Source organism: Kogia breviceps, chromosome 4 (genome assembly GCF_026419965.1).
Source record: "Kogia breviceps isolate mKogBre1 chromosome 4, mKogBre1 haplotype 1, whole genome shotgun sequence".
NCBI lineage: Eukaryota > Metazoa > Chordata > Mammalia > Artiodactyla > Physeteridae > Kogia > Kogia breviceps.
Window position 1 is genome coordinate 156287460 of NC_081313.1, and position 144179 is coordinate 156431638.

The 144179-nt window shown below is 41.2% G+C and overlaps 2 protein-coding genes and 1 pseudogene across 6 annotated transcripts; 1 reads left to right on the forward strand and 2 right to left on the reverse strand.

Annotated features, from left to right (window-relative positions):
- Positions 1-968: 968 nt before the first annotated feature.
- TTC1 (tetratricopeptide repeat domain 1) lies at positions 969-80888 on the forward strand. Of its 3 annotated transcripts, XM_067032257.1 has the most exons (10): positions 1080-1447; positions 5500-5810; positions 20898-21111; positions 22195-22559; positions 59827-59887; positions 60971-61083; positions 64944-64980; positions 69348-69496; positions 71731-71785; positions 80261-80888. In XM_067032257.1, the coding sequence occupies exons 4-10, from the start codon at positions 22227-22229 to the stop codon at positions 80392-80394; spliced, it is 882 nt and encodes a 293-aa protein (XP_066888358.1). In that variant the 5' UTR covers positions 1080-1447; positions 5500-5810; positions 20898-21111; positions 22195-22226; the 3' UTR covers positions 80395-80888. The 3 variants fall into 3 exon arrangements, with proteins under 3 accessions (XP_066888357.1, XP_058918673.1, XP_066888358.1); XM_067032256.1 differs by lacking the exon at positions 5500-5810 and having other exon boundaries at positions 969-1447; XM_059062690.2 differs by lacking the exon at positions 5500-5810 and having other exon boundaries at positions 1018-1447; positions 20898-21137.
- Positions 43173-43779, reverse strand: LOC131755988 (large ribosomal subunit protein uL13 pseudogene; annotated as a pseudogene).
- Positions 80889-88590: 7702 nt separating the features above from the next.
- Positions 88591-121573, reverse strand: PWWP2A (PWWP domain containing 2A). Of its 3 annotated transcripts, XM_059062674.2 has the most exons (4): positions 120854-121573; positions 102622-103586; positions 93273-93392; positions 88591-90796 (listed from the first exon to the last, which is right to left on the reverse strand). In XM_059062674.2, the coding sequence occupies exons 1-4, from the start codon at positions 121444-121446 to the stop codon at positions 90783-90785; spliced, it is 1692 nt and encodes a 563-aa protein (XP_058918657.1). In that variant the 5' UTR covers positions 121447-121573; the 3' UTR covers positions 88591-90782. The 3 variants fall into 3 exon arrangements, with proteins under 3 accessions (XP_058918657.1, XP_058918659.1, XP_058918655.1); XM_059062676.2 differs by lacking the exon at positions 93273-93392 and having other exon boundaries at positions 120854-121550; XM_059062672.2 differs by lacking the exons at positions 88591-90796; positions 93273-93392 and having other exon boundaries at positions 100919-103586; positions 120854-121550.
- Between the last annotated feature and the right edge of the window lie 22606 nt (positions 121574-144179).

The following is a 144179-nucleotide window of genomic DNA, read 5'->3' on the forward strand; positions in this document are numbered from 1 at the left end:
AACAGAGCTTGGCTTGGGTGCTGTGAGACCTAAAGGGAAGACACCTCCATCTGGCCTTGAGGGTTTGCAGCTTTGAGCAGGTGAGGACTTAACCCCACAGGAGAGGGTGAGCTCTGGAAGCACCAGGAGAAGGAGCTGCACTGGTTACACTTGTGGCTACTCTTTCATGCAACTTGCGGGAAGCAGTTTTTACGGAGGTGGGGGGAGAAAAGCAACTCACAGGGGCTCCAGAAATATTGAGGGAGACTCAGAGGGCCTGAGGTTTGATAGATGGGTGTTTACTAGGCAGAAATATTGATTATACTTATTCATATGACCAAATTTGCACCCTCTGACGGGTGGGACTAGAGCTAGCCCAGTTTGGAAGTTCATGGGCACTCAGAGGCTGGTTCTTGTATCTGAGCTGCCAGCTTTTGGTACACAGAGCAGGGTCTGTGGTTTTCGGACTCAGAGAGTAGAAGAACTACTCAGGGGCTTATTAGAAATACAGACTCAGCGCTACCACCTCTGGCTTCCTCCATCTGATTTAGTAAAGCTCCGTAAACTGCATTTTTAGCAAATGACATGTTAAGAAGCACTGTACTTTAACATGCACCCCGTCAGGTAAAGGATCAGATTTTACTCCCCTCCAGATCCCCTACAGGGTCTACTGTCTTCGGGGACCCACTTGGGTAAACACTGAGCTGTAAGAGCCATTCCTCTCTCCCCTAGTCACTGATTTTTGTCTGCCACCTGTCTTAAGCCCAGGTGGCTTCAGAGAAAGGGAACCTCTCATCTGACCCTTCTGCCCCAGACTGTTGACCTCCCCACCCCTGCCTCCAGCGACAAAGAAGCCAGGCCTGGGGGTAAAAGGGCGATGCTGTAACAAGCTCAGGGAGACGGTTTCCAGAAACCAAACAGCAGCTGTTTTCGTGCCTTTTCAGTCACACCAGGAAGTTTCAATTTCCTCCTCTTGCAGGCTCATAAACATTTGGCGTTCGGTTTCTGTGTTTTCTGCAACTGCCGGAAGCTTCCTTCGCCATTCCGGGCGGGGGCGCAGTGCACAACCAGGTGCACGGGGCTCTCCTGCGGGCACCCGGGGCCGGCGCCGCCGCTGCATCTCCATCTGCGCGCAGCAGAAATGAAGCCTCCCGGGGCCTCTCCTTGCCACCCAGAGCCGGGCTTCCTTTCTCTGTACGTTCAGAGACGGGGAAACAGTTCTTTAGACACCGCAGTGACCGAGACCGCTCCACGGCCCCTTCCCCTGAGCTGGTGCTGGGAGTGGGGCAAGCTCGGCGGTGAGGCGGACCCGGGCGCCACCTGCCGTCCAACGCGCCTAAGTGACGGGAGTGTGAATGCACCAAGTTGCTTTGCAATTCACTGGCCTCCCCAGGATTCAAGTCAGAGACGGAAGTGCGCCAAACAGCAAGGGAGTGGATTTACTGAACTTCTTCCCTGTACCCGACAGGTAGGTGTACATCTGAGTCCCTTTCTGGAGAGCTTTGGGACTAGTGAGGAAGATCAGATTCAGACTGCATTTTTCTCCCTGGGCGTCTACTCCCAGAGACGTGCCAGGGACTTCACAAAACTATGGGATAAATGTGGGGCATCACCTGGAGCGCCAGTTTTATGGGGTGAGACAAGAATTAAAACACTTTTAATATAAAACTAGAATTTTAAGATAAACAAGGGACTTGAAAGAAATTTTCCTCTCCCTATAGCCACTTGCAACTGACCTCCCCAGACATTCTGGGTTCTGCGTTCACTCTCTCTTGCTGTTAGGGATTTTTTTGGTGGGTAAATCTGAGAAGCTCTAGATAAAGAAACAGGAGCTGTTGAAGAAGCAGTGGAAAGTGCAGTTAGGTAAGCCTTGTCTACATGGAGGCCTCCAGGGAGAAGGTGAGGCAGGGGCATCCAGGAAGACTGCTGAGGACGGGGAGCTCCAGCCCACCTGGAAGGATTTGGAAAGGCAAAGTGGAGGGGAAGTGAGGGAAGAGGATGGGAGGGTATTCCTAGAGGGGGAGACAACAGAAACACAACCTAGCTGGTCCCCACTGTGTCAGTGGAAAAAGTGGGCGGCATGGCTGTGGCGTTCTGGAGGCCTCTGAAAGCACAGCAGGAAATATTTTTTAAATTGATAATCTGTTGAGAGTGTGAAGACAAAGGCAACCTCATACAGTGCTAAGGGGCGATCTTAGTGCAGACATTTTGGAGGACAGTTTGGCAATATCTGAAACATTTCAAGTAAACATTCCTTCAGCAGAGCACTTGTAGGCCTCTGACCCACGGGGAGACTCTTACAAGCCCACAGGGATGTACAAGGATGTTTACTGCAGCTTTGTCTGTAGAAGGGAAAAATGGAAATGATGTAACTGTCCATCCAGAGAAAAACGCTTAGATAGATTATGCATATCCCCACTGTGAAATGCAATGTGGTGGTTAGCAAGAATGAGGTCCCTGGCTGTATACTGACATAGAAAATCTCTAAAATGAGGTGGACACTGTGGAAAAGGTAGATTACATGACCATACAAATAGTTTCATTCCATTTACATACATTTTAAAGCTTATGTTTGAATGTATGATTCTCAGCAGGAAATGGGAATGAGAGTATGTACTAGGGAAAAAAAGAGGAGCAGAGAAGGTCTTCTCATTTTATTTCATATATTCCCTATCTTGGCTTTTTTGTATACAGAAAAAATATATATATATTCCTAAAGTACTCTAAGGTTTTTTTTTTAAGTGTGGTCAAATACACATAACATAAAATTTACCATCTTACCCATTTTTAAGTGTACAGTTCAGTGGTGTTAAATATATTTACATTTCACACTGTTGTGCACCAATCTCCAGAACTTTTTCATCTTGCAAAACTGAAACTCGTTCAACAACAGTTTATCCACCCTCCACCTCCCCGCCCCTGCCCCTGGCAACCACCATTCTACTTTCTGTTTCCGTGAGTTTGACTAGTCTAGATACCTGGTGTACAGTATTTGTCTTTTTGCGATTGGCTCACTTCACCTACCATAATGTTCATCCATTTTGTAGCATATGTCAGAGTTTCCTTTTTTTAAGGCTGAATAATACTCCTTTGTATGTATATACCACAATTTGTTTATCCATTCATTCATTGATGAACATGTGTGTTGCTTCCATCTTTTGGCTTTTGTGAAGAATGCTATTATGGACATGGGTGTATAAATACCTCTTCAAGACCCAGCTTTCAATTCTTTTACATATATATATCCATAAATGGAATTGCTGAATCATCTGGTAATTCTAATTTTTTGAGGCACTGCCATACTGTTTTCCATAGCAACTGCACCATTTTACATTCCCACTAACAGTGCCCAAAGGTGCCAATTTCTCCACATCTTCACCAACAGTTGTTATTTTCTGTTTTTTGTTTTTTATTTTTAAATAGTAACCATCTGAATGGGTATGAGGTGATATCTCATTGTGGTTTTGATTTACATTTTCCTAATGGTTAGTGACGCTGAGGATCTTTTCACATGCTTGTTATCCATTTGTATATCTTCTTTGGAGAAACGTCTATTCAAATCCTTTGCCCATTTTTAAATTAAATTATTTTCTACAGTTGAGTTTCAAGTAAGTTTTTTTTTTTAAATAAATTTTTTTTTTAACTTACTTATTTTTGGCTGCGTTGGGTCTTTGTTGCTGCGTGCGGGCTGTCTAGTTGCGGTAAGCGAGGGCTACACTTGGTTGTGGTGCACGGGCTTCTCATGGCGGTGGCTTCTCTTGTTGCGGAGCACAGGCTCTAGGCTCACAGGCTTCAGTAGTTGCGGCACATGGGCTCAGTAGCTGTGTCTCACAGGCTCTAGAGCACAGGCTCTGTAGTTGTGGTGCACAGGCTTAGTTGCTCTGCCGCATGTGGGATCTTCCCAGACCAGGGCTCGAACCCGTGTCCCCTGCATTGGCAGGCGTTTTCTTAACCACTGTGCCACCAGGGAAGCCCCTCAAGTAAGTTTTTAAGTCAGTTTTATTGGGGTATAGTTTATATAAAATAAAACTCACTCTTGGGGGAGATAAACTAGGAGTTTGGGATTAACATATACATACTACTATGTATAAAATAGATAACAAGGACCTACTGTATAGCACAGGGAACTATATTCAATGCCTTGTAATAACCTATAATGGAACAGAGTCTGGAAAGGAATATATATATACATATATATGTGTATATATATGTGTGTGTGTGTATATATATATCTGAGTCACTTTGCTGTACACCTGAAGCTAACACAACATTGTAAATTAACTATACTTCAATTTTTTTAATGGTTTAAAAAAATTTTTAACTCTTTTTTTAAGAGCATGGTCTGATAAATTTTTACAAATGTATGCATTCGTGTAACCAATACCAAAATCAAGATGTAGAAGATTTTCAGCACTCCCCAGATTTCTTTCATGTACCTATGCAGTCAATCTCTTCCCACTTTCAGTCCTAGAAACCACTGATCTTCCCTACAGTTTTCCCCAGTGTCATATAGATGAAATCCTTCCTGGAGGAACTAAATATGGGAAACCTGAGTCTTATTCCCCTCATCAGACCCCGTGTCTCTCTCTCTCTTTTTTTTTTTTGGAATTTTATTTATTTATTTTTTATACAGCAGGTTCTTATTAGTTATCTATTTTATACATATTAGTGTATATATGTCAGTCCCAATCTCCCAAGTCATCCCACCACCACAACCCTACCCCACTTCCCCCCGCTTGGTGTCCAGACCCTGTGTCTCTCACAGTGGAAACTTGTGAGCTGCTTGGAGGTCTTTCTAGCATCTGAAACACAAAACTTTTTCATATGTTTATAACCTTCTGTATCTGGCTTTGTCCACTTAGCATTATGCTTTTCATTCATGTTTTGCATGTATCAGTAATTCATTTCTTTTTTATTGATGAGTGGCATTCCATTGTATGGATATACCACAATTTGTTTATTAATTCCCCAGTTTATGGACATTGGGTTGTTTCCAGTTTGGGGGTATTATTAATAAAACTACTGTAAACATTTGCCTACAGGTTTTTGTGTGTGAATGTATGTCTGTTTTGCTTTCTTTTGGGTAGATACCTAGCAGTGAGTTTGCTGAGTTCTATGGTAATGTTATCAAAACTGCCATACTGCTTTCCAAAATTGCTGTACCATTTGCATTCTTGCCAAGAATGTGTGAGATTTCTAGAAGCTCCACATCCTCACCAACATCTAATATTGTTAGTCCTTTCAAATTTAGTCATTCTAGTAGGTGTATAGTTTCCCTTGTGGCTTTAATTTGCATTTCCCTAATGACTAATGATATTGAACATCTTTTTTGTGTTATTTGCCATCCGTACATCTTCTTTGGTCATGTGTCCAAATCTTTTGCTCATTCTCATTGTTTTTTTGAATCTTCTTATTCATTTTTAAGAGTTCTTTATATATCTTAGGCCCAATTCTTTTAATATATATGTGCTTTGCAAATATTTTCTCCCAATTTGTCTTGTCTTTTCATTTCCTTAACAGTGTTCATGCTTTTTATTGTCCTATAAGTAAATTTTGAATTTAAGAATCAAGCAAACCCGGAAGACAACCCTGCATGCTTGATGAGGATTTGGGCGAGGAAAAGTTGGTCTTTGAGCAAAGGAATGCAGAGAAAGGAAAAAATCGTCCTTCTTCATTGGGAGGACCGAATGGAAAAGAGAGAAGACAATTGCTCCGGGTTCAAGCAACATCCAAAGCTTCGTTGGCTGACTCTGCTCTGCAAGCAGAGTGAAGGTGGAGCTCCCTGACAGGATCAAATAATGACATGAATAAATGTGTAACTGCAGACAGGGGTAAGTGTTAAAAAGGCAAGATGCACAGTGCTCTGACAGCTGAGGACCAGGCCCCTGGCCTGGTGGGGGGTGGCTTTCCTGAGGAATTGAAGCCTGAGCTAAGCTTTGAAAGGGTGGGAAGGGAGCATTCCAGGCAGAGGGAAGAGTCCATACTCTGGCAAGAGGATGCTTTCTGAAAGGCCAGGGCGGATGGTGCTGATTGAAAGGCAGACAGGGGCCAGACCATGCAGGGTCTGGAGGACTTTAGGTGGGTTTTTTTGTCTTCATCCTAAGAGATTGGGATCAAAAAAGTGGGTGATGTGATCAGATGTGCATTTTGGAAAGATTCATTTGGCTGCTGAGTGGAGAATTAATTAGAGAAGAAATGGAGAGGTAGTGCTCCATCAAGGTTAGTTAGTTAGTCTGTCTCTCTAAAATGGCCATAATTAAAACAACAACAACAAACAGCCCAGAAAGTAACATGTGATGACAATGATACGGAGAAACTGGAACCTTTGTGCATTGCTGGTGGGAATGTAAAATGGTACAGCCCCTGTGGAAAATAGATTGGCAGTTACTCAGTAACTTAAACATAGAATGACCATTTGACCTGACAATTCCACTCCTAGGTACATACCCAAAAGAATTGAAAACAGGGACTCAGACAAAAACTTGTACGTGAATGTTCATAGCAGCACTATTCACAATAGCCAAAAGGTGGAAGTAACCCAAATGTATATCAGCTGATGAATGGATAAACAAAATGTGGTATATCCATACAATGGAATACTATTCAGCCATTAAAAGGAATGAAAAGTACTAATACATGCTGCAACATGGATGAACATTAAAAACATCATGCTAAGTGAAAGAAGCCAGATACAAAAGGCCAGATGTATGATTCCATTTATATAAAATATCTAGAGTCAGCAAATCCATAGAGACAGAAATCAGATTAGTGGTTGCCAGGGCTAGGAGAGGGGGAAATGGGGAATGACTGATAATGGGTACAGGGAGGACTTTGGGATGATGTAAGTGTTCTGGAACTAGATAGTGGTGATGGTTGCACAAAATTGTGAATATACTAAATGTCACTAATAGTAAATTTCATGTTATGTGTATTTTACTATAATAAAAAATTTTAGTTTGTCCTCATATCCCCTCATCTATGCAGGAAGGAAGTTGATTTTATTACATGCTTCTGGTCCTAACTTTTTAAGATGCCATAACTGCTCAGCTAGTGTACTTTGCACTCTGACCACCCACAGGATGACTTAAATAAAACACTGAATAGGCAATAATATTAGACCATAAAATGAGGAATTACTCTTTTCAGTGTCTTTTAGTCCTTCCCATTACGTCACATTGAAAGTCTGACTTTGATACTAGTAAAACCCTAACACCCCCTCTAACAGTTTCTCTCAACCTCTGTCTCTCTCTTCCTCCCTCCCTCTCTTGTTTAAGTACAGAGAAAGCACACCTCAGGTGCAGCCCTTTAGGCAGGCAGCCTCAGAGCTCAATTATAATCATATTGTTTTGTTTTCCTTGTATTTACTTTTGCTAAAAACTTCTCTTTAGAGCTAGTGGCACTAGTATTTCAACTATGCAGATGACATAAAATTTTTCTTTTAAAATAGATTTTATTAAGTGGGGAAATTATTTTTAAATATATATTTTAAAATAATAGGGGACCACAGAAATAGCAAAAATCATGGAGTGGCTATGCTAATGACTGAAGTCTGGGGAACAGTACACTGTTCAATTACTGCTGCTACTTCTCAGGATCTAGAGGCCATCAAACCTGTGGAAATTATGGGCTGTGGACAAAGTTCTGGCTAAGACTCGGCTAGTACCAGCCCTCACCCATCCCCCACCCTGTCACCGTGTCACTGTGGTGGAGCAAGGGGAGTGAGCCAGGGAGGCCTGCGGCTTGGAGATTAAAGCTGAGGAGACAGGAACTGGCTTCTCATCCAAGGCCCTTGAAGCTGACCTTGAGGGTAACTGGGGACTCAGCTGTGACTCCCTCACAGAAATCCTCAGCAGGGGAAGGGATGGATGAATGATAAAAAGAATCAATCAACCTGATCAGACTCACTGCTTCTTAAACCCCACCTCATCCTCCCGAAGTGAGAGGATCCGTTAGAAACAGGTCTTCATTTGTTGTGCTCACCCTGCTGGTCCTAGTTACCCTCCCAAGAGGATGCTACTGGCAGAGTCCGTTCCTGTGAGAGCAGGTCATAGTAGCTCTCCAAGCAGCCTCCACAAGCACTCAGACTTCTCATCATTCATCCTATTCAAGGAGTCCCTCAGAGCAGGGATTACTAAGAAGCCCCCAAATAAGTACTGTTTCTAAATCTAAGATCTAAAGGGCTGTTCATTTTAAGGTATAATAAAAGCAGCTCTCTGTGCTTTAGTTCTTAGAAAAATCTTCCTAGATAAAACAATTTGAGGAGTTTCCAATGTCCTTCAAACTGATGCCTTGAGAGTCCCAGGACTTTAGCGTAGACAGCTGGGTTAAATAGCAAACCAGCTCTGTAGCTTCCTGAGGGGAGGGAGGATCTATAAGAAATGCTAAAACATCACTGGGATAAATTAGTGGGAAAGTTAATTGGTCTCATTCCTGCTCTAAAAGGCAGTTCTTGATGGGGAGATTTTTTTTTTTTAATCCACTCTTTCCTAACATAGACCTAACTCTGTACAGTGCACGTGTTTGGTCAGAGTCAACAAAACATTGGTAATCATGGCAAAGAGTATGTTTCTTAAAGCTCTAGTTCTGCCTGTGCCTGGGAACATTCTCATACAAATGTTTCTTCTCCCTTTAAAAACAGAGTTTAAAAAAAAAATAGGTATCAAATGGTGATTATGTTTTGGCTCAAAAGGTATCACAAATCAAGATATAACTTTGTACAACTCCCCAGCAGAACCCAGACAAAAGAAGAGCCTCCTTAACTGAACTCAGCTCCTAGACTAGAATAGTCCTGTTTACAAACTTGGAAGAGATCGGTAGTAGGAAGCTAAGGGACAAGAGTGGAAGGTCAGGCGTGGGAGGGGTACTTGTCAAACCCCGGGACTGTTTGTATGTATCCATCAGCACATGGCCTCACAAGCAGCCCTGTCCTGGGACTCTCCCAAACACAGGAGGGGGAGACCCAAGTTCTATGCACTGATCCAGAAGGAGTGTTAAACTTTCGGTAAGAGACCTCCACCTAGAAAACAGGTCTCAATCTGTGGGTGTCTTCTGCCCTGAAGTCAGGCGAAAGAGGAGTGGAAGGTAGACAATTGATGTTGCTTCTTGCTGTTCCTTTTTGCCCACACCAGAAAATAATGAATTTGTTTTCTTCCTAAGTGCCTGGTGGTAAAGAGTGATTAATTCATTTGAACCATGCAGGTGGGGTAGAACTAAAGTATGCTGAAAATAATGGAAGTTAGCCTCACAAAAGCAGTGGGCACCTCACCAGAGGTGAAATTTTGAAACTAAATAATGGACCTGTTTATGAGGACTGGATAATTTGTTAAATAATCTTAATTTTGTACCCTTTAACCTACCTCCCCAAAAGTTGTCTGATTCAGAAAAATCACAGAAGAGAGTTAACAAGAGAATAAGTACATGGAACAATAAGAGATGCTCCCCTGGATTTATTTCTTAGAACATTAATAGGCCCTACTGGGTGGTTAATCTTTTTCTATGTATTTTGTTTTGTTTTTGGCCGTGCCGCGTGACTTGCGGGATCTTAGTTCCCTGACCAGGGATTGAACTCATGCCCCTTGCAGTGGTAGTGCAGAGTCCTAACCATTGGACTGTCAGGGAATTCCCTATGCATTTGTATTTGTAGAAAATCTGTTCATCCTCATCGTCACTAAACAAAATCTGAAGGGCAAAGTTTGACAATATACTTTTGGAGAGAATGTTGGCAAACATGTATAGTACTCCTTGGGAATGGAAGTGAAGAAAACCTCTTAAGGAGGAAGACACTTCAGCCACCCCTGAGCTAAGGAATTGCAAATGCCGACTGCCTCCTTAGTAAGAGGGGGAAGGAAGAAATAGAGAGGTTAAGCACAATGAAATATTTTGATAAATTGTCCTGCCCATATACTTACATAATGAAGTCAGAGTATTAGTCACCCCAGGCGGCCATAACAACATACCACAGTCTGGGTGGCTTAAATAACAGAAACTTATTTTCTCACAGTTCCAGAGGCTGGAAGTCTAAGCTCAAGGTGTTGGCAATGTAGGTTTCTCCAACGCCTCTCTCCTTGACTTACAGATGACTGCCTTCTCACCATGTCCTGACATGGCCTTTTCTCTGGCCTACGCATCCCTGGTGTCTCTCTCTCTCTCTGCTTATAAGGTCATCAGTCTTATTGGAATAGGACCCTACCCTCATGATCTCATTTAACCTTTATTACCTCCTTAGAGGCTCTCTCTCCAAATATAGTCACATTGGGAGTTAGGGTTTTAACATATGAATTAGGGGGGAAACACAATTCAGTCCATTACAGTGTATGAAAATTTTCTGGAAGGATATGCAGCAAACTGTTGTTAATATCACTTCTGGGGGGTGCTGCTGGGATTCCAATTTAGTTGTATTTCTTCTACCGGCATTTTTTTCCTCCTACCTGAATTTTTTTAGTGAGATTATTTTAACAGATGATGATAAGAGGATATTAATTGGAAGGGGTGCCAAATTTTAGCCTGCCCAGTACACTTACAGAGGCCCAGGCAGCCCTGAGTGTAGAGAGCCATGTGCCTCGCTTCTAGGCCCCATGGCTCAGGAAGCCTACTTCAGAAGGCATTAGCATCCCAAGTGGTCCCCAGTCCATCAGCGCTGGGGAAAGGGATGTCCAAGGAAGCAAAGGACCAGGTGGGGAAATAGCGCTGTCCTGTTGCAAGACCATAGGCCAAGAGTACCACCCGTAGGGCTCCAGCTCTGATGGTAAAGGTCCAGCAGAGTGGCCACAGGAGCGGGGTTGAAGGGGTGTTTGGAGCGGGGTGGAAGGGGTATTCACAGCCCCCTACAACCTCTTCACTCACTTCTCATCCCACATTCTTCCTGTGAAGTCAGCATTGCTGGCAGAAATAACATCTCAAAGGCTTACGCAAGAAATCTGAGGAATAAATGAGAAGTTGCTTTCATCCCCTGAATTTATATAAACCTCCTAATTGCATCCATGTCTGTGGTTGTTAGCCACTAATTATTAGGTGTTCTGCCTCTGTCAGCATTTTCATAAACTGTTCCTTTCTGAGACACGATAAGCATTTAATCAAGGCTGAATTAGAGGCATGTGTACCAGAGGGAGGTGAGAGGGGTGCTGGGGCTAGGTGGGGGGTAGATAGGAATTGTGAGTGTGGTTTTGAAGCTGTGAGCCAATACAGAAGAAAGAGCACTGAACTGCGAGGCACTGAAACAGTAATGGTAACAACAGCTGCCTTTAACTGTGCACTTGAAATTGGGCCAGGCACTGCGTTATGTTCTCTGTATCCTCTGATCCTCACCAGAAAACCTTGGTGTTGCACTTATAGACTGAGAAGCTCAGAGACGGTCCGCCGCCCAGCCAGCAAGAGCTGTGTGTCAGTGAGGTAGTTGGCTGCACATAACAGAACACAAGTAGCAGTGGCTTGAACAAGTCAGAAGAATTATTTTTCTGTCGTGTGAGAAGTCTGGGGGTAGGTGATGTCACCCAGGCTTAATGCGGCCGCTCCATACCATGAGGAGAGCCCCGTGTCCCTTCTAGCATTTGCCTGTACTGTCCTTCTAATGTGGACACAATGTTCCAGGCAGGAAAAGGAAAGGGACACAGGCAAAAGGCACATACAGCTGACTCTGTCCCCCTTTTATTTAAGGAGATTTCCAGAAAGTCCCATCTCTGTGTGCTTCCACTGCATCAGGTGGCCATGTTTTTTTGCAAGATGGCTATTGTGTGCCTAATATTGTGCCAGCATTTACATATATTATTGTATTTACTCTTCATAATAGCCCTGTAAGGAAGGCCTTTTCAACCCCTGCGTTCTAGTTTTATCCCTGCTATGACATAGCTAAGCAATCCTAAATAATCACTTTCTCTCTCTGGCCCCCAGTTTTCTCATCTGCTTTATGAAGGACCAGACTAGAGAAGGAGTTCTTAACTTAAGGTCTACAGACCCTTGTTGGGACCATGGATAAAATTCAGGGAGAAGGGTTGTGAATTTGGATGGGGAAAACTATTTCATTCCTATTTTCCCTAACCTCTAGTTGAAATTTAGCATTCCCTTCTATTATGACTGTAGACAATGGACCACAGTAATATTAGCAGAATCTGTGACTTTTTCACCAAAAGAAATCACAGGTATTTTAGAGCATATTATAGTTGCATATTATAGTTGTTTCAGATATGTTATCATTTATGTTCATCACTACCTCAAAATTATGGTACTTATTAGACGTGCCATATTTAATGTGTTAATAAAAAGACATATATTTATATAGATCTACCTTACAAATTTTTTCTCATATTTTAGGAACTATATTTCAAAATAATTTATTTTCTTCATAATCCTGTGTATTTTGCTTTATGCCTTTAAAAACATTTTCTAAGAAGGGGTCCATAGCCTTCAGCAGACTACCAAGGAGAGTCTATGGAACAAATGAGACAAAGCTTCTGAAATATGAGATCTCTTTGCCCCTCTGGCTGTAAATGAAACTATGCCACTAGCTATCATGGTCATCCTGAACAAGACCCTTCAGCTCTCCATTTCCTTAGTTTTCTCTTCTGTAAAATGAGAATAATACTTGTCTTATCTAATTAAGAACTGCTAGGAGAACCAGAGAAATCTGCACGTGAGCACACACAGATGCAGAGCTTATGCCTTTTCATTATGCACAGTCAGCTTCTGAAGTACTAAGTAAATGATAAGGGTTATTAAATTATCCAACCTTAGGCCTATTTCCCAGAGATGCTGATGTTTCTCTATCACTTCCAGATAAGTGTCCTGAAACAGCCATATATTTTCCTAGTGCCAGAGTGGGATTGAACTAGTATAAAATTCAATAATAAAGGGGAAATTGCACCTTAAATGCACTTGGATGGAAGTACTTATGAAAACAAGGAGATAAAATGAGATTTCTCTAATGGGTCATATAACTCCAGTTATCTTAGGCTCTGAAAAACTTAAGCCAATGTACCATGGTTAAAAGAAAAATTCATAGATCAGCCAGTCATTTCCTCTGTAATCTCTAAATACAGGGATAATTGGGCAAATGACAGGAAAATTGAGAAAGTTGGTTTGTTTCATAATCTGTGCCTTTAAAATATCTGTGAATATTTATCAAATATTTATTCATCCAAGAAATCTGCTGAGGTGACCATAATTAATGTTTTAAATAGCAAAGTAAATATCTACAAATATCTTAACTTGCTAAATCACATTTTAGAAATGACCTCAAATTATGTTTGGAGTGTTACTTAGTGCTTTCACAGTCTTAAACTCAAAGACACAGGATACTGGGAGGTAGTCAGCTTGGCCAAGGAAGATGGTTCCTAAACAAGCTGGTATTTTGATTGGTTTCCCCAGGGATTTATGGAAATACTTTGGGATGTTTTTGTTGTGGAGGATGTCTGGTTTGCACAATGGAAGCTGCCCTTTTTTTCTGGCTTCAAGAAAACGTCAATCTGATTCTGGTGTCTGAGCCTCATAGAGAACAACCCAGCTAAAAGTTAGGATTAGGGGAAATTTTAATGCTACTAAAAAAGAAAAAGAAAAGCCTACTTTTATATATATATATAAATAAAAACAGAGAATAAACCCTGGTTTTCTTATGATCCTAGTGAGAGATCATTCATTCATTCATTCATTTACTCATTCATTTGTTTACAAGTGTTCCTTGACTGCTTACATTTGGCAAGGCACTGTGCCAAGCACAACGGATGTGGCCATTGCCCTCCTGACACTTACGACTAATGTCGATAACATTAAAAATTTTAAGAGACAGGCTCTGTTCTAGTATTTTACTTATGTTAATTCATTTATGCTTCCCAATCACCATAGAAGAAAAATACTGTTACCCCATGTTACATTATAGATAGGGAATGGGGAGTTTATTAAAGTTAAGGAGCTTGTCCAAGTTTACAGGACTAGTCGGGGGCTGAGCTGGGATTCAGTCTCAGCCAGTCTGCTGCCACAATCCGTGCTCTAAAACAGGGGTTGGCAAACTACAGTCACTGGTCAAGTCCAGCCCAATGTCTGCTTTTGTAAATAAAGTTTTATTGGAACACACATGTTCTCATTCATTTTCTTGGTGTCTTTGGCAGCTTTCAGGTGATAATAGCAGTCTAGCAGTTGCAGCAGAGACCACATGGCGCACAGACCCTAAAATATTTACTACCTGTCCCTTTGCAGGAAAAGTTTGCCAACTCTTGCTCTAAAACTGCTATGCTTTCTCTGTAGCAGAAAAGACAAGAAGTAAGTAAAATAAATGAAAATAATTTTTTAACGTGCCATGATTCATGAAATGGAGCCCTGTGAAAGAGAATCACTGGAGTGGTGGGGTGTGGTTAGAGGCATCCTCTTTAAAATGTGAGCCCCCAGAGAGGGGACCTCCAAGCTGAGATCTGAAACCTGGGACAGAGCTTCTTGCTGTGGAATTTGTAGGTTATTTAGCTCCCCCAATATCCACTGCCTCTGCTTTGACCTGAACAAAGGATGAGAAAGAAACCAGTCTCCATTCTGGAGTGAAAAGATTTCCTCCCCCTTTCAATGGGAGCCTGGGAGGATTCAGTGAGGGGAATGACAGATGAAAATGTTCAGCACAGTGCTTGGCAACCAGTTGGCACTCAGCAAACAATCCTTTCTTCCCTCGGACTCCCGTCCTTGACACCTGCTGGACCAAAATTGGCCTGCTGCCTGAACTTGCAAAGGTTTATACACCCTGAACACAATGCTTTATGCTTTAAAATGGGCATTGACATTTAATATAGTAAAGTGAGGGTTGGAAGTATGTGTCCTAACTCAGAATAAATTGTTTGGTCCAGCGGATGAATCCCAGGGGAAAAAAATGTCCTAGCTCAGTCATTCCATTTGTGGTTGGGGCACGAATTCCCTTTCTTGATCCAAATGTCCAAGGTTGAGGGCAGAGGGGGGTTGGACAGTAGGGCAAGTGGGTGCAGGATGCTTGCCTTGGCAGTCTTCTGCATGACTTCCTCCAAGACTGTCAGTCTCCATTTTATATGGTACCTTCATCCATCCATTACCAGCATTAAAGTCCTCATCTTTAACCAGGCTCTGAGCCATCAGCTTGACAATGAAAAACTGCTGAGTTTTCCTGCCAAGTATATATCCATATTTTTTTATAGATATAAATCACCTTCAAAGCGACTTCTCCGTTAACCGTTAAGGTTACTATATCTGCCCACCCCTTTTGTTCTTTAGAAAAACACAGACTTTGTGGTTAGACCCAGCATTATGTCCTTGTTCTGTTCGACTAGCTGTGTGACCTTGGGGAAAACTCAACCTCTCTGAGCCTCAGTCTTATCATTTGTAATAATAATACCTATCAATGTCATCCATTTATACAGTATTTGAGTGTCTGTTGTGCGCCAGGCATTGTGCTGGGCTGTGTGGATTTCACAGCAAAGAAGACAGACAAGAACTCAGTCCTTGTGGCTCTTACAGTCTAGTAGAAGGAGTTATTATACTCAAGTAAATAAATACTCAAGATTGTTACAGATGTGATAAATGGTGTGAAGGAGATGGGGTGATGTAATAGAGTGAGCTACTTAAGTGATATTTAGGCAAGACCTGCAGAATGAGAGTGATCAAACCATGGGAAGAGCGGTTAATGGCATCAGGCAGAGGCAATGTGGAACAGAAAGGTCCTGAGATGGGGAAAATATTGTGTTTTAGGAGGGAAGAGAGTAGTCAGCATCCAAGAGGGACAGTGGTACAAGATGAGGTCAGAGAGATGGGTAGAGACCAGCTTACATGGGCCTTATGGGTCATGACAAGGAATTTTAGATTTTATTCTAATTAGACTGAGAAGCCAGTGAAAATGGTTAAGACTTGAACAAGACTCGTGTGTTTAAAAGATCAGTCTGGTTACTACTGCATGGTGATGGGATCATAGGAAGAAAGGGTGAAAGTAGGGAGGCCAGGGTTGTTGTAAGGATTACCTACGATTACAAATGTAAAATAATGCGCACACCCCCTGACACACCTGAGTTGTCTATGAATGTTAGTTAGCTGTTTTTCTGGAAAATCTAAGCCTCTCTTATCTGATACCGTAGACATTAGCTTCATGTGGCTGTTGAGCATTTGAAATGTGACTAGTGCAACCATATTAATGGTTTTATTTCATATTAATTAAATTTAAATTTAAAAACTAGTATTTGACTCATTTGGGAAGTATTTTTGAAAATTTTGGATATATGAATCTACTTTTTTAACTGTAAATTTTATGAAATCTGAGTACAGATTCAAGGGTTTTTAAAAATTAATTAATTAATTAATTTTGGCTGCGTTGGGTCTCTGTTGCTCTGTGCAGGCTTTTCTCTAGTTGCGGTGAGTGGGGGCTACTGTTCGTTGCAATGCACAGGCTTCTCATTGCCATGGCTTCTCCGGTTGTGGAGCATGGGCTCTAGGTGCGTGGGCTTCAATAGTTGTGGCGTGTGGGCTCAGTAGATGTGGCTCGCAGGCTTACTTGCTATGCAGCATGTGGGATCTTCCCAGACCAGGGCTTGAACACGTGTCCCCTGCATTGGCAGGCAGATTCTTAACCACTGCGCCACCAAGGAAGCCCCCTGCTAGAACTTTAAAAATTGCATACATTACCAAGTCCAAGCTTGTACTGCTCACCACACGACAGGCCAGTAAATTGAGAGACGATGTGTTGGGACAAGGAATAGTGACTTTTTTCAGAAAGCCAGCAGACTGAGAAGATGATGGACTAGTGTCCCAAAGAACCATCTTACCTGAGTTTGAATTCAGGCTTCTTTTGTACTAAAAGGGGAGGGGGTGTGGCTAGCTGTTGCAAACTTCTTGATGCCAGAAATCCTTTATTCTTGCAGCTGTCCACATAGATGTGGTTACAATGTTCCTATAAATCTCCAACAAGCCAAATGTTATTCTCTGTTCTTCAACTTTTTAATGGGAAAGTGTTATACCTTTAAAGGTCAGAGCCTTGAGAATGAGCTGTCTGGTCTATTGCAGCCTATAGGCAACATTCTTTGACAAAGATACAGAGCCAGCATGACTAAGCACAGGTGACAGAGCACAAGGGTTAGAGCTAAAGGAATAGATCTAACATGGGGTCAGGTTTGTTCTTCTCTGTTACACATACATGTCTCACATGTATCACTATTGTACATGCTGATCACAGGGAAACAGAAATCTAGAAATTTAAATGCACAGGATGTTAACTCTTGATTATGTCTCCTATCAAGAAATCTCAATTTGAAAATTAGAACTGGGAAAAAATAAAAAGCCATTGCATCCCTTGGAAACACTATAAGAATACAGGATTTACATGTTGATTATATATTTTTATATACATCCCTGACTATTCCTGGATATTGGACCCTGCTTGAGAAAATTCAAGCACCCCAACTCTGGGAGAAGGAGCCCAGGACTTAGAGAATACCAGATTGTAAAGCTTTGTCCCCAGAGCTGGGCTCAGTAGCCTTGTGGTATTAATATATTCACATTGAGCACAAAAAGGACTGAATCAGTCTAGCATAGACTTCAATCTCTAGCTCCAGGGAGCATAGATGCACAGAGCCTCCTAAAGTTTTAGTACAGTGTGTACATAATAAGTCACTGGGAGAGGCAGGAGTGATTTCCATCTCTGCCTGCAGATTCTCCACAAAGCAATTAAAATAAATTTCTTTAATTTAAAATACAGTTAAAGTTTGAACCAGGGTCTGTACAAAGTGTTTTAGGTTCGTTATCCCATTTAAGCTTCATGAAACTTTCTGAGGTAGGTGTTAAGGTGTAGTGACTTGTCCAGGATCATATCACACAGCTGCTAAGAGGAGAGCAGGGATTCAAACCCAGGCATTCTGACACTAAACTTACACTCTTAACCACCACACTGGGCAACAATCCCTTTGCCATGCCAGTGACCCAGAGGAGCACCCTTGAGTATAAGACTCCTTCTCTAGTCTCTTCCATCACTTCTACCCATTGCCAAGACTTGCTTACCCCCTTCGTAGTCCCTGCTCTGGTCCCAGCCCAGAGCTAGCTGGCCCAGACCAACTGGGCAACTCGTTATGATTGAGAGATGGGCAGGTGCCACTAAGAAACCACCCAGCTGCCCCCCCCCCAGGGAGAAAAGCAAAGAGTAAATGATTATTTTGCTACTCTCCAGATTTATTGCTGTACCCACCACAGGGTCTAGTATGCTGCCTAGCATTCATTCATTCATTATTCATTCATTCATGTTCAGCTTCCATTCTTTCAACAAACTTAGGTGCTCAGTCCCTTGCCTGGGGGGGGTGTGTGAATGAAAACTTCACACATATTATCACTATTAATAATATTATTGGTTATCACAAGTATCATTGGTAACACAAGTAATAATTAAATTACTATTACTATTAGTAATTGGTCATAATAGTGGTAATACTATAACACCTTCGTTAATAATGATTACAATAACAGCAAATATTTATTGGGCACTTGCCATGCTAAGTGCTATTAATATTAAAGTATTTTTTTCTATCTTAAGCCCTTCACTTTCTGTGTTTAATTCTTACAACAGTGGTATAAGGAAATTCCAGAAGTCTCAAAATCTTCTTACACAACCCATCAGAGCACTGAGTTACTCAGTGTTTTGACCATAAATTCCTGAAAGAGGATCGTTCGCCCATGTGATAACAGGATGTTCACTGACCCCTTGCAACTGTAAACAAGACAGACATGGTCTTTGTGCTGGGAAAATAACAGAACTGCCCTCTAGATGAAAAACATTTCTTTTCCTTTTCCAGAGGGGTTGTAAGCACAAAAAGACAAAATCTCCATGGTTCCCAGAATTGACTGGTGGACTTGCACCTCCAAAAATGTTTCTTGCTTTATGCTGTCTACCTCAGCAACATCTGACTGCTTATCATTCCCCAGAATGCTCCTAATATTTTCAAGATGTCCTTCAGCCTCTCCAGTTTTTGTCCTCTTAAGGAATTATTCCTCTTTCAACAGACTAACTCAAATATCTTATTAGTGAAGATCTACCAAGCTGGTCCAACTCGATGTTTGTTCTTCTTGATGTTAAAAGGAGAGAATGGATTGCTTCTTCCTTTAGGCTCAGTAGTGCCTTTATTCCCCCCCTTCCCCTCCCCCACTAGCCTGTGAGTTCCTTGGGATGGGGGAGGGCAGGGACTGTTTCTTATTAGGTTTCTGGTACACAGCTATTGTCACAAGCCCTGTCACATATTATTATTGTCTCTCACATTAATTAAATATTATGTGCCAAGTCCTGTGGGTCCTTGTCTTCTAGATAATATTATTTCTTTCTGCCAAAAAACTAAAGAGGGAGGAACCATTGTTACCCATCCCAATTTTTATGTATGAGGTAAATTTATATATTAAGCTTAGAAGCATTAAGTAATTTGTCCCAATGTCACACAGCTAGTCAAGTGGCAGAGCCAGAATTAGAATTCAAATAATCAAATATTCTATCTAAAGCATTTTTCACAGCATGTAGCACCTAATAAGCACATAATCAATCAAGGTTAGCTACTGGAATTATTGTCCAAAGTTGCACAGCTAGTAAAGAAGCTGACATTGTAATGCATTTATTTAACTTATTTACTTATTTAGTTTGCTCTAAAATTTATAGCCTTTCTACCACACCAGAATTTATTAACAGGACTTCTTAAAGATCATAAGACCTAACCACTTACCTTTCTATAGTTCTTGCTGTATTTAGAAAATTAAGAAATATTAAAAGGTTTCCAAAATTCTGATATATTTTTAATGTTTACTTTCAGTATATTAAAGCTTTTGATTTACACAAAAATATAACTGTATGCATAACCTCATTTAGACATAAATTGAATAAATAGATTTGATATCCTTCAGGAAAAGGTCCCTCCCAGCTATCTCTGCAATAGATTCTGTGAATTATAGAAAACTAACTAATACCCTGCTGTTCTTGCTGGTAACATGTCTGGCTACCTTAAGGGATATCTCAATTCTGTATTCCTAGTGGGCAATGCTTGGGGTCTAATAAACATTCAGTAAACATTTCTTGAATGAATGTATAGGCCAACAGTTCACTTCTGGTTCCAGGACCGCTTAACACTCTCGAATATTATTTTTTTTAATGGTTAAAATGGTAGATTTATGTTATGTATATTTTATCACATTTGAAAACAAATGCTTACAACACAGCACTTTCTATATGCCAGGCACTGTTCTCACTTCTTTGCAAACGTTAACTCATTTAATATCCACAACCCTATGAGGTGGGTTCTGTTATTATTCTTGTCATCATCATTATCCTTGCCCAGCGTCCACAGCTGGCAAGCAGCAGAACTGAGACACACAGTCTAGCATTCCAGCTTCCTCACCTCACTCTTGACCAGTTCGAATATTATTGAGGACCACGAAAAGCTTTTGTTTATGTGAGTTATACCTATCAATATTTACTAGTAGAAATGAAAACATTCTAATGTTAATTTGTCAATTAAGATAACAATTCACCCATTATATGCAACATAAATAATCTTTTTATAGATACTATGTTTTCCAAAACAAAAAAATATATATAGTGAGAAGAGTGGCATTGTTTTACATTTTTGCAAACCTCTGGCTTAATAGAAGACATCTGGAGTCTCATCACTCCTGCGTTCAGTTCATTGCACTATCACAGGACACATAACCTTTGGAAAAATCCATTGTACGTTCATGAAAGAAGGAGTATGGAAAAGGCAGATAACAACTTAGTATTATTGTCAACACTGTTTTGATCCAGCGGTAGACCCCTTGAAAGACACACTTTGAGAAACATAAGAGGGACAACTTTATTTCTGGACAAGGTTCATGCTACTATACACAGCATAGCTGACATGAAAGAGGTCATATCGGAGGCGTAAAAGGAACACCATAGAAACAGCCTTTCTCTTTTCCTTTTTTTCCTGCAGTGCGTAGTAGCGCGAACTCTTGCCGTAACCCAAGACGGCAACCGTCGCTCATAGTTAAGCCCGTACAATGACGTCACACAGCGACAGCAACGCCCAGTCACCCTGAGATTTTACTACATTTCCCAGGATGCTTTGCCAACAGCGACGCTATTGGTCAGCGCCGACGGAAGGGCATCTGACTGAGCGGAAGTAGAGGATCTCAGAGGCGAAGAAGGTGAGGACGAGAGGAGCTGGGAAGCTGTGAGTAGCCCCAAGGGTCTCTTTTCTTGGCGGTGAGGGACACAGCTACGGGACGAGCCTTTGGGAAGGGTGGGGTGGCCCTCCTTAACTCTGAGGCCTCAAACCCCTGTGTTCTTCCACTAGACCTAGGAGCGGGGAGAAACAAAACGTTGCTGTGGAGGCAAAGTCTCCGTAATAAAGTCGTGCTGTTTTAAGTTTTCTTGGGACGAGCTGGAGCGAATTCGGGTTCTTGTCGCAACACAAGGGTCGTTGGCGTGATTTTACTGCGACCAGAGGGGCGGCAGTGCTGACGATCTGACTCAGCTTCTACAGCACTGGTTCTCAATTGGCTGCACGTGAGAATCACCTGGGCTGCCTTTTTAAAGATACAGATGCCCTGGCTCCACGCCAGAGCAACAAATCAGAATCTGTGGAGTATAAGATCTGGGCAGCAGAACTTGCTAAAGCGTCCCGGGTGTTAACGTTGTGCAGGCACGGTTGAGAACCAAGCTTTTCGTGGCTGATTCTGACCCCCTTAGGAATGCTGATTAGGACCACCTGAGCCAGGGCCTCCCATTATAACGTGCGTTGACTCTAACACACGCATGTGGGGGAAGTTGATGATTATTCTTTTGGCACGGATTGTATTTTTAGCTCCACCAGAAACTTATTTTTGAGCTTCGTTTGGTGGTGCTGGAAAGACAGGCCATAGTTCCTTATTTACGACCTGGCTATTCGTTCTGAATAAAAATTAGAGACGCTTCATTTTTCTTGCCATTGTTTTCGCTTCTGCCTATTTTTTGCTACCCCGACAAACTGGGAGCAGTGGAAAGTGGAAGAATCGCATTAAAATCCGTGTGTCGTTGCTTATAAGAAGTTCTGAAAAGGGTATCAGTTAAAATTACATTTGGCATTATTTATTGGCATATGATAACCTTTATATATGAATATAAATGAATTAATTCCAGTGAAAGGAAGTTAGGGTGTGATTTGGGCTTTGATGCAGAAGTTTGTTTAGGTGTGATAGGTAGGATTTGTTAGATAGATACCATTACCTAACATGTTTTCTCTTTCCCAGAGTTTCAGCTTCACCTCCCTCACTGATTCAGCATGGGGGAGGAGTCAGAAAACTGTAAGGTTCCAGAGGATCTGTTCAATGGTTTGAAAGTAACAGAGCTCCCGGAAGCAGAGCGTGTTGACCCTCCAGTGTCTAATGCCAAAGATCACCATTCCCAGAGCAAGCTGCTCAGGGATGTTGAGGCCCATCCCCAGGAGGACCAAGGAGAAGAGGAGTGCTTTCATGATGCAAGTGCCTCATTTGAGAAGGAGGAGCCAGGTGTGGACAAGGTCGAGAACAAACCTGATCATGATGTGAATTCCTCTGAACTAGATGAAGAATACCTAATGGAACTGGAAAAAAACATGCCAGATGAAGAGAAAAAGGTAACTATTTTGTTTATTGTGCATGATCTGCCATGTAAGCTGCTTTTTAAAGTGAATAAATGTGACTGATGCTCTAACATAGACTGCTTCATTTGTGGTAAAGAGTGACTTGCCCATCTGTATGTTTATTGTTTTAGTAGTGATGGATCTGAGATAAATCAGTGGCATGGTGGGGCAGCATTGAGTGTGTCTGCTTAGCAAAGAAATTTCCTTTTTTTCCTGTGAACTTTGAGTTCTTTTTTTTTTTTTCTGCTTTCAGAAGTTTATCATTTCATCAACATTTGAAATTATGAAAGAAAAACTATGAACTCCTGAAGTAATGGAATATTACATAACATTTGACCATTTGACCTTGCCTGTGTTCATATCCCACTCTGCCGTTTAGTACCTGAGTAACCAGAGTAGTCTTAAAACTCTTTATGCCTTTTCCCTCATCTATAAAATGATGCAAATAAAAATAATATCTATCTCATAGATTTGTTTTTGTGACTAGATATTAATAATGTATTTATGACAGCCCTAACATATTGCAGATTCGTAGATAAGTTTTTGCTCTTAGTAGTTATCTCATCTGTATCCTTCATTTTATAGTGAAGGAAAGCAAGGTTCAAAGATATCTGATCATAAATAATTGGAACAAAATTCAGGTGCCCTAAATTTTAGGTCTTTACTTTTTCAGTACCATGCAACGCATACCTAATTAATTAATTCAGATTCAGAGTAAAAGAATATTTTTTTTTAAACATCTTTATTGGAGTATAACTGTTTTACAATAGTGTGTTAGTTTTTCCTTTACAACAAAGTGAATCAGTTATACATATACATATGTTCCCATATCTCTTCCCTCTTGCATCACCCTCTCTCCCACCCTCCCTATCCCACCCCTCTAGGTGGTCACAAAGCACAGAGGTGATCTCCCTGTGCTATGTGGCAGCTTCCCACTAGCTATCTAATTTACATTTGGTAGTGTATATATGTCCCTGCCACTCTCCCACTTCATCACAGCCCACCCTTCCCCCTCCCCATATCCTCAAGTCCATGCTCTAGTAAGTCTGTGTTTTATTCCTGTCCTACCACTAATCTCTTCATGACATTTTTTTTTCTTAGATTCCATATATATGTGTTAGCATACGGTATTTGTTTTTCTCCTTCTGACTTACTTCACTCTGTATGACAGACTCCAGGTCCATCCACCTTATTATAAATAACTCAGTTTCATTTCTTTTTATGGCTGAGTAATATTCCATTGTATATATGTGCCACATCTTCTTTATCCATTCACCTGTTGATGGACACTTAGGTTGCTTCCATGTCCTGGCTATTGTAAATAGAGCCGCAATGAACATTTTGGCACATGACTGTTTTTGAATTATGGTTTTCTCAGGGTATATGCCCAGTAGTGGGATTGCTGGGTCGTATGGTAGTTCTATTTGTAGTTTTTTAAGGAACCTCCATACTGTTCTCCATAGTGGCTGTATCAACTTACATTCCCACCAGCAGTGCAAGAGGGTTCCCTTTTCTCCACACCCTCTCCAGCATTTATTGTTTCTAGAGTTTTTGATGATGGCCAATCTAACTGGTGTGAGATGATATCTCATTGTAGTTTTGATTTGCATTTCTCTAATGATTAATGATGTTGAGCATTCTTTCATGTGTTTGTTAGCAATCTGTATATCTTCTTTGGAGAAATGTCTATTTAGTTCTTCCCATTTTTGGATTGGGTTGTTTGTTTTTTTGTTATTGAGCTGCATGAGTTGCTTATAAATTTTGGATATTAATCCTTTGTCAGTTGCTTCATTTGCAAATATTTTCTCCCATTCTGAGGGTTGTCTTTTGGTCTTGTTTATAGTATCTTTTGCTGTGCAAAAGCTTTTAAGTTTTATTAGGTCCCATTTGTTTATTTTTGTTTTGATTTCCATTTCTCTAGGAGATGGGTCAAAAAGGATCTTGCTGTGATTGATGTCATAGAGTGTTCTGCCTATGTTTTCCTCTAAGAGTTTGATAGTGTCTGGCCTTACATTTAGGTCTTTAACCCATTTTGAGTTTATTTTTGTGTGTGGTGTTAGGGAGTGTTCTAATTTCATACTTTTACATGTTGCTGTCCAGTTTTCCCAGCACCACTTATTGAAGAGGCTGTCTTTTCTCCACTGTATATCCTTCCCTCCTTTATCAAAGATAAGGTGACCATATGTGTGTGGGTTTATCTCTGGGCTTTCTATCCTATTCCATTGATCTATATTTCTGTTTTTGTGCCAGTACCATACTGTCTTGATTACTGTAGCCTTGTAGTAGAGTCTGAAGTCAGGGAGCCTAATTCCTCCAGCTCCATTTTTCGTTCTCAAGATTGCTTTGGCTATTCGGGGTCTTTTGTGTTTCCATACAAATTGTGAAATTCTTTTTTCTAGTTCTGTAAAAAATGCCAGTGGTAATTTGATAGGGATAGCATTGAATCTGTAGATTGCTTTGGGTAGTAGAGTCATTTTCACAATGTTGATTCTTCCAATCCAAGAACATGGTCTATTTCTCCACCTATTTGTATCATCTTTAATTTCTTTCATCAGTGTCTTATAGTTTTCTGCATACAAGTCTTTTGTCTCCTTAGGTAGGTTTATTCCTAGATATTTTATTCTTTTTGTTGCAATGGTATATGGGAGTGTTTTCTTAATTTCACTCTCAGATTTTTCATCATTAGTGTATAAGAATGCCAGAGATTTCTGTGCATTAATTTTGTATCCTGCAACTTTACCAAATTCATTGATTAGCTCTAGTAGTTTTCTGGTAGCATCCTTAGGATTCTCTATGTATAGATCATGTCATCTGCAAACAGTGATAGCTTTACTTCTTCTTTTCCTATTTGGATTCCTTTTATTTCTTTTTCTTCTCTGATTGCTGTGGCTAGAACTTCCAAAACTATATTGAATAAGAGTGGTGAGAGTGGGCAACCTTGTCTTGTTCCTGATCTTAGTGGAAATGGTTTCAGTTTTTCACCATTGAGAACGATGCTAGCTGTGGGTTTGTCATATATGGCCTTTGTTATGTTGAGGAAAGTTCCCTGTATGGCTACTTTCTGCAGGGTTTTTATCATAAATGAGTGTTGAATTTTGTCAAAAGCTTTCTCTGCATCTATTGAGATGATCATATGGTTTTTCTCTTTCAGTTTGTTGATATGGTGTATCACGTTGATTGATTTGCGTATATTGAAGAATCCTTGCATTCCTGGAATAAACCCCACTTGATCATGGTGTATGATCCTTTTAATGTGCTGTTGGATTCTGTTTGCTAATATTTTGTTGAGGATTTTTGCATCTATGTTCATCAGTGATATTGGCCTGAGGTTTCTTTCTTTGTGACGTCTTTGTCTGGTTTTGGTATCAGGGTGATGGTGGCCTCATAGAATGAGTTTGGGAGTGTTCCTCCCTCTGCTATCTTTTGGAAGAGTTTGAGAAGGATAGGTGTTAGCTCTTCTCTAAATGTTTGATAGAATTCGCCTGTGAAGCCACCTGGTCCTGGGCTTTTGTTTGTTGGAAGATTTTTAATCACAGTTTCAATTTCAGTGCTTGTGATTGGTCTGTTCATATTTTCTATTTCTTCCTGGTTCAGTCTCGGCAGGTTGTGCATTTCTAAGAATTTGTCCATTTCTTCCAGGTTGTCCATTTTATTGCCATACAGTTGCTTGTAGTAATCTCTAATAATCTTTTGTATTTCTGCAGTGTCAGTTGTTACATCTCCTTTTTCATTTCTAATTCTATTGATTTGAGTCTTCTCCCTTTTATTCTTGATGAGTCTGGCTAATGGTTTATCAATTTTATTTATCTTCTCAAAGAACCAGCTTTTAGTTTTATTGATCTTTGCTATTGTTTCCTTCACTTCTTTTTCATTTATTTCTGATCTGATCTTTATGATTTCTTTCCTTCTGCTAAATTTGGGGTTTTTTTGTTCTTCTTTCTCTAATTGCTTTAAGTGTAAAGTTAGGTTGTTTATTCGAGATGTTTCCTGTTTCTTAAGGTATGATTGTATTGCTATAAACTTCCCTCTTAGAACTGCTTTTGCTGTATCCCATAGGTTTTGGGTCGTCGTGTCTCCATTGTCATTTGTGTCTAAGTATTTTTTGATTTCCTCTTTGATTTCTTCAGTGATCACTTCGTTATTAAGTAGTGTATTGTTTAGCCTCCATGTGTTTGTATTTTTTACAGATCTTTTCCTGTAATTGATATCTAGTCTCATAGCATTGTGGTCGGAAAAGATACTTGATACGATTTCAATTTTCTTAAATTTGCCAAGGCTAGATTTGTGACCCAATATATGATCGATCCTGGAGAATGTTCCATGAGCACTTGAGAAAAATGTGTATTCTGTTGTTTTTGGATGGAATGTCCTATAAATATCAATTAAGTCCATCTTGTGTAATGTATCATTTAAAGCTTGTGTTTCCTTATTTATTTTCATTTTGGATGATCTGTCCATTGGTGAAAGTGGGGTGTTAAAGTCCCCTACTATAATTGTGTTACTGTCGATTTCCCCTTTTAAGGCTGTTAGTATTTGCCTTATGTATTGAGGTGCTCCTATGTTGGGTGCATAAATATTTACAATTGTTATATCTTCTTCATGGATCAATCCCTTGATCATTATGTAGTGTCCTTCTTTGTCTCTTGTAATAGACTTTATTTTTTTTTTTTTTTTTTGCGGTATGCGGGCCTCTCACTGTTGTGGCCTCTCCCGTTGCGGAGCACAGGCTCCGGACGCACAGGCTCAGCGGCCACGGCTCACGGGCCCAGCCGCTCCGCGGCATGTGGGATCTTCCCGGTCCGGGACACGAACCCGTGTCCCCTGCATCGGCAGGCGGACTCTCAACCACTGCGCCACCAGGGAAGCCCAGACTTTATTTTAAAGTCTATTTTGTCTGATATGAGAATTGCTACTCCAGCTTTCTTCTGATTTCCATTTGCATGGAATATCTTTTTCCATCCCCTCACTTTCAGTCTGTATGTGTCCCTAGGTTTGAAGTGGGTCTCTTGTAGACAGCATATATATGGGTCTTGTTTTTGTATCCATTCAGCCAGTCTGTGTCTTTTGGTGGGAGCATTTAATCCATTTACATTTAAGGTAATTATCAATATGTATGTTCCTATTACCATTTACTTAATTGTTGCGGGTTGTTCTTGTAGGTCTTTTCCTTCTCTTGTGTTTTCTTGCCTAGAGAAGTTCCTTTAGGATTTGTTGTAGAGCTGGTTTGGTGGTGCTGAACTCTCTCAGCTTTTGCTTGTCTGTAAAGGTTTTAATTTCTCCATCAAATCTGAATGAGATCCTTTCTGGGTAGAGTAATCTTGGTTGTAGGTTTTTTTCCTTCATCACTTTAAATATGTCCTGCCACTCCCTTCTGGCTTGTAGAGTTTCTGCTGAAAGATCAAATGTTAACCTTATGGGGATTCCCTTGTGTGTTATTTGTTGTTTTTCCCTTGCTGCTTTTCATATCCTTTCTTTGTATTTAATTTTTGACAGTTTGATTATTATGTGTCTTGGCGTGTTTCTCTTTGGGTTTATCCTGTATGGGACTCTCTGTGCTTCCTGGACTTGATTGACTATTTCCTTTCCTATATTAGGGAAGTTTTCAACTATAATCTCTTCAAATATTTTCTCAGTCCCTTTCTTTTTCTCTTCTTCTTCTGGGACCCTTATAATTCGAATGTTGGTGCATTTAATGTTGTCCCAGAGGTCTCTGAGACTGTCCTCAGTTCTTTTCATTCTTTTTTCTTTCTTCTGCTCTGCATTAGTTATTTCCACTATTTTATCTTCCAGGTCACTTATCCGTCCTTCTGCCTCAGTTATTCTGCTTTTGATCCCATCTAGAGTATTTTTCATTTCATTTATTGTGTTGCTCATCGTTGCTTGCTTCCTCTTTATTTCTTCTAGGTCCTTGTTAACTGTTTCTTGCAATTTGTCTATTCTATTTCCAAGATTTTGAATCATCTTTACTATCATTATTCTGAATTCTTTTTCAGGTAGACTGCCTATTTCCTCTTCATTTGTTAGGTTTGGTGTCTTTTCATCTTGCTCCTTCACCTGTTGTGTGTTTTTCTGCCTTCTCATTTCGCTTATCTTACTGTGTTTGGGATCTCCTTTTTGCACGCTGCAGGTTCGTAGTTCCCGTTGTTTTTGGTGGCTGTCCCCAGTGGCTAAGGTTGGTTCAGTGGGTTGAGTAGGTTCCCTGGTTGGGGGTCTAGTGCCTCTGTTCTGGTGGATGAGGCTGGATCTTGTCTTTCTGGTGGGCAGGTCCACGTCTGGTGGTGTGTTTGGGGATGTTGGTAGCCTTATTATGATTTTAGGCAGCCTCTCTGCTAATGGATGGGGCTGTAGACCTGTCTTGCTCTCTGTTGGGAATAGGGTGTCCAGCACTCTTCGTTGCTGGTCGTTGAGTGAAGCTGGGTCTTGGTGTTGAGATGGAGATCTCTGGGAGATTTTCACCGTCTGATATTACGTGGAGCTGGGAGGTCTCTTGTGGACTAGTGTCTTGAGGTTGGTTCTCCCACCTCAGAGACACAGGCCTGGTGCCTGGCTGGGGCGCCAAGAGCCTTTAATCCACATGGCTCAAAATAAAAGGGAGAAAAAATAGAAAGGAAAGAAAAGGGAGGAAGGAAGGAAGGAGGGAGGGAGGGAAGGAAGGAAGAAAGGAAGGAAGAAATGAAGGAAGGATGAAAGCAAGAAAGGAAGGAACGAAGGTGGAGAGGAGGGAAGGAAGAAAGAAAGGGAAAAGACAAAGTAGAATAAAGTATAGTTATTAAAATAAAAAATAGTTATTAAGAAGAAAAATTTATATTAAAAAAAAAACAGAAAAACGGGTCGGTCTAACCCTAGGACAAATGGTGAAAGCAAAGCTATACAGACAAAATCTCACACAGCAGCACACACATACACACTCATAAAAAGAAAAAAAGGGGAAAATAATAGTATATCTTGCACCCAAAGTCCACCTCCTCAACTTGGGATGATTAGTTGTCTATTCAGGTTTTCCACAGATGCAGGGCACTTCAAGTTGATTGTGGAGCTTTAATCCACCGCTTCCGAGGCTGCTGGGAGAGACCTCCCCCTCTCCTCTCTGTTCGCACAGCTCCTGGGGTTCAGCTTTGGACTTGGTCCTGCCTCTGCGTGTAGGTCGTCTGAGGGCCTCAGCCCTTTGCTCAGACAGGACGGGGTTAAAGGAGCAGCTGATTGGGGGGCTCCGGCTCACTCAGGCTGGGGGGAGGGAGTGGCACGGGGGCGGGGCGAGTCCGCAACGGCAGAGGCCAGCGGCCCGAGGCGCACCGCGCGTTCTCCCGGGGAAGCTGTCCCTGGATCCCGGGACCCCGGCAGTGGCGGGCTGCACGGGCTCCCGGGAGGGCCGGTGTGGAGAGTGACCTGTGCTCACACACAGGCCTCTTGGTGGTGGCAGCAGTAACCTTAGCGTCCCACACCCGTCTCTACTGTCTGTGCCGACAGCCGCGGCTCGCGCCCGTTTCTGGAGCTCCTTTACGCGGTGCTCTTAATCCCCTCTCCTCGCGCCGGAGGAATCAAAGAGGGAAGAAAAGGTCACTTGCCTCTTTGGCAGCTTCAGACTTCTCCTGAACTCCCTCCCGGCCAGCCGTGGCGCACTAACACCTTCAGGCTGTTTTCACTCTGCCAACTCCAGACCTTTCCCTGGGATCCGCCCGAGGCTCAGTTCCCAGCCCCGCCCGCCGCGGCGGGTGAGCAGACAAGCCTCTCGGGCTGGTGAGTGCTGATGGCACCGATCCTCTGCGGGAATCTCTCCGCTTTGCCCTCCGCACCCTGTGGCCGAGCTGTCCTCCGCGGCTCCGACTCCAGAGCTTCCCCCTCCGCCACCCGCAGTCTCCGCCCACGAAGGGGCTCCTAGTGTGTGGGAATCTTTCCTCCTTCACGGCTCCCTCCCACTGGTGTAGTTCCCGTCCCTATTCTTTGTCTCTGTTTATTCTTTTTTCTTTTGCCTTACCCAGGTACGTGGGGGAGTTTCTTGCCTTTTGGGAGGTCTGAGGTCTTCTGCCAGCGTTCGGTGGGTGTTCTATAGGAGAAGTTCCACGTGTAGATGTATTTCTGATGTCTCTGTGAGGAGGAAGGTGATCTCCGCGTCTTACTCTTCCGCCATCTTTAAGCCGTCTCAACTTTGAGTTCTTATGTTCATCTTGTGTAATTGTTTCTAACATGTGTGTGTGTGTGTATATATATATATATATATATATATATATATATATATCTTTTAGATTTTTTTAATGATCTATGGTTGGCTGCTGAATGAAATTCCTGTAATGGCTATTTTTTTGGTCAGGCTTTATAGAATTATGGTATGCTGCTTGTTTATGTTAATCCATTGTTAGCAAAAAGACTGCCTGAATTTCCTGGTGGCGGTGATTTGGCTACAGAGGCCAGTGACTGGGACCTGTGTCATTTACATTTCATTCTTGAGGAACAGAATTGTGTGTGATGGTAGCTATCATTTGTTAAGCACCAGTGATGTGCCAACCACTGAGCTTAAAATGTTACGTGTGTTTTCATTTAATCTTCACAACATGCCTATGAAATATACTGTTAACATCCCCAAAAGAGAACAGCTTAGAGTAGTACAGTAACTTGCCTGAAATCACATATCTAATAAATAGCAGAACTGATTCTCAAACCCAGATCTCCTTGATTCCAAAGCCAAAATATGTAGAATTTAACAACAAAAACAGCTGTCTTCTACAAAGCAGATGTCCTAATAAAATGCACACTTCCCTGCTACTTTGCCCTGGGCTAGTAACTGAGCAAGCCTTCACTTTGGGAAAGAGAGGCTTAGTGTCCTCCATATATCCTTCCTTCTGATCCCGTAAGCAAGGTCTCCTGAAGAGTTACTGTAATATCTGAGTTTGCAAAGAACGTGAATGAGATTTGTGGCTTATGCCTCTGAACAGCTCACTCACTGAACAGGTTATGATGGATTGGTGCTGGACTGAGATGGTAAATGTGCAGTGTAAGAATGGGAGTGGGGAGGTAGTGGGAGGTGAGGAAAAGCATCTTGTCTGTGTCCTTCCTTAGGCACTTTTCATGATCAAATTTGTTGGTTTTAACATGCATATATTAGCTTTTGTGTTAGTGTATGCTACCAGAAAAGAAGGATAAAGGGCAAAAAGGAGCCAAGTTCATGAAGGACCTCACCGGAAATGGCTCAGAAAATTAAATCAAGTACCGTACAGTAACATCAGGGCAATGATTTTCCAGAAAGTGAGTGTTTGGTTCAGCTTTCACATCACTGGCACAGGCCTTTTAGAAACATTGATTAAACGTCTCTGTGAAAATGTTAGCCATGCTTTTCTAATACTTTAGTGTATTTTGCCCTGATATAGTGGGTTGCCATCAGTTTGACAATTGAGTGGTTTGCCTCAAAATGTTACATACTCTGCTCTCCATTCCCATTATCAAAATTAAGGTATAATTTACATGTTGTAAAATTGTTTAAGCCGTGATGTGTACAACTCAGTGAGGTTTTTTTGGGAGGTGGGTGCTGCATTGGGTCTTTTGTTACTGCGTGCAGGCTTTCTCTAGTTGCCGTGAGTGGGAGCTACTCTTCGTTGCAGTGCGCAGGCTTCTCATTGTGGTGGCTTCTCTTGTTGCGGAGCACGGGTTCTAGGCGTGCAGGCTCAGTAGTTGTGGCACACGGACTTAGTTGCTCTGTGGCATATGGGATGTTCCCGGACCAGGGCTCGAACCCATGTCCTCTGCATTGGCAGGCGGATTCTTAACCACTATGCCACCAGGGAAGTCCCACTCAGTGAGTTTTGACAACTGTGTACACCTGGGTAACTCACCCCAATTGTAGTATTAGCTATTTTTATGCTGCTTTAATAAATATCTTTGTGAAATTAATATTAGGAAACCAGCAAAACAGATGAAGAAATGTCTCTTTGCTGCACATAAGGTTTGGTTTTATGGGTCATTGGGAAAAGGATATGTTTAAGCTTGATTCTTTTAAAGTAGACAAAGTTCAGATAATTCAACAACAAAAATAAACACAAATGGCCACAAAATGTGCAGACTTTCAGCCTCACTAATAACTTTCAAATGCAAATTAAAACATTATGTCTCATCTCTCAGATCAGAACATTGATCTGATGTTGACAAGAAGAGGAGGTAGGAATTCATGTACTAATAGTGGGAGTTTGGATTGCTACATCATTTCTATGGGGTACAGATATCAAATTTTTATATGAACATTTCTCTAGATCAGGGCTACCAGCGGAACCTTTTGCAATGATGGGAATGTTCTGTATCTACACTGTCCAATATGGTAGCCACTGGCCATTGGCTAGCACATTTTAACAGTCATTTGGCTATTGAGCAGTTGAAATGTGGCTAGTACAGCTGATAAAGTGAATTTTTAAATTTTTTATTTTAGTTAATTTAAGTGGTCACACGTGGCTAGTGAGTACCATAGTAGACAGTACAGCTTGAAACCTGATTCTCTTCTAGTCACTTATTTTAAGGAAGTTATTAAAAATATGTATAGGTGTATATATAAAGATACATTGCAGGATCATTCATAATTTTAGAAATTTCAGAAAACTAGAACTAATGTTGAACAGAGGGTATTACTTTAAACATTTTTGGCATATTTATGTGGTAGTGTACAATGTAGTCATTAAAGAGATAAATATTAGTATTGGCATGGAGTAATGCCTGAATGTTAAATGTATTAAGCAGGTGTGATAATATGATTTATAATAAATATGTATTTGGTGTTTGTCCAGTTCCTGGCACAGAGTTCCTAAAACCTTTGGGATTTCCTAGGTGGAAAGAGAAAAAGGTTCATTTTGTTACTCATAACAAGCCTCTTTCAACCATACCTAAGTTAATGTTAATGCGATGACTTTTGGAAAGCCCCTAAGGATGAGGTCTAGTTGTCAGAGTTTAGAGCTCTCAGCCTCACCCCACTCCACCCTCGTCTCTGGGGAAGGGAGAGGGGCTGAAGGTTGAGTTAATCACTAATGACCAGTGATTAATCAATCATGCTTACTTAATGAAGCCTCTGTAAAAACCCAAAAGGATTGGGTTCAGAGAACCTTGTAGTTGGTGAACACGTATAGGTGGTGGGAGGGTGCACATCCATAGACCATGGAGGCTCAGTGCCCCTTCCCACATACCTTGCCTTATGCATCTCTTCCACCTGACTGTTCCTGAGTTATGTCCTTTATAGTAAAGTGGTAATCTAATAAGTAAACTGCTGTCCTGAGTTCTGTGAGCCCCTCTAGCAAATTAATTGAACCTGAGGAGGTGGTCGTGGAAGCCGCCAACTTATAGCCCATGGGTCAAAAGCAGAGGTGACTGCAACAACATGGATGGACTTGGAGGGCATTATGCTAAGTGAAAGAAGTCAGACAAAGACAAATACTGTATGATATCACTTATATGTGGCATCTAAAAAATAAACTAGTGAATATAACAAAAAAGAAACGGACTCACAGATACAGGAAACAAATTAGTGGTTACCATTGGGGATGGGAAGGAGGGAGGAGCAAGAGAGGAGTAGTGGATTAAGAGGTACAAACTATTATATGCAAAATAAATAAGCTACGGGGATATATTGTGCAACACGGAGTATAGCCAAAATTTTATAATAATTATAAATGGGGTATAATCTTTAAAAATTGTGGATCACTACGTTGTACACCTTTTATGTAACATATAACATTGTACATCAACTATACTTCAGGAAAAAAAGAAAAAATATATAAACAGACCAAAAAAAGCAGAAATGACAACCTGGACTTGCAGTTGGTATCTGAAGTAAGAATGGAGCCAGTCTTGTGGAACTCAGCGCTTAACCTATAGGGTCTGACCCTATCTCTAGGTAGATAGTGTCAGAATTGAGTTAAAGTGTAGGAGGACATTGGTTGGAGTCCACTGCAGAGCTGGAGTTGCTTGGTGTGGGAGAAACTCCTACACATTTGGTCACAGAAGTGTCCAGAGTGAGTGTAGAGAGTAGAGGAGACACCCAGGTGTTTTCTCTTTATAGCAGGTTATGGAACAGTCAGTGATGATTCCTTTTAACTTAAAAACCTGTGTGAAATTGTTTATACATGAAAGTTTGGTAGGATATACACCAAATTATATAAAGTGAGTCGCTCTAAAGAGTGTGATTATTGGGAAGTTTTCATTTATATTTAATATAATTTTGTAACATTTGCTTTTTTATGGTAAGCATGTATTACATTTATGATCAACAACAGCAAAAGTTATTCCAATTTGAGAATATAAATAAATAAAAATTTGATTCTTTACAACCAGGGTGGACTTTCTACTAAAAAAAAAAAAAAAAAAGCACATAAAGCTGACCTTTGAGGATTTGGGAAAGATATGCTATCATAGGATATATGTATTACTAAATGTATCAAGTGTTAATAACTAAAGTCTGTTATTCAAGCTGACTTGACTTGCCCTGTGCCTGAGAAGATGATACAGGCTCAAGAGGGTGCCAGTTCTCAGCAGATCAAGAGTAACAGAGGGGGAAGGCAGTTAAGATTCAGTTAAAACTAGCAAAATCTCTTAAGGAAAGCACTATGTGTCTGTCTGTTTCAGCAGCAATCTTAACTATTTCTGAAACCTTAAATGTAGATATGACTACCCAGAGGAATAGGATTTTAGCTTACATTTGAGATGTACTAGATCTACAAAGAAAATAAGTGATTTTTTTTTTGGCTGTGTTGGGTTTTCGTTTCTGTGCGAGGGCTTTCTCTAGTTGCGGTGATCGGGGCCTCTCACTGTTGCGGCCTCTCTTATTGCAGAGCACAGGCTCCAGACGCGCAGGCTCAGTAGTTGTGGTGCATGGGCCTCGTTGCTCTGTGTCATGTCAGATCTTCCCAAACCAGGGCTCGAACCTGTGTCCCCTGCATTGGCAGGCAGATTCTCAACCACTGCGCCACCAGGGAAGCCCCAGATAAGTGATTCTTAAAGGCTTGGCTGAGGAAGACATATCGGGTAGCAGATGAGAATTATTGCTATAATAATAATCTGATACAAAGTTGCTTATAGTTTGGGGACCTATAGAATATACTGCATTGTGGTGGTATTGATGTAAGAGAATCATGTTTTGTGGGCCGCTTGTCAAAATGGGGTTCTTACGCCTCACGTATAAATTCTCTGGTTGTTCTTGTGCACACATTAAAGTTTGAGGACCACTGTCATGGGGCCTTGCACATAGTCTTCCTTCATTAAATAGCTGAATAGGGCTTCCCTGGTGGCACAGTGGTTGAGAGTCCGCCTGCCGATGCAGGGGACACGGGTTCGTGCCCCGGTCCGGGAAGATCCCACATGCCGCAGAGCGGCTGGGCCCGTGAGCCATGGCCGCTGAGCCTGCGCGCCCGGAGCCTGTGCTCTGCAACCGGAGAGGCCACGATAGTGCGAGGCCCGCGTACCGCAAAAAAAATAATAATAATAAAAATAAAATAATAAAATAAATAGCTGAATAATGTTTTCTCTGTCCCATGAGGGCCAGTAATTGGTCTTACAAATTACAGAGATATCATTCATTTATTTAAGGAATGTTTGCATTTCTTCCACATGCCAGGCATTGTTTGAGGCACTTAGGAATACAGTGGTGAATAAGACACACATCTGTCATATGCATATTCTAGTTGGTATGGGTGGGGTGGGGGGAATGATAAGATAAAGTGAAGAAGGTATGGGAGTTGGAAGCATGGGCAGGACTACTTAAAATTGGTTGGTCAGGAAAGGCCTCTCTGGGGAGGTGCCATTTCAAGAAAAACTTGGAGGGGAAAAGGAGTCAGTTATGTATCTGAGAGGAAAATATTCCATAGAAGGGGAGCAGTTAGTATAAAGGCCCTACAGGTTTGGCTGTATTCTTGGCATGCAAGGAGTGGAAGGGCTATTAACCGGAACATAATGATTAAGGAAGAGAATTGGGGGATGAAGTAAGAGAGGGTCTGATGACGGAACACTTTGTGAGCCATGGTAAGGGATTTGAAGTTTTTTCCAAGTGTAGTAGGAAACAGATGGGTAGTTAAGCCAGCGGAAAGATGAAAGTTATTTCCATCTTATTAAGAGAATTCCGGTGGTTGTGCAGAGAACACAGGGTGTGCGGGCAGAGTGGAGCACGGGGACCAGCTAGGGCCTAACGTGGTGGGCTGGGCGAAGATGATGGTAGGTTGAACTGTGGGTCGAGTGAAGGTAAGAATGATTTCAGGCTACATTTTGGAAGTGGAGTTGATGAGACATACTGGATTCAGTTGGGAGGGCTGGAGTGAGAAATAAGCATGATTCCTTGGCTTTGGCTACTGGGTAGCTGGTGATGCCCTTTACAAATAGCGAGGTGATGGAGGGACTTGGAGTTCGTCCGGGCTCTGGTGATTTAATTCTTGCTTGCAAATGAAAAAGTTTTTTTATTTGTAAGCCCAAATGCAGATTTCGTCCTTTTAATAGATTTGCCTCCCTGGTGCCAGTAGTTGGCACATAGTGTTCATTTACAAATACATAGATCTAGTTAAGTAATGGATACAAAAGTCTGTTGCTTGGTGAACATGGGCTCACAATATATGGTTTCTGGGATTTTAAAACGTTTTCCTTAGTTTCTGAAACTGTAAAGGATTGTTTTTTCCTTTAAGGCTGTTTAGTCTTTAAACAGGAGCCATTACTGAAGTATTGGTTTAGTGCCAAAGTTCTGTATCAGTCTTTGCCCCGTTCGCTCTCATTTTTCTTAAATCCCACATTACGTAATCCTTTTGATTTCCATGTTTCTCCTGCCTCATTGCAATATTTTCATAATCCTATCAGTGTTGTTGTAACAATGGACATGTTTGCAGGGAACAATTCTCTTGGTTGCTTCCAGAAAGTTTTCAGTAACTTTTCTATAGTGGCCTCCATATTCTGTTAACCTCATGAGAAAACCTTTTCTGATTTGTTGTTTCCCTTTTATTTCATTTCTAATGGGCATCCTTTTGAACTAAGGTTGCCGTATTTACCAATTTCTTAGAGTTTACCAGTATTGAGTTTAATGAGTGCTATTGGCAAGTGATTAAATAAAATCCTAGAATTTAAGAACTGGAAGGGACCTTAGATTTTTTTTAAATTAATTCTTTTATACAGCAGATTCTTATTAGTTATCTACTTTATACATATTAGTGTACATATGTCAATCCCGATCTCCCAATTCATCCCACCACCACCTCCCCCCCCCAGCTTTCCCCCCTTGGTGTCCATATGTTTGTTCTCTACATCTGTGTCTCTATTTCTACCTTGCAAACAGGTTCATCTGTACCATTTTTTTAGATTCCACATATATGTGTTAATATACAGTATTTGTTTTTCTCTTTCTGACTTCACTCTGTATGACAGTCTCTAAGGAAGGGACCTTAGATTTCTGATTCTGAGTTTAAACCAGGGGAAGTAAGGGCTGTTTTTACCCTAAAACATTTGGAAGTTATCTGCTGATGGAAAAGTTAAAGTGGCATTCAGTGTTTCTGGTGTTTATTAAGGAAGATCTCTTTGTGTAGATCAGTGGTTCTCAAACTTAATTGTGTCCGAGAATCACAGGAAACTTACTAAACATGCAAAGCCCTCAGAAGTGTTTGATACCACAGACTTGTGAGGTGGCAGCCAGGAATCTACTTTGTTAATAAGCATCCTCAGTTTTTTTTGGTTTTTTTTAATTGAAGTATAGTTGATTTATATATTGTGTTAGTTTCAGGTATACAGCAAAATGATTCAGTTATATTTTTTCTTGATTATATTCCATTATAGGTTATTACAAGATATTGAATATAATTCCCTGTGCTATACAGTAAATCCTTGTTGCTTATCTCCCAGGTCATTTTGGTTCAGGTAGAACTGTGGCCATGCTTTGGGAGACAGAGAGCTAGATGGACACAGATGACTAAGCTTCCAGAACAAGAAGTATTGATTAACCTGTATAGTGGCTCGATCCAGCATCAGAAGAGCTTAATAATAGGATATTTTCTTTTACCCTGATCTGTGCTCAAGTTCTAAAAAACTTAAAGAAAGAGTTGTTGGGCAGAATTTAAGCAGTACCAAAATAAGAAAATTTATTTCTGTTAAATTGAGTTTGGGGAGATGGGATTTTCTGAGTTAAGAAACAGGGAAGTATTTCCAAGATCAGTCATCTTTCCTCAGAAGGGTAAGACTTAATGAGAGTCAGGTTCTAACTACTACTGAAATCTAGAGATTCTCCCTCCAAACTCCTAGTGGACTAGTAAAAATGACTTGTGGAAAGAGCAGGTGTGTCTAAATCTGTAAAGCAAGTGATGTCTGATTTCAAAGAAAACAAAACTGAAGCTTTTGTTCCTTTTTTTTTTTTTTTTTTTTTTTTTTTTTTTCGGTATGCGGGCCTCTCACTGTTGTGGCCTCTCCTGTTGTGGAGCACAGGCTCCGGACGCACAGGCTCAGTGGCCATGGTTCACGGGCCCAGCGGCTCTGCGGCATGTGGGATCTTCCTGGACCGGGGCACGAACCTGTGTCCCCTGCATCGGCAGGCGGATTCTCAACCACTGCGCCACCAGGGAAGCCCTTTTGTTCCCTTTTTAATGATAAAGAATTCCCTTCAGAATAATTTGTAGGACTGGTGTCCCTAGCCTTTTCAGTTTGAGGTTTCCTTATCCCCCCTAAATAGGACTGAAGCAGAAAGTTTTGTTGCATATGCTTCCACTTTCCAGCCTTTTAACAAGTGTGTAGCTTTTTAAAATCATCCTTTTTACCCAGATGTGATTGATCTCTGCTTACTGTGCTTGACTTTGAGTTTGTGCCAACTTCTATTTTGTACCAGTTACTTTACAAAGCTGCAGGGGGAAGCAGACAGCTGCTGATAGAGTTACAGTATGGAAATTAACTTGCTGGTGTGAACCTCTTGTTTTTCTCCCTGTTGTCTATTAAACACATGCTCACTGTAGAATTATTTAATTAACACATTATTGACCAGAGACATATTAATACGTTTTTGTTACCTGAATGTTATTGACCAGAGACGTATCAATATGTTTTTAGAGAATGATGCAGTTAATTAATATCACCATGCTAAGTTGTTAGAGCTTAAATTGATCAAGGGTTCATTACACAACTTATGATTGCCGTTATCATTCACATTTTGCTCCGTTAGGTTTTTGTTCCAACCTTGTGTATATTATAAACACAAGTTTATTACCATAAGATTTTTAAAAATGATGCATCGTGAAGTTTTGAATGAAAAAGAATTTTTCAGTGAATTTTATGCAGATAGTTTCTCTGATTGTCCGAGCGACATATATACTAGTGTCTCAGAAGGTGATAGTTCTTCAGAGTATAGTTCTGATTCAGATGATGTGAGTATTAGACCAATAAAAAGAGAAAAAAACCTTAGTGATTGATTCTAACATGGAAAGTAAAAATGAAACATGGTGCTGGAGAATGCTCCTTTGCTTTTACAGAAGAGTGGATTGAAGACAACATTTCACGAAAATTAGAAGACTTTACAGGTGTGTCAGGTGTAACTGTTGAATATAATCACCAACAAAGTGTTAGTGAAATAATTTTTGGTAATGACTTTTTCGAGTTGGTCTCTTGTCAAACAAACTTGAATCACCAACAGAATGAAAAATCATATAAAATGTATGATGAGGCTTTAAAATGGACTGATGTGACCAATAGTGACATGAAGAAGTTTCTTGAATTAATAATTTTGATGGGACAAATAAGAAAGTCACACTGGAAAGAATACTGGTCGACTGATCCCTTACATGAAACACCTATCTTTCCAAAGATTATGACGAGAAGAAGTTTCGAACAAATAATGACGTTTCTTCACTTTACTATAACTCGGAAGTCCACTTCCTGCAGACAGAATTTCAAAAGTTAAACCTCTTTTGGTTTATTTTCTACCAAAGTTCCAGTCAGTCTATATACCCAAACAAGAGCTATCACTTGATGAGGCAATGAAAGTGGAGAGGATGATGCAGATTCAAAACCTATAATCCCAGAAAACTTACAAAACATGGAATTCTGGTCAGCATGGTTAGGGAAAGTGAAACTGGATATATATGCAACCTTGGCATTTACAACAGTGTGTCCACATCTGAAATATTGTTGAAAAATAAAACCAGAGTTTGTGGGGCTACAAGAGAGAATCGTTGTCTACCAAACCAATTAAAGGAGAAATCTAAAAACCTACAGAAGGGAGAAGTGATTCTTCTATGGAAAGACAAGAGGCTAGTCTACATGGTGACAACTATTCATGACGCCTCCATGGCATCTACAGGAAAAGAAGACAGGAAGACTGGCCATCAGATAACTAAGCCCACTTGTATATCAGAGTATTATAAATATATGAAAGGAGTTGATCAGTCTGATCAATATCTGACAAACTTCAGTATCTTCCAGAAAACTCAAAAATGGTATAAGAAAGTGGGTTTCTATTTGAGTAATTGCAGTTTATTCAATGCGTTTAAGATTTATTGTAGCTTTAATGCACAGAATAAAATGACTTATAAGCAATTTTTGTTAGCAGTAGCTAGGGAATGGGTAACTGACCATGCTGGTGAATTAGTGGTAGTCCCGCACCTAGTCCTTCTTGTGGCATTTCTAAAAGAGTCCCCCGCAAAGATCCACCTTGTCGACTATCAGGTAAAATAAAAGAACATATTCTAGAGGAAATAATACCCACAGAACTAAAAATAAATAAATAAATAAATAAATAAAATGCTTCCAGAAAGTGTAGAGTCTGCTCTTCCAGGGGAAAGTGCAGTGAAACCCGGTATATTTGTAATAGATGTTCTGTTCCCCTGCACAGAGGTGCCTGATGTACTACTGCCTGTCACACACTAACAAAATATTAGAACACTTGAGTAAGACATGTACAAAGTTTCAAATAAAGTGCAAAAAAAGTTGTTGATATTTACTCATGTGGCCGTTTCAATGTTCACTTACATAAGAAATTGCTGGCCACAGGCATTAGTTTCTGCAAAAATCCCCCAGTCAGTAACGTGTTAAGAGAAGATTTTTTTTTTTTTTTTTTTTTTTGTGATATGCGGGCCTCTCACTGTTGTGGCCTCTCCCGTTGCGAAGCACAGGCTCCGGACGCGCAGGCTCAGCGGCCATGGCTCACGGGCCGAGCCGCTCCGCGGCATGTGGGATCTTCCCGGACCGGGGCACGAACCCGTGTCCCCTGCATCGGCAGGCGGATTCTCAACCACTGCGCCACCAGGGAAGCCCCAAGAGAAGATTTTTTTAATGTAAAAAATTTTTTGCAAGTTCAAATTTTTATCATTTAATAATGAAATAATGATAGAAGGGATATACACCTTTAAGTTCCAAGTCAAGTGTGTTTATGTTGTGTTCACTGACCTAAAGTATAGGGAATATCCCTAGCCAGCCTTTTCATTGAGTAGGTCTCTGGTGGAGAGTGGTGGTTTTATGATTGATAAGGGAATGGGTGAACACCTTCTGACATTTTTGCCAGGTTACGCCAGTATTTAAAGTTACATCAGATGGAGTTCTCTAGGATTTTGATTCACAGAAAGCCATTCCAACAACTGAGCTTATAAAGGAATTCACCTGTTTTTTTCTAGTACTTATATGGGTTCACTTTTTACATTTAGGTCTGAAGTCCATTTGGAGTTTTTTCTTGTGTATGGTGGGACATAGCAATCTAATTTTATCTTTTTACAAATGACTACCAACTTCTCCCAACACTGTTTTTAAAAGTCCATCTTTGCCTCAGTGATCTAGTTAAATTTTAGTATCAACTAAGACCAAGTTTGTATCCTTTCCGAAATGCTTACCTTCTTCCTGTTTGTCAGATAATCATTTAAAACCTAACTTAGTTTATAGTGGCATTATTTGTCAAAACAGAGAACCTCATTTAGACGCAGACTGGGACACCAGAGATTTGTGTGGTAGTAAAATTTCAAAATAACTGGAGAATTGATTAGTATAGAAGTAAGAAGCATGCTGTTGAGATGGTTTTCTGCGATATATTTCAATTCTTTCATCTTTAAGAAAATACTGTTCCCTATGTCATGTGAATTTCTTTTTTTTTTCCTTTAAAAATAAATTATTAGTTTTGGTTCACAAAATATAGGGAAGACTAACACAAGGGCTATGCCTGTGACCCCTTGGGCTGTACTTCCCTTCCATACACACCTTTTAGAACCCCAGAGTCGTGCTGCCCAAGCATTCTCTCACATCCTAACAGCTGCAGAGTATAGTATCCGACCACGTGGGAAGCTTAAACAGACTCCCTGTAAGCGAAAAAGGGGTCCCTTTCAATTAGGTCTTCCAGCTCACTTTTGCCAGTATTAGGACAGCAGTGGTGGTTCTAGCTGCCCATGTCCTAAAACTCTCATGAATGAACAGGTCACAGGCAAATTACGCCTGCACAGCCCTTATAACTTTTTTAAAGTTTTTAAAAAGGCCTTTCTTAAACAGCAGTGGCTAAGACCCCTTCGCTATATCAGTCTTGTAAGCCCCAGGCTGCCTGTGGCACCTGGATGGCAGCCCCTGGGGGTCCCCCACATCCTAAGGTGGTGATGGAGGAAGGGCAGCCCCCCACCCCCCGCCCCAAGCATGAAGAATAAACAGTCAATTTTATTGGGCTCAGACTAGGAATCCATGGATCTTGAGGACCTCTGAATTTGTCAGTTTTCTTCTCTATGTTCTTTTCGGCCTGCTTCCGTAGCCTCGTGAGCTGCTTCTTTTTCCGGTAATGGATCATGGCCTTGTCCTTTCTCTTCTCCCCCAGGGCAGCTGTTACTGCTTGGTACTTCCAGCCAACCTCATGAGCCAGGCGCCTTAGGTAGGCAAACTTGTGTGGGCTCCAGGCGCACAACCTTGAGGGTGGCGGGAACTGCCAGGCACTTTTTCTTGTCATAGAGTGGCGGGATCCCTTCAAACATCTAGAGGCGGTCCATAGTGGCCTGGCCTCGCTTGGTCTTGTGAGGCAGCATGCCTCATGCTGTCTGCCCGAAGATGTGGCTGGGGCCTCGTAAGTGGAAGGGGCCGCGGGAGGGCTTGGTGTTCATGCGCTTGCTGGGGAAGGCCAGGTACTTCACTTGTTTCTGTAGAAATTACCAGAAATGTTGATGCCCTCACAGCGCACAACCACCACCTTTTGACCCAGAGGCACCTGCTCGGCCATGATGGTCGCCAGGCGGCCCAGGAGGTGGCCTCGGCCATCGAGCACCAGGACCTAACCCTCCGCCATCTTCAGCAGCCGCCTGGGAAAGCATGTGAATTTCTTTTACCCGATGACGCAAGAAAATAATTTCCTGGAAAACAGAATAAAATAAAAGATCCCGAGCATCCCTGTATTTGTAAAGGCAAAGAATAAGTTTTAAACACTTGCAGATTGAATTCATCCATCTGCAAGGAATCCATTTTGCTAACTCAGTGGAAAATGGCCTTGGATTAACTGTAGAAGAAAAACCCAAGACCTGTGGTTTAAGTCCCTGATTCAGTGAGGTAGAGGTTTATTTTTAACATAAACCTACCTCAGAATGACTAAATATCAGATCTCTGGGACTTGATGACATGTTCTAGAGCAGTGTCATCTTTTCAAGTGCCCTAATTCTTGGTAGCAAGAGAATTTTAAGTCCCTTTTTCTTTAGGACAGTGAAACATATAAGCTCTGTGCTTATTACCTTTTTGCAGCAATTCCTGTGCCTTGCTCAGTTACTTCTTCCTGCGAACAATTCTTTGTTTCCATACCTGTGGAAGACAATACAGTCTTGTGGTTAAAAGCATAAAAGGTTAGACAGATCTGTCCTAGCTCCATTATTTAACTTGATGTAAAGTGGGATAATAATAGTACCTGTCTCACAAAGTTGTTGTAAGGATTAAATGGCTAGCACATTAAAATACTGAAAGTGTTAGTTGTAGCTAAGTCAGAATTCAACGTGAGTGTAGACTGCAAAATGCTGAGGGGTCTGGAACCTCTAAGATCTCTTAAGAGTCATTTCTGGGCACATTTCCCCCAAGGTGGCAAGCATAAATGAATATTACAAATTTTTAGAATTATGCTAACCTCAGTCAATAATCCATAAATTATCCTTCAAGTTAATTTATGAAGAACAAATTGAGTGTTTGCCTGGGGATATGAGCTTGGGGTGAGAGAGAGGGTATTACAAATTTAGAAGGGGCACATGGGAAGTTTCTGAGCTTCTTGGCAGTTTGTCCCCTGTGTATTTTGTAATTGCCATTAAGTGCATATACATTTATATACATGTTATATTTTCTTGAGTTATTGACTCCTTTATCATCATGAAATGTTCCTTTTTTGTCTCTAGCAATATCTCTTTTTTAAAAAACTATTTTCTCTCATACTTCTATAGGCATTGCTATAGACTAAATGTTTTAATCCTCGCAAAATTTACATCTTCAAAACTAACTCCCAATGTGATGGTATTGAGATGGAGCCTTTGGGAAATTATTAGGTCATGAGGGTAGAGCACTCATAAATGGGATTAGTGCCCTAATAAGAGATCAAAGAGAGCTCCCTTGACCATTCTGCCATGTGAGGCTATGGTGAGAATACCCCTATGATCCAGGAAGCAGGCCTTCACCCGACAGTGAATCTGCCAGTCCCTTGATCTTAGACTTCCAGCCTCCAGAATGTTTGTTGCTTATAAGCCACCAGTCTTTGGTACTTTTGTTGATAGCAGCCCAAACTGACTAAGACAGCCACTCTTTCTTTTATGGTTAACTGTTTGCATGATATATTTTTTACATCCTTTTATTTTCACCCTATTTGTGTCTTTGAATCTAAAGTGTGTCTTATAGGTAGCATATGGTTGGATCTTCTTGATTCCAGTCTGACAGTCTCTGCTGTTTGGTTAGAGTGTTTAGTCCATTCACATTGTGCTATTGACATGGTTATATTTATATCAGCCATTTTGTCTTCTGCATGTCTCATGTCTTTTTTATTCCTGTTTCTTTCACTGCCTTCTTTTGTGTTAATTTTTTTAGTGTATCATTTTAATACTTTTGGTTTTTTAACCATCTGTTTCTTAGCCAAAGTTTCCTAGTGGTTGCTCTATGGTTTACATTACGTATCTTATTACAGTCTACTTTAATGCTATGTAATTCCAGTAAAAAACAGAAACTTTGCTTCAGTATAGCTCCATTTCCTCCCCCGTCCTTTGTGCTACCATCATCATATATTATATCAATATATTTTGTAAACCCAACCATATAGTGTTACAATTACTATCTTATAAATCTTTCTGCCTTTTAAAGAAATTAAAAGAAGAAAGAAAATAACATTTATAGAGCCTTTGATGTATTTACCATTTCTAATTATCTTCATTTCTTCATGAAAATTTACCATCTCCTTTCAGTCCAAAGGACTTCTTTAGTATGTCTTGTAAGGCAGGTATGGTAGGAGCAAATTCTCTCTCTCTTTATCTGTGAATGTCTTTATTTTTTTTTTTTTTTTTTTTTTTTTTTTTTTTTTTGCGGTATGCGGGCCTCTCACTGTTGTGGCCTCTTCCGTTGCGGAGCACAGGCTCCGGACGCGCAGGCTCAGCGGCCATGGCTCACGGGCCCAGCCGCTCCGCGGCACGTGGGATCCTCCCGGACCGGGGCACGAACCCGTGTCCCCTGCATCGGCAGGCGGACTCTCAACCACCGCGCCACCAGGGAAGCCCTTTGCTTTTGTTTTGAGGTATGGTCTTGCTAAATATCTAATTGTTGATTGACAGTCTTTTTTCTTTTACCATTTTGAATGTGTCATTACCCTGCCTCTGGCCTTCATTGTTTTTGGTAAGAAATCAGGTATTAATAGTTTTGCTGTTCCCCTATACCTGATAAGTTGTTTTTAATTTCATTGTGTTCACATTTTCTCTTTGTCTTTGAATAATTTGACTCTGGGTGTCTCTAGATACAGATCTACATACTTGGGGGTTCGCTGAGCTTCTTGGATCTTTAGATTAACGTTTTTCACCACGGTTTTGAGATTTTCAGTCGTTGTTTTTCAAATATCTGTTCTGTCTCTCTTCTGGGACTCTAATCACATATATTATGAAGGAAGGGTCTGTTCATTTTTTTCCAATCTTTTTTTCTGCCTTTAGTTCTTCACATTGGATGTCTGTTGCTCTAACTTCAAGTTTACTTATTTCTCATGCCAATTCAAACCTGTTGAGACCATCTATGAATTTTTTATTTCAGTTATTGAACTTTCATCTTTGTTTTCTTGTTTTGTTTTTTTAAAAAGAATTTCTGTCCCTTTTGCATGATTCTCTTTTTTAATCATTGTCATCATGCTCATTTAAGTCTTTAAACACATTCCTTTTAGTTTTTCAACAAATTGTTTATAGCTGCTTTTTTAAAGTCATCTTAATTTTTTTTAATTTTTATGGAGTTTTGTTGATTTACAATGTTGTGTTAGTTTCAGGTGTACAGCAAAGTGAATCAGTTATTTATATATATATATATATATATATATATATATATATATATATATATATATCCATTCTTTTTCAGATTCTTTTCCCATATAGGTCACCACAGAATATTGAAATGCTTTCAGTTTTTCACCATTGAGAATGTTGTTTGCTGCGGGTTTGTCATATATGGCTTTTATTATGTTGAGGTACGTTCCCTCTGTGCCCACTTTCTGGAGAGTTTTTATCATAAATGGGTGTTGAATTTTGTCAAAAGCCTTTTCTGCATCTATTAAGATGATCATATGGTTTTTATTCTTCATTTTGTTAATATGGTGTATCACATTGATTTGCGTATATTGAAGAATCCTTGCATCCCTGGGGTAAATCCCATGTGATCATGGTGTATGATCCTTTTAATGTGTTGTTGGATTCTGTTTGTTAGTATTTTGTTGAGGATTTTTGCATCTATATTCATCAGTGATATTGGTCTGTAATTTTCTTTTTTTGTAGTATCTTTGTCTGGTTTTGGTATCAGGGTGATGGTGGCCTCATAGAATGAGTTTGGGAGTGTTCCTCCCTCTGCAGTTTTTTGGAAGAGTTTGAGAAGGATGGATGTTAGCTCTTCTCTAAATGTTTGATAGAATTCACCTGTGAAGCCATCTGGTTCTAGACTTTTTTTTGTTGGAAGATTTTTAATCACAGTTTCCATTTCATTACTTGTGATTGGTCTTTTCATATTTTCTATTTCTTCCTGGTTCAGTCTTGGAAGGTGATACTTTTCTACAGATTTGTCCATTTCTTCCAGGTTGTCTATTTTATTGTCATAGAGTGCTTGTACTAGTCTCTTAGGATGCTTTGTATTTCTGCGGTGTCTGTTGTAGCTTCTCCTTTCTCATCTGATTTTATAGATTTGAGTCCTCTCCCTCTTTTTCTTGATGAGTTTGGCTAATGGTTTATCAATTTTGTTTATCTTCTCAAAGAACCGGTTCAGCTTTTAGTTTTATTCATCTTTGCTGTTGTTTTCTTTGTTTCTATATCATTTATTTCTGCTCCGATGTTTATCATTTCTTTCCTTCTGCTAACTTTGGGTTTTGTTTATTCTTCTTTCTCTAGTTCCTTTAGGTGTAAGATTAGGTTGTTTATTTGAGATTTTTCTTGTTTTTTGAGGTAGGCTTGTATAGCTGTAAACTTCCCTCTTGGAACTGCTTTTGCTGCATCCCATAGGTTTGGCTCATCATGTTTTCATTGCCATTTACTCTAGGTATTTTTTCATTTCCTCTTTGATTTCTTCAGTGATCTCTTGGTTATTTAGTAACATATTGTTTAGTCTCCATGTGTTTGTGTTTTTTACGTTTTTTCCCTATAATTCATTTCTAATCTCATAGTGTTGTGGTCAGAAAAGATGCTTTATATGATTTAAATTTTCTTAAATTTACTGAGGCTTGATTTGTGACCCAAGATGTGATCTACCCTGGAGAATGTTCCGTGCGCACTTGAGAAGGAAGTGTAATCTGTTTTTGGATGGAATGTCCTATAAATATCAATTAAATCTATCTGGTCTTTTGTGTCATTTAAAGCTTGTGTTTCCTTATTTATTTTCATTTTGGATGATTTGTCCATTGGTGTAAGTGAGGTGTTAAATTGTTGATTTCCTCTTTTATAGCTGTTAGTAGTTGCCTTATGTATTGAAGTGCTCCTATGATGGGTGCATATATATTTATAATTGTTATATCTTCTGCTTGGATTGACCCCTTGATCATTATGTAGTGTCCTTCCTTGTCTCTTGTAACATTCTTTATTTTAAAGTCTATTTTATCTGATATGAGTATTGCTCCTCCAGCTTTCTTTTGATTTCCATTTGCATGGAATATCTTTTTCCATCCCCTCACTTTCAGTCTGTATGTGTCCCTAGGTCTGAAGTGGGTCTCTTATAGACAGCATATATATGGGTCTTGTTTTTGTATCCATTCAGCAAGCCTGTGTCTTTTGGGTGGGGCATTTAATCCATTTAAGGTAATTATCGATATGTATGTTCCTATTACCATTTCCTTAATATTGGGGGGTTTGGTTTTGTAGGTCCTTTTCTTCTCTTGTGTTTCCCACTTAGAGAAGTTCCTTTAGCTGTTGTTGTAGAGCTGGTTTGGTGGTGCTGAATTCTCTTAGCTTTTGCTTGTCTCTAAAGCTTCTGATTTCTCCATCGAATCTGAATGAGATCCTTGCCGGGCAGAGTTATCTTGGTTGTACTTTCTTCCCTTTCATCACTGTAAGTATATCTTGCCACTCCCTTCTGGCTTGTGGAGTTTCTGCTGAGAAATCAGCTGTTAACCTTATGGGAGTTGCTTTGTATGTTATTTGTTGTTTTTTCCTTGCTGCTTTCAATAATTTTTCTTTGTCTTTAATTTTTGCCAGTTTGATAACTGTGTGTCTTGGCATGTTTCTCCTTGGGTTTATCCTGTATGGGACTCTGCACTTCCTGGACTTGGGTGGCTGTTTCCGTTCCCATGTTAGGGAAGTTTTCAACTATAATCTCTTCAAATACTTTCTCTGGTCCTTTCTCTCTCTCTTCTCCTTCTGGTCCTTCTCTCCTATAATGCGAACGTTGTTGCATTTAATGTTGTCCCAGAGGTCTCTTAGGCTGTCTTCATTTCTTTTCATTCTTTTTTCTTTATTCTGTTCCGCAGCATTGAATTCCACCATTCTGTCCTCCAGGTCACTTATCCGTTCTTCAGCCTCAGTTATTCTGCTATTGATTCCTTCTAGTGTACTTTTCATTTCAGTTATTGTATTGTTCATCTCTGTTTGTTTGCTCTTCGGTTCTTCTAGGTCCTTGTTAAACGTTTCTTGTAGATTCTCCATCTGTGCCTCCGTTTTTTCCCGAGATTTTGGATCATCTTTACAATCATTACTCTGATTTCCTTTTCAGGTAGATTGCCTATCTCCTCTTCATTTAGTTGTTCTTGTGGGTTTTTATCTTGTTCCTTTGCCTCAAACATATTCCTCTGTCATGTCATTTTGTCTGACTTTCTGTGTTTGTGGTCTTCTTTCCACAGGGTGCAGGATAGTAATTCCTCTTGCTTCTGGTGACTGCACCCTGGTGGGTGAAGCTGGATCTTGTCCCTCTGTTGGGCAGGGCCATGTGAAGGGGGGTGTGTTTTGAGGTGGCTGTGAGCAGCCTGTCTGCTGATGGGTGGGACTGTGTTCCTATCCTGCTGGCTGTTTGGCCTGAGGCATCCCAGCACTGGAACCTGCAGGCTATTGGGTGGGGCCGCCAATCAATATTCCCTGCTTTGTGCTGGGTCCCAGCACATGTGAGACCTTGTGTGCACCCTCCGAAAGCTCCTGGCCCTGTGGAGCTCCTGTGCTCAAGCCCCACTGGCGTTCAATGCCAAATGCCCTGGGGATCTTCCTCCCGATGCCAGACGCTCAGACTGTCTTGGGGGGCTATTTTTATGTGGGAGCATCCCTGTGTAGCCTGTGTGGGTTTAATATTTTTTGGTGCAGGGGCTTTTTTTTCGTATGAATGTCTGCCACCTCTTTCTTCAGTGTATGCTGGCTGTTATCCCCTTGATAGGAGGTGTGATTGATGTTGTGGTGACCAGAGCCTGCACTGGATATTGAGCAGGGCCTCCTCTTTTCTCTGTGGTTGTCACTACCCTGTCAGGGGCAGGGTCTGCTACCCAGTTGTTGGAGTAGAAGCCCCCAGATCCATTTCTGAGGTGTGTTTCTGATCTGTGGTGCAAGATAGGCAGGATTGGAGCACTCCCAGTGGGAGAGAAGCCACTGAGTATTCCTCCTCTGGAGCTGTTCACCTGTGAGTGTGCTCTGCTGCGTCACCCTTCACCAGTTGTGTGCACTCACAAATTACACTGTTGTTGGCACTGCTCTTGGCCCCACCTTAACTGTGGGTATTCTGGCAATTGGCTCTGGTGTCTCTGAGGCATTGTTTTCACCAGGACACCCGCAGAGATCCACTGAAGTCAGGTCGTAGGACTGCAGTAATCGTGCACCTGGACCCTCTGTGGGAGCTATGGAAGCAGCTCAGACTCTGGCCTGGCCCAACCCCTTGTGTGTATGTGCCCACAAAGCCCACGGCTGCTAAAGCTAGACCTGGCTCAGTTGCAGGAGCCCTCATCTGTTTGGATGTTCTGCAGGCACTGAATTTACAAAGCTGGCAGTACGGGTGTAAATCCGTGGTTTACACAGCCGTGAGGAGAGATTTCAGCTCTTCTTTCTTAGTTGCACGGCCTCTGGGGCTCAGCTGTGGTTTCAGCCCCACCTCTGCGTGTGGGCTACCCACCCACCTGCGTCTGCTCCTGAGGCTGCCCCGGGGCACATGAGCCTGCCCAGGCGGGAGGGGGCCAAGGTGGCAACCAGGGAAGCAAGTCCACCCAAGTGGGAGCCCCTCCTAGTGCCTGTGGAGGCAGGGGCTGGTGCATGGGGAAAGAAACCTGTGGCGGCCCAGGTTTCTTCCACGAACATCCCAGTTGAGGAGCTCTTCACTCCCATCCCTTCAGGCTGTCTCTTCGCAGCCAACAGCAGTCCTCTACCTGGGTCTGCTCTCCAGACCCCACGTTCCAGCCCCCAGCCCCCATCTGCACCAGCAGACACACATCTCAGGCTGGGGAGCTCAGGGCTGTGGCGTGCACCATCTGTGTAGGTCTCACTCTGTCCTGCCTGCCACAGACCGGTTGCTGGGCTCTACCTCTAAGCCCCCAAAGCTCCCCTTCTGTCCCAGCTGATCTCCCCACTGGTGAGAGGGCTTCCCTGGATGATCTGTATATACTCATGTTTCTGTTGACTGCTTTTTTCCCCCTGATTGTGGGTCAAACTTTCTTGTCTCTTTGCATGTCTTAACAATTTTTTGTTGTTGAATCTGGGCATTTTAAGTAATATTGTAGCAACTCTAAAGTCTGACCTTCCCCCACCCTTCAATTATTTTTGTTGTTGCTATTTTGCCTGTCTGCTTATTTGTTTAGTAATTTACCTGGACTTAGCTGTGTGATTCATTTCCTCTGGGATATGTGGCCACTGATGGCTCTGCTCAGTTGGTTTTTGGGTTTGTTCCTGTTTTTATTTTTAAGTCTGGCTTTCTTGAGGTTGCTTCTGTTTCCACACAGTTTAGTGGCCATGCAGTACTGGTTAGAGATTATGTTCAAACACATCAAATCGATACGGCTTCCACCTGCTGTCATTGGATCTATGTGTGGATTAGAAGTGTGTTCTAAGTTCAGATAGTTCTCAGGCCTGCCCCATTGGACCCTCTTGCATTTCCTCAGCACATGTGCACAGGCTTCTAATAGAACAAAGATGCGTGAATAGTTTCAGCCCTCTCCATCCTTCTCAAGTGTGCGCACCAACTCCAGTCAGCCAGGATATTTGAAGAGCTTGTCAAGTGCCTCTATGACTGTCTCTTTGTATCTTCCTGTTACATTTGTCTTGTTTGCCCAACCAGGACTGCTACCACAGATTAGTAGAACCCCTGACCTTCCCTATTTGCTTGCCACTCAGATTGCAACACCACTGGGCATGGATGATTTCACCTTCTTTGAATCAAGTCAGTCCTCCAGCAGTGAAACTGCTGGTTACTCACAACCTACCTTGCAGTGTTAGAATTACCACATTGAATGATGGGAGGAAAAAGGGGAGCAGTCTCTAGCAAGTATGCCACAGATTTTCATGGTTATTTCCTAAATGAGTTTTTCCTAAAATAAGTGTTATTCACTTTGTTGTTAATCCTGTAATCAATTTCCAGGACACTGAAATGGTTGTTTTTTATCTTTCTGTCCAGTTTTGTAGTTGCTTTTAGGTTAGAAGGTTTGGAAACCTCATTTAGACACATCAGAAGTCCCACCTAGGGACTTCCCTGGTGGCACAGCAGTTAAGAATCTGCCTGCCAATGCAGGGGACATGGGTTCGATCCCTGGTCTGGGAAGATCCCTGGTCCAGGAAGATCCCACATGACACAGAGCAACCTAAGCCCATGCACCACAACTACTGAGCCCATGCTTCACAACTACTGAAGCCTGCGTGCCTAGAGCCGGTGCTCCGCAACAAGAGAAGCCACTGCAGTGAGGGGCCCGTGCACCGCAACCAAGAGTAGCCCCTGCTCACTGCAACTAGAGAAAGCCACACACAGCAACGAAGACCCATCACAAGCAAAACATTTTTTAAATTAAAAAAAAAAAAAAGTGTCTTTAAAAAAAAAAAGTCCCACCTAGTATTGAATTTTGAATTGTTTAAACATTTTACACATTCAAATGTTAAAATTAAATCAGAAAGGATAAGGAAAATTAAGCCTAAAATGGATTACAAACAGGAACAAATTAACTATATCAAATTGATTACATGTTAACGTAACTATATCACATTGATTACATAGAGAAGATAATTCCAATAACTTTGGACATAATATTCTGGCTGTATACCCTTAGTAGAATATATCCTAAAGTCGGAAAGAACTGCAATGAAATCTTGAACTTTACGTAGTTGGTTATAGGTAGTGATAGTCATATAGTAATTTTGAACCTTTTTGTTTATTGTAGGATAGAGCACATGAGTAAATATATTGCTGTTACTGGGAACTAGAGTTTTCACTATGGGAGTTGGTGTGGTATTCACTTACTTGAATACATACATAGAAGATTTCACTTGTATGTATTCTCTGACTCCTAGGATTTTTGTTTTATTTAAGATGTATTTTCATGGGTATCTTTATTGAGAGGTCCTAAAAGCAGTGACTCCCTAGTAACACCTAGATCTTGGTTTCTAAATGCCATTCCCCACTAAAAGAATCCAGGACTTGTTGGAGAAATGGCTGATTCCAGGTATGGGGAAGGCAGAGTACAAAGTATTGCACCTGGAATATAATGTACACCTGCAGCAAAGTTCACCCATGGGGGATAGATCCAAGCAAAGGTTTACGCAGATCCTAGAACTGGGCTAAGAAAATTTAGGTAAGAAATCTGGAGCATGGTCTAAAGGGGCCCCACGGGAGGAAGGGTGCGGTCAGAAGATGACCTTGACAAGGCCCTTCTTGCCCAGGCCTAAGGAATGTACAATGTTCTTCAACCCATGAAACCATCTGAGCATTTTATAACATTCCAGACTTTTTGCAGTGCTTTTTAAAATTCTCTTATAATTTTTGCTTGTTTGGGTTTTTTTGGCTGCATTGTGTCCTCGTTGCTGCGTGCCAGCTTTCTCTCATTGCGGTGAGCAGGGGCTACTCTGTTGTGGTGCGCGGGCTTCTCATTGAGGTGGCTTCTCTTGTGGAGGAGCACGGGTTCTAGGTGCACAGGCTTCCATAGTTGTGGCTCGTGGACTCTAGCACAGGCTCAGTAGTTGTGGTGCACAGGCTCAGTTGCTCCGCGGCATGTGGGATCCTCCCGGACCAGGCTCGAACCCGTGTCCCCTGCACTGGCAGGCGGATTCTTAACCACTGCGTCACCAGGGAAGTCCTCTTATAATTTTTAAAAATAACCTGTGAGGTGGAATTGAGTTGCCCAATTAGAGGCATTATGAACAGTCTACATTCAAAGGGAGATCTTGTGGGGAAGGAAGTGAAAGGTAGTCCTGGGGAGGAGATATGGTTTGTGCTAGACTTTGAAAACAGGAAAATTTGGTTTGGGCAGCTGGAAGGGAAATCTAGAAGAAAAACAATGGCATTCCAAGGTGGGTAGGTAAGCAAAAGAAAGGAGTGAAGAAGAAGAGAGCCGGCTGTCTAGAAGAGAGGACTTGTGTAGTAATGGGAGATTAGGTTGAGTAGGTTGGAATAGAATTTTGTTGCAAAGAATAAAAGATTTCTGTATCTTCATTTTTTTTTTTTTAACCTGTAAAATACGTAAATACCTCCATGCCCTTCTCTCAGAATTGTCTTGGGAAGCAGATGAGCTGAGCTAATGTATGTGACAGCAGATGTTCAGCAATGAAATGCTATACTGGTATAAGTTATAGTGAACTTTGAGTGCCAGGCTGAAAAGTTTGCAGTTGTGGTAAGAACTGTGAAATAAACTCCATTCGTCAAGGGCATTGTCCTTTTTTTTCTTTTTGTATTTTTTGTTTGTTTGTTTTCTGTACGTGGGCCTCTCACTGTTGTGGCCTCTCCCGTTGCGGAGCACAGGCTCCAGACGTGCAGGCTCAGCGGCTATGGCTCGCGGGCCCAGCCGCTCTGTGGCATGTGGGATCTTCCCAGACCGGGGCACGAACCCGCGTCTCCTGCATCGGCAGGCGGACTCTCAACCACTGCGCCACCAGGGAAGCCCAAGGGCATTGTCTTTTTGAGGTTCTCCTTGGCAGTTCCTGTGATGATTTACAGTGCAAGGTATTTCTCCCTGAGTTTTTAGTGATGGGGAGGACTACTGAGTTCCCTGTAAGAATTGTCCCCATTCTTATGGAAATACAATTCTAGAACAGATGTTACCCTGTGAGGTCTCTGCAATGTGTTAAAAGGCATTGTGGAGGCATGTGAGAGGGCTCCTAACCACATTAGATGAGAACCTGGAAGATTTGCACCCAGTAATGCAGCAGGATACCAGCACTACCAGTTCACTTATGTGTGAACACTGCTGGCACTTAGCATGCTAAGAAAGACTTATACACGATGAAATCTGTCCTTGGATTCCATAACATTACACAGTGTGCGTTCCATCCTTTGGAAAAAAAGAGTATGTTCCCGCAGCAGAGTAAATCCTAGTCTTTGTACTGGGATCAAGTTAGTCTCCTGACACAGCTGAGAGATAGTGCAGCGTTCTCTTCAAAGTGCTATTTTTAGCTGTTGCCAAGGAGATATTCAGCATGATATTGATACTTGAATTAATCCTCAATTTACACAGTCTGTGGAAGCAGCAGCTCTTTTTCCAGGGTTTACTGCTTAATGGGTCACTGAGTTGTGATTTATCAGACCAAAAAATTAAATTCCTTCCTTAGAATAACTGGCCTCTGAAATACGTTCTGGAGCTCACCTCTTGGCCAGTTCAACTTTTAAGCCTAGTTATAAAGGCACCGTGAGCTTTTCTCAGGCTGCCTGCTCAGGCTGGCCCTTATCAATAATTCCTTGTGGGTGTACCTTGGATCTAGGTTTTTCTCATTGAAATGTTAATGTTCTAAATTTACCAAATAATGATTAAACTCTTAAAACACACACACACACACACACACACACACACACGCACACACACACTTCACAAGAGCCTGATCTGGCAGTCTGAAGGACCCATCTGTGTTCATAGAACATTCCTGATAAGTTGGCACTGGAGAACAGATTATAGACCAGAAAGTAGCTTGAAATTAGAGTTAAAATAGATTGAAATTGTTAATGTATGGACATTAAACTCTAATAACTTGATGAGTTGCCCTTCTCTAAAGAATTTTTTTGATATAACTGTTTTTTTAAATATATTCCAGACCTTTAAGACCCGTAATGCATTTATTCATGTGATCCTATAATTTTTTCTTTTAACTTATTAACATGCTACCTTGCATTAATATATTTTCTAATGTGAAAACAACTTTTCATTTCATTGTTAGAACTTTATTAGCCAGTGATACATGGGTGTGTGTGTGGATTTGAGTGAATTTAAAATTGATTGAATGAATTCCCTAATATTTATAGGGTTTTGATTTTACCCTAATTGAAATTGTTTTAGAATTTAAAAATTTTTTTTAGTTTTTCTTAAACCCCTTCACCCATTCTCCCACACCCACCCCACCCCTGGCCCCAAGCTATGAGCCTGGTGTTTTTTGTTTTGTTTTATTGTTTTGTTTAGATTCCACATATAAGAGAGATCATATGGTGCTTGTTTTCCTCTGACTGATTTATTTCATTTAGCATAATGCCCTCTAGGTTAATCCATGTTGTTGTAAATGGGAAGAGTTCATTCTCTTTTATGGCTAAATAATATTCCGGGGTGTGTGTGTGTGTGTGTGTGTAACACCACAGTTTCTTTATCCATTCATCCATTGACGATCACTTAGGTTGTTTCCATATCTTGGTTATTGTAAACAACGCTGCAGTGAACATGGGGGTGCAGATATCTTTTTGAGTTAGTATTTTCATTTTCTTCAAATAAATACCCAGAAGTGGAATTGCTGGATCATATGGTAGTTCTATTTTTAAGTTTTTAAGGAACGTCCATACTGTTTTCCATAGTGGCTGTACCAATTTATATTCCCACCAACAGTGCACCAGGGATTTCTTTTCTCCACATTCTTGCCAACGCTTGTTATTTCTTGTCTTTTTGATAATAGCCATTCTAACAGGTGTGAAGTGATATCTCATTGTAGTTTTGATTTGCATTTCCTTGCTGATTAATGATGTTGAACGTCTTTTCATGTACCTGTTTGCCATGTATGTCTTCTTTGGAAAAATGTCCGTTCAGATCTTCACCTGCTTTTTAATAAGATTGTTTGAGGTTTTTTGCTGTTACGTTGTATGAGTTCTTTGTGTATTTTAGATATTAATGCCTTATCAGGTATATGATTTGTAAATATTTTCTTCCATTCATTTTGTTGATGGTTTCCTTTGCTGTCCAGAAGCTGTTTAGTTTAATGCAGTCCCACTTGTTTATTTTTGCTTTTGTTGCCTTTGCTTTTGGTGTCAGATTCAGAAAATCATTACCAAGACGTATGTCAAGGAGCTTACTGCCTTAGTTTTCTTCTAAGAGTATTATGGTTTCAGGTCTTATGTTCAAGTCTTTAATCCATTTTGAATTAATTTTTGTGTCTAGTATAACATAATGGTTCATTTTCATTCTTTTGCATGTGGTTGTCCAGTTTTCCCAGCACCACTTATATTCTTGGCTCCTTTATCGTAAATTAATTGACCATGTGTGTGGGTTTATTTCTGGGCTCTCTGTTCTGTTTCACTGATCAATGTGTCTGTTTTTATGCCAATACCATACCGTTTTAATTACTATAGTTTTGTAATATAGGTTGAAATCAGGGAGCATGATGCCTCCAGCTTTGTTTTTCTTTCTCAAGATTGCTTTATCTATTTGGGGTTGAAATAACTTTTAACTGGATTTGTTATGGGGTTTTCTTGGCCTCCAGCATCAAATCCCCTTTCTCATGTGGAGGAAATTCCCCTGTGCTGTAATCATGTTGAGTGCCAGTCAGTCCCCCGATTCCCTCACTCTGTTTTCTGACAGCCAAGGCATGTGACCTATGCTTGCCTCATTGGATGCTTCTGACCAAAACTTTAAATCTGGATCAGGACAAAGAAAGGGGAATGGTTAGGATTTATTGGCTGCTATTACAGTCCTGTCTTGGCCAGATTTCTTCCACTAAAAGACACTTAATGTTTTCTTGCTTTTTGACTTAACAGAGCTGCCTTGAGTCCTGGCTGTTTTCTAAGCCTATATTTTAGGCCTCCCTTTGATTGTGTGAGCCCCACAGTAGCTTTCCAGTAAATATTCCCTTAGATTTTTTTTTTTTTTCCTAAGATAGTCCTTTTGCTAGGATCCAAAAATCCTATCCAGTACAATAGAGGATATTGTAATTCAAGCACCTCTTTGCTGGGTAGTACTAGGTAAGTGTGGCCACATTTTTGTGTTTTGATTGCCATCACCACTACCCATTTTATTTTTTCCTGTATTCCCTTAGATTAGTCCTTCTTTAGATATGTTATATCTTAAAAAGAATTATTATTGTGTCTGCTGAACATTAATAGATGTCATAAAAATTAAATTCAGTTTATACCTACCTTTTAGTTTTTTATTGAGATTCATCAAGTGTTCTGTTTCATCCAGAGTATAGTAATAAGGTATTTGGAAAGCACCCTGGTCTCAACAGCTCATTTACAAATCTTCTCCAGAGACATAACATTTTTAGTTTAGTTCCTAATCTTAAGAGTACCAATTGTTTAGGCTCCCAGTTTGTACTATGGATGAAAAGCCCTCCTAACTTTATTTCCTCCCTTTGAAGTTTTTATTTAATCAGAAGCTTCAAGAATGAAGGAAGAGATTTTTGGAGATTCTTTTTTAAAAATGCTGTCAAAAGGTGGCAGGCAGACACTGCTGCCTTTCTGCTTCTGCCGACCATATTGCTGAGATGTTCAGGGCTGAAAGCATATAGGGACTCGGCACGTATCATCTCTGCTCTACAGAATGACATTCACTCTGCCTTTGAGTTCAAAGAGTGCTTGGCCATCTGTGTTAATTTCTGAGTTGTTAGAAAAGCTAAGAAAAGAGAGGTTTCTCTGGTTTGAGGTTTCTCAAATTTGAGGTTTCTCAAATTTCCCTGTGTTAGCCTGCTAACTGCATACTGCCTAACCCTGCAAATAAGACTTGTCCTCCATAATGCGCTCTGCTGGCTACTGTATGTCTCCTTTATGACACAAACTGCAATTGTAGCTAAATAAGTATTACATTATTTATTTTACAGAAAAATAATAGCTCATATTTGTTGAGTTCTTATTTGCCAGTTGGTGTACTGGGAGTTTTACATAAATTATCACATTAATCCATATATCTATTAAAGCCTTAATTTTTAGATGAAGAAACTAGGCTCAGAACGATCTGGAACTTGTCCAGGATCTTCTACAATTAATAAGTAGCAGATCTAGAATTTGAATTTATAATGGTAAGCGTACCAGTGGGTATACTTAGTTTCTTTTTTAGTAAATATAAATTACTGTTCCATGCAAAAGCTAGAAACATAGAAAACCTGGGTTTTATCTTTTAAACATCAAGAATTCACTTGATTAGCCAGATGGTCATATGTTTTTTTCTGTATGTTTGAGATTTAGATAAAACTGACCCAGTTCTCAAAAGTCAAGCTGCTGCCTATTGAATAGTGTAACGTGTAATGAAAGTTGACCTTTTTGTTCATTTATCATAATATCGTGAGAATTTATGTCATTCTCTTATCTCTTTCAGAGAAGGAGAGAAGAGAGCTCTAGGCTAAAGGAGGAGGGAAATGAGCAGTTTAAGAAAGGAGGTAAGATACCTATTTCAGCACTGATGCTGGGCGTCTTGACTCCTCATTCTTTTGTAGATTCTGTGAAGAAACACCGAAGAACATTTGGAAACAACTAGCAGACCTAAACCGTTAATAATACCCTGTTGCCTCCCAACACCTTGGAATTTTGTTTTTTTACCAGGTCCAAATTATTCTCAAGTGACAGTGACCAGTTACCATGTGTCTCTAGGCACAGGCATAGTTTTTCTTTTCTGTAATCTACTGTCTATAAACCCAGAGATTAGGAGGAAAAACTCTTGAGTTTTTGCTTTGGGAAACTCTAAACTGGAATGTTAAAAGGCTATTTGCTGCATTGCTGTTAAAACAGGGTCCCTGTTACTCCCTTGTGACAGTGCTGTGAATACTGGCCCAATGCATCCGGTGTGGGTGAGGGAAGGATTTTGCTTGTACTTGGTTGCTCTTTCACGTGCCTTTTTCTGTGGATGCCTTAAGTAGAGAGCTGTTCCTTCTGCGTTTCCTATATTTGCTTAGGAATAAGTGGGGTTCATTCTTATAATTTGGGGGAACTATTTGATCTTATGATCAAATTCTATCACATCTCAGAGTGTGCATGCTTTAGAAATCTAGCAGTAGTAACATCTTCCCCTAGTTATTTTAGTACCCTGACCGTAATTCTTTGTGTAGCAATGAATATATAAATTTATCACCATTTTCTCTTTTAAGGTGTTTAGTCAACTGCTGATTTTTACATTGTTGCTTTTGGCTCTATAAAATGTCTCTCCAAACATTTCATGGAAGCAGTTTTAGCCGGGTTGACTCCATGAAAGCACAGTGTCTTTAATGAAAATATATACATAGAATTTTTTTCTTCATACTGGGCCATTAATCCCAGATTTCAGTCTCTTTCATCTGTCCAGTTCCCTAATCCCCTTTCAAAACTCGTTACTAAATTGATAAGCCAAATGAAAGGTGAACATATAGAGCATTCTGTTGGAGACCTTTGTCCCATGAATGGAAAGCTATGCATTCTGAGATCTTTTGGAGTACAGTGATATCAGGTATAACATCATAATGACCTCTCATATTTTACCTTATCCTCAGATTATATAGAAGCTGAAAGTACTTACAGTCGAGCCCTTCAGATGTGTCCATCCTCCTTCCAGAAAGACAGGTCTGTTCTATTTTCAAATAGAGCTGCCGCAAGGATGAAACAGGTATGTATCTTTGACCTTTCCTTTTTAAGAAGCACATGAACTTACAGTGTTTTCGTAGGATAGCTTCTCTCCAGAAACAAGCATAGGGGCTCTAAAGTTGCTGCCTCTCTTTTCCTACCCATATATTTCCCTGATTTAAAGGGCACGGGGAAGATAGAAAAAATATTTTGAAAAACTGCAGTCAGATTACTGTTCACATTCCTCATTAAAGTGGCTGAGTGAACACTTTCAAGGAAGGAAGCCTGGCAAAGTTTCCGCCAAACTAGGACAGGTTAATGAAGCAAAGAGCCTAGTGCATCTCCTAGAATAGCTACAGCTGCTTATTTTAGGCCTCTGGAACTCTAGATAAAGACCCAAAGGGATAGGAAACAGTGCTTAAAACTGGACTTCAAGATGCTTATCCCTGAGATTCTGATTTTCTGTTGAAAGTGTAGACATAGGGAGAAACGTCCAAGAGTTGGGGTGAGAGGTATGCTTAAATGCAAAGTAGGTGTCAGGGAAAGTTCAAAGGTATTTTGTATTTCCAAAGGCTTGAGAACCTGATGTAACAGGATGAATTTAGAATAGATGAGAGTGTAAATATATTTGTCTGGTATCGTGCTGGGATACCAAAAGTTAGATTTGTGATTTGTCTGATATTCCTATTTAGTCAACATAGTAAATCTTGCCAGATTGAAATGATGAGAGCTTGAAAAAAACAATACCACTTGTTTAACTGTGACTACTTGTATTCCAAGCACAAAGGGTAGGTTTTTTAACACACCTCTAAGCAGCAACGAAGCAGGCCCAAGACTGCGTGGAGTGGTTTTCTGTTCGTTTAGATCAGGTATCTACATCACTTTCTTTTTTGATGTTGACTGGAATTCTCTAGTGCTTCTACCAAAGTCACTTTGGATGGCCAGGGTTTTTAAAGGGGGGTGGGGGTGTGCTTGAATATTCGGACATGCAAAAAGTTTTATTTCAACCCAGACTTGTATGTTTTCTTACTGGATTCTGTGTCGAAGATGAAGTTTTTTAGAGTGATTCATGTGGCATGAGAGAAGGAATAATTTTAGAGTATACAAGGAATAATTTTAGAGTATACAAACAGACATTTTAGATTAGGGGAAATAAAACAACTGTTTTAAGTTTATTTAAAACATCAGTCATAAATATATTCTACCATCAATCAGAATTCACACCTAATAGCTTTTACACTTAGCTGGAAAATTCTGATCTTTCACTTTTGCCTCTTGGAGACATCTAGCCACATTCTTAGACTGGAAATTGTCATTGTGAAGTGAGATCAAGGATACCTTCAGTGTCAGAGAAAACTTTGTACCATACCCATTTGGCTCCTGGGTTTGGGGATTCTTTGTTCCCACAATTGCCAAGTTACTGGCATTGCTAGTATTGACTGGTATGATCGACTGGTTCTTGAATTAGGAAAATGTATGGCCTTGTTAGTCTTCTGTCTGTCACAGCTGAAGAGAACTCAAAAGAGAGTTGCTCTGTGACTCTTTCCTGAACAAAGGATAGGTTTGTAAGTGGGGTTTTTGTTTTTGTTTTGTTCTTTTAACTTGCATTCCTAATATTTTTTTAAAATCCTAAAATTATAGACTTGGAGACTTTCAGGATTAATGTACTGAAGTGATTTAAGGAGCATGTTCTGAGTTTAAGGAAGTGATGGGTTAACTGCTTTAAGAAGAATTTCTGAAAGGCAAGTTTGCAGGCTCAGCATCCCTGACTGGGTGTACCTGGGCAAGCTTTATGTTTCATGTCTGGAGAGGGAACAGGCAAACTGGAGTTAGGACAGAGTTTCAGCTCTAGGCCTGACTACACAAGAGCAGACAAAGCCCTAAAAAAATAGGTTCTAAAAGTAGTTACTTGGGGGCATAAAGAATACTAACACCACAGCAGTTGTAAACATAAGTTATAAAGATTTGGGACTTTACCGGTGGCGCAGTGGTTAAGAATCCGCCTGCCAGTGCAGGGGACATGGGTTCGAGCCCTGATCTGGGAAGATGCCACATACCACAGAGCAACTAAGCCCATGCGCCACAACTACTGAGCCTGCGTTCCACAACTACTGAAGTCAGTGTGCATAGAGCCTGTGCTCTGCAACAAGAGAAACCACTGCAATGAGAAGCCCGTGCACCACAACAAAGAGTAGCCCCCTTTCACTGCAACTAGAGAAAGCCCACATGCAGCAACGAAGACCCAATGCAGCCATAATTAATTAATTATTTTTAAAAGTTATAGGGCTTCCCTGGTGGCGCAGTGGTTGAGAATCCGCCTGCCGATGCAGGGGACGCGGGTTCGTGCCCTGGTCCGGGAAGATCCCACATGCCGCGGAGCAACTAAGCCCGTGAGCCATGGCCGCTGAGCCTGCGCGTCCGGAGCCTGTGCTCTGCAACGGGAGAGGCCACGACAGTGAGAGGCCCGCGTACCAAAAAAAAAAAGTTATAAAGATTTACTCCTATTTCAGTTTAAAATAGGAAGTTGTATCTTAGATTTATAGAAATCTAATAAGTTGGGGAAATACTGACTTACAGATTTCTTTACTACAGGACTTCTTGTTAGAGGTTTTTGTGGTTTTTTTGTGGTACGCAGGCCTCTCCCGTTGTGGAGCACAGGCTCCGGATGCGCAGGCTCAGCAGCCATGGCTCACGGGCCCAGCCGCTCCGCGGCATGTGGGAATCTTCCCGGATCGGGATACAAACCCGTGTCCCCTGCATTGGCAGGCAGACTCTCAACCACTTTGCTACCCGGGAAGCCCCTTGTTAGAGTTTTTAATATGTGAATTGCTATAATGAACATTGGAAGAGATAATATAGTTAGTATTTCCCAAATGACTCTGGAACCTTTTTTGCTTATTGTGGGTAAAAGACACATGCTACAAAATTGACCATTTTAACCATTTTAAAGTATACAATTCAGTGCCATTCACAGTGGCACTGGATACATTCACAGTGTTAGGCAGCCATCACCACTGTCTGGTTCTAAAATTTTTTTTATGACCCTAAAAGGAAACCCATTAAGCAGTCACTCCCCATCCTGGAACTGTTTCTGATTGAATCCTGAAACTCAATTTGGTAGACATTGCTCTAAAATATTCTGCAAAATATTTGGCATTTGCTACAGTAGCCATTATGGAAGTATTGAATGCTTATTTGAACTAACATTTCTCTAACATTGTAGAAAATTTCTAATTTGGGGAAAATAGACATTTAGAGCTTAGAAAAGTTAAACAGCAGATTAGTGTCAGAGCTGAAACTAGAGTCTAATTCTTTTGATATCCTGTGTTCTTTCCACTGTGCCATGCTTCTCAATTCAGCAAGTTAAATTAGTTAGATATCTTATTTAGTGAATTGTTTTGTATTTTTGTTTCATCAGTGGATAAATTAAGGTTCATAACTGAGACTACACGATAAGCCTTACAGTGTCTGTAGATGGACCATCTGTATACATTTTCAAGATACCACTTTGGGTGTGATATATAACAGCTAGCCAAAGAGGAGGGTTATTAATTCAGTTATTCATATATCAGTCATTTGCCCTGTTAATTGATCACAAAGTTTTCTCACTGTCAACATTCTAATGTAAATTGTCTTGCAAATATAACAAGTCAGTTGCAACAGTCTTTAAAGATACTTTAGGAGGAAGCTACTTGAATAATTTGTCACCAGGAGGCTTTCAAGTTAGAGCTGTGAGCATAGTTTGAATTTTAGCTTGGAAGTAACATGCATGTTTTGGTGTTATTTCCTTGAAAAGCATTCTGCATCTCCATAAGCAATTATTAATGATCAGCATATGTCATTGAGCCTTTGGGCTATTGAGACAGAATTAGGGTGACATATTAATGATCTATTTCCTTTTAGGACAAGAAAGAGATGGCCATCAGTGACTGCAGCAAAGGTACAGCTTTTTGGTCTTGTTGCATGTTAACATACAAAAGCATTACCTCAGCTAGACAAGCAAATAAGGAGGCTCTCAGTCAGGTGTGTACTTGTACACATGTACTCTTCTTCAGAGGCAGTTAAAGAAGAAGCTCTCGGCCTTTCTTAGAGGTACTGCACAGTAGTTGTCTTAGTGTAAGCATGCATTTGAATGGATAGTTCAGTCAGTTTATCCTGCATTGGTAAAAATATGGAGAATAATTCCAAGCTACCTTGGCCACAGAAACAGTTTATTCCCTGTATGTCCAAATTACTCTCCTTTGAAACTGAAGTTGAAGATCTTAGTTAGCTGCTATTGGGGCGCCTGAATCTGTGTGTTTGGAAGGGCAGTTGCTGTTAGGGAATTGGTACTCTCTTCAGATGTAGTACTTAATCCAAACCTCCTTGCCATCATTTTAATTATCCTTTCAGGTTCCACACAGTGAATCAAGCCTCTGCTATCTGAGTTCCATCATGGTCTTTTCATTCTACCAACTGATAGAGACAGCCTCAGACATAGATCACCATTGTTTTTTCCACAGATTTCCTGATAGGCCAGACGGTTGTTTTGTCTTGGTATGAAGAACACACAATCATCTTCCTTGTATCTTGCTACTCTCATCAGCCTTTCTAGCTAATTACTACTCTTGTAATTTGTGGGTTGTGTTTTGTTTTTTTTTTCCATTTTCCTCCTTTGGATAATAGTTTCTCTGAGAGAATCATAGAGTTAGAAAGAACCTTATATATTATCTAATCCCACTCTCAGACCAAGCATGAATTCCCTCTTCTGTTTTGTTTTATAGGGTTTTTTTTAACATGAATTAGTCACCCTCTCTACTGGATTTCTTTTCTTTATACTTGGTATTTCTATAGAGTGTCTGAATGAAACTGTTACTACATTAGAATCTAGCAGACTTCTTCTGATATATTTATCTTGGGCTGCAACTAATTCTGAATGTACTGTTTTGTTTGGAAGAAGGTGTTCAACCTTAATCTGTGTGAGATGTGTGGGTTTGAAGAGTTTAAATTAGGAACAAGCTTCTGATTTTCAGTTATTTTTCTCTGTAACCAAATGGTGAGAAAATGCCTTGTAAGCCTGATTAGCAGGGTATACACTAGGAAAGAGAACTCATTTCTAGCTGTAACCCTCAGTGTAGGAGCCAAGAAACTGAGAGGAAGGGGGAGGAAAGTGTTTCCAACCAAAGTGTTTTCCAGATTTGTTTTTGGATTTGGTTAAATCAGTATTCATGTTCTTATACTTAGTTGTTATGGGCTGCATATGGGTGGTTGAACCCATAGGCCAAATACGTTGACACTAGTATGGTTTATTTGTATTAAGGACCCTTCTCCTCCCACCAGCCCCCCAAACACATGCCCATTTGGTGCATAAACGCTGGCAAAGGACTTAGCTTATTTCTGAGGTCATATTTAGAGCTCATTACTACCAGTTATATGGAACAGTATTTAATGCTAGTCACCTTTGGTCTTTTAGCCTTGGCATAAATAAAGTTTAAGTTAATTCTGTTTATATGGATTGAGAAACAAAATCACAAGTTAGAGTGAAAAGTTGACATTTGAGGTTTTTATAAAGTAATCATGGGGAATTCCCTGGCTGTCCAGTGGCTAGGACTCAGTGCTTTCACTGCCAGGGCCCAGGTTCAATCTCTGGTCGAGGAACTGACATCCTGTAAGCTTTGAGGCGTGGCCAAAAAAAAAGTAATCATGGGAAGAATTCTTTCTCTTCAATACATATTTGCATTGTTAGAAGCTATCCACTAGTTGAGAAGGGGGCAGTATCTGAGTTAAAATGTAAATTAGGGGGTTCCATTTTTTAAAAGATGTAGTAGAGGTCATTGGAGTATTTTTTTTTTCTGTGAGTATTATGTAGTTGGGAATATTTTAAGAGAATATGATGTGCTGGACCAAGGGGAGGTTGACAGCGTGTAAAGTTGAAATGTTGAGGTTTGAGTTCTTTCAGAAGACCTTCTCCTGAACCAATATCCCCCTCCAACCCTTGTCCCATTTCTCTGGTCTGCTTCATTGAAAGATTGTCTATACCTACTGTGTCTCCTTTGTCTTCTCCCACTCTCTCCTCACACATCCATTGGACTTCTGTTTCATTCATGCCCCTGAAACCCATCTTGTAAAGGTCACCAACAACTTCCTCTTGTTCAGTAGTTGCTTCTCTATCCTCATCTTACTTGACCTCCCAAAAGCACTTAACACAGTGTGTCATTCCTCATTTTCTTCTGTTTCATTGGCTATTCCTTTTTAGTCTCTTTTGCTGGCTTCTCTGTCATCCTCATCATTTTGGAAGTCCCTAGTTCTTCATCTATAGGGCCCTCTTTGTTTTTCCCTCTATATTTTCTCCCTATGTGCTCTCATCTAGTTCTGCAACTTTAAATAACCCATCTCTATGCTATAGTTTATATTTTTGGCTCTGCCCTGTAGTCTGGAGCCTTCTATCCCATTGCAAAGTTGACATCTCCTCTGGGATGTCTAGTATGCACTGCAGATTTAACGTGCCCAGAACAGACTCTGGTGCCTCCGCAGTCCCCATGCATGCATGCATGAATACAACTTGAGGTTAGTTTTTTTCATTCTAACGAATGGCATTATTATCCATTATTTACTTGCTGAAACTAAAACCTTTGGAGTCATCCCTGATTACTCTTTCTGTCATTCCACATGGCTTAATTAATTAGCAAATCCTTTGGGCTCTGGTTCAGACATTTCCTTAATCTGGCCTCTCCTTTCCATCTCCACTGTTAGCAGCTTAGTCAGCATCCTCTCTCATCTGGACCATTGCAGTGATGTCACAGCTGTCTCTGCTTCCCCTCGTCCCCTCCATACTGGATCACTGTAGTGATCCTTTAAAACTGTACCTCAGATTATGTCTTAATCTGCTTGAAACCATTCCAGTGGCTTCGTTTCACACTTAAGAAAAAGTCCAAGCTCCTTTCCCTGGCCGGCAAGGCCTCCATGACCTGCTTGTTGCGTATCTTCAACCTCATCTCTTCCACAGCCCTTACCTAGTCACCAACAAGCACGTCAAAGTTATTCTTGCTTTAGAGCCTTTACTCTTGTTAGTCCTTTTTCCTGTATGCTCTTCCTCAGCTTTTCAAATGGCTGGCCTCCCTCAAATAATCCTTTTTCATATTTGACCACTCTCTAAAGTTACCTATTCCTCTCTTCACTTGAATTTACATCACCTTGTTTTATTTTTCTCTACAACACAAAACTATCTGAAAATATTTGTATGCCATCTTCTCTTGCCTCCTAGAATAGCTTAAAGCTTCATGAGAACATGGACGTAGTCTGTTCTGTTTGCCACTACTACACTCCAGAGATACACTGCACTAGGTGCATATATTAGGTACTAAATAAATAGTTACTGAAAGCATGAGTGAATTTAAAAATGAGTATATCACTTGAAAAGAAAAAAAGTTCTAGAGACATGATATTTCTTTCTAACAGAGAAAGAAACAACTCAAAAAAGAATACAAGAATGTAGTATTAAAAAAAAAAAAAAAAAAGAATGTAGTATACTTGAACCAAAACGCGGGCACTGGATTATTGGAAGGGTTGTTGTTGGAAAAAGGAGAGGATATTATGTGCCAGTGATCTAAGGATGTTAGAGCGGGAGTTTGAAGGAACAGTGAGGATTTAGCTAAAGACGTAACCTCAGGAGTCAAGGCATGACCTCAGTAGCTGAGGCCTAGAAAAGAGAGAATGATAGCAGAGTCTGCCACCAAAGTTCTCCTTCAGTTTTTTAATATGTGCCTTCAGATTCCCTCTTACCTTTTCACTGTGCCTTGAGCTCTGTGTTTTGGCCTGTTCTGAAGTGGGTGAAGGACAAGTAGGTGGAAAGCAGGACTTGGGTGGTATGGACCAGGGTTTGGTAAACTACAGTCACAAGCAAAATCCAGCCTGCATGCCACCTGCTTTTTTACAGCCTAAAAACTAAGAATGGTTTTTACATTAAATGGTTGGAAATAAAATTAAAAGAGAAGTAATATTTCAGGATGCATAAAAATTTTGTGAACTTCAGTATCCATAAATAAAGGCTTATTGTGATACAGCTAACCTTATTTGCTTATGCATCATCTATGCTTGCTTTCGTGCTACAGTAGCAGAGTTCAGTAGTTGTAACAGACGGTCTATCCCACAAAGTCTAAAACCTTTACTATCTGTCCTTTACAGAAGAGGTTTGCCAACTGTAGGTATGTCCTTTGACAAATAACTTTTCCTTATGGATCCATGGAGAATAATAAAGAAACTTGATATAGCTGAGGATGTATAGGCCCTTTTTCCTCGTGGTGACAATTATTTCTTCTCTTTTTATAGCAATTCAGTTAAACCCCAGCTATGTCAGGGCAATATTGAGGAGAGCGGAGCTGTACGAGAAGACTGACAAGCTGGATGAAGCCCTGGAAGACTATAAATCTGTGCTAGAAAAAGATCCATCAGTGCATGGAGCAAGAGAAGCTTGTATGGTAAACCGAATTGTTTTACAAAAATATCTTCTATTCCTTGTGTTGCTCCTTGGTGAATGTTAAATAGTCCTTAGAGACACAACTATATGCCATTTCTAAGCTTTTGAGAAGCTTATCAGAATATATGGGAGATAGAACTTTGAAGTGGTGGCCACACACCCACTATACCATGTACTATTTAGTCTTCATTCTAAAAGTGTTATCTGTGTAAACCTTTAACCTCTAGGGTTGACAACTTTATTTCATTGTTGGACTAGGGAAATCTTGCCTACTTGTAGGTGCCTGGTTTAGTTGAAAGTGAGTCTTAATATTATAGGTAACAAATTTCTGGTTTTGTTTTCATCCTTTTCCTTACTCAGCCACCAAGTTTCTATTCATTGTTACATGGCCAGCACATTTCCAATTGAATATATCCTAAACTAACTTTCTTATCTCTCTTAAAATGACTCTAGTTCTTGTCCTTGGCACTAAAAATCCTTTTGCTTCTAAGTGACATAATATTTTTTATATCAGTTGTAAGTTAACTAAATGTTACTGGTTTTCCTCCCTTTAAAAATAACTCCAGATTTGTGCTTTTACCTTTAGCACCACTCTGATTATCTCTAACTCACAGAGCAACATACACTCTGAAGGATATACTGCAGTATTGGATGTGTATATCTTATTGCCCCAAAATAATGAGTGTTCAAGTAAGTTCGACAAACACTGGCTTTAACCAAACAGGTTTCTTCGCTGCCAGACTTTTCAGAGGGCCATTAGGATGGAGAGGTCCGTTCTGAATCCAGAATGCTGCAGAGGTGGCAGGAGCTGGGGAGCTACAGGAGTCTTTTATTTAAGCCAGACTTCTCGGTTTTGTTTTTTTGAATTAAGGGCACTTGCCAACATTTACAAATGGAAAGATTTTACTAGATGAAAATCTAAGTCGGGCTCCTCTTGAAATTGGAAGATGCGGACGTGCTGGCTCCTCCCACACACTGGCGCTCAGCTGGCGCTCTCGATTCCACGCTGAGCATGCCCGTACTCTTGCCTTACACCCGGTCCTTTACTTATTACCTTTCCCCTCTGGCCCCTGAGGGCATCTGAGCCCCTGCTATACAGGTTCCCTTCTAGTTCACCGGACTGTTATTCCACCAAGCCGACCTGAGAAATGTTGACTCATCTCCCTGTGCTAGTATTCTAGGTGGTTTGGGTTTTGTTTTGCTTTGTTTTTATACCCACTTGAGGGGAATTCCTTTAGTAACAACAGATCTTTTGAATAATGGGAGAAGGGCTCATTTGGGTAATTAAAATACATAAGCAATTTGAAAGCAGTTTTAATCCTTTATCTGACTTTTAACATATCTCTGAATGGTGTTAGGATTAACTTAAATTTGACATGAGGAAAGGGAGTAGTAGAGTTCTTAAAATCTTGGCTAAATTCTTGGTAGCCTTTATCCTTGTCAAATTAGTTTTAAGAGTTCCGTGAAAGGGAGCCTTTTTTTAAAGCTAGCTGTTATATGCATAAAGAATTTATTTTATCTTGAATTATTACAACTGAGTTAATACTGGACTCCCAGAGTACTTGGGGGCAACTACAGAGCTGAAAGTGACCATAGAAGACTCTAATCTAGATCAGCTGGAGGTGATTTGGTTCCAGTGGGGAGGCACTTTGTCATGACTGGGAGGGTACTATTGGCATCTGGTGAGTGGAGGCCAGGGATGCTCTAAACCTTCTACGATGCACAGGACAGCGCTACAGCAGTTACCCAGTCCAAAATATCAATAGTGCCAAGGTTGAAATGATCTGATGCTTTCTCAACAAATTAGATTATATAAAGAAAGGACTTAAAGTTACAAAATATAAATGAACAAAACAATTAATAATATTAATATCACCTATAATCCCACCACCTGAATATACCCCTGTAAACATCTGATTTGTATCTTTTCAGACATTTTCTCTGTGTGTGTGTGCGCACGCGCATGTGTGTGTGTGTGTGTATTTTTCACCAAGTTTTTATTGAGGTCCTCCTTGAGCCACTCTGCTAAGAACTGGGAATATAACATTGAACCAAACCAAACTCCTGTCTCTGTAGCTCCCCCGCAGACAGACATTTTATTTTTCTCTGTGTTTAATAGGCTCATGTATATGTACTTAACCTGGTCTCAGTTTACATGAGGTTTTTAATGTTTCTCAAATTCAAAATAAAACCAAAAGATTTTCACAACCCATGTTTTGGTGCTTTTTCCCTCAGAGGTTACCTAAGCAAATTGAGGAACGTAATGAAAGACTAAAGGAAGATATGTTAGGTAAGTCTGCTTCCCGTACCTTCTCTTGACCATAAATAGCTAGGAAGCCGGGGGCGGGGGTGGGGTGGGGGCCATCAGTACTTTTATTCATTAGAGGAGAATACAGCAGTTAGAAATAGCTTTGGGGCCCTTTGTTTGCTGTGGGCACCAGTACCTTGGGGCTAGTGAGTTCTTAGCCATTTTTAACTCTAGAAGGAGCAGTGTGGTTTAGAGTGGATAGCAGCTTTTCAAAAACTAAACTTTCATTTTGTGGGGTTGTTTTTTTTTTTTTTTTTGGAAAATTTTCCTGCCTTCAAGAATGCAAACATAATTAACTCCCAACCTGGGTTGCCACCAGCCTATATTTCAGATCATGAGTTTCATAAAAACAGTTGAATTTCTTCATTTGAGTAAACAACTTCAGGTTTTTTGGTTTTTGTGTTTTTTATCTGTTTATTTATATTTGGCTGCATTGGGTCTTCGTTGCTGTGTGTGGGCTTTCCCTAGTTGTGGCGAGCGGGGGCTACTCTTCATTGTGGTGCGTGGGCTTCTCATTGGGGTGGCCTCTCTTGTGGAGCATGGGCTCTAGGCACGCGGGCTTCAGTAGTTGTGGAGCATGGGCTCAGTAGTTGTGCACGAGCTTAGTTGCTCCGTGGCCTGTGGGATCTTCCTGGAACAGGGATAGAACCCGTGTCCCCTGCATTGGCAGGCAGATTCTTAACCACTGCCCCACCAGGGAAGTCCCAACTTCAGGTTTTAAGTTCATTAGGATGCAATCAGTACAAGCCAATACCATGTCAAAACCAAGGGGACTTTTGTTTTGAAAATGGCATTCAGAGTCCCTTTAGTGTTTGAGAACACATGTGAGGGCAAGAGTTAGTAGTAAATAGGAAGGGGGAAAAGTCTGTGGGTTGGGGGGTCGGGGAAATGGTTTCTTTTGACCCATGTTTTAGTTACTTCTTGTATTTGCCAAAGCATGTTTATAGTTGGAATTAGAGAGTTCCTCTCATGAACAGTCTGCTTGATGAAGGGGAGTAAAGGTTCCTGGACAGAGACCTGCCCAGCATAGTGTGCTTATAACCTGTCTGATAGTTCTCTGTTCAGGATCTCCTATATATTTTTCCTTATGAATATTTTCTAAATCTATATTGTGAATTGCAATCACATGGGACTAAAGGAAAATCATTTAAAATAAATTGAGCTTGGCCATTTATGGCCAGAGAATGAGACAAATTTCCCCAAAGATCACTCTGATAGCAAAGTTGATTAAGAAGCCACTAACCTAGTCGATCCAAAGCCCTCCGGCCCCTGCTGGATAGACTCAGACTCCAAGGGGAGATGCTTCAGACTTCGGGAGATTTCTGGAGCCTTCCTCCATTTTTCCAAAATTGGCTCTTTCCCTAATTTACATATTTAATTAAATTTGACACCATGTTTGAGCAGAAAAGTTATTTTGGAGGTACTTTTTCTTCAAAGAAGAAGGAAGAGAGCATTTTCTTACCTATTCACAATGATGCTTTATTTTAGCAAAAAAAAGGAAAGAAAGAACTTGCATTTAGCTGAGCTGGATTTCATGCTGAAAGAGATGACTTGGTGAATGAGCATAGTGGATTTGGAAAAGACACTTAGGCACTGGTCTCTGGGTCCATTTGTTTTGAACCAATATGGAAAAATAAAGGGATAGGTATAAATTGAATCTTACTGCCATTGTCAGTTCCAGATGGAATCAAAACTTCCATCTGTCCTTGTCACTCTAAATTCTACTGAGCTGATGTTTCCTGTCTTGTGGCTTTGGCTTTTACTTATGTTGTTCCCTTCATAAACAACTTAAGTTACTTGGTAAATAATATGTCAGTTTGTTGTTACACATCAGTAGTCTGAATAGCTGGACTCTTTTATATTCTTTTTTTTCTTTTCTTTTCTTTTTTCTTTTGTCTGCATTGGGTCTTCCTTGCTGCACGCAGGTTTTCTGTAGTTGCAGCGAGCAGGGGCTGCTCTTCATTGCAGTGCGTGGGCTTCTCATTGCAGTGGTTTATCTTGTTGTGGAACATGGGTTCTAGCCGTTGTGGCGCATGGGCTCAGTAGTTGTGGCTCACGGGCTCTGGAGCGCAAGCTCAGTAGTTCTGGTGCACGGGCTTAGTTGCTCCACGGTATGTGGGATCTTCCCGGACCAGGGCTGGAACCCGTGTCCCCTGCATTGGCAGGCGGATTCTTAACCACTGTGCCACCAGGGAATCCCCTTCCTTTATATTCTTAATGAATATAAGGATCATGAATAAAATATTGGTTCTGGGTGTCACCTCCCGTAGGAGAGCCTTAAAGGGAGAAATCACTCTCAGCCCCACAAGAGCTTTCTGGTGTTCTTCCTTCCTTGTTAACTGATGAACCAGCTTTGATTCGTGTGCTTTGAGATTTTGGGAGGCTGGTCCCTCTAGAAGCGCAGAGTAACATCACTTGCTTAGAAGTTCTGAGCAAGCATTTTGCAGTGGACTGCATGATTTTTAGTGCTAAGTTTCTCTGGGAATGATGGCTTCTGCTGGAAGCTTGGCAGTTAAAGATTTTTAAAACTGCTTAACACCATTTGTCACTGGCATTGACTACGTTATGTGATTATTTAACAAAATGAGATTGTCTTTAAGTTTGTTCGATAATCTTGACTTGCTTTTGCTTTTCTCTCTGTAACTTGACTTCCTTTTTGTTAGAAAGAAGAACTACGTACCCCCCTTCTTGGGAAAAAAAATTCTAATTGGAATCATGAATGGGTAGAACATACTTGCTCCTCTCTTCTTAGTCTGTCATTTATAAATGTCATCCTTAGAGCAGGAGTGGAGACCCATGGTAGCAATCACTCATAGTGCCACAGTCCTTGCCAGAGAGGGACAGTCATGCTGACTTTAGATTTGAGGAAAGGGGTGAGTCACTGGAGTGTTTCATTTTGTCCTTTTCTCTGGGAAGATAGCCTGGTGGCTGTTACAGCCAGGGAATAACTTAAGGGTATAGTCAGTGGTGTGATGAGCTGGGAAAGATGTCCTGGACAGAGCACCCCAAGAGGCTCAGAGCATTTAGCTTCTGTTCCAACAGTTCCGGGGGATCTGCTCTTCCTACCTCAGTCTAGAGGCTGTCCTGACCTGGAAAACCTAGAGCTGTGACATGAAACCCTTTGATTCCCAAAAGGATCAAGAGACGTGGGTGAGGCACTGCCCCAGAAACCCTACCTTCCTTTCACTGGCACCCGGCCGCTTGGCACACACAGGGGCTGTGTTCCGCATCCAGCCCAGGTTTTCCACTTGTACCATGCCCTCCATCCACCTTCTTGGAACATGTTGCTGGTCTCCTGATTCCTGAAGTTACTCAGGTGTTCACTCCGGGCCGTTAGCATCCTAAAGAGTGTGTAGTTGTGAACTGAATTAAGAATACCACCTTGTATGTTCCATGTTCAAAAGCTAGATTTGGAGCCAGAAGTAACTTGTTCATTGTCTTTGTGAGGATGCAGCAGATCTTTGTTGGCTATTCCTGTGCATGTGTGCCTCTCTGCAAGTGATGGCGGGTCCTAGAATCAGCTCCCTTGCCAAATATCACCAGAGAGCCTCGAAATTGTTACTGTCCCTTAAAACTGCTGAAGCCATACATGTGGGTATGGAAATCCAGGCTCTTTTTTTTCCACATTTCTCTTCCTGCTGCCCTGCCTAACACTCATTACAGACTGTACACTTGCCATGCCGTGTGCTGTGGCCACTGGAGAATCTCTTAGCCAGTTCCGTGTTGCTGTCACCCCCTCAGTAGGGAATGTCAGTTTGGGGTTTTTGATGCCCTCCTTTTTGCTTCGTTACCTAGTTGCTGCTCCTGTAGCTTCTCCTCTTTGATAGTTCTTGGTAAGGCTTCTTTCCACTTCCACTTTCACCCAAGAGCTAACTAATATATAAGCATTTGAATTGAGTGTGAATTTTATTTTCTCTATTCTGTGCTCTCCTAATTTGCCTTTTGTTCAGAGAAAAGCAAGAGTCACAGCTTCATGGCTTAGTTTTCTGCCTCATAAGAGGAAATGCAGTGTCAGGATTCACTTGGATGCATTTGGTTCTCCTAGTAGGAGAAAGTCCTCAATGATCTATGCCACTGGGCCCAACCTCAGTGATCTTAAGGGGGTGAAAACAAATGGCCTTCCAGGCTCTCCTGATGGTAAACTGACTACTGCACAGTCAGTATCTCCGAAGAGAAATTATGTGTAATGAGTCAGTTGGGTTTTTATAATACAGTGTTGCTTGGAGACACAGAAATTAATATTTATCAGAACTGGACAGTGCCAAGCCTTGATCTCTAGTCATAAATGTTCTTGTCTGAGCACAGTGCTGGACTCTTGTCTTTGCCATGGGGTCCCTTATAGATGAGGCCCTGACAGCTAGGGACATGTGGACACATTCAGGCTGAGTCATGGTGTCCAGTGTGCTACAAGTGGAAATAAAGGAACCTAATACTGCCCAGATAAGGGGAGGGGTGGGATTTGGCAGCTGGTGGAAAGAGTAGCAGATAGGCTGGTTTGGCAGATGATCCTGTCTTGGGTTCAGCGAAGCTGCCCTTGTCTCTGAGCGCCCAACCTGACTGTGAACGGCAGCAGGAAGATTCGTGAGTGTGTGATTGTGTACAGAGCTAGGAAGGAGCATGATCTCTGCTGAAGGTGCTTCTCTGCCACCGTCATAAATAGTAAAAGGTGAAGCTTGCAGACACCAAAACTTGTTGGTTGTACCTTAACGTTGTGCTCTGTTTCTCTATGTCCCCATTGGCCCTTCGCTAATTTCAGAGCTTTTTTTTTTAAATTAAAGTGTAGTTGATTTACAATATTGTGTTAGTTTCAGGTGCACAGCATCGTGATTCAGTACTTTTGCAGTTGATAACCATTTGAGTTTATTACATGATCATGGGTATAATTCCCGGTATATCCTTGTTGCTTATCTATCTTATATATATAGTTTGTGTCTGTTATTTCCATACCCCTTATTTCAGAGCTTCTTCACCCGACAGTGTAGACATCAGATGTTTGTTCAGTGAATAAACGGCCTCTTTCCCGTTATGTCTCACCAGCTTTCTGTCAGAACCACCTCCAGGCTCTCCTCTTGCGGTTTATTCTTCACTTTGCCCCGTAGCATTATTAACCCTGAAAGCTGTTCTCAAACCATCAGTGGCCTTTGCCGCGCCCTCCCGCCTCCCTTTCAGCCCTTTGGACACACTGCCCACCCTTGCCTGCCTGTCTCCGTATGCTTGATCGTACCATTTTTGCCTGCACTGCCCACTCCCTCTACCTCAAATGGTTGCAGTCCTGCCTGTCCTTTGGTGGTGATTGAAATGCAGACTCTCACACACACAGCTCTGCCAGATCTCCCTCCTCCCTGCCCAAGCTGGAGGGCATCTTCTTCTTATTGACTCTCATAGCATTTTATATCTCAGCTACATATGAACTGGCTTCTGTGTGTGTCTTATCTTCCGTCATATCTAAGCTTATTTTGGTATAAAGACAGTGTCCTGTATCTTTGCATCCCCGCCACACACATGTACTTAGTACATGTTGGGTGAATTAATTCAAGTCAGGTTAACCTCAGGTCTTCTCTAATGGGGAGACTATTTAATCATGTGTCGTTTTTACGTGTCTGCTACCTTCCAGGGACTTCATGTACATTGTCTGTTTAGCAAGCAGACTTCCCATCTCCTGTTCTACTGTTCTGGCGATAATAGTCAAGCTGTTGTGGAATGTTATAAAGGCAGATATATGATAATAAAAGGAAAAAAGAATGATGCCATATGTGTTAGGTTGGGTCCTTGGAGAAACAGAAGGCAAGATTTGATTAGAAACACAAGAGTGGACTTCCCCGGTGGCATGGTGGTTGAGAATCCACCTACCAATGCAGGGGACCACGGGTTCGAGCCCTCCGGGAAGATCCCACATGCCACGGAGCAACAAAGCCTGTGTGCCACAACTACCGAGCCTACGCTTTAGAGCCCGTGAGCCACAACTACTGAGCCCAGTGTGCCACAACTACTGAAGCCCGTGCATCTAGAGCCCATGCTCCACAAGAGAAGCCACCGCAATGAGAAGCCCACGCACTGCAACAAAGAGTAGCCCCCGCTCGCCTCAACTGAAGAAAGCCCACACGCAGCAACGAAGACCAAGCGCAGCCAAAAATAAATAATTTTTTAAAAAGAAAGAAACAAGAGATTTATTGGAGGAAACACCTGCAAGGGAAAGTGAGGCAGAGGGGCGGGAGTTGGATGTGAGTGGGAGCCCCGTCAGATCCCCGGGAGGAGGGAGGACTTGGTTCGGAGAAGTCCTGCACTGCAGGGTGGTGCCAGGGACATTTCAGCAAAGCCACTGGGGAGCCACAGTTACCTGTCACAGGGGTCCCTGCTCCGTCCCTGCCCTGCTCCGTCAATGACTGTGAACAGCCGTGGGACCCTCAACATCTGCATGGAGGGGACTGTGCTCGCTGCATCTGGAGAAGCACGTGTTCATGGCTGCCACTCCATGGAATCAGCCAAGCTAAGGTCCAAGGCTCCTTGTGGCGGGCAGGTCCTCCAGCCAGTTAGGCAAAGTCCGGGCCTGCACAAGGCCCCCTGCCCCCTCTCCATCTGCAGTTTGAATACGTGTGCCCTTGCTTTGCCGCCATCTCCAGGGTGCAGTGGCCTCCTCACCACCTTCAATAACTGCTCCCCATCCTTCAGAGCCTCGTCTCTCCTGAAACGCCTCCCTCACACCCCTGAACGGGCCTGAGAGCTCCTCTGGGCTCACCTCAGTCTTGTGCCTGGCTGCCCACCAGGCTGTGAGCATCTCAGAAGCCAAGAATACCTTGTGCTCTTTAGATCCCAGCACCTCCTATAGTAGATACCAAGCGATATGTACATTTGCCCTTCACGTTGTTCTGGCAGTCGAGGTGGACTTGCAGTGATCCCTCCAATCCAGCCCAGGTGGTGGCCCCTGGCGTGGTCGACAGTCCACAGTGGCCCTGGGACAGGCTCTTCCTGGGGACTGTGACATGAGTGGCCCTTGAGGCTCCTTCTTACTTTACTCACTCCGTGTCAGAAGAGCCAAGAATTGTGCCAGCAGTGACATTTTATTGGGCTTCTTTAAATGTTTGTTTCCTCCCTGTCCTCTCTCTTCAGCCCCAAGACAGACAGACTGCCCAACTTCTGGCTAACTCACGCTCTCCTGAGGGGGTGGGGGGCCTCCGTTTTCTTGGCTTGTTGCGATCCCCTATTCACACATCCATCTACCTGCAGCAGTGCTCTGGGCCTCCCTGTGCTGCCACCTGTGTGCAGGGACGAGGCCTGTGCTGGAGATTCTCCTTAATCAGCACTGAGCATATGTGTTCCAGGTTTAAGTTTCAGAAGCCTGCCTGGAGAGTGGTCAGTCTGGGTTTTGGGAACTTACTGTGAATATGGTGAGCTGCCAGGGGGCTAAATCTTAGACTGATTCCAAAAGTTTCCAAGAGTTAATAGAAAAGGCCTTGACATTTCAAGGCCATGCATCTTTAAGTTCTTTACCTGAGGTTTATTTCAAGGTGGGAGACCTCAGAGGGACAAAGCTGCTAACAAGGGTAAGGTGGGAAGGAACCTGTACCTCTAATGATCTGGGGTTTCTTTCCCTTTTACCCTCATCCTCATCTCCATTGGAAGCAGACCTGCAAGAAAAATTAGAACAGTGTAGAAATGGTCGTAATACGTATTCACCCATCCTCGCCAAGATTTTCCAAAACACTTATAGCTTCAGGTATTCCATCCTGTTGCCCACATATCCCTGTCTATCTCTCAGATGTCCTGGAACCTCCAACTTCTGTATAAACTCCATGGCCCTCTTGTATGGAGAACCAGCATAAAAATCCATGGTTACACTGTGTGTCTTCATTTTGTCTTTATGACATGAACTCACCTGGTGATTAACAAGGAAAGCCTAAAACTTGGGGAGTGAGACTGGGCTATCGAGGTGATGGTGCCGTGCAAGAGAACAAGATCTCCCATTTCCCGAGAAATGATGAGTTTGGTGTGGAAGCTAAGACTCGGAAAAGCAGGAAGCTCTTGAGTTTGAAGCCAGGTTCAGTAGAAACCCGCAGCGTGGAATTGGATTCAGCAAGTCTCTCTGCTGTTTCATGGAGAACAGACTTGGGGGGGCCTTGGCCCTCCCCGCCAGGCTTGGCCTTCAGGCCCCAGTAGAGCAGCCCGTCGCTCATCCCAGAGCCTGTCCCCTGGGGGCTTTAGCCAGTCTGGACAGGAGGCCTTGCTGTTGCAGCAGGGCTCCCCTCGTGCTCCTCTACGCAAGCCACGGCTCAGGGTGGACGGTGCTGAAGTGATCGCTCTGCTGTACATTGGGGGCTGAGGGTTTCATGATCTTAAAAGCAGGAGTTTCTTTTTAACTGCAGAGATTCTCTTTTTATTTTGTAATCAGATAGGCAGTTGGGGTCTTCCTGCTTCTGCTGACTCCCTGTATTTACTGGACTTTTTGCTTTTACATTGCAGGTAAACTAAAAGATCTTGGGAACTTGGTTCTTCGGCCTTTTGGACTCTCCACAGAGAATTTCCAGATCAAACAGGATTCCTCTACCGGCTCCTATTCCATCAATTTTGTTCAAAATCCAAATAATAACAGATAACAAAGATAACAATGGCTTTTAAAGCTGGCTTGGAAATTGTATGCTGCTTGTGTTAGCAAGGGGAAAGGCCCCGCCAATGTTGAACGTTTAACAGCATCTTATCTCAAAGACAGGCTATCTAGTAGAGGCCAGTGCTCCCTTCTCCCCCTTGTTTTATGATCAGGGTGAAACGCAGTTCCTGATGTAATGAGCCTAATTTGATTTCCATTTTAAGGTGGTGTCTGTGCAGCTCTTGTCTTGGTTCTGGCTGTTCTTTGTTTTGTCCGGGAGAAAGCCTGCTTGTCAAGGCTCACCTCCCCGAGCTCCACAAAAACAAGCGCAGCTGGAGTCTCCTGGGCCGAGCACACCTGCCGGTAGGAGACTGCCCAACCACGATCAGTGGGTCCCCACCTGCTGTTCCCTCGCCCCAATCACACACACTGCCCAGGCTGCCCTGCGTGGGCTCCAACATCTCCTAATTTCCTCTGTGGTAATAAACGCTTTCTGTGACAGTCTGAGCTGGGTTGTGAATTTTGTCCCTATAACGACAGCTGAAGTGGTGTTGGTTTCGAGCAGTGTTACTGGATTCCACAAGTCTGCCCAGAGTCTTAGTTGCCACCTTGAAGATGATCTTGAAGAGCTGACCATCCTACCATGTATTAGGATTCAGAAACTCCACCTTACAAGCTGTCCCGGGCCTCTCCAGGTTTGTGCAAATAATTATGAAATCAGTGTTTTCGACCAAGTATCAATCTTAGTAATTTCAACTTAAAATAGCTTCATTCAGGAATGGTGGTATGTGAATCCCAGAACAAAACCATATTCTTTTAGACTCCATGAACCCAAGTTTCAAAGGTAGATTTTTTTTTTTTTTTTTTTCTAGTCATCAGTGCTGGTGAAAAGCTTTCAGTTGTTATGGTTTGAGTGTCACGGGCAGTGACATGCCGGTTTCATCTTAGAAATGAAGTACAGTTATAATTCTGTAAGTGACATGCAGTAGGCATGCTCCCAGTGTTGAGAATTGTGCTGTTCTTGTGCTCTGTTCCTCAAAGCCCCTCAGCGGGTGTTGGTAGGCAGTGGAATCATATGCTGTATCCATACTTTGTGATTTACGAAGCCTTTCTCCCAGATTGAAATGGAATTCCTCATACACTTTATAAGGGGAAAGGGAGAAGGAGAATGTGGTTTTTAATTTTGCTTTGCTGTCTTTATGATAAACCTGGCATCTGACTTTTCCCGAAGGATGTGTGTGAGAAACCGTACAAGTTGTACAGAAAGCTTAGCTGAAAGCCGTGTGGCCCACCCAGCGGTGATGAGTGCATCCTGTGCAGCCGGTGGGTGCTGTGCACTGCTGCTCCAGCAGGAGCAGCCCTTCTCAGACCTCTTGATCTCAGGACCCCTCCACACTCAAAACAATTTAAAGAGCACTTTGGGTTATGTGGATTACATCTCTTCATGTTTGCCGTATTCGAAATTAAAACAGAAATTTCTTAAATATTAATTCCTTTAAAAACAACAAAATACATTTTATGTTAATACAAGTATTTTAGAAAAAATCTAAAACAAAATCACATTTTAGTGAGGGAGACATCGTTTTACATTTTTGCAAATCTCTAATGTGTGGCTTGATAGAATTTAGGATTCTCACATCTGCTTACATACTTATTTTGTCACGATATCACTTGTCATGTGGCCTGGAAAATTCTGCATACCTGTGTACTTGTGACAGAATGATGCAAATAACCTCTTATGAAAGGGCCTCAGGAACCCCTGGGGAGCCTTGGACCACCTCGAAAACCACTTTGTCAGATTATGACTTTTGAGCTCAGTTGCTGAGGCTAAGCAAAGGTCAGGGCTGAGATTCCTGAAGGCTATCTGAGTCTCCAAGGAATAGGAAATAAACCCGTTTGCCTAGAAACAGCCTTTCTTAAGACAATACCATTGCTGCAGGGGGTAGAGGTTTTGCTTCTTAGGCATCCTTCCTCCTCCTCCCTTCCTCGCTGAAATCTTAAAGGAGGCCAAACAAGGCCAATATTAAGTGCTTCTAGTGATTGGGCCAAGTAATATACCTAGAAAGGAAAGGAAGGAAACCTAAGGAGGTGTGAGTTTGCTTAAGCCAAGGAGTTTATCTATCACTGTTACTTTTCTGCTTCTAAAATCTGGAAGAAAAGATAGATTCAAACCTTTTGAAAATGTTTGTTCAAACCTACAGAAAAATCCTGAAAGGGTTGTAAAGTAGGAAGAGTGTACGTAGGAGGGAGGAAGGTGGCCTGTTGCTAAGATGTATGATTTAAAATTCTGTGATGCCTTCCTCCCCTCACAATGAAAAAAGGTATACCAGAATTTACTTTTAAGGTAATCACACTGTGACATCGTATATATACTTATGCCAGTGACATTGCAATGGATCAAAATAATTTTGGATCTTCTTCTAGAATTTCCTTGAAGGCTCAAACACATGTTTAAAAATACTATGATCTATTCCCTATCTGCCTACATGAATAGACCAAGAGCTTCCAGAAGGTAAGGGCCGTATTTATATTCTTAATAGCACCAGCAGCTACTGCTTTACTAGAAATTTAGTAAACTGGTATTAAAGGATGTTCCACAAGTGGTCTCAAAGTGAACAACCATTCTATCCAAACGTCCCTAGATTCTGTGGCCTTTATTTAGTACCTGTATTTTTGACGCTTAAAAAGACATTCGTAAAGAGTCCCTTTAAGTTGGTCGAGTGCATCTTGTGCAGCCATGTAGAATGTCCTCAGATGGTGATCATTCAACCTGGCCTGTAAACATGTGCCCCCTGGTTTTTTTTGGTTGCGTTGGGTCTTTGTTGCTGCACGGGCTTTCTTTAGTTGTGGCGAGCGGGTGCTACTCTTCACTGTGGTGGCTTGTTGTAGAGCACGGGCTCTAGAGCACAGGCTCAGTAGTTGTGGCCCACGGGCTTAGTTGCTCCGTGGCATGTGGGATCTTCCCGGACCAGGGCTTGAACCCGTGTCCGCTGCACTGGCAGGTGGATTCTTAATCACTGCGCCACCAGGGAAGCCCTGCCTCCTGGTTTTTAAATTTTCATTTTTGCATCTTGTATATTTACAAGGATTTGTCTTGAGACTTTCAGAAATCCCCAACTTTTCCTCTAGTTTCAGGCTCCCCTCCTTCTCCCAGGTCATCTTGTGTTCTCCGTATATGTTTCCACACCATCTCCCAGTTCTCACATGAGCAGCTTTTCCGTTCATGGGAGCCTCTGCAGAAGGCTTGCCCAGGAAATGGCACTGTCACTACAACAAATTCACACTTGAATGGTAGTTTTTCTGTGCAGAGTGTACTGTGGATTAGTTCATTTTCCACACATCATGGAAGTATGGTTGAATCCAAGTCTTAAAATCCAACCTCTTTTTCTAAGAACCCTGACTTTCCACACGAGCACTGCAGCTGGTTTCTCGTTCCCCTGCCCTTTAGCTCCTTGTCCGCCCCCCACCCCCCGGGCCCCCACAACCCGAACGCCGTCTCTTATTGAGTTGTTGTGCTTATAGGCCTAGAGAATGTTGACACCATGCCGAGATGTGGAGGCTGGGAGTGGCCAAGCCCGCTAGCTAATGACCTGAACATTGCAGCCCGGGGCCCGCGTGTGAGCTTCAGTAAACTGGCAAGACTTCACACACTGGACCTCCAGAGTTACTCAGGTACAGTCAAAGGCGTGAATGTTTGTTGAGTCCTACAACACTTTGTGTAGTTGAAGGTAGGGAACTGCTCTGGGAAATGTTGCCAGGCCTGCCTGGTGATTATTTCTGGTGCTCCTCAGGTCTCTGTGGTGCCTTCCAAGCCTGTCGCTGAGTTACATCTCACACAGCTGTCAAGCTAGAATCCAGACTGCTTTAGGAAGACCAGGCACAGGGACTTTACGGAGACGTGTTCTGGTCTGATTGGACTGCCGTGGAATGGGGAGCCGGCAGCGGCTGTTCAATGTAAACCTGATTGGAAGGTGTATTTGGAAGGTTGTCTGTGTGTTCCCAAGAGCTAAGCAGACCTGCAAATTCTGTCTTTTACAACAAAACTTGGAATGTCAAAAGGGAAGGCTGTGTGTGATAGGACACCAAGGAGGAAGGGAACAGCCGTGCAAGTTAATGGCTGCTTTAGTCATCTTGAGAAAGATCTTTAAAGGGAAGGGCCCAATAACCCTCCAAACCAGAGTGCAAAGCTGAGACACGGCACAGGACAGGAGAAATGAGCAGCTTAATTAAGCGCCGGCCCTTTCCCTCTCGGCTCTCTGTGCGTTCCCCGCTGTGTGAAGGGAAAGCCTGCGGCTGCCCAAGCTCAGTCTCCTTGGTGCGACGGAGCCTGCAGCCCACTGGTCGCCACCAGCCCACTGTTCTGTCGGTGTTGCTCTCTGATCACTTCCGCTTTTGAGCCTGCCTTTCACCTCCCTGCCTCATCCCTCCATTATTCCTTAAGACGCTGTACTCTTCCTCTTCTACTCCTGTGGGGGTGTACTGTGTACTCGATACCCACCCCACACCCTAGTAAAATCTCCTGGAAGCAACTTCAGTGAGGTGTTTCTGATCCTTTTCAGCCTGCCCCCTCTGCACTTCAGCAGTAACAAGCTTAGTCCTTCCATCACCTGGATTTCCTTTAAAAAAGGAAGTATGTGGACATTCCACCACATACTTCCAGAAGCGGCTGGAAATTCTGTTCCTTCAGGGAGGTGCACAGCTACGCAGAGAAGGGAGGTTTCCAGTCACATTCTGTTGTCTGGACAGCGGCCTTGAGCCCACACTAGACCAAGTCCATTAATACTGCTGAAAATGAGAAATGGACTGCTTTGCTACCAGCCAGTCCAAGAGGTGGGGCTAAAATAAACGATAGAGCATCAGAGTGACTGCTTAAGACCCTTCAAAGGGCAATCAAAGAAACTAATGATAAGATCAGCTTATGAAAACTATTGAGGATGTCCTCATGTTTCTGAGTATCAAAAATTTCAATCTTCCTGGCTGAGTTGGTAATTGTTGAAGGGAGGGATGGGCATATGGGGTTTGTTGTACTCTACCTTTACAAATGTTTGAAATATTCTATGATAAAAATATTCCATTTTCTTCTAATTTCTCAACCCTCTGAGGGCTATAAGCTAGGAATAAGCTCCATCACACAAGTTAATTCAGCCAGACTAGAAATATGACTCCCTACACCGTTTCCTTTCACTCAAGGGGAAACTTTGTAAGCTCACATTTTCCCCTTAGCTAAAGCATGGCAGAGCCTGCTGCCCCACTGCCAAGGAAGCCCACAGCGAATAATCTGGCCTCAGATGGCTTGCCCAGGAAATGGCACTGTCACTACAACAAATTCACACTTGAATGGTAGTTTTTCTGTGCAGAGTGTACTGTGGATTAGTTCATTTTCCACACATCATGGAAGTATGGTTGAATCCAAGTCTTAAAATCCAACCTCTTTTTCTAAGAACCCTGACTTTCCACACGAGCACTGCAGCTGGTTTCTCGTTCCCCTGCCCTTTAGCCCCTTCCCCCCCCCACCTCCGGGCCCCCGCAACCCGAACGCCATCTCTTATTGAGTTGTTGTGCTTATAGGCCTAGAGAATGTTGACACCATGCCGAGATGTGGAGGCTGGGAGTGGCCAAGCCCGCTAGCTAATGACCTGAACATTGCAGCCCCGGGGCCCGCGTGATTCTGGCCGTGATTCAGTCCCAGCTGCTAGTTCCGGCTTGCTGAAGAATACAGCCTACCCAGATGGCAACTCCTATCAGGCACTGGGACTCCTCAGCCATCAGGCATCATGACATGTGAAGGGAGTCAACCCAGAGGCTCCTTTAGGAAGCCCTTAGTTCCAAACGTGAGGAGCTAGATCTGCAGATAGTGGAACCTCATTGTTCTTGGTGTGGTGCTTTGCCAGGCTGATGTCTGTATCAGACACCCCACCGACTCACACCAGGCAGCTGCCTTGTGCCGCCAAGCACACAGGTGCCCTCCAACTCCCCAAACTCAGTAAGTCGGAAATCCACAAACGTGAAAGTCGTCACGCAAACTGAAGACAGGAGGAGGCCAGGGATGGGGAAGCAAGGGAATGGAGTGAGGTGGGAAGTGTTTATTGATAAATTTCAAAGGATATATAGGCTTTGGTGGACGCTATGGTACTTGTTCTCAAGTACACTAGACTGTTTTGTAGGGACGGTGACTGCCCCAAAAGAGAATACGCTGTCTGCAACTTTGCCTCAGGAAGTTAACTGGGAGAAAAGGTCTGATAATTTCCTAGAGCTATGTGACACTGACTGGATTCTGCCACTGGCTGGTTGGCATCAGACCAGGAGTTATAGCTTCAGCTTGTGCTTTTCCAGCCACTCCCTTTCTACAGGCGTTAAAGCAAGGTGCGTTAAAACATGTGAATCACCCCCATCACCATCTTCTGTAAGTTGCTTTGTGTCTCACTCAAGCCCCTGGCTGTGCCTTCCTAGGGCAGTGACACATCAGGCTCCCTTTTACCTCAGGGCACTTCCCATTTCGGAATTCATTCACCTCCTTTAGATCACAGGTTTGAGCGGTCTGCTCAGTGTCCAAAGGAGTCAGGCACTGAGCGCAGACGGAGTTCAGAAACATAAGATTATAGAATATTTCACTCAGGGAAGAAGGTTCCCTGATGTTGCCCATGTTTTTGGCCTTGGCTGAGTAGGAACTAAAGAGCTAGTTGAGTGAGACACTTATTTTCCATACCCCATTTTGGCCAGTGTGGCCACTGACTGATTCTTCTGTTGGTAAGGTAACTGAGAGAACTAAGATTAGAGTCCATGTCTCTACCTTAGACTAAATAAAGCAGGTTATTCAAATAAAAGCGTCATCTTAATATCACCCACTCTCTTTCCCTCCTTTATGTTAGTAAGTTGCTTCTACAAATGGGCTTCAGGAGGAATGAAGAACGGGCTAACCTTAGAGGTATTAACTGTCCAGGTCAGTGACCTAGCATTCGGTTTGGCCAGCTCTTTCTTCCTCGGGCACAGGATGCCTTAGTTGTACTCTCTTTCATCCCAGGGTCATCGCCTTCTTGGTATCAAAGCAAAGGAGTTAGGCCATGAAATTTCTTTGTGAGTAAGCGAAGATTTGGCAGGATGCTCATCACTAGAAGAACGTATGCTTAAAAAACACACAGTATGCTCTATTCAAAGTTCTGGGGGAAGACTCATTACTTGAAAGAGTAGAGACGAGCTGTCAGGTATAAAAGCAAGAAAACGGCTAACTTTTACGTGCAGTGACACACCCAACGTGTGCCAGGGAGACACTGATACAGCCTTAACGTGATTTGAGGGCATGGATCTAAATTATGCTGTTATCTGAAGACAGCACCCAAAGTTGCCATCTGTGGCTTTTGTTACTCATTCCCTCTATCTTGTAGGAGCTGTATCTATAAATATACTGGCATGTATACAAGATGATTAGGAATAGTATTGCAGGGGGTCTCTTCTAAGGCCTTCCCAGATAATATGCCCATGACTTGTTTCCCTTCCCTGGTTCTCTCGTTCCATTTTCATTTGTGGGAAACATGAGGGGGAAAAAGATATTAACAGAGCCAGATTCCAGTGGCCTCCTTCTGACACTCTAGATAAACTGAAATGGGAGAATGTTTGCGATTAAAGACTCCATGATACTCTGGAATAACAGGCAGATTTCTAAAGGATTGCTTTACCCAAATGGGGAAAGAAAAAAAAAACCAAAAACATGCACTGACGGAAGTTTCTGGGTCAGCCCTAAAAAATCTCAACTGTCTGGTAGGTATCAAGAGGCTAATTTTTCCCGACAACTGAGTGTTTCTGGTCAAACACTTGACCTAACGTTGGATGTACTAGGCTTTTAAAGAAGCAACCATTTACCCATAAGGGCAAGGCTAATTAAAATTAGGACAAGCCCAGCAGATGTTTAATTACATCCAACTCTGAATGATGGGTTATTCGTTTCCATCAGAAAAGAAAACAGTAATGTTGGTGCACAGGTTCCTAATTAAACTACTCTCCTTTCTTCTATCCTTGGTCATAAAGACATCCCACTGAATCTCCCTGTGATTAAAAACTACAGGTTGTTCTCCTAAGGAAGCAGCACTAGTTAAAACAGCTCCTCAAGGACAAGTGGTTAAATTTTAACAATTTAAAAAATAACCTTTAAAACCTAACTAACTCCTAAAAAGTAAATGAATAGTTTTTAAATAACTAAATTTTTAAAAAATCAAGACTTTATTGGATAAATGTTACACAACATTCTTTAACATTTAGGTCTCAGCATAGTTTAGATGAGAAACAATTTTTGTCATTCAAGTCTACAAAATGAAATAGGCTAGGGAAGATTTGAAATACAGACAAAGGAGGCATGAAGCAAAGCTTAAATATTAAGCAACTAAAGCAGTGAAAGTGAAATAGCAACATGGTATGTCTAGATTTTAAATAACCACCAAGTTTCATTTTTTAAAAAATGAAAATCTGGTTTATAACAAACACCACTGAGAATTGTCTTAAAAATTACTTAGATACTTAAAACCTGATCTCTCCCAGTTCTTTTGCCTTTATATTACTTTTTGGTCATTTCCGTCACTCTGCAATTAGAATTTTTGATTACGCAAAATCTGCTATGACCTGGGAGTTATCTGGTTCTTGAAGTGAGCCTGAAAGGTACTGCTGGGTTACATATCTGAAAGAACAGAGGGACCCGAGCCTAAGCTCTGGGGCCAGAGAGCAGGGCGCCACTGAAGTGTGCCTCATCTTTAGAACGCCCTGCTGCTACAGCTCCTGAGCTGACTTTTTCAGACTTGATCAAATGTATAATGACTTCATGATTAATGATTTTCCGTAAAGACAATTTTAGAATGCAATCTAGACTTTTAGTTACTTATAGTGTAACTAGGATTTGCATTAACTCGCTAGAAGCAAGACTGCCTACCTTTTCTTGAGTTGTAAAACAAATCCTAGTCAGATAAAGTAAATATTCTAAAACTCACCCAGAACTTTTTGTTAATCTTGAGTGTGAGGTTAATAAGTAATTCCAAACCTATACTGTAAGATTATGCAAAGCTTGAACACTTGAGCCAAATGCTCAAGTCATGTTGCTTCAAATGAATTTTCTATTTTTTCCTTTTTTTCTATTAAGTAGTCAATATGGATTATCTTTCTGGTTTAAAAAATAAATCAGTATTGCCACTAAAAAACTTCAGGTTTATTATTAAAAGTATGGCACCATCAAATATAAAATGCCTTAAAAATGTAGTACTAACAGGTCCACCTGGTTTTGTCATTAATGTTTTCTCCATTCATTAAAAAAGAAAAATTAAGGTTTTTTTATAATATGTATTTTTCATAGACAAGAAGAACATTACAGTCTCCATTAATAAGAATTCATACTTGATGCATGAAAAAGTTCACCATCTTTATGCGTCTGTTCCTGCTGCTTGTTCCTCAGGGTCAAGTCCCATCTGACACCTGTGAGGATTTCTTGCACTTAGAAAGAGAGGCTCTCTGTGGAGAGAGGTCAACATCAAAATTCAGATATTATCACCTTTTCTGAACTAGTTCAGAAATCATTAAGGATAGGGAGACTAGTAAAAGCCTTTCCAGCTCAGCAGAATTAAGAACTGGCTCTTAGAGTACGTTTTCACTCCAAGATCAACACTAGCCTGATCCACTTTGAGTCAGAATTTGAAAGATAAGAATGTAGTTATGAAAATGTGCACAAAATATTAAATACTGGTGGCAAATAAATACATCTTAATATGTTCTAACAAGCAAATGTATATTTAAGATAATATAGTCCTGCTTTACTAAAGATCCAAATTTTCTTAGTGGGCTGGGGACACTTTGCCATCCTTTTAGTAGGATGTGTTAGATAATCTTTTCTGTTTCCACTGGCATCCTGAAGGAGACATTGGCCTCGGCATTTGTGACTATTGCTGTTTCATTAGAAGAGCCATTTCAGAAATACCTTTGTTCATATCTGAGCTGATTAACATAAACCTTGGAGAAAGCACAAAGTTTTACTATGAAAAATAATTCAGCATTTCTGTCATCTCATGCCTTTCAGGTGTGTCCAAACTGTACTGAGGAGAACTTCATGTTCAAAAGAAGGTACTGTCAGTGATTCTTCACACATAAAATTCAAGAGAGTTCTTTGCGTATTTCACATCACTTTTCTCCTCATCTCATGCATAATTTATTGCAATAGTTTTTTTATAAAATATTCCCCTAATACCTTTTCTTCGGTTTAATATAGCACAATTTGCAAGTGCCCCTTTATAGTCTGTTGGTTTTAACCACTGCCTGTATATTTACTTCTTAGTGCCGCTTTAAAAATCTGAGTCTCCAATTTCCTTCAGTCCTGATGCTCTGGTGTTCTCTGTCATTGTGGTACAGGTCCATGAAACCAGCAGCCTGCTAATGTCTTTGTGCTGAAATATAGTAAAGAAAAGGAAGAAAATGTAGTTAAGCACAAGTAATTATATGAGAAAAATGATGTCCTTGTTTAAATTAAGCCCTATATAGACTGTGGGATCACACCTGATTTTTTACTTTAAAACAGTTAAACCTGACCAGTGTTAGGTTTTTTGAGAAAACAACTTACTGCCACTGTAAACCAGCAGAAGCATTCATGTTCTTTCTGAAGTATATCTGGCCAAATTCCAACACAAATAAAATGGTTTTCACCTTCATGTAGTCAGTCTGCACTTGAGTGTATTTTTTTTAAATACTTATTTATGAATATTTGCCTAATAAAGGGAATTTTAGCTTTGTTCTTTATGCTGCCATTTCACAAGTAAGTCACAATATAAAAGTTTGCAAGTCAGCTTCACCGCTGTGGACTATGAAACACCAGCAGCCTTCCTCTAGCACAGGCTTAAGACGCAAATTCATATACAAAACCAGACTGGAAAAGTCAGCTGCGGATGACACTGTCTACATATGTGCAAGAGCACAACAGAGGTGGGTGGAGGGTGCCTCCCCAGAGGTAGACACACACAGCACATCAGAAGGCATCAAGAGCACCATTTTGCTACTAGAAGACAACTTAGGTACACTGGTTCCACTGACCAGTGTCCCTTGATACAACAGCAAACCAAGTTATCAGCAGAGGCACTCTGCACCATACCTCCAACAAAAAGCCAGACTCTGAGCAGAACATTTATAAAGGGCAAGGCTTATAGAAATTACTGCTAAGCAGCATGACCAGAATGCCCAACATTACCGACCTCCCTTTGATATCAAGAAGTAGTAGAATCCCACTGAAACGCTCTACAATCCCTGGTTATGCCTCTCAAACCTGGGAGCCTAAATACCAATAAGAGTTTGAATTCCAAAAGAGGTGATCCGTGGAAAGAATAATGATTACTTTTGGTCAAATGTATTTTTAAACCAAAGATACGGTATCTTCAGTGGAATAACAGACAAAACAAAAATGCAAAAAGGAAAAAAACTACCCCCATCCTTCCCAATATTTGACTATGAAACACTTCAAGTAGATGTATTTCTCATTCTTTGATAGAACTCTTGATCTTATGTTAACTTCCCAGTGCTGCCATATTTCATTCACTTATTGGATCAAGGCCTATAAAATAAATTTCACAGGGCATTCTATCACATTTCTTCTCAAGCAATGAAAAATTGCTTCTAGCCATAAATACTGCACACATCAAAACAACAGCAGTCCCTGCTTACTAAAGCAACAGAATCATTAACATGGTTTTAAATTTGACATTGAGCTAAGAAAAGTTTTTATTTTCTAAAAATAAGATATACCAATATGATCATAATACTAATAAATTTAGACTCATGAAAATTTGCAAGTAAATATCCCCATTTTATAAACTGAAAGAGAAGAAAAGGTAAATAGTCAGTTCCATGTACAACTCCATTTCCTTCTGCTTATGACTCTCAATATTTGGCTTCAACCTTAGTGAGGCCTATTCCAGTTGGCAGGAGAGCCAAGGATTGAAGCAGAGCTTACTACTACTCCTGTGGGAGGTGCAGAAAATTGAAAATGCTGTTCCCTCAAGGGGTCACCAGGTAACTACAACTCCTATACAGCTAAGAGTCCAAAATACCCCAGCCTTAATCTCTGATCCAAAATGTGCCATTCTGACCCAGTTTACAAATTATAGCTCATACACAATGATACAGTCCAATTACAGCTCTTCACTAGCTTCAAACACCAGAGTTAAGTAGCCTTAATTCACAAAAGCAAAGAAAAGATCCTAAGTTCAAAAAGCAGCACAACAAAAATCCCTAAACGCTTCCTGCCATGTAAGAGCCCCACATAAGGATTGTAAGCATTTTCTAAGGAGGTTTAATAAATGTACTTAAATAGATTACAACTACACCTCATCATTATCTTTTGCCACCCTCTAAGTTTTGACTTACATAAATGACAATGGTTTTGAGGTTGATTTAATTAAGAATGTATATATGTTCATATACGGATATATATATTCTTATATATTAAGTAATGACTATCTGAGAAGTTAAAGTAATGAATATAAGTGACAAAGAAAGACTGAGATAGTGAAAAGATAAATCCATTAGTTGACTTTCCATAGGGACTCAGTTGCTACTTGACATAATTCTGCAATCTGACACCCAACTTCTGCCACCCTAACGAGAAATTCCTCTGGATTTATGGAAGCTCTCAGGAGGCCGGCTCTACCTTTTTTTTTTTTTTTTTTTTTAAACACAGCAGGTAATATTGACTGAAAGCTATTTTCACTCATGAAAACCATCACCAACATGAGGTACACCCAGCTACCAAGGTCAGTGAAAACAAAGGAAAAAGAACTAGTGCATTCTTTTACATCTAGCCTAATCTACTTTGGGAATGGTAAGTGATGACATGATGCCCTCTTCACTTTGTGGCAGGGCTTAACACAGACAGACCTGCCCGTTTCACTGTTAACTTCAATGCTCCCAGTCTGAATCCACAGTGGTCTGTCAGACACTGTAAGGGAGCAGCAGGACTCGTCACTGTCTGATGTAATAGCTGCCATTTGTTGAGACCTATGGTAGAAAAAACCAAGTTAACAAAAATAGAGCATGAGTTCTTTTTCATCCATTTTACCAAAAAAAAATTTAAAAATAAGACCAAAATTCAGCTGAATTTTTATAATGAATTTAATTCTAGATAACTTGCTGGCTTCACACAATGTGAAGCTCTGGTACTAAAGGAAAAGACTTGAGGTGTGTACACACCAGTCTTGTCCAGCAGAGGGCACTCTCCAGCCCAAGTCAGTTGAGCTGCAAAATGCCTTAAGGCTCATGAAGATGTTGCCCTCCAATGCTAACTCACAATTTAATGCTCCTGACAAAAAATTTTTACTAGCCTAACACTAGCCTAGTGATGGAGTGGTCCTGACCTTCTTAGTATTCAATAAGGGCCAAAGTTGTCATCCCTATCTGTATCATACCATTGATGAGCTCAGAGACACCGTTTTGAAGAATCACCAAAACTGCCTGAATCCCTTTCTCCTTAATGCCAACCAATGGCACCTGTGCATACTATTCAGCACCTGAACTTAGTGAGGTAACACCTTGAAATAAGTTTGACAAGGTAAGCTTTCTCTTAGGCTTTCAGAACAGACTTCAAATACTAAGCAAATGAAGGATTACTATTTTAAGCCTTATTTTTTATTAACCTATTTGCTTGTTTCCTTATTTTCCCTACTTTAAGTACAGTATAAATTTTAAAAAACTCATCCATCATATCAGTGTAGGCAACTCTGGGATCATTGATTTAGATAATGTCCAGTCACTGTAATATTTTCTTAATGCTGAATCAGTTAAAAAAAGTCTTTTCTGACACTGAAAAGGAGAAACTTTATACACCTGATCTATAAAGAAACATGATTACTTCTGAATTTTAACTCAGAGGAGAACAATTTTCTTAAATGTGGTTTAATAATGAGGTTATTTACCCTTTTGTTCATGGGAAAACTTAAATATACTATTAGCTACAACCCAACAGCAGTCACACAAGAAAAACATGTGAATGCACAATTTATCTTTTGAACCTCTCCCTTCCATGGGTAAAACTTAAGTTTCAACAATCATTCTAAAGAATATCCTTTTCAATTCTAGGCAAGAGGAGAGTCAAATCAAAGAATGATCTTATTCCTGTTCATTTACCCCTCCAGTGCCCAGAAATGCCGTGTAAAATAGTAACATGTAAGACCCCAGTCCACAGAGCCTGACCCATGAGTCTTTTGTGCTAATGTTTAAGATGAGTATCCCCTCAATGCTTTTTAGGGTCTCGAGGTTTTTCTTTAGAAACTGACCACACTTGCAGGATCCATGAGGAAGTGCCAGGAAGCCCCAGCAGTGAGGCAGTAAATGGAAGGAGACCCTCATGAAAGGCAGTGATTTCATTGGAAATTACTTGTTTTGTCCTTTAAGAGAAAGCTTACATTCAACAATGGGAGCTACTCCTGGGAGGCAGCAGAGATATAAAGGGGCAAATCGGAACACGGTAAGAACTCTCAGTCTCCTTTGAAGAGTGCATGAAAGAAGGAAGTAGAGGTCACACTCTTAGAGCAAAGCCCAGATTTAAAAACTAAAGAATTAAGATTACTATCTTCCTGAACACTCAATATAAATTTTCTCTTAATACAATGTAGAGTGATGATAAACAACCAGGAAAAGAATACATAGTGCCTCATTTTACAATAGACATTCTGGTTTTCCAGCTCTAATGCTATTTTTCTAACCAGTTATTTCGTTAGGGTTTTAGACAAACTGCACATAGTTCTTCCCAGCATACCAGGACAAACACCAAGATGTGCTACTCCCAGCAGGATTCCCTGCTAAAAACTAAACGGTGAGGGGAAATCACTACAAAATAGGCTTGTAATCAACAGCATCTCAAACATGAGCCATGGGTAGAAATGACTACCCTCTGGAAAATATGGCCACGACGCACACAGATCAAGGCCTTGGAATGTGAGGTATTTCCCTCCTAGAATTGGGAAACAATCTACTTAATCATACCAGTGGCAATAAAAGGGGATGTTCAAATTAATGTCCACTTTTTCACCACTGGCAAGATATTAAAATAATAGAACACCAGGGTTCCAGGAAAACACGGTTATCTGTCCAAAAATCTCATTTACACTACTTAAAAGCTTGACAGGTACAGCTCTGTGGTCCTAATACCGTTGGAAAGCCCTCCACTCAGGAAGAGGACCTCTACTCCACTGAGCCCCACCAGCTCAGATACTTCTCATGCCTTTGAAAGGATCTGGGGTGCACTGGGCTTCTGAGATGGTTACTGATCATTAGTAACGTAAGTGTCTGAATCATTCCTTTTTCCTCATTCAAGAGTTGAAATGTCAGTGGACTTCTCCCCTCACCATATTCCCCATGACCTCCAACCCAGGTGCCCTCTACAAATGCCTGTTGGGACTAGTCAGACCACGCCTACTTCTAGATCTCTGTGGATGATCATACTATGATTACTGGAATTTTCAGATAAGACTAACATCGCTGTAACATTTTTTAAATTTATACTGCATGTATGTTGAAGAAAGATACTATCAAAAGCTACCAGAATGAAATTTCTATGCCACATACAGAAAGCGCTAGTTGTGATAATGACAGCAAGTATTTATGTAAGTCTTGTGCCAGGCACTTTATTGCTTTAAACATTTAAATTCTCACAATTACCTTTTGAAGAGGTACTATTTCTCTCCCCCATCTCACAGATCATGACACTGAGGTGACCTGCCTGGGATCACACAGCTTGTAAGTGGCAGATCCAAGTCAGGCTTTGCCTAGGAAATCTGGCTCAAGAGCCTGTACTTTGAACCATGTGCCTGAAAAGTGGAAAAAAAAATGATCCTTTGCTCAATAAAAAGACTGATACCGAGCACTATTAGTGCAAAAATGTTAACAGGCACTCCAACTCACCTGCATCACTGGCAAGTTACATTCTCATAAGTATCTATTTCTATCATTTACACTAAACAGGATGATCCTCTCACAGTTCTATTAAAAAAAAAAAAAAAAAAAAAGTCTCCCCAGGCAAGCCAAAAAAAAACCTGTTATACTTTACCTGGGGGGAAAAATGTACTCCTTCCAGGACTTTTCAGTAGCTTTTAAGTGAATCTTTGTGCTGCAGAGAATTAAGTGTAACTGAGGGTTACAAAATTATCTTAAATATTTAAAAGACAAAAAGCAAGCTCTTGCTAAAACTTGATATGTGTTATAATTACAAGTTTTTTAGTTTACATGAAAAGGAAAAAGTGTGATTATAACACAGCCTTAACACTTCGGCTATGGGGTATCTGGTATTCCTTCTAGATACCCACACTGGATAGAAAAAATTATAAGGAGGTTTCTGGCACTAAGACTTCTAAGGCAACAAAAGGTTAACTGTCACATTCTTATGATACAAGGAAAATTCCATATTTAAATAATGGCTGTGTTTTCAACTTATTTTTAACGAGATCTTACAAGTATCAGGAATTTAAAGAAGAAATATTTCCTGCTCTTTTAAACCAACTTTTAAGACAAGTAATTTTAGAACTGGCCAGTTTTCAACGTTAAAGTTTTATGAAATTGTTTTACAAACCAAAGTGTCTAACGGAGGAAGGCCCACAGCTTAGACCATATACTACAGCCATGTAATTTATTCAGTTGAAAATGAGAATTTGACTCAGAAATTCACTATTATGATAAATCCTGGTAACTTTTGAGTCTATTTTCTTCATTTCCTTTGCATATCCCCACAACCAATCTTTAATTTATGCTAACATAACATAGGAATCTATAAGAAAAAATTCAAGTTTAGCAATTAGAGATTTCAGAGATTAATTACATTAAAATTTGATTTTATCCAAGATGGATTTTAAGGCATGATATAAAAATTCAGTATTTCCTACCAAAGTGTAGTGTACAAGATGATCTTAGAATTTTAATAGAATTACCTACATGTCAAGGCATATTTGTTTTCCATTGGTAGTACTGACATAAAAAGTGGAAAAACGGTACACATATGAAAATATGGTAAAGGGTGTGATGGTATGTAAATAATTAAAGTTTTGGAAACTAATTTAATTAACTCCATTACTAAAATCATTTAAATGGTTTCCATATTCACAAAATTGTTTTTGTCATTAGGAGGTGATGGTTTTAACCTAAAACCTACTCTTAAAGAGTATTTAATAGGTAAATGCAGTCATACTAATTGACCTAAAAATTTTACCAAGAGGTAGTGATAGTTCTTAAAAATGGGGGCACTGTTAGCCCCGTGCAGGACTGCAGGTTGATTAGGAAGGAACGCTGGAAGCCAGGCTGCCAGAACAATACCATCCAAACTTAAAAGATTTCTATCAAAAAACAAATTACAGATGGATGGTAGTGATGACTACACAACATGGATGTACTTAGTGCCACAGAACTGTACTTTAAAAAATGGTAAAAATAGTAAACTGTATGTTAGGTATATTTAATAATTTTTTAAATACCAAAAAAAAAAAAAACCCAGCAAATTACAATGCTCTATTAATATGAAGGAAAAAATGATTTCCACCTAAAGTCCCGAAGAAAGTAAACCAGAAAAAATAACCTGTTTGAGTCTATAAAGGTTAAATCTCTTACTTGAGTAAAGAATAAACAAAAAAGAGTTGAGCTGTTTCTCCTCTGATCTCAGTATCAACTATCCATGGTAAAAACACCAAGATATCCTGGAAAACTAAAAATATATAGATCACCTGTATCACTTAAATTACTGAAGCTTTCATTTTTTTTATTTCTATTCACTCTGTTGAATGGAGTACAGTAAATGTACACAAACTATAAATACAGAATATTAAGAGCCTAGTAACTAAGTCAGAACCAGGTAAAGGTAATTAAGGCAGCTTAGCTGTTTTATTTCTCCTGGCTATTGGCACAGCACCAGCCTCCTGTTCTATTTCTGAATTCCCTCTATCAGGCATTTTAATTGTTTAATAGCAACCATATTAATACAATTCCAAAACAAACACTAAATTTGTCCCAACTTAGAAACAGGGTCTTCAGAATTCTCTCTGGCAAATTACCTATTGGAGGCCATCAACGGATACAGATCAAAACATCGTCCTGAATTTAAACATTATCAACTTTTCTAGATATTTGCCAATCTCCTCTGCTCCGAGTACTACCAAACGTGAACCAGTGCAGCACAAGCTACAGAAAAATTTACAACTTAAAAGGAAAAATCTAATTTTAGATCCAAATTATAGGTTTCTTAAGGTATTTCCAATTCTCAATTCAGTTATTTCATATTAAAGAATGTGTATATACATAAAAGAATGTAAATGTGTGTCTTCAGCATAACCAATAGTAAGTACAACCTGCTCAAATAGGGGTGCAACTCTATTTTAAAATCAGAAATTCAAACCTGCTAATGAAGATACTCATTTAGCTGATTTTAGCAAGTTCCATATCCTTTGCCTACAGTCCATCTTCATATCTATATTCCTGTCTGTTGTCTTTTCTACTTAGTACCAATCTAAAATTACTATTTATAGATTTTCCCCATGAAAACCAAGTAGGGACACACCATCTAGTCCTGCACATAGGCTTCAGACTAGTGAATTCTACTTTCTTGGTCTCACTGATACCTCAGGTCTCTGATTCCACATCTATAGAGTCCCTTCCAAACTTACAGACCAGACCTTTTCTGGTCGATAAATTCTAGAAAACTGAAAAACACTCTGATGCTTTACATTTCCAAAGATTTCTAGAAATAAAGAAATCTTTAGCTTTCACAGCTCTTACTTCCCTTAGTTTCTCCCCCTTGCTAATCCTATTCTAACTTTTCTTAGACCACTAGAGATCTGGCCTAAGCCTAGTTTTCTCTCTGCAAGGGGAAAAACAAATACCCATTTGGTTGTCTCCATATAAAGAGTTCAGTGTCTCCTTTTTTGTTGTTGTTAAAGAGAAATGTAAGAGAAAAATGGCTACAATTACCCAATTCAACTCTATCTCCATCTACAGTGGATACTGGACAAATATATCTTAGCTGCTTAAGAAATTTGTTTGAAAACACTGTTTAGTATGCAGCTATTGATTTAGTGTTTAGAACACACAGTACATCTTAAAGATTACAGAAATTCTTTCAAATTTGTTTCCCTATTGAAACTTCAGATGAAGTATGCCAGACTGCTGGTTTAAAACAGAGGGATTATTTGGCATATTAAGAGATCGTGCACATTTGTGATTATGCTTCAACCTTTTCTTCAAAGGTATGGACTATATCAAATTAAGTGTTACTTTTATACTCAACAATCATGATTTTATCTTTTTCTTTCTTCTTTTTCTCCATGGCTTCTGAAACAAATCAAATTTAGTTTATCCCACAAGAGCACATTTACCCAAGCACTTAACTACATCAGCAGTATCCACTGTCAAAACCATTTCTATGTTAGGATGAAACTCACCTGGATCATTACCCAAAGCCTTAGAATTATATAACTTAGGTGACTCTTTGCTTTGCCTGGTTTCAATCTTCCTGAACCTTAGATTTCAAACTTTTGAAAATATCTGAATGAACAAATTCGCTAATTGGAAACAAATACTCTGAAAATCTTTTAAGATATTTCCTTAAAACCCCTCAATCACACTATGAACTTCTTTCAACCTGTTATAATCAAAGAATTTTAAAAATACTATAATTATTTCTGTTTGCAGGAAAGAATATGTTCTATTCAAGTGAAACATTTTTTTAAATTGTGTGTTTACTATAATCAAAAAGCATTGACTGAGTTCCCCAGAAGAAATTCCACTGCTTTTGCAGAAATCGGTACATTACCTTAAGGAAGCTGACCGAAGACTACTGATTTTCAATCTCCATTAATCTTTTCATAATTAATTCCATAGTAACTAAGATATTTCAAACTGCATTACTTATAAATCCACAAAAAGTTGCTCTTTAAAAGTTCCAAGTTTCCAAAAGTGTCAAACTGACATTGTATCACATTTAAAAGCTAAGTTGGACGCCTAAAATAGGAAAGCAACTTAAAAAATCTTGGGACAAACTTGCCTCCACAGGCAATCAATCAGATTTTTCACTCACAATACAAAGCTAAAAATGGAAAATAAGAAATCAAATCTTAGGGACAGATGGACCATGTAGAAAAACAGTGAGCTAAGCTACAAGCCCCAAAAACAATGATACCGGAGGCAGAGGATTAAGCAGAAAAGAGATTGATTTTAATTATACAAATGTAAAAAAAGAAGAAAAAGAAGCATGTGATGAAATATTAAAGCTAAAAATGAATTAAAATCCATACACTTATGAGAAATTGGCTGGAGGAGGGTCAAGTCTAGAAGCATATCAGACCTCTATACTACAAAACCTCATTTTAAGAATATATTGATTAGTCACTTATTTGAATTTTATCATGCTCAGATTATATACTCCCTGATAGGGCAAATAGGAAAATAAGTGATTTTTTCATCTCCTCTATATACTATTACAAAGAATAATTTTCTACCATCTTGAAATTTTTCAAAGCTTTTTGAGAAACACACACAAATAATTTGGATTTAGTTGATTTTATTTACAGCTTGTTTTTTTTACATTTCAGAGCATTACACAATTACATTTTCTCATTTTCTGACCTGCAAACAGATACCTTAAATGGAAATATTTTTAAAAATTATCAAACTAGGTACATCCAAAATGCAACAATTACATATATGACAATTAATTCACAAAGTGTAATTTACCAGGACATATCCTAAGAATTTAGGAAGAGCCAGTCAGGAGAAATCTGACCAAATTTATCAATCACCTATTTACATATCCAAAGACAAACCTATCTAACCTCCCAAACCAGAAGTCTGAAAGTGTTTAAGTCCCCACTGGACAAGAGAGAGAGCAATGATTCAGACCTAGCCAGCCTTGACAGTCTTAATCCCAAATACTGGGCTATTTCCCCAGTGTGCAATTCAACAGCAAGCATCTCAGTTTGTCAAACATCTAAGTATCAAACTCCCGTGCCATTATGCACATAGAAAGGCTAAGTGTTCATTAATTAAAAAACAAGTAGTCATTAAATCTCCTATTCCCCCTAGCTCACCGGCCCTTACTATGATCCCAGATATGCAACCTGTGTCACACAGTGACAGGCTATATTTGATACATGTATGTATCTGTGCATATACACACACATATTTACATGTGTGTATATACATATACACATACACACAGTACTAGGTACAAATGGCAATTAACAGTCCCTGCAAAAATTCATTTTCAGTTGAGGCTATGGCTCCTATGCCTTGGGGTGGTTTTAGACTTCAAAACTGAAAAATACTAAAATCTCACTTCCTTAAGACAAAATTTGATTGCTTGTTCAGTTTAAGCTTCTCAGTCTAAAAATGGCTGTAAGGTTAAGTATAAAAAAGCAGCCAACTGAGTGCAAGTTCTCTCTCCAATTTGGCCAAGCTATCTTGTAGAAGTTACCCCTAACTAGACTAGAAAACCTGTGGCGCCTTCCAAAGGTTCTTGCCTACCTTACTGTCCATGTTCACGTTTCAAACTGTGTCAACAGAGCCCGCACTTCAGGGGTCAGCTGTTTGGCAGCCTTAGCTGCCTCTGTGATAGCCTTGCGATACAGGCCCTTTCTCTTCTTATTAAAGCGTGACTGGAAGTTTTCTAAAAAGGGGGAGAGTTGCGAAAGAGCCAGGAAAGATGTTGTTGGAGACCCGAACCATGAAATACGGGCCTCCTGTCGGACTAAAAGGCCGTTATCTTTCCGGCTCACAGTTATAGTAAGAATACGGGCTGGCCACCAGGGGAAGCCATATATCTTGGCCCAAACAATGTCCCCTACACATATGGTCCTGCCATCTGGTGTGACGCACTTAGAGACATTTTTGGAAAAGACTTTCATTTTCAAGGAATTACTGAGCTTTTTCTCTTCCTTTGAAGAGGAGGAAGTAGAGGATGTGGAAGGTGCATGCATACAGCCTGGAGGAAAATCAAAGCTTTCAGAAGAACTACACTCAGAGTTGGAGGATTTCAAATCATCTGTGCTATCAATGCTACACACTGAAGCACTGGAAGAGTCAGATTTCTTTTGATTTAGGGTCATGTAAACAGAGACATTGCTTTTGCTGCCCTTTTTGCCCAGTGTCTGTGGTTCATCCTGCTCACCAGGCACAAGCACTTCAGTTGTGTCCTGAACCTCACTGCTGGCCTCTTCAGGGCCTTTGGAGGGACTCTGATTTTCTGAAGGGGCCTCACCTGCTGAGCGGGTAGAGGTGCAGCGGGACTGGGGCTTTGGTGCCATCTTGCCACTCCGCATTTTCTCCAGTCCTGTCTTCAGAGAAGAGTCATTTTCTTCATTCCTGTACCTCTGTGGTTTTAAACGAACCCGGGGTGGAAGGGAACCTGAGCTAGGATTCTGGTATCGACGTGTGAAATGGACTTTTGAATGTGCATTTTTGGACGTAGAGGTTTCACTTTGCTTCTTCTGTGCCTTTTCTTTGGCAATTTTCAGCACTTCCCGAGCTTTTGCATGATCCATGTTCTTATTCTGGAGCACTTTTTTAGTACTTAACTGAGCTTTTGATGTATTTGCCTGAGCAGAAACTTTGACTACTCTGCCTCTGCTGTGAGCAATATTTGAAACCTTAACCACAGCATTTCTTTTCTGGCTTTCATTTTGGTTTTTCCCATCCACCTTATGGTCAGTTTTCAGTTTTTTGTTCACAGTAGTTACACTTTCATTTCTCCGTTTTTTATCTTCATATTTAGAAGAGTCACTTGCACTACTACCTTTTCTAATTTCTTTTTTTTCAGCAACGACACTGTTTTTACACTTGTCACACAAGACTTGCCTGGGTCGTAGTTTAATAGCATTCATTATTGAAGTAGGTTCTTCCCTGTACATTTTTCGTTTGGGTCGCTTAATTTTCCGAGGAGGTGGCTGAGGTATTGATTGGTTATATGTGTCCCTGATAAACAAAGGGGGAGGATAAGGTGCTCCTTCATGGAAGAGAGGTGGTGGTTTGGAAGTCCACAGGCTTTCGGCCAAGCTCAGCTCAGGAGGCGGGACAGGAGAAGGGTCTTCGGGAACAGCACCATTCACTTCACGCTTGACATCTGTCCCTTCTTGGAATGTATTATTTTGGAGCTGCATGGCTTCAGGTTTATCCTTATATTCCCTTTTGGGAAATACTGTCACAGGGATCCCATGGGGCCCAAACCTTTGAAAGAAATGAGAGGAGAAAAGAAGCCATTAAGTTAGTGTCTATAATTCAGTTTCTTGAAACACCACCTAGTGTTTATTTACATGACCTTTACTGAAAACTATTTCACTTTAAAAAACAAAACCAAAAACCTAGAGACAACCTCCCCGGGTCCCAACGCCCTCCATTTTGGGGGGACTTACATTTTAGGTCTACACTCAAAAAGAAATACTCAATAGTTGCTCTAAGCAATGCCATAACAGCTGATGTTATTGAAAATTGATCTTTCCAGTTTTGATAATCAGTAAGGATGTTCTATCAGATAGCTTAATAGTTAATATCATTTGATATAACGTTCGCTCAACTATAGACAACATGTCTAGTAAATGCAACTATAAATTTGTAACATACATATCTTCCTCTGGTTATAATGGCTTTCAAAAGCTTCACAAAACAAACTCAGCCCTAACTACCCCCAAAATATTGAATCAGTAAACTCCCAACTCAACTTTATTGTTTAAACACTATAAAGATTCAAAGGCATTTGCTTCTCTACTATTCTACCTTAACTCTTAAGGCCTTCATCCAACCCGGCCACCCCCACCCCAAGAAAAAAACCACAAAAACACTAGAAATTCAGATACTCAAATAACCTCAAAAGCAGACAGGTATAAAGCTATAGCTTTCTAGCTTTTTAAAGTCACATCATACATTAAGAAATATTTTCACATTGCAATCCAATAAAATGTTCATGCATGTATATATACATGCATGCACATAAATACACACACTTAAGCAAAAGTTTCATTAAATACTTGACTTTATATTATGTGATACATAATTATATTTTTTTCTACTCTGGTCTATTTTCATTTGTTTTGATGCTAGTCAGATGCATTAAATGGATTTCAAAACTCCCTTACAGGTCCAGACCCAGTCTGCAAAGCACTGGTACAGAACACAAATCTCTACAATTATCAGTTTCTAATAAAACAGGGGTCAAATAACCTTGTTTCTCATGTAGACTTAGAAATAACTGTGGTTTAATCTGCCTGGGCTAAACATCAAGAACCCTTAAATCTAAACTTGCCATACTCAGACTCTTGCATATAAAAATAAAATCACACTACCAAATGATTTCATCATGTACGTGCTAACATGCTAATTTTAGGTACTCATTGAGTCAAACAGTACTGAACACAATACAATTCTAATACCAATCCTCTAAAGCAGAGGTGCTTAGAACCTAAGGACTGGCTTCAAGTAGTCAGGTAGAACCCCTGACATTATTAGATGCAAATGTTTTGTATAGTTCTCTTTTTCTGGAGAATGAGTCTTGGTTCTCAGATTCTCTAAAATGTCTTTATGTCCCCAAAAAGGTACAGAATTCTTTGTTGGAAAGAAATATTGAGATTAAGTTCTTAGGGCTGCAGATACACCTAAACTTGGGCAGGGATATAGGAAGAGCCAACACCAGGATATTTGGTTCCAACGCCTAAATGTTTTTTTTCCTGAAGTCTTGTTAGCTTGGCTACCACAAACCAACAACTTTCAGCAAATATAAACCACAAAGGAAGAGGAAAGCCTTTTTTACCTAGAGTGGGACAAGTTTGGGTCTGGGCTAATCCACAAAGGAAGGACACATTCCTCACTACATCAAACTTTGCAAAAAATAGCTTTCAATTCAACTATACTTCAATTAAAAATAAATAAATAAGTAAGTAGCTTTCTATTCTAGCATAGTATTTCGTACCCAAGGGTTTGCTTCCTGACTACTTAACTGCAAGGCACTTTGAGCATCTGGCCTTAGCTTATCTGGAGGTGCTCAACCACTTTTTCAAGGTGACAGGAAGACAGGTTATTCTTGTGTTTTAACCTAGAGCTACATAAAACAATATAACTTACGAGGTGAGACCACCATTTGTATTAACAATAAAATTTTCTAACTTGTATAAGAAGCCATTATTTTGCCCCATTACACTTTCACTTGTTTCCATAACTGAGAGAACAAATTTCCTCCTTTTATTAGGAATAACTAAACCTCGAGCATCTTAAAAGTTTTTTTACCAACTTTGTATCCTCAAGCAGTACTAAACCTCTCTAAATTCAGTTTTGCATATGTAAAAGGGAGTAACTATTTCCTACCTTAGAGAATTCAGGGGAGGATTAATAGGTCAACAAATGTTAGCCATTTTTCTTGCCTAAACTTCATTTAAGTAATATGATCTTACTTTCAACTAATAATTTACCAGAGTTTGGGATCCTTTCTGTATCTCTAATTCATTATCTCAGTGTGAGCATGATCCAGCCAATTACTTTCAAGCTGTTTATATCAAATAAGCTGTGAAATCTGATACATCTACCTTCATGGAGTTTAATAAGAACATTAATTTCACTTCTGGGTTTTTCTTCTTCCTGCCTTTCCTTCTTAAGCATATAAAATACAAGCATTAAATGTTTTTAATAACATAGGGAGGCACTTAGTTGTGTAATGATGAATGGAAACTGCAGGCACCAAAAGAAAAAGGGGGAAAAAAAAAAAAGACTGGTTATTGTGGGTAGTGGATTGGCAAAAGCAGAAAAAAAAAATTTTAATTTTTTCTAACATCTTTATTGGAGTATAATTGTTTTCAGTGGTGTGTTAGTTTCTGCTGTATAACAAAGTGAATCAGCTATACATACACACATGTTCCCATATCCCCTCCCTCTTGCGTCTCCCACCCTCCCTATCCCACCCCTCTAGGTGGTCACAAAGCACCGAGCTGATCTCCCTGTGCTATGAGGCTGCTTCCCACTAGCTATTTTACATTTGGTAGTGTATATATGTCCATGCCACTCTCACTTCACCCCAGCTTCCCCCTCCCCGCTGTGTCCTCAAGTCCACTCTCTATGTCTACCTCTTTATTCCTACCCTGCCACTAGGTTCATCAGTACTTTTTTTAAAATTCCATATATATGTGTTAGCATATGGCATTTGTTTTTCTGACTTACTTCACTCTGTATGACAGACTCTAGATAGAAAAATATTTTCAACTAATAATAAAACTTCCTCAAAGACCAGAAGGATAAATTATTTTAAGAGGAAAAGGGGAATCAGTGTCCTACTCCATCTTAGTAATCATTCTGTTACCCTTCCATGGACAACATTTAATACCATGGCCATGTTTTCAAACTGAGTGTGGAGAGGTTGGTTGCGAAATCAAATTTCATAGGTCACAGCTATGATTTAAATTAAAAAACAGTGTAAGTATATGTAACTGCAATGAATCTGTTTCATGTATATATGTATATACAGGGGTCTACAGATAAAATATATTTGTAACTATGCTCAAAAGTTTGAAAGCCACTGACTTATGAAACTATTACCTTAATAAGAATATAAAGTAGCAACAAAATTATGGTCTCCTAAAACCGCTAAAATATAATTTCTCAAATATAGTCGGGGAAATCTGCAACACAATACTCGGTGGTGTTTGAAAATGGAGATTCTTAAGCCCTGCCCCAAGACTGAATGGTAAGACTCTCCTAGGGTGGAACCCAGGATCTAAATTTTTAGCAAGCATGTCTGCTTTAGCTTTTCCTAAGGTGAAGATATTTATGTCCCATATGAATGCTCACCAAAGAGTGACCTCAGCAGAGGAAGATTTTAATGATTCATGGAGATGTGGAAAGCTGACTCGTGTCCCTTGCTTGAGGCTTTTCCTATCCATGAGTTGAGTAATAAGACTCAAACTATCTCTGCTCCTTCCCCTCCCCTTCTTTGTGCAGCATGAGGGTATTTATTAATGTATTAGTGACTCATTCTAACCCTTACCCATTTACAATTTTTTGTACCCAAAAATTCTAAAGGAAAATAACTCAGGTATTATGGCTTAATTTAAAAATAGCTTTTGGGGAAAACTAGGTCAAATATACAAGAGACCTCTGCACTATCTTTGCAAATTCCTGTGAATCTATAAAAAGTTTTAAAACTAGCTATCATCTTAATAATTTAGGAGTAATGAGTGTCAAAATTCTGAGGAGGGAGAATACTGGGTCTTACTAATTATTCTGTGTCAAAGCAAGAGAAAAATCACTGTGAAAAAGAATCTTCAGCTAATGTAAATGGGAAACAAATGCTCAGAAAAAAAGTTCAGGCGGGTTAGTTGAGACAGGCCCCAGTGTTCTTTCTGGACCAAACCTCCCTCCAATACATATATCAAGGAAAAAAGACAAAAAGAAAGCTTTCCCTCTCTTAATTCTTTTCTCTTAAAGAAGCTACAGTAGGAAAAAATTACATGCAACTAACTCATTTAAAATAATATCTAGATGTATTTCATTTCAAGCAGATGTTTTCAGAAACTACCTCCCTCCTTAAATTAGCAACAGGTTCATTCATAAAGGAGGGAAAACTGTGAAGCAAGCTTATCCTGGTTCACCTTGCATCTCCGCAAGATTGATTATGGCAGAGTTTAATCTCAGGAGAAATGAAATTAGTTCAATAGTCAGCTACGTGCAATAGAAAATTTTACAAAATAAAATGTATATCTATGCCTCAAAAAAATTAAAAATACAAGCCAGCACATCCACTTCTGGGTATATAGCCAAAATGATTGAGAAAAAAGGATCTCAAAGAGATATCTGCACACCCATGTACATAGTAGCATTCACCATAGCCAAAAGGTAGAACAGCCCAAATGCCTCTTAACAGACGAATGGATAAACAAAATGTGGTACATACATACAATGCAACATTATTCAGCCTTCAAAAAGAAATCCTGTCACATGCTACAACATGTATGAACCTTGAAAACATTATGCTAAGTGAAATAAGTCCATCACAAAAAGTGTATGATTCCACTTATATAAGATATCTGAAGTAGTCAAATTTATAGAAAGAAAAAGTAGAATGGTCGCCGGGGACTTGGGGGAGGGAAAAATCAGGAGTTGTTTAAGGGGTATAGTTTTAGTTTTGCAAGATAAAAAGTTCTGGAGATCTGCTTCACAACAATGCGAATGTACTTAACACTGCTGAACTATATACACTTAAAAATGATTAAAATGGTATATTTTATGTGTTTTTTACCACAATTAAAAATGTTTTTAGGGCTTCCCTAGTGGTGCAGTGGCTAAGAGTCCGCCTGCCAATACAGGGGACATGGGTTCGAGCCCTGGTCCAGGAAGATCCCACAGGCCTGGGGGCAAGTGGGCCCGTGCGCCACAACTGCTGAGCCTGTGCTCTAGAGCCCGCGAGCCACAACTGCTGAAGCCCACGTGCCTGGAGCCCATGCTCCGCAACAAAGAGAAGCCACCGCAATGAGAAGCCCACGCACCACAGCGAGGAGTGGCCCCAGCTCACCACAACTAGAGAAAGCCCACACACAGCAATGAAGACCCAACGTAGCCAAAAATAAATAAATAAATATAATAAATAAATAAAAATAAAATGAGAGAGCCTTTTTAAAAAAATGTTTTTAATTGTCTATCTACCTAATGAAGAGGGGCAAGTTTGACGAGAAGCAGTATATTTCCATGGTAGTAAAGGAATTATTAGTCCAGGGGAAATAGTAATTACACTGGAGAATATCAGGACAACACCCTGACCTGAGGAAGGACTCAAGTGAACATTCACCAATGAGGGCACATGAAGATAACATGCCCACAGATGTGGTCTCCTGAGCACACAACATTGCATGTATAACCTGAGCCTCTCCTAAGCAAGTATCAGACAACCCTAAATCGAGAAATAGTCCCCATTACATATATTCTATATTATATTGCAACCAAATGCAATACATGATCTTTTACTGGACGAAAAAAGTTTTAAATGACATTTTTGAGAAAATTGACAGAGTAATGAAATATGGGCTACAAAACAGATAAAAGTTCTCATCAATGTTTCCTGAATCTGAAAACTATATTGTGGTTATGTACGAGAATATCTTTGATCCTGGGAAATAAATACTCAAGTATTAAGGGGTGAAGGAGAATGATGTATGCAACCTACTCTCAAATAGTTCAAGGGAAAAACATGTTTATATAAAGAATGATAAAGCAAATGTGACAAAATGTTAAAAATCAGTGCATCTAGATAAAGAGTTTGAGTTCTCTGCTTTGAAATTATTTCAAAATAAAGTTTAAAAATTATTTTTAAAAGCATCATCTTAGGGCTTCCCTGGTGGCGCGGTGGTTGAGAATCCGCCTGCCGATGCAGGGGACACGGGTTCGTGCCCCGGTCCGGGAAGATCCCACATGCCGCAGAGCAGCTGGGCCTGTGAGCCATGGCCCCTGAGCCTGGGCGTCCGGAGCTTATGCTCTGCAATGGGAGAGGCCACAACAGTGAGAGGCCTGCATACCACAAAAACCAAAAAAAAAAAAAAACAAAAAACAAAAAACAAATAAAAGCATCATCTTAAATTTAGTTTACACCTCAGTTCCATCAAAACTTTCAAGGAGGGACTTCTCTGGCGGTCCAGTGCTTAAGACTCCAGGCGTCTATTGCAGGGAGCACGAGTTTGATCCCTGGTTGGGGAACTAAGATCCCACATGCTGTGGCATGGCCAAGAAAAAAAAAAAATCTTTCAAGCAAAGAAAGCATATAAAAAAGATTTGTTCTACTTAAGCATAAATGCCAGCAAACTCACCTGAAGTACCACTAAGCACACAATCTATTCAAATACAAGTATGCTAATTAGTCACATAGTATAAAAACTAGGTCCCAACCCTAGGACCTAACTGTAGTAGGTGAGACCACAGTCACTGCCAAAAGAGGCTATATATAGACTAGAGGGAAAGAAAGCACCGAGGATTAGTGATAAGGCAATGAGCTTTGCATGAAACTGACTACACCTGGAAGGGTCCAAGCATATTAAGTGAAGAACAAAAGAATAGAGGCAGAGAGTGGTTGCCCATTTTTGAATGTTGGTAACCAACTTTAGTTGAAAAAAAGTGAAACATTGAGCAGGTGCAGAGAAGCCAACAGGTGAAAAGATGCATCGTAGGAATTACCAGTCAGCAAACAGCCCCCCCCCCCATAGGAGACAGGTAAGGATTCAGAGGCTTGAACAAGCAATAAAATACAGGTAACCATCTGGTGGAAAAAGAGGGCACGTTGGTGAGTGTATAAGGGAGGGTTAGGTAAGAGTGTGATGGATGAAGAATACTAGTCTCAAAAGTAAATAAATAAAAAATGGTTCTGATGAACCTAGCGGCAGGACAGGAATAAAGAGGCAGACTTAGAGAATGGACTTGACACGGGGAGGGGGAAGGGTAAGCTGTGACAAAGTGAGAGACTGGCATGGACATATATACACTACCAAACGTAAAACAGATAGCTAGTGGGAAGCAGCCACATAGCACAGAGAGATCAGCTGGGTGCTTTGTGACCACCTAGAAGGGGGGGATAGGGAGGGAGACGCAAGAGGGAGGGGATATGGGGATATATGTACATGTATAGCTGATTCACCTTGTTATAAAGCAGAAGCTAACACACCATTGTAAAGCAATTATACTCCAATAAGGATGTTAAAAAAAAATACTAGTCTCTTAAAAAGACAAGACCAGTGAACGCTTCTGATTGAATATAGTGATGAGACCAAAAGTGTACCTCACTTCATTAAAAAGTTTAGCTGTACTAGTCTGTTCCCACCATTTAATAAGTACAAAGAACACAAAAACATCTTCCTTTCCCTAACTGAAATATGTCATTCTCAAATGTGAGCCCTTCTCAATTATGGGTTTTATAAAATATTTATTTATTTGGATGCACCGGGTCTTAGTTGTGGCTCGTGGGATCTTTCGTTGCGGCGCAAGGGCTTCTCTCTAATTGTGGCATGCAGGCTCCAGAGCACACGGGCTCAGTAGTTGGTGACTGGCAGGCTCTAGAGCCTGCAGGCTTAGTTTGTGTGGGCTTAGGTGCCCTGCGGCATGTGGGATCTTAGTTCCCCGACATTGGAAGTCCGACTCTTAACCACTGGACCACCAGGGAAGTCCCTCAATTATGTTTTAGAAGCATGTAAGAAGCAGAGAGACTGCAAGGACTAAATTTCCCTAATGAGACTGTAACTTTCTCTTCATGACAAAGCCCATAATTTCCTCATAAGCCATCTGCCCCAAGGAGTATTGGGAAGAAAAGATTGAGACACATCCCCTACCATCCATCACAAAACTCCTAGTTATCTCATTCCCTCATAAAATATAAATGTCATCCTTCCTTATTAAAAGGGCAAAGTTATACTTCACCAGTATTACCTGAAGCTTCCACAGACTTTTTCAAGGTATTTTAAAGATGCAGATTATACTGTAGGCCACAATACATTTACATTGAGTGGCTATTCAAGCAAACCCATTTAAGTGACTATAATAGCTGCTGTCATCTTAGTGCTGCCACTTAGTAGCTACTTCATAAAAGTATTATTAGTTAACAACTATATACCATGTACTATGTGCCAGGCACTATTCTAAATATGTACTTATTTGCATCAGTTGATTTAACATCACAATTTATAGCTGATGAAACTAAAGCACAGAGTGTAATGGCCTTCCCAAGATCACACAGCTAGTGAGCAGTAGAGCCAAGACATGAACCCAGGCAGTCGGCCCAAAGTCAGGTTCTTAACCACTACTCTACTACTATTACTGCTTCCCCTCACTTCAAGTTACTTAACCCCTCTCCCTCCACCTCCATGCCCTCACTAAGGAAGTGGAGGAGCTAACAGGTACACACTCTTTTCTGAACCCCATGGAGGTGAACAGGCTTCAGCATTCAGAATTTTCCCAGTTTTCAAAAGATAATAAGCACCCTATCATCAAGCATATTACTATTTCAGCAGCAAAATGAAATGAAAGAACATTCACACTAAATGGGATAAATACATAACAATATGCTCACATTCAGTCACGTTAGGGTCTGCTACCAAAAAATTAATAGGAAGTTCAGTTTTCAGAGCTTTTTGGATATTGGAATTGCGGTTAAGTAACTTGACAGAATTGTCAAGATTAACTTCAAGATTAATTAAGAGTATACATAATTGCTTACCATACAGCCTAGTACACAGTGAGTAGGCATGATACATGGTAACTATTATTAGAGTAAAATTAAAATATACTCAATTTTGTTAACTAAGTGAATGGATGGTGTTTTTAATTAAAAGCCCCAAGTATTACAAGGGCAATCTGCATAAAAGTCTTAAAAGAACATCTCTGTAATCGTAAGAATTTACTCAATCTTTTAAAAAGTCTATGCAATCCCCTTTTATAAATATAGCTTTGCTTTTGGAGGGAGGGGAAAAAAGAAGTTAAACCCGAATAATTCAGATTTTAAGCTCCCACTCCCGTACCTTCCAACAAACCTCTAAAAACAACTTAACCTGGATATTTTGGAAATAAAGATGGAAACAACTATAGAGAAAACACTGATGCTTCAGCCTTTTAAAAAGCAACAACAGTCACAACATCTGTATGGTACTCATATTATTTAAACTCCCTAACAGTAAATTCCTTCTTTTAAAATAACCATCCAAGAAAATGATAATGACCACAAAGTGGCATAATACTTTTAAGAGCAGACAGACCTTGACTTCACTTTTGTACAACATCACTTAGAGAAAGATACTTGACATTTTCCCAAGAAAATGAACAGATATAAAAGAATCTTTTTAATTATTAACATAAATACTCATCACAGCTTTCAAACACTTGAAAAGAATTCCCTTGGTCCTGGCCCTAAGACACCAATAAGCAGTTTTAAGTTCTCTATGTTTCCATTATGATTTCTATGTACTTTTGATATTTCTTTTGTATTATGTCCAATAGAGTCTACCACACAGAGGTCTAAGTTATTTCTCAACAGATGGACTTTTTCTAAAAGGCAAATTATTCAATTTATTTCACTATTTTTATTTTACCAAAAACAGGTTGTCCAACAACTTACTACATGTTAGTCTTTAAATTCTTTTCCAATTCAATCATCCAGCACTTAATGCTGATCTCTTGTTCAACAAGATTCAAATCTGACATTTTGTGATTCCTCCCATGATGAAGTGGACTCCACTGTTGCCAGGGCCGGGCCAACCAAGGCAAAACATTTAAGACCTAGGACCATATATGAAGAAGAAACCCCATTTTCAAAAATGCCTGAAGAATTCACTAAATTGAACTGAAGAGCAATTCTTATTTTAAAACCAAGCAGCTATTCCTGGTTGAGAGAGGAACAGTGTACGCTCTGCCATTTCTACCTACCAGGGTAACTCCCCACCAAAATCATAAGCTACATGGTAATGGCAAAATATAGCAATGTATTAGAATTAGAACAGGGTTGTTTTCAAACCTTAGAGAATTATATATCATTCAGAAAAGCATCTTCAATTTCTCAGTGCTTTCCTATTCAAATCACAAAATGTAACTCTCACAAACTGCTGTGACTCCCAGCTGTTCATCTTATTCCATAAGCAAAAAGGCATCTTCGATACACCTACAAATATCTACCACTTATAGTTTTAGGCAATTTAATCTCTCTGAGATTAAATTCCTGTCTTTATCTGTGAAATGGGTATTAATAGAATTTACTTCATTCGATTTTCTAGAGTAAAATGAAACAATGTACACAAAGTGCACAGTGCCTAAAACAGGAGTGGGAAATACATAGTAGCTATTATTAATTACAAAGTAAAACTTGGCAACCTTCCTAGATGGTGGGAATAGGCAGAAAAGTGAAGTCAAATACTATAGAAGGTATGTGTTTTAAAAAGCTAAAAACCATTATTCTGTTTTAAGGCCACTTGGTACAAAGGGAGAGAGACAAAAATTATGGACTACTTAAATTTCTAGTGGGCAGCCAGATTTAAGAAACAATTTGCAAGTCTAATTACCAGTTCTACAAAAAGTATCTGGATCTGCCACCCAAGTGGTCCATCCCCATTTGTATTGCTTACTTTACAATTACATTACAATCAAATTACCCAATAACTTTAAAAACAGGTTTAACAAATTTACAGTCCCACTATTTTGGCAAAACTATCCCCTAAAAGTCAGTTATCTCCAAATATGCTCTAAGAATCAACTGCATCGGAATCACCTTGTTAAAAACAAACTGGTAGAGTGGAGCTCGGAAATCTTAAGCACATTGGTTTTGAGAACAACTGCCCAAAAGATGTTTAGCCAAAACATTCTATGTTAAATCCACCCAGAGTATAACTTAACCTCCACTTTCCTGCAAGATCTGCCACTAAAGCAAGCTCTATTCTGCTGGTGTGCCTGAATTAATTAGGGAATTAAGGTAGAACAGGACGAATAAATATCAAGAAATAAGGATGCACTTCAGAGGCGCAAATAACTACTAAGAACATCTTTCTTTTTTCTTCTTCATCTTTCATTTTTAATCAGTGTGAAATTAACTCAGCCATAACAGAGAAGATGAACACATAATACACAAATTCTTTAATGGCCCCCCGCAGAAAAACTGATCTTAGGAAGATTAAACCTAGTTTCATCAGGAGCTTTGCTTTAAAACAGTACACTGTGAAGTATGGTCTTATTTACATATAAAAGGCTGAAAATTAACCTCATTAGAGACCCAACTCCAATAAAACATGCCTGGCATAATTTGTGTGTAACATATCTAGTTACCTAGTTCATGAAATTTATTTAATACTGTGATGTTACACAGATTCTTTACATTCAAACTAGACTTTTAATGTCCAACAACTCATCATTTCCAAAAAAAAATAAATCACTGCAGTCCAACAAGTGATGAACAGCTCACTCTCAATACTGTATATACTAGTACAGCAGTAGGTGTCCTAAAGCTGCCTGGGTCAAAAAGTGATTAGCACTTGTCTCAATGCTATTTCACTGTGGAAACCTTTTATCAGCACCTTGGGGTATAAGCAGAATAATCAAAAAATATTAAAAGTGTTTTAAATAGGTACAACTCAACACAATCATTCAAGCATACTACTTGAGGGCCTAAATTCTTGACCTGGACGCTTAGTATAAGCTACTCATACCACTACTCACTGCTTCACCAGAATGGTTGTATATTTTTCCCACCAAAAGTAGGGCTATTGCACCATACGTTTCATGATCTCTGTAACGAAAAAAAATCATTGTCTTGGTTTATATTTCCTTAAAAAACAAGTAAATCTACAACTTGTCTTAAGAACTTAGTGAAATCTGAAGATTTCTAAAGAAATCACCTCAATTCTTTTTAATGCAACCCACATACACATACAGAAAAGGCAGTATTTGTAAAGATCAATTCTGAAATACAACCAGCTACAACCTTTAATAAGCATGTACCACAAAGTTAAAATGCACAAGGGTTTTTAAGCATAAGCATTTACTTCATGATCCCTTAATTCGTATCAGGTACCAAAAAAAATGGAATCAGAAAGGTTTTTCAGAATTTCAAAGCAGCTTTATAACTTTAAAGATGTGGAGAACAGTAACAAACAGTTTAAATGATCCCTCTTGGAGGAAGAAACCACAGGTCCCAATAAATATGTCCCCCTTCAAGAATAGATTGAGAAGACTGAGAAACTACCATTTCAGAGGACTGGGCTGAAGGCTGGTTAAATTTTTCTAGGTTTGGAATTACTAAAGTTGGAAGTGTGTTTAAGGGATAGGCCTAGAAGTTTGCAGGCAGGCAAGAGATATTGTATCATTTCTACTGACCCAAAACAAGGCCCTTAGGGGACTACAGTTGTCCATTCTGTTTGCTCTTGAGGGAAAAGGCCTATTTTTAAAACGTTATGGAAATTCATCCAAGGGGATGCAATCGGAAAAAACTCCAGAATGTGGAAAATTCTACCAAAAAAAGTCTATGGATTAACAAACCAACTGCAAGGAAATAAAAGTAATGGCAGGAGAACTACAGATGAAAAAATTAGGAAACTTCTCAACCAATTGCAATGTATAAACTTTACTTGAACTCTAACTTGAACAAAACTTAGATGTTGATTTTGAGACACTGAACATGGTGATGTAAAGGAATTGTTGCTATTAATTTCGGTGTGACAACAGTAATACAATTAAAGTTTTAAAGTTCTTATCTTTTTACAGATCTCTACTGAAATACTTACGGTAAAATTATGTTGAGGATTTGCTTCAAAATAATCCATTGGAGGTGGGCATATGATGAAACATTTGGCTAACAGCTGATAAATGTCGAAGCAAGGGACATTCATTTACCATAAGAAAATTAAACAAATATTATGGTACAACCACTGATTATTCTGTCTAAAATAAGAGAGTTTAGCAACCTGAAGGAATGCTTATTATATAATGCTAAATGAAGAAACAAATGTACCTACGTCAAAATATCAAAAGCGTAAGGTTAAGGAAGAAAAGAGAATAGGAAGACCAAACTGAATTTGTGAGTTAGTTGATTATGTACTTTATCTACTAGTATTAGACTACTGTTATTAGACATTGATAATGAATTCAGGAGTAGGCAGGTAATTTAAACTACCTAAGAGGGCTGTATATAAAATAGTGGAGAGGCCTAGAATAAACTAGAGAATGCATACCTCAACTTAAAGGCATTCAAATAAATACTCCACTACATAAAACCCATTTTTAACCAGATATTCAAATATCCTCATGTTTAGGGTGACCAAGTCATTTATTTGCCAAAGCAAGCTACTTTGAATAAAGAAAGGAGGTAAGAATCAAACCAGGATGGTACAGGAAAACCAGAACACCTGGTCACCCTATTCACTTTATCTATATAAACTGAGGCATTAAGTTTGTTTGCTTATTTGTTTAAAGTGAACTGCCTAAACTCAAAATGAATTAGCCTCATACATACTAGAGACTGAAGCCCAGCGAGGCACAGAGATTTGCTCAAAGTCATGGTGTTAATTGAAGAGGCAGGTGCTAGAAGTCAGCACCCAAGTACCCTGACACTGTCCAGATCAATCTACTATTTAGTACCATTTCCTTCTCTTTAGGTTTTGTTTTTTTTAAATTACATGTGTCCTGCTCCTTTTTTCCACAAAGAGTCTCTTCAAAAATGTGTTCTTCAATCAAATAATTCTAAAAATAAGGCAAAAAATTAATACAATAACAGGAAGGTGAAGAATGTCCAACAAATGCTTACAAAAGCAGACTCTTGATCAACCCACATGTATATGAAATCCTGTACTCTAAGATCAAACACTTTTTCTACATGCTGGACAACCCTAAGACATTTCTGTACCGTGCATGATGTCAGAATAAAAAAATTAATAAAAGCAATAACTGGACCCTTGGAAGACCGGAGAAAAGCACACATATATTGATGCACCTAGTAGCCTCCCAAATGTTCATTCTTTCCTGATTATCTATCTCACTGAAGAGGCAAGAACCAAGACCTCAGAGCCTACTACATTCCCAGTAGACAGCTAAGGAAATGGGGAGTCTCCAGAGCAGCTTCTAGGGCTATGAGCTGACAAAAGAATCTCTTTGGCTCCAACACCTATACACAACCTCTGTATTATCCCATATAGCTATTAACATCAAGATAAGCACTATATTTCAGAAATATTCAATTCTTTACTTACTGCTTAACAGGAAATCTGCCAGCCCAACTACCTTCCTAATATGAAATTAGAAAAAGCATAAGCTTTAGAATCAGATCAACCTACATTTGAGCCCTTACTTTGCCATTTACAAGCTAGCCAAATTGAAGGAACTTCAATTTCCTCCTATATAAATGAAAAATACCACCAGAGTTATGGAGATTAAAGCATGTGGTACAAAGCCTGGTACTTAACAGGCACTCAATAGGAAGCTCTTGCTTTAGTTTTTATTTTATATTGGAGTATAGTTGATTTACAATATTGCATTAGTTTCAGGTGTACAGCAAAGTGATTTAGTTATACATGTCTATTCTTTTTCATATTCTTTTCCCATATAAGAGGAAGCTCTTGTTATGTCTACCTAATGGTTTCATTCAATGGCCAATTCAAATAGGATACGAACTATTTTTATTTTATTTTTTATTTATTTATTTTTTGGCTGTGCCACCTTGTGGGGTCTTAGTTCCCCAACCAGGGATGGAACCTGGGTCCGGCCTGTGAGAGTACTGAGTGCTAACCACTGGACTGCCAGGGAATTCCTGATACAAACTATTTTTAAAGCAACTGATGTCTACAGTCATGGTCTTGGTAAAGAGTTATCTCCTGGATCATCGGTTAACCCCAAAACTGTGCATGAAAGTATGCAATCAATGTAAGCACAGATTACAAAATATATTGGCAGATCTATTTTTCCTAATTATATTAAATTATGAAAACAAAGATACTCAACTAGTCAATCACTGGTCCAATAATAATTCCTTGAAGTGCTAAATTTAAAAAACACTGCTTTATTTCCTCACCACTTCCACAATGTGTGTGACTCCCATATAAGCTTCTAGAAGGCACAGACTGTGTCTCATACATATAATATTCAGAATACCTAAGAGGGTGCCTTATACAGATGTGCTCAATAAATATTTGTTGAATGAAAAGTTGATATGGTTCCCTTAATGGAGTTTTAAAAAATACTTTAATGACAGGATCCTTTCACTTCAAAACATTAAATTGTAAAAGGTTCATAATAAGAATAGCACCCACAACAAAAGAAGCTGCTGTTTATAAGCACTGTAGGTCAAACAGACCAAAACTCAAAAAACGAATGGCTTTCCCTATGAAAGAAAATGTTAAAAAACAAAACACCAAGACAATGATCACCTCAAAACAGGAAAGCACTGTCCATTCCATTTCCAAAAACAACTTACCTCTTTGCACCTTCCTTTTGCAGATTTGAAATCCAGATTCTCACACAATCACTGGCCTTCGCTTCTGTTTGATTCAATAGCATATACACTACTGAACATACACATTCTCTCTCTTGCTATTATTAAATACACCAGTACTGGTCTTATTCTGCTTTCTAATTCCGAAAACAAAAGTGCAAAAGTCCTAACCCAAAATTCTTTAAAAAAAAAAAAAAAAAAAACTAATTAAAAAAAATTTTTTGAGGGCTTCCTGGGTGGCGCAGTGGTTGAAAATCCGCCTGCCGATGCAGGGGACACGGGTTCGTGCCCCGGTGCGGGAAGATCCCACATGCCACTGAGCGGCTGGGCCCGTGAGACATGGCCGCTGAGCCTGCGCGTCCGGAGCCTGTGCTCCACAACGGGAGAGGCCACAACAGTGAGAGGCCCGCGTACCGGGAAAAAAAAAGAAAAAAAAAAATTGAGATATAACAATGTTTGAAGTAACTGTAAAGGCTCCCATCGTTTCCCATACTTCAATTATGTATTTTAAATGGCTTTCTTCCCCAAATGAGAAGATTCTTGTGTCTTGATGGGAGGGCAAGCAGTTACAAGTAAAACGTACTAAAATAAGCCATTTCTAAACAGGTGAAACACCATCAGAGTGTGTGCTGTTGCAGGAAACAGAAGGGAGAGCCGTGAATGGGAGTCTCTGCACTTCATATCTGCAAAAGAAGAGAATAAAAAGGTTAACTTAACTGTAGACTTAGAGTATCTTCATCTGTTTAAAGCAATGCCCGTTAACAATTTAAATTAAAAAATGAAAATGTGCTAAAACAAGAGCTTTGTGGGTGAAGTCAACCATTTAAACTGTATCTACAGTTTTAGAAGTCAGTATCTTAACACTTTTATACCACATCATCTTGACATTAAAGGTTTAAAAAAAAAATCCCATCTCTTCTTTAGACTTTTCTAAAAGTTATCATTAGCCAATTAGCCAAACGTGCTAGGGGAAATTAATTCTAACTGTAAGAATAACCGTCGAAGAGCTCATTTTTAATAAATGTTCTTCCCTTTATAAGGAGTGGCAGTTATCCTTTTGGGAACCCCAATGCACACACCCCTTTCTCCGACCTCATTAAAGTTAAAGGTTAATTTGAGAATAGCGCAATCTCCCCTACCCAGCACCGCGTTCTCTGTGAAAATCCTTCTGCGTTTTGCACTGACCCACCCGCCGCAGTGTGGGTGAACCAGGGCCAGGTCACGGAAGGAGGCCGGGGTTGCGGGGGGCGGGGGGGTGAGACCCGCGAGCCCGTCAAACACCCGCGCCCCACCAACCCGGCGGCACACCTGCCTCCCAGGCGCCCACCTGGGGCAGGGACCGCCCTCTGACAGCCCCGCGCGCCTGCCCCACTCGGAGCGCGCGCCACGCGCCGCGCGGGACCCGAGGGAGGCGCAGGCGGCTGGGCGCCGGAGAGGCGGGAGCCCGGCGTGAAGGGGCCGCCCGGGCTCGCTCGCTCCCTCCCCGGGGACCGAGCGGGCCGGGGCGTGCTGGGGGCGGGCGAGGTACCTTTTGGACAGATCCATGAGGACCCCGGAGAAAAGCTTCTCCCCGAGGCGGAACGACACGACGAGCGCGTCCTCAATGATGTGGTCCAGCGTGACCCGCACCTCCGAACCGGGGATCAGTTGCGACACCGCTGAGTCGCCGCCCGCCGGCGGCACGAGCGCCGGGGCTGAAGGCTGGGGCAGCGGCGGTTCCTGGCGTTCCTCCGGAGCCGCGGGCTCCTCGGGCGGCGATGCAGGGGAAGGTGAAAGGCCAGGCCCTTCCTGTGGCGCGGCTGCCGCCGGCTCCACCACCCGGGCGGGCAGCTTCTCCTCAGGCTGCAGCTCCGGCCCCGCCGCCTCCGGGCTGCGGGCTAGCTCCCCCGGCGGCGGCGGCGGCGGCGGCGGCGGCGGGAACGGCGGCTCGTCGGCCTGAGGAGAGGACTGCTGCCCGTCGGCCTCGCCGTCCGGCACAGATGCTTCAGTGGCCGTGACCGGGAGGGGGTCAGTGCCGGCCTCGCTGCCGGGAATGGGCTCCATCTCCGGCTCGGCCTCGCCGGCGCCCCCCTCCCCGGGGGACGCTGCAGTGGCTGCCGCCTCTGCAGCCACAGCCGCCATTTTCTTCCTGGCTTCTCCCTCCTCCAACTCAGGCTACAGCGGCAGCGGCGGCGGCAGCGCTGCTTGGTTCGCTGGGCCTTCCCCTCCCTTCAACGAACAGTTTTGTCCCGCCCTTACCCCGATGCTTGTTATTGGCACCGCGCCATTGGTTCTCTCCTACAGCCCTCCCGCACTTGCAATATTCCATTGGCCAGATGGGGACGTCTATCATCCAGTCAGTCCATCCCTCCCATACAGAGTAGGAACTTCTCATTGGCCGGGCTAGTTGTCAAATGTCGAATCTTAGAGGAGGAGTGGGGGGCGGGCTCAAAGGGGGCGGGGGGAAGCCAAAAAGCTGAGCCTTATACTTATTGCCTCTTTCTATTGGATGGAAGAGGAAATATAGTCTTATGGTTGGCCTATGCTCCTGCCCATTATCAGCCAGGGTTTCAGAGGTGGGATAAAGGAGGGAATCACGTGGCGTGCCTGTTCTTTCAAAGGCTACGGAGGGGAGGAGTAACGAGATAATGAGGGAGGGGAACCGCTTCCCAAGAATCTCTGCGCAGAGGTCCTTAGAATAAATGTTATTTCTAGGCGCGGACCTGCTTGCAGCCGTGTGTGGACACGACAGCCTTCTTTGGGAAGGACAACTAAAGTTTGAAGATAATTCTACAAACAGTTTTTGAGCTCCTCCTATGCTATGTGTTGGGGATAGAATGACGTGCAACACGTTCTCCATAACCTCATGGCAGCCACTTCAGCTCCCACACAAGGGGTGTTTCCTTGAGTTCTCTCCACTTTCTAGGAACAATGCACCTACTTATTTCAAAGTAGGAAAATGCTAATGAAAACAGGAAGGATACCATGCACACTGGATTAAGCTGAGGAATGTTCCAGAGAGCAGTACAGAGCCATTGCTAAACTTCCACGGGAACACCAATTTTCAACCCAAATTCACTGGAAAGTGGTCGCACCTGGTTACTTGCTTCAGCCTTTATCTTTCCTTGCCGCTCGTATGCCACAGGTGCAAAAAGCCTCTCCAGCGTCCTAATGCCTCTACTTCTCTATTCCCACTTTAAGTTTCTTGATTTGTTTTGTCTGGAAGAATCTACTGAACCTATTTCTTTCAAAACGCTCGGAGTGAGCCTTTTCTCCAGAAGAGATTGTAAGCACTGAGAATGCCTTCAGGAGCGAGGAGAGAAAAGTTGCCGACATGAGGGGGAGTAAAAAATGAAATTCTTTTTTTTTTTTTTTTTTTTTTTTTTTTTTGCGGTACGCGGGCCTCTCACTGTTGTGGCCTCTCCTGTTGCGGAGCACAGGCTCCGGACGCGCAGGCTCAGCGGCCATGGCTCACGGACCCAGCCGCTTCGCGGCATGTGAGATCCTCCCGGACCGGGGCACAAAGCCGTGCCCCCCCGCATCGGCAGGCGGACTCTCAACCACCGCGCCACCAGGGAAGCCCAAAAAATGAAATTCTAAAGACTAATTACAGCTAACGTTTATTGGGCACCCCCTATGTGCCAAGCACTGGTACAAACATTTAGTATAACACCTCATTTAATCCTTACAATACTCCTATAAGGCAGGTACCGTTATTATACCCGTCTTATAAATAAAGAAATTGAGGCACAAAAAGGGTGCTCAAGGTCACTCAGCTAGTAAGTTGCATAGTCAGAATTACAGTTTGGGGTTTTTTTTGCGGGGGGGGAGATAAATTAGGAGATCGGGATTAACAGATACACACTAGTATATATAAAATCGATAAACAGCAAGGACCTACTGTATAGCACAGGGAACTATACTCAATATCTTGTAATAACCTATAATGGAAAAGAATCTGAAAAAGAATATCTATATATCTATATATGTATCTGAATCACTTTGCTATACACCTATAACTAACACATTATAAATCAACTATACTTCAATTAAATAAAATCGCAAAAAGAAAAAAAATTCCAGTTTTACATTGAAAGGACTGAAAATGGGAAAGAGTAAATATCACCATATGCTCTATTTCAAGCCCTGGGGCTCTTGGGAAAGGCACATAGGAAACCCCAGTCAGGGCAGGATCAGCATCTGCAAAGTAACAGAAGGAAATAAATTTACTGAGTGTCCACTCTGTACCAGAGATTTTCCCATAAGCTCTCATTTAAAATCCTGTGAGTTCAGTCTTCTCCCTCTTTTACAGGTGAGGAAACTTACCCTTAGCCAGGTTAAAGGTCTTCTTAGCAGTCACACAGATAGCTAGCCGCAGATCCTATAGAACCCAGGTCTTTCCCAGTGCATGATTGTTTCACTCATTCACTGAACAAATAATTTATCCCCTGCAGGCTAGATGCCTGCAGAAAACAGGCATGGATCCCACCTTACAGAGTTTTCGCCATGATCAATTTTCTATATTTCAACATAATTAATTAAACATAACACATAGTCCTATGAAACTTGTAGACCCACACTGAGTTCCCACATTGTATAGTATCCCACATGGAGAAAAATACAGTCAAGTCCTACGACCTGATTACCTCTTGCAGTAATTCATTGCAAGATGCTGCAGTAAATCATTTAAATTAAGGATTTATAGCAGATGGTGGCATATCAAGTCACCATTCTAAATCACCATTTTCAGCCTGCAACTCAAAATCCTCTACTGGCTCCCTATGTTCACATCAAGTGTATCTTCTTCTGCTTGTCATTCAAGGCCCTCTCTGTTCCTACTTTATCTTTCAAGGTCTGTTCTCTACTATTCAAGCTTTCTAATACTGGGAAGATCTTTCATCGATTTATTCCACAGATAAATATTCAAGGCCTACTATATGTCAGTTACTGGGCTAGGCTGACCAGTCAGAAGCCATGCAGAAAGAACATGAAAGCCTCCTCGGAGTTATTTTTCTAGTTAGGGAGCTAGAAAATAAGCAGTGAATAAATAACATGATTCACAGATTATGAGTAGAAAATAAGCAGTGAATAAATAACATGATTCACAGATTATGAGCAATGTCATAAAAGAAATCAACAGGGTGAGGTGATAGGGAATAGCTGGGGGAGTGGTAGAGTGTCTTGTTTAGATAAGGTGGTCAGAAAAGACCTCTCTGAAGACAAGACATTTTAACTAAAATGCAAAGGATAAGAAGGAGCCAGCTATTGACATTGCTGAATGAACACTTGGGTCAAAAGGAGCAGCAATTGCTAAAGTCCTGTGGCAAAAGAGGGCTTGGCTTACTCCAGAAACAGGAAGAGACCAATGTGGTTGAAGAAGATAAGTAGCTGAGATAAGGTTGGAAAGGAAGACAGGAGTCAAATCATATTTTATGTACTGCAAATACAAAAATGAGATTCTGCCCTCGGGGGGTTCCAAATATACTGGGACACCAGCTTTTACATGTGCTGTTGTATCCTAGTCTCCCCTGCCTTCTGTCTCCTCCTGGCATAGGATCAGCATAGAAGAGGCCCTTGGTATTTGTGGAATGGATAGCCACATGGTATTTGGTGCTGAATGGATAGAGGTTTTCATGAATGGCTGGAAGGTTGGATGATGTCTTAGTCCATTCATACTGCTAGAACAAAATGCCACAGACTGAGTGGCTTATAAACAACAGAAATTTATTTCTTACAGCTCTGAAGCCTGGAAGTATAGGATCAGGGTACCAGCACAGTCAGGTGAGGGCCCTCTTCCAGGCTGCAGAATTCTGGTTGTATGCTCATGGCAGAAGGAGGCAAGGCCACTCTCTTGGACCTCTTTTATAAGTGCATTAGTCTCTTTCATAAAGGCCCTGTTCTCATGACCTAATCACCTCCCCAAAGCCCCACCTCCTAATAACCACCTGGATGGTTACAATTTCAGCAAATGAATTTTGGAGGGACACAAACATTCAGACTGTAACAGATGAATAGTTGGTTGATTGGACAAATCGTTGACTAGATGGATAGATGGGTGGGTGGAGGGGTGGATAGATGAATGGCAGGGATAAGGAATCCAGCTGACTACCCAAGTGCATCCTCACTGTCACAAGCCGACTTTGATCTCTGAGCTCTGTGGGTACTACAGTTTGGTGGCTAAAACTCAGAAAGTGAAACAAATGAACCTGTATGTGACTCCTCAGTTGGCCTTTCACTAGCGTATGATCTGGGCATAATCTTAGGCAAGTTGCTTAACTTCATTTATAAAATGTCTTAATAATAACTACCTTCTGGAACTTCCCTGGTGGCACAGTGGTTAAGAGTCCGCCTGCCAATGCAGGGGACACAGGTTCAAGCCCTGGTCTGGGAAGATCCCATATGCCGCGGAGCAAGTAAGCCTGTGTGCAACAACTACTGAGCCTGCGCTCTAGAGCCCGCGAGGCACAACTACTGAGCCAGCGTGCCACAACTACTGAAGCCCGCACACCTAGAGCCTGTGCTCCACAACAAGAGAAGCCACCTCAATGAGCAGCCCGCGCACCGCAATGAAGAGTAGCCCCCGCTCACTGCAACTAGAGAAAGCCCGTGCGCAGCAACAAGGACCCAACACAGCCAAAAATAAATAAATAAATTTTAAAATAATAATAACTACCTTCCTCTAGGGCTTGTTTTAAAATTATGTAACATATATGAAGTGTTTAATATAGAACCAAAATCATAGTGAGCATAGCTCAATAACTGTTAGCACCTAGATCTAGAAATGCAGAATTAGGACTTCCCTCGTGGTCCAGTGGTTAAGACTTGGTGCTTCCACTGTGGGGCATCGGTTCAATCCCTGGTCTGGAAACTAAGATCCCACATGCTGTGCAGCACGGCCAAAAAAAAAAAAAAGGAAATGCAGAATTATCATTGCATCTGGGGCTGATCATACTCCAGGGGCTCTGACTCCCAATAACCAAACTTGTGAGAGACTAAGTAAAAACCCAGACACTGGGGTGACATGAAGAGGGATAAATGGCTACTTATGGCTTAGTAGTTTTTGTTTTTGTTTTCTGGGCCTGGCCTCTCAGGAAGTCAAATTACCGACAGACAAAGCATGGGTAGTGGAGATTCAGCACAAAAGGAACTAACTGACAGCACGTGGCTGAGAAGCCACAGTGCCGAATAAATTGCTCCTCCTGTTCTAGGCCTATTTTTGTCCAAGTAACCAATATTTCTTGTCTAAAATCAGATCGCCCACTTCCAGACCAAGATTGTGATGGATAACTACTGACAGACATGTCAATCACTGGCTCTCTCTCCATGTGTCTCAGCAGTTCTCAATGTATTGAGGGATCTCTCTGAGAATCCACTAAAAAGCTATGATTTACATACTGTGTGATCACATTTATATAAAATACAAAAACAAGCAAAACAAATTTATGCTGTTAGAAGTAAAGATAGAGGTTATTCTTGGCAGGCGGAGGGGGCAGTACAGGGAGTGACTAAAAGGGAGTATGAGTGGAGTTTTCTGGGATTCTGATAATTTTCTGTTTTTCATCTACTCACTAGTTATATAGGAAGGTTCAGCTTATAAAAATTCACCAAGCTGTGCACCTATGTGCTTTTCTGTGTATAGATTTGTTAGTTATCTTTTATTGCTAAGTATCTTAAACAACATATATTTATTTTATAGTGTCTGGGGGCAGAAATCCAGGCATGGCTTAGCTGGGTCCTCTATTTAGGGTCTCTCTCCAGGCTATTATCAAGATGCCAGCAGGGGCTGCAGTCTCTTCTGAAAGTTTGACTAGGGAAGGGCCCACTTCTAAGCTCATTCATATGATCTTGGCAGGATTCAGTTCCTCAGTGGCTGTGCTCAGCTTGCCACGTGGCCCTCTCCATAGAACAGTTTGTGATTTAGAGCTCGCTTCATCAGAGCAAGCATATGAGAAGAGCCAGAGAGAAATGATGCAAGGAAGAGAGAAGTCACAGTCTTTTATAGCCTAATCTCAGAAGAGGCATCCTGTCACTTGTGCTGTATTCTGTTCAGAAGCAAATCACTAGATCCAGCCCAAACACAAGGGGAGAAGATCATACAGGGGCATGAATACCAAAAGGCAGGGACCATTGGGAGCTGAGGGTCACATCGTTTAAAGTTTTTAAAACATGAAAAGGATTCCAGATGTTTCCCCAAACCTCCCCCCACCCCAACATACTCATCCACAGACACTGCTAAAGCCTCTTGTTCAATGTGGATGCTTTCCACCCCACACTACCTGCTCCCTCGTAACAGATCCTCACTTCAAACTAGCAGGTGGAAGAGGCCATCGTATTACAAAAGTAAATCCCACTATTGAGGACAATCCCTATAAGGAGAGCCATCATTGACCCAACCGTTATTGAGCACCTACTATGCGTCAGGCTGAGACAGCAGCCAGATGAGCCTGGGGGGGGATCAAGCACATCAAAGGTGGGCACTGTCCTGAGACATCTTCCTCCAAGGTCTCGGGTGTCCTTTCACATGCTCGCCTCCCCTCTCCGTATATTCTCAACAGCTGCCATGTCAACGTAGTTCCTTAAAAATGGACCCCAAGGGAGGGAGTAGTTCTAGGCTGATCATCTCAGTTTGTCTGGGACTGAAGGGTTTCCTGGGACACAATGTTCAGTGTTAAAAGTGGGACAGTCCTAGGCAAACCCTAATGGTTGGTCAGGGTTCATGCTTCATGTCCTGCAGAAATGAACACTGATCTTTGCGACAACCCAGCAGGAAAGGGAGCCTCAGAGAGGTTAAAGAAAGCTTCCAAAGCTAAAGACTGGGCCCCTCAGACTCCAAAGAATGTGCTCTCAGCAACTTTGATCTTTTGGCTGTTTTTTGTATTTCCTTAGCCATCCCCTGGGACAGGATTCTTGGGTAAATGGCATATCAGTGTGCATTTTTGTGTCTAGCCTTCTAGTTCCAAGCCCACAGGTTAAATCTGACCTTAAAAATAAAAGTCAAAAATTTGAAAACAAAACCTGACTTTAGATTCTAAACACCCCTGATTGTACCCACCCCATCAAAAAATTCTAAGAACTTGTATTTACTTGACATTCCTCTAGGTTGGGTTCTGCCATCATTTCAAATGTGATAGCTATTATTAGATTTTTAGACACTTGTAAAGTAAGGACTTTATTGTATAGCTTCCTTAGCACAGTGCTGAGCCGAGTAATATCTAATATTTATCAAGTGCTTACTTCACATCAGGCCTTAAATCAATTAAGTCTTTTTTGTTGGTTTTGTGTGTGTGTGTGTGTGTGTGTGTGTGTGTGTGTGTGTGTGTGTGTGTGTGTGTGTGTGATACGTGGGCCTCTCACCACTGTGGCCTCTCCCGCTGCGGAGCACAGGCTCCGGACACACAGGCTCAGCGACCATGGGTCACGGGCCCAGCCACTCTGCGGCATGTGGGATCCTCCCGGACCAGGGCACGAGCCCACATCCCCTGCATTGGCAGGCGGACTCTCAACCACTGCGCCACCAGGGAAGCCCCGATTAAGCCTTTTATATCCCTATGAGGTACATCGCATAATTATCACCATTACAGATTAGGAAACTGAGGCACAGAGAGGTTAAGTAAGTTGCCCAAGGTCACACAGCTAGTAAGTATAGGTACCAAAGAGTAATATCTATTTGCTCATTGATTATAAAGAGTTCCCCGTGTTTTTTTCTGGAAAGACTATCATTTGTTCTGACAGACTTAAGTGAAGCTTTCTGAAAAATGGGTGGAAACCTCAGCTAAAGAGGTATATGTGATATGCCATCCATTCTTGAGAAACCATGAACCCATGGTCATTTTGATGGAGTTGCTTCTGTGTCATCACAGTTTCTCTGTGTCTTGGTTTCCTCATCTCTACATCAAATGATAATAATCATCTCTACCTCAAAAAAACTGGACCAGGTCTAAGAAGCAGCAACTATTCTTATTATCCCTCCCAAAGGTCTGGAGGCCTGGGTGGGAGCATGGAGGTCATTTGGTTCATCCAGTGTAAATTCTGAGCCAGAAGCTGCAGGCCAGGCCCTGTTCTTAGCATTTAGTTCATGGCTATTCACTTCCACGCAGCTATTTCAGTGTTTACCCCCCAGTAATTTCTCTCACTACACAGTTGCTACATATGTAAATAAAAAATGAACTGAATGTTCAGTTCTAAGTAGCTTTGGTTCATTTTTATTCCAAATTCCTACTCTCTGTTTTATTTGTATTTGTTTTTAAAATAGCATAGATTTTTTTTAGGAAGGAATGTATGTACAGCTATGCATAGAAAAAAACCCTTGTGATGTCTGTCTTGTGCATCATTTGCACCTCTCCTACAGAGCACAGTGCCTGGAGTACAGTAGGCCTTCAAAAATATTTGTAGAATTCATAAACAAATGACTAAATGAATGGTTATTTCTAGGAAGTAGGATCACTGTGGGGTTTTTTCCTTTTTGCTCGTCTATGTGTCCCAGTTATCCTAATTTTCTCATTTTTCTACAATGAACATGTATTTCTTACAGAAAATGTTTAAAATCTTACTTCAGCAAATAAGAACACAAATAAGTGAATAAAATGGAGCCTGGGTAGCCTTGTAATAGGAAGATTCCAAACATGGGGTGCCTGGACAGGGTGTGCCTGACTCCGTTGCCTGGGATCTGATGGGAGAAGGAACAGGAGTCCCCATCCTAGAACCCAGAGGCTCCACCAGCCTGCCCTTTCCGTTTTCCTTTGGCCCACAAAACATCGTTTTTTTGCTCTCGTGTGTTTACTGGGTGAAAGCGGGAAGCAAGTCCCAAAAGTGTTTTTCAAGGATTGTAAATGATTCATACGGAGCTCATAGACCTTGGCTGTCTTCGCGTTGCTGCGTTGGAGGTGGTGCCGCTCCCACGCTCTACCGCCCCCCAACAGTCCCTGAACCCTCAGAGGCGACCCTCTTCTGTAAGTGTTGGCCCCCGTATCCAAATCCGAATTCCTTCCAGACTCAGCCCACTCCACCCAGGTCTGTGAATGCTGTCGAAGAAGGGAACAGACAAGCCAATTTAGTTGTCATCCTCTCTTTGTTCCCTTGACCTTGAGGCACTTAACTCAGCAGAGCTAGCAGTGGGGGGAGCCCGGCAGAGTCCGAGAACGAAAGACTAGAAACCTTGAAAGGCTCTTGGAGCGCGCGCTCCTTCTCTCTGCTTTGGTCACCATAGTGACTTCTCACTGAAGCCTCAACCCTATGGTTTCTGCTGGATATTCATTCATAATAAGGCCACCTCTGCGTTTTCCGCCCACTGCGGAACAGGCACCAAGTGCACTCGCAGTCACGTGGCTGACGCACTGGGCCTTTAAACTGAGGGAGTGGGGGGGTCAGGGCGTGGCGCGTGGGGGAGGGAGAGGAGAGGAGGGGGGTGGCGCATGGCGGGGAGGCGGTCCTCTGACGTGCATAGAGAAGGTTCAGAACTGGAAAGGGGTTCAGACCCATTGTGGTTCTGTCCCCTCGGTTTACAGAGGAGAAAGGACTTGCCCAAAGTTTCTCAGCCCTTCGAGAGACAGCCCCGACTGGAATATGACAGCCCTGACTCCTGGCCAACTGCTCACTGCACTCCATCATCAGGGGTGCGCGTAGGGCCCATGTTCTCACCCCAGATTTTCTAACTTCTTGGCCTTTTGTGCCAAGCACTGGGCATACTTTCTGGGACTGTTACTAAACGTTATCGAATTTATGGTAATCAGATAGTGATGAGCCCCTAGTGGAAGGCTAGAACTAGAGTTCCTGTAGTGAGACAAAACACTTCCATTTCCAGTACAGATTTGCAAGTAAATTAGCTCATTTAATCCCTAAAATTACCCTGCAAAGTGACTGTCATTATTCCTTTTTAAATTGAGAAACCTGCGGCTTCAGAGAGTGTTTGAATGGGTAAACCTGGAGTTAAGAGGTGAATTTGAATGCTAACTCTGCAATTTACTAATGATAAAGGATGGCACAATAGCTCATTAGTACAGGCAATGACTTCAGATTCACTGAGATCAAGTACTGCCATTTCCCTGCTGTGTGACTTTGGGCAGGTTACTTAACTTCTCTGAGCCTCTATTTCTCCAACTGTAAAAACATGATAATAGAACCTACTTCATAAGTCATTGTGAGGATTAAATAAAGTAATGAATGTAAATCACTTAGCACTGTGCCTGAGCGTTAATAAGTGGTTTCTGTTATTCCAAAATTAGAAAGTACTCTCTCCTGCTAGAACTTCTGGTCACACACAAAAAGAGAAAATCTACACCCCTCTTTCAGGTTCACCCAGAACCCAAAGCCTTTCCTTTGTGTCAGCCCAGGAACAGAGCATTTTAAAAAATGACATTCCAAAGAGAGGAAGGTGAATTTAAAAGATGCTTTTCACAGCTTGATTTCACATTTTTAAAAGATTCAGACAAGGGAAGAGTGGAAATCTGTATCTCTCTATAGCCTTGCTGCTAATACCTCCAGAGTCATGCTGCCCAACACGGTGGCCGCCAGCCTCATGTGGTTACTGGAAACATGAAATGTACCTGGTCCAAATTGAGATGTGATGTAAATATAAAACACGTACTTCATCTTAAAGACTTGGTAGGAGAAAAATATTATAAAATATCCCATTGGAAACAACAAGGTCCTATTGTATAGCACAGAGAACTATACTCAACATCCCATGATAAACCATAATGGAAAAGAATATATAAAAAAAGAATGTATATATATATGTATAACTGAATCACTTTGCTGTACAGCAGTAATTAACACAACACTGTAAATCAACTATACTTCAATAAAAATAAACAATTAAATTTAAAAAATAAATATCCCATTGATAATTTTTATACTGATTTCCCATTGGAATGATATTTTTTTGGCTGCACCATGTGGCATATGCGATCTTAGTTCCCAGACCAGGGATCAAACCCATGCCCCCTGCAGTGGAAGCACGGAGTCTTAACCACTGGACTGCCAGGGAAGTCCCTGGAATGATATTTTAAATAAAATACATTGGAGGGCTTCCCTGGTGGCACAGTGGTTGAGAATCCGCCTGCCGATGCAGGGGACACGGGTTCGTGCCCTGGTCCGGGAAGATCCCACATGCGGCTGGGCCCGTGAGCCATGGCCTCTGAGCCTGCGCGTCTGGAGCCTGTGCTCCGCAACGGGAGAGGCCACAACAGTGAGACGCCCGCGTACCACAAAAAAAAAAAAAAAAAAAAAAAATACATTGGAACTTCCCTGGTGGCACAGTGGTTAAAAATCTGTCTGCTAATTCAGGGGACATGGGTTCGAGCCCTGGTCTGGGAAGATCCCAAATGCTACGGAGCAGGTAAGCCCCTACGCCACAACTACTGAGCCTGTGCTCTAGAGCCCACGAGCCACAACTACTGAGCCCGCGTGCCATGACTACGGAAGCCCGTGCGCCTAGAGCCCGTGCTCCGGGACGAGAGAAGCCACCGCAGTGAGAAGCCCACGCACCGCAACGAAGAGTAACCCCCGCTCACTGCAACTAGAGAAAGCCCGCGCACAGCAACAAAGACGCAACGCAGCCAAAAATAAATAAATAAATTTTAAAATAATAATAATAACTACCTTCCTCTAGGGCTTGTTTTTTAAATTATGTAACATATATGAAGTGCTTAACATAGAACCAAAATCATAGTAAGCATAGCTCAGTAATTGTTAGCACCTAGATCTAGAAATGCAGAATTAGGATTTCCCTGGTGGTCCAGTGGTTAAGACCCGGTGCTTCCACTGTGGGGCACGGAGCAGCAATGAAAACCCAATGCAGCCATAAATAAATAAATAAATAAAATTTAAAAATAAAATAAAATATATTATTAGAGTTAATCTTACCCATTTCTTTTTTTTCTTAAAGATTTTTTGATGTGGACCATTTTTAAAGTCTTTATGGAATTAGTTACAATATTGCTTCTGTTCTATGTTTTGGTATTTTTGGCCCCGAGGCATGTGGGATCTTAGCTCCAAGACCAGGGATTTGAACCCACACCCCCTGCATTGGAAGGTGAAGTCTTAACCACTGGACTGCCAGGGAAGTCCCCCACCCATTTCTTTCGATGTTTTTAATATAGCTACCAGAAAATTTTCAGTTATATTATGTGGCTCACATTGTATTTCTCTAAGGCTGAGCTAGTATAGAAAACTAATTCCAGCTCAGCTGATCTACGTAGGACACCTCCTCACATTTCTCTCGTTTAATTATCACAACAACATTATCTGGAAAGTATTGTTATCTACACTTTACTGGTGGAGGACAAGCTTAGGGATGCCAACCCTTCAATTTGCCAGTAAGGTCACCAAATCACTATTATTATGTACTATCATCATTTCATAAAGAAAAGACTTCTTTAGTAAGAATAAAATTGAAAATTTCAACAATGTAAAACAGTACATTGACACCGGCAACTGTCTCCCATTAAAAAAAAAAAAAGCCGCGGCATTCTTTAAGAGCTTATTATTTTGCAGGCACTGGGATAATATATGCTTTATCTTACTCAGTTCTGTAAAATCTATGAGGTCAGTACTATTATCACCCTTTAACAGATGAGGAGACTGAGGCTCTGAGAGCCATCTGGCTTATAAACTGGGGCTGTAGGATTGTAAGAAGATAGGTTACAGGGTCCCTGGAGAAAGAGAACCGGGAATGGCTTTCTTGACGTAAGAGAAGCCATTTTGGTCTAAGCCATTTTGTAATCTAAGCCTGGCCACAATGCTTGCCCTTGAACAGGTCTCAGTAATCAATGATCTTCAAGAACAAAGGAATGCAGGAGCAGAGAAAAGGCAGTCAAACAACAGTGCAGTGATAAAGCAAAGTCCTAGTTCCTCCTCAAGGGATATACATAACAATATATCTTTGAGTTCTTCTTGAACTAAGGCCTCCACCCAGGTGGGGAATGGAAATGATGATGTTGACCCTCCTGACTTCAGTCAACTAAAGCTTAGACTCTGTGACCTTGGCCCCAATTCTATGGTGAATCCTCCTTTGCTCAAGCCCCTTCATGAATATGCATGTACACTTAGCTTAAAAATTCCCCAGTTTTGCTGTTGGGGAGACACTGCTTTGGGAAAGATCCCCAGTGATCTCCTTACTTCCTGCAAATAATAATAAATTCTCCCTTCTCCCCATCTTTGGCTTGGTGTGTCTTTGGTTCAACACCCACCAAGAGGCAAACCCGTTTTTCAAGTAACAGGATTTGAACTGTCAAATGACAAAAATAATACAATTTCGTAATGAGTATCATGTCCATTACTTAAGGGAAAACAGCCCACAGATTGGGGGAGTACAGTGCCTCACAAGCAGTGGAATCCTCCTGAGGGATTCTGGGGAAAAGCGAGTTTTACAGAGCATTAGATGAGGCAATGCAAAAACAGGGCATGATTGGCTAGGAGGTCAGGGATTCGGCCAGCAGGTCCTGTTTTCTAGGATAAGGTGAACTAGCTTTAGCTGAGTCGGAGGACTGTTATTGGTGTAGCTAGGTTTCCTAGACAGTGAGGTGTTTCCAGTCCACGTGGGCTGACTTAGGTTTAGATTTGTAACTTGGGCCAGGCCACTGGGCAGCCTCCATTTTGTGGGTACTGATATAGGAATGTCCTTTATCAATTCCCCACTTTTGATCAACACTCTCAGTTGTACTAGAGTATTGATCAAAGTTTAAGGTGTTAACGCAGCTCTGAGCTACTGCTTTTTGTGAATGCTGGGGTCAGGTTGGATGTCTGACTGGAATTCATGCCATTTTTGGCGTTCTAGGCAAAGGGAGATCATTTGTCTGGTCCCCGGCAGCTGCATGCATGCATTTGTAGCCTTTGAGAGAACATAGCACACAAGGGAGACTATTAGAATGATTATAAGCAGGATGGTACCCAACATTTGGAGGGCACTCTGACTCTGAGGCCAAGTTGCCATGACCCAAACCAACTCAGATCAGAAAGATCAAAGAAAGACCCTGTTGAAGGAGTCACCTTCTTAAACCAAATGGCTTGCTCAGTGATATGTAGCTGTGTCTCAACTTCCTCAGAATATTAATCCAAGTGCAGAAAGTGGTGTTGGGCACAGCACAGATACCTCCTTGCTCATCTAAAAGATAATCAAGGGCTATCCTATTAACAACTATTTTGGCCAGGGAGTCCAGGGATTTTTGTTGGACAGCTATTGCTTTAGCAGCAGATTCTGTGATGGCTTTGGGAGTTAAGGATAGATTCCTGATCATAGCCTCCTTTGTACTTACTTCAAGCCAGAGGAGGAGGGATCTGCTAAAGGAAGGGAATTCTGAATCATGAATGCCTCCTGGTAATTCCTGTTTGGTTCGATAATGCAAATTAAGGGGAGTTACAAATGTTCAAATGGTACCTTTGGGGGTGGAGTTATTCCCCCGAAACTTGGATGGTTTTACCAGGATTATAAATCTGACAGGTTAAGCACCAATTAAAAACTATAGTTGCAGCCTTATGGCATAATTTGGACCTTTTTTTTCCCCCAGTAAATTAGTTCTTTATTCTAATCAGAAAGGTCTGAATTTTATTTACCTGTTGCGTTATTAAAAGAAAACTTTTTAACAGTCAAAACATAAATATCATAAATTCAATTTTAACTTTATAGGCATTTTCAAGTTCATCATTCCATTTACAGTATCATATCAAAGCTATATTTAAAAACTTTAGAGGGACTTCCCTGGTGGTCCAGTGGATAAGACTCTGTGCTCCAATGCAGGGAGCCTGGGTTCAATCCCTGGTCAGGGAACTAGATACTACCTGCTGCAACTAAAAGATCCTGCACGCTGCAACTAAGACCCAGTGCAGCCAAATAAATAAATATTAAAAAAAAAAAACTTTAGAAAAGTTTTCCCTGTAGAAAAAGAAATAGATAAATTCTTTAAAAAAAAAACGTATTCTTGCTCAACCTCATTAATCATTAGAGAAATGCAAATCAAAACTACAATGAGATATCATCTCACACCGGTCAGATTGGCCATCATCAAAAACTCTAGAAACAATAAATGCTGGAGAGGGTGTGGAGAAAAGGGAACCCTCTTGCACTGCTGGTGGGAATGTAAATTGATACAGCCGCTATGGAGAACAGTATGGAGGTTCCTTAAAAAACTACAAATAGAACTACCATACGACCCAGCAATCCCACTACTGGGAATATACCCTGAGAAAACTATAATTCAGAAAGACTCATGTACCAAAATGTTCATTGCAGCTCTATTTACAATAGCCAGGACATGGAAGCAACCTAAGTGTCCATCAACAGATGAATGGATAAAGAAGATGTGGCACATATATACAATGGAATATTACTCAGCCATAAAAAGAAATGAAACTGAGTTATTTATAATGAGGTGGATGGACCTGGAGTCTGTCATACAGAGTGAAGTAAGTCAGAAGGAGAAAAACAAATACCGTATGCTAACACATATATATGGACTCTAAGGGAAAAAAATGTCATGAAGAGGTTAGTGGTAGGACGGGAATAAAACACAGACTCACTCGAGCATGGACTTGAGGATATGGGGAGGGGGAGGGGTGGGCTGTGACGAAGTGGGGGAGTGGCAGGGACATATATACACTATCAAATGTAAATTAGATAGCTGGTGGGAAGCTGCTGCATAGCACAGGGAGATCACCTCTGTGCTGTGTGACCGCCTGGGGGGGTGGGATAGGGAGGGTGGGAGAGAGGGTGATGCAAGAGGGAGGAGATGTGGGAGCATGTGTGTATGTATAACTGATTTAGTTTGTTGTAGAGGGAAAACTAACACACTATTGTAAAACAATTATACTCCAATAAAGATGTTAAAAAAAAACAAAAAACAAAAAACGTATTCTTTCTCTTAAAAGAAGAGAAGTAGACATGCCAAGTGATTAATCTCCTTAGGGGATGAATAAAATAAAAAAGCAAGTTCAGGCACTCAGAACTATTTAAAGTTTAAAAGTCTGCTGCTGTTTGGTACTTTCCTCACTCCTTCCCCCAAATGAAAGAAACGTGCTGATACCTTGTAAAAGCTTTCTGTTCCCATGGTGTGTCATGAAACATAAGGTATGGAGAAGTAGTACCCTGAGAGATTATGGGAGAACCAAGTGGCCATACTGACTCTCCCAGAGTTTGGAGGTCTTACTTATATAAGGCCCTTTGATTTCCAGTATTGGTGTTCCCCAGGAGGCGAAGAAGTGTGTTGTAAAATGATAACCTATGTTGTTAGAGGTTGAGTTAGAATATTAATGGACCTTTAAACCACACAGTAAATTTCATCCATCTCTGCGGATGCAGTGGCTTTGGCATGAAAATATGCCCATGACTTTCTCTGGTATTCGGGCTCAGTTCTTTTAGTGTGAGCCTTGATCTTCATGAGACCAAGTTTAGAAGGGAGGAGAATGGCAGAGAGAAGTACTTCTACTTATACCCTCTTTTGAACAGGAGTGCTGCTTGAAGTTAGAAAACCTCTTTGTTTCCATAACATTCCAAAGCCATGTTCCACACCAAAGGCACAGCAGCTATCAGTGTAAATGTTAACTGATTTTTCTCGAGCGATCACGCATGCTCTTCTGGCCAAGGCAAATAATGCTGCCTGTTGTGCTGAATTACCTTGCGAGAAAGGTCTGTGTTCAATGAACTCATATTGAGTAGGGACTCACCAGCTTGATATTTTCCCTGTTTATTTTCAGTATAAGACGCATCCACACAGAGAATTAAATCTAGGTTATGTAGGCCTATGTCCTTTAGATCTGGACGTGGGGTAACTAATTGGAAAGTGATGGTCTCACAGACATGTTCTTCTTCCACATCTGATAAGGGAAGTAAGGCAGGAGGATTAAGAACGTTGCACCAAAAATAAAAAATAAACAAAAATTTAAATTAAAAAAAGGGAATTCCCTTTGGGAGATTGGGATTGACATATATACACTAATATGTATAAAATAGATAACTAATAAGAACCTGCTGTATAAAAAAATAAATAAAATAAAATTCAAAAAAGAAAAAAAAGGGAATTCCCTAGTGGTCCAGTGGTTAGGACTCCGTGCTTCCACTGCAGGGGGGAACAGGTTTGATCCCTGGTCAGGGAACTAAGATCCCTCATGCCTCACGGTAAGGCCAAAAAATTTAAAAAAATTTTTTTAAATTAATTAATTAAAAAAAGAGGGCTTCCCTGGTGGCGCAGTGGTTGGGAGTCCGCCTGCCAATGCAGGGAACACGGGTTCGTGCCCCGGTCCGGGAAGATCCCACATGCCGCAGAGCAGCTGGGCCCGTGAGCCATGGCCACTGAGCCTGCGCGTCCGGAGCCAGTGCTCCGCAACGGGAGAGGCCAGGGCTTCCCTGGTGGCGCAGTGGTTGAGGGCCTGCCTGCCGATGCAGGGGACACGGGTTCGTGCCCCGGACCGGGAAGATCCCACATGCCGTGGAGCCTGTGCTCCACAACGGGAGAGGCCACAACAGTGAGAGGCCTGCGTAACGCAAAAAAAAAAAAAAAATCCACCTGCCAATGCAGGGGACATGGGGTCAAGCCCTGGTCCGTGAAGATCCCACATGCCGCAGAGCAATGAAGCCCACGAGCCACAACTACTGAGCCTGCGCTCTAGAGCCCATGCTCCGCAACAAGAGAAGCCACCGCAATGAGAAGCCCGTGCACCTCAACAAAGAGTAGCACCCACTTGCTGCAAGTAGAGAAAGCCCACACACAGCAACGAAGACCCAACGCAGCCAAAAATAAATAAATACATACATAATTACAAACTAAGCAGTTTAAAATATTTTTTTAAAAAAGTAGGAGTCCAGGAACTTCCCTGGTGGTCCAGTGGTTAAGACTTCACCTTTCAGTGGATGAGTTGTGGGTTCGATCCCTGGTCGGGGAGCTAATACAAGTGAGCAGGACCCTATGGGGGCTTCCCGGGACAGTGCTTCCCCACATCCTCTGCTTCAGCCCTGTTCTGAAGTACCTAGGTAATAGTATTTGATGCACATTTCCTGAGTTGTTTTGCAGATGTGAACCACTCCCCCCCACCAAATGGAAGAACTACTTGATGACCATGAGCACATAGCTCCAGGCCTCCTAGAGCCTAAGGACTGATAATGTTAACCCCTGTGACACCACCCTGCTGCCTCACTACCAGCCAATCAGGGAACTGAGTACAAGCTGCTCATGTACCCTGCGACCCGCCCCCCCTCCTGGCCTTTATAAATGCTTTGCCAAAACCCTTCGGGAAGCTCAAGGCTTTTCAGGGCGTGAGCCACCTGGTCTCCTTGCATGGCCTTGCAATAAACCTTTCTCTGCTCCAAACTCCGACGTTTCAGTTTGTTTGGCCTCACTGTGAGTCGGGCACACAAACTCGAGAACTTGGCTTAACACTGAGATCCCACATGCCTGGCAGCCAAAAAAACCAAAACATAAAACAGAAGCAATATTGTAACAAATTCAATAAAGACCTTAAAAAAAAAAAAAAGGAGGAGTCCATAAGTAGTAGGTCTACTTGAGGAAAGATGCTGATCTTAGAACAACAGCAGAAAATGTTGGAAGATAAATACATTTCCTAAGGTCAGATCTGTTGAGGCTTCTATTAACTGAGTTGCAGCTGCGACTGCCTTAGGCTGATTTGGGTCAACTGGCTACTGAGTTTGGTGGCCTGCTGTAATATTCGGCTGGTCTCATTCTTCTACTGCAGTCTTGAGTTAACATTCCTAAAGCCTGATTATTCCTTTCTTGGACAACTACGGTCAAAGATTTGTCATAGTTGGGTAGACCCAGTGCCGGAGGATTTTGGAGGGCTGTCTTAAGGTCAGTAGGTGCTTGTTTGTGTTTGTCTTCCCACAATGGGGGTTCTTGTGTGGTGGTTTTGGTGAGTTCATAAGGCAGGGAAGATTTTGAGGAAAAATTAGGAACCCAAAGCCTGCAATATCCTGCCAGGCCTAAAACCTAAGTTGTTTTTTTGTGGTAGGTTTTGGACAGTTTTGTATTCATTGTATGTACTTTAGAGAAAAGGGAAATCCCCTAGTGCTTTTTTTTTTTTTGTAATTTATTCATTTATTTATTTTTGGCTGCCTTGGGTCTTCGTTGCTGTGCATGGGCTTTCTGTAGTTACAGCGAGTGGGGGCTACTCTTCGTCGTGGTGCGCAGGCTTCTCATTTTGGTGGCTTCTCTTGGGTTCTAGAGCACAGGCTTCAGTAATTGTGGCACATGGGCTCAGTAGTTGTGGCTCATGGGCTCTAGAGCGCAGGCTCAGTAGTTGTGGTGCAGAGGCTTAGTTGCTCCACAGCATGTGGGATCTTCCTGGACTAGGGCTTAGAACCCGTGTCCCCTGCATTGGCAGGCAGATTCTTAACCACTGCACCACCAGGGAAGAACCTCCCCTAGTGCTGTAAATCATGTCCTAAATAGCAAATAACCTGATCGCAAAACTCTCTAGTTTTTCCTTTGAGGACTTGTGACCTTTGCTTGCAAACTGTTGGAGTAAATGCATTGAGTCTAATTTAGAGGCTTCCTTTGTGGAAGAACACAGCAACAGATCATCCACATATTGTAAAAGCGAGGGGAATGTAGGTTGCTCAGATCTTGCTAGAGGGCTTGGGAAAATATGTGGAAGTTCCATAAGTCCCTGAGGCATTATGGTCCAAGTATATTGCCGATTGTTCCAGGAAAGGCCAAAAAATGTTGGTGATTTGGGTCCAGAGGGATGCTAAAGAAAGATGAGCTGAAGTCTACCACTGTGAAACACTTAGCAGTTGGTGGGACCTGTGATAATAACGTCTTTGGATTGGGTACCACTGGAAGATGAGGAATCACAATTTTATTTATCGCCCTTAGGTCTTGGACAAATCGCCATCCTTGCCCACTTAGCTTTTTTTTTTCCTTTATTTTTTATATTTCTTTTTGGCTGTGTTGGGTTTTCGTTTCTGTGCGAGGGCTTTCTCTAGTTGCGGCAAGCGCGGGCCTCTCACTATCGCGGCCTCTCTTGTTGTGGAGCACAGGCTCCGGACGCGCTGGCTCAGTAGTTGTGGCTCACGGGCCTAGTTGCTCCGCGGCATGTGGATCTTCCCAGACTAGGGCTCAAACCTGTGCCCCCTGCATTGGCACGCAGATTCTCAACCACTGCGCCAACAGGGAAGTCCCACCCGGGAAGCCCCACCCACTTAGCTTTTTAATTGGGAGGATGGGAGTGTTACAAGGGCTAGTGCGAGGGACAAGAAACCCTTGTAAAATTAAAGATTCAACAATGGGGTCATCTTTGTGTAGCCTCTGATGTTAGTGGATATTGAATCAATTTAGGCAAAGGTTTGGTAGAGTGTATTTTTATGGGTTCAGCACTCTTGATTTTTCCAATGTCTGATGATAAATTTGCCCACAGATTCTGGGGAACTTCAGATAACTCCTAGGGTGAAACATCTTCAATACTATCTATAGCAAATTGTAGAGCACATAATAATTGCGATTCAGGTTGGTCAGGGAATTCAAGGGTTATTTCACCATCGGGCATGACCTTTATGTGCCTTTGTAATTTTTTTTCTTCTTTTTTTTGGCCGCTCAACTTGCAGAATCTTAGTTCCTCAATCAGACACTGAACCTGGGGCTATCGCAGTGAAAGCTCCAAGTCCTAACCACTGGACCGCCAAGGAGCTCCCCTTGTCCTTGTAATTTTTTTTTTTTTCTTTGCAGTATGTGGGCCTCTCACTGTTGTGGCCTCTCCCGTTGCGAAGCACAGGCTCTGGACGCGCAGGCCCAGCGGCCATGGCTCACGGGCTTGGTTGCTCCGCGGCATGTGGGATCCTCCCGGACCAGGGCATGAACCCGTGTCTCCTGCATCGGCAGGCGGACTCTCAACCACTGAGCCACCAGGGAAGCCCTGTCCTTGTAATTTAGATCAAAGATCTTAGCCCATTAAACTCGAAAGAGGTTGAGTCACAAAGTAGAGAGGTATGATTGCTGGAGATTGGTCCTAGGGTCATCTGGACCAGTTTTGATAGGTATTCTCATTGTACCTTATTTGAAAACCCCACTATTTTATATTGTTTTTCACTCTGAGGGATAAGTTGTTTTTATTTTTTTTTAATTAATTAATTAATTTTGGATGCGTTGTGTCTTCGTTGCCGTGCTTGGGCTTTCTCTAGTTGCGGCAAGCGGGGGCTACACTTCGTTGCGGTGCTCGAGCTTCTCATTGTGGTGGCTTCTCTTGGTGCAGAGCACGGGCTCTAGGTACATGGGCTTCAGTAGCTGTGGCTTGCGGGCTCTAGAGCGCAGGTTCAGTAGTTGTGGCGCACGGGCTTAGCTGCTCCGTGGCATGTGGGATCTTCCTGGACCAGGGCTCAAACCTGTGTCCCCTGCATTGGCAGGCAGATTCTTAACCACTGCACACCAGGGAAGCCCGGGATAGGTTGTTTTTAAAAGATGGGGGCTGACTTAGGTTTATATTTGTGACTAGGGCTGGGCCACTGGGGCAGCCTTCATTCTGTGGGTCCTGATATATGAATTTCCTTTATGAGAACCCACATCTGGTCAACCAAAGCCTGTTCTCTATCAGTTCTACCTCCCCATAATTGTCCTAGGAAGTGATTGCAGTTTGCGTTAGGTTGTAAATTTGATGAGTTTTTGTTGTTGTTTGTTTTTTGTTTTTAGAATTCCATTATAGATTTATATCCTTTCCCTCCCCATCCCAGTCTGTACTTGAATTTGGGGAAAGTTAATTACAGTTGAAGTGACACATGTACTTAAAAGGAAATCAACACCTCTGCCTTCATCCTGCTTGAATATAAAAGAGGGATTTCTAACTAACCCATCTCATTTTCCCTTCTGATGAGGAAGCTCTAGAGAAGTCCAGGCTGTAGCTGGGCTGCCTGCCTCTTTCTTACACACAGCCTCATCTGCATCCTTCCAGGCAGTGCCTGAGGCCCTGGAGACCACTCCACTTCAGCCTTCTTTCCACCTGACAGGGGATTTAGAACCGAGCTTCCCATGCCTGATCATCAATTGATTTCTAACTTGTCCACCTCCTGGCTTTCAGCTCTCAGAGCTCAGCCCTCAGGGAGATCACACTTGACTTTGAAAGCTGAGGGGAAACCTGCTTGGCATTAACCTCCAAATTCAAATCCTGAAGTTGCAGATTTGCAGGGTGGGTGATTAGGGAGGCTGGCATTTTAAAGCCACAAGTATAAGGGTAGACCCTTATGTCTTTTAGTCATATTGGGCTTGTGACTATAATGACTATTGCTTGGTAGATGCTTTGCAAACATGGATCATCATGGAATCATAGCAACTCTTATTCATCATACAAATGAGGAAACTGAGGCTAAGGGAAGTGAAGTGATTTGCCCATGTCACACAGCTGGTGATGACTGAGCCAAGACTCCAAATCTGGTCTATCAGACTCCAAAGCTTAGAACTCAGAACTAGTTTGCCCAAGGTCATGTCATGGCTAGTAAGTGATGGAGCCAAAATTCCAATTAAAACAAAAATGAGAGACCATGCCTTCCCCAGCAAACTTGTAGAGATGAAAGAAGTGATGATATCAAATGTGAGTGAAGGTGAGTGAGATGAGCTTTCCTTCAGGCACTCAAGTCTCTGCAATTTGATGTTTCCCTTTTGAATAGCAAGTTGATAATATATACAAAGTCCTTAATTTTCTTTTCTTTTAAAAAAAAAATTATTTATTTATTTATTTATTTTTGGCTGCGTTGGGTCTTCGTTGCTGCACGCAAGCTTTGTCTAGTTGTGGTGAGCGGGGACTACCCTTTGTTGCGGTGCGTGGGCTTCTCATTGCAGTGGCTTCTCTTGTTGCAGAGCACAAGCTCTAGAGCACAGGCTCAGTAGTTGTGGCTCACAGGCTTAGTTGCTCCACGGCATGTGGGATCTTCCCAGACTATGGATTGA

Excerpts from the sequence above, each read along its gene's own strand:
- TTC1 (XM_067032256.1), top strand. The coding sequence starts at position 22,227 with ATGGGGGAGGAGTCAGAAAACTGTAAGGTTCCAGAGGATCTGTTCAAT. Across the intron at positions 61,084-64,943 it reads CTGCCGCAAGGATGAAACAG|GACAAGAAAGAGATGGCCAT; the intron begins GTATGTATCTTT and ends ATTTCCTTTTAG. Across the intron at positions 71,786-80,260 it reads ACTAAAGGAAGATATGTTAG|GTAAACTAAAAGATCTTGGG; the intron begins GTAAGTCTGCTT and ends TTTACATTGCAG.
- PWWP2A (XM_059062672.2), bottom strand. The coding sequence starts at position 121,446 with ATGGCGGCTGTGGCTGCAGAGGCGGCAGCCACTGCAGCGTCCCCCGGG. Across the intron at positions 103,587-120,853 it reads CTCATGGATCTGTCCAAAAG|GTTTGGGCCCCATGGGATCC; the intron begins GTACCTCGCCCG and ends TTTCTTTCAAAG.